The sequence below is a fragment of the Danio rerio genome, chromosome 7, assembly GCF_049306965.1.
Source record: "Danio rerio strain Tuebingen ecotype United States chromosome 7, GRCz12tu, whole genome shotgun sequence".
NCBI lineage: Eukaryota > Metazoa > Chordata > Actinopteri > Cypriniformes > Danionidae > Danio > Danio rerio.
In genome coordinates, this window is record NC_133182.1 from 53,473,300 (window position 1) to 53,595,195 (window position 121,896).

The 121,896-nt window shown below is 35.5% G+C and overlaps 4 protein-coding genes across 16 annotated transcripts; all 4 read right to left on the reverse strand.

Moving 5' to 3' along the window:
* Positions 1 to 5,225: 5,225 nt before the first annotated feature.
* On the reverse strand, positions 5,226 to 11,051 carry rps4x (ribosomal protein S4 X-linked). The gene is made up of 7 exons (NM_001005589.1): positions 11,042 to 11,051; positions 10,484 to 10,561; positions 9,967 to 10,147; positions 6,999 to 7,096; positions 5,816 to 5,987; positions 5,573 to 5,730; positions 5,226 to 5,380 (listed from the first exon to the last, which is right to left on the reverse strand). Exons 1-7 carry the CDS (start codon positions 11,042 to 11,044, stop codon positions 5,279 to 5,281), a joined length of 792 nt encoding a protein of 263 aa, NP_001005589.1. The 5' UTR covers positions 11,045 to 11,051; the 3' UTR covers positions 5,226 to 5,278.
* Positions 11,052 to 14,081: 3,030 nt separating this feature from the next.
* cited1 (Cbp/p300-interacting transactivator, with Glu/Asp-rich carboxy-terminal domain, 1) lies at positions 14,082 to 20,160 on the reverse strand. The gene is made up of 2 exons (NM_001114891.2): positions 19,920 to 20,160; positions 14,082 to 15,592 (listed from the first exon to the last, which is right to left on the reverse strand). Exon 2 carries the CDS (start codon positions 15,577 to 15,579, stop codon positions 15,121 to 15,123), a length of 459 nt encoding a protein of 152 aa, NP_001108363.2. The 5' UTR covers positions 15,580 to 15,592; positions 19,920 to 20,160; the 3' UTR covers positions 14,082 to 15,120.
* Positions 20,161 to 27,469: 7,309 nt separating this feature from the next.
* hdac8 (histone deacetylase 8) lies at positions 27,470 to 83,706 on the reverse strand. Of its 7 annotated transcripts, none has more exon segments than NM_213431.1 (11): positions 27,470 to 28,161; positions 49,192 to 49,297; positions 65,168 to 65,262; positions 69,944 to 70,116; positions 70,224 to 70,332; positions 74,552 to 74,629; positions 77,050 to 77,162; positions 77,464 to 77,605; positions 80,906 to 81,036; positions 81,148 to 81,200; positions 81,478 to 81,699. In NM_213431.1, coding segments are annotated over 11 exon segments (1,137 nt in total). In that variant the 5' UTR covers positions 81,592 to 81,699; the 3' UTR covers positions 27,470 to 28,138.
* Positions 83,707 to 84,246: 540 nt separating this feature from the next.
* Positions 84,247 to 121,671, reverse strand: phka1a (phosphorylase kinase, alpha 1a (muscle)). Of its 7 annotated transcripts, none has more exons than XM_073907333.1 (34): positions 121,551 to 121,671; positions 121,034 to 121,169; positions 117,662 to 117,820; positions 114,838 to 114,885; positions 112,887 to 113,055; positions 111,698 to 111,780; positions 110,792 to 110,872; positions 110,112 to 110,210; positions 109,849 to 109,995; positions 109,691 to 109,744; positions 109,395 to 109,517; positions 108,063 to 108,158; positions 107,604 to 107,711; positions 107,424 to 107,502; positions 105,461 to 105,595; positions 104,264 to 104,373; positions 103,302 to 103,446; positions 103,113 to 103,191; positions 102,962 to 103,032; positions 101,013 to 101,183; positions 99,879 to 99,967; positions 99,640 to 99,785; positions 99,384 to 99,537; positions 94,937 to 95,016; positions 94,761 to 94,839; positions 92,971 to 93,100; positions 92,600 to 92,701; positions 90,736 to 90,851; positions 90,561 to 90,599; positions 89,891 to 89,935; positions 87,861 to 88,022; positions 87,700 to 87,753; positions 86,390 to 86,590; positions 84,247 to 85,737 (listed from the first exon to the last, which is right to left on the reverse strand). In XM_073907333.1, exons 2-34 carry the CDS (start codon positions 121,109 to 121,111, stop codon positions 85,564 to 85,566), a joined length of 3,606 nt encoding a protein of 1,201 aa, XP_073763434.1. In that variant the 5' UTR covers positions 121,112 to 121,169; positions 121,551 to 121,671; the 3' UTR covers positions 84,247 to 85,563. The 7 variants fall into 7 exon arrangements, with proteins under 7 accessions (XP_073763434.1, XP_073763432.1, XP_017212584.1 ...); XM_073907331.1 differs by having other exon boundaries at positions 102,869 to 103,032; XM_017357095.3 differs by lacking the exon at positions 121,551 to 121,671 and adding an exon at positions 121,338 to 121,454.
* Between the last annotated feature and the right edge of the window lie 225 nt (positions 121,672 to 121,896).

Here is a 121,896-nt window from a genome sequence, read left to right on the forward strand (position 1 = left end):
GCGTTTATAGGTCTTCTTTCATCATTTGCAGTGTTTCCAAATTGCATTGTTTGTCATTTTTATTACCAATTTTTATATCTGTGTTATACTCATTTCTGTAAAACTGCTTCCCAGTGTGGTCTTCTGCTGCTGTAGCCCATCTGCCCCAAGGTTGGAAATGTTGTGCATTCAGAGATGCTCTTCTGCATATCTCGGTTGTAATGAGGGGTTTATGAGTTACTGTTGTCTTTCTATCAGCTCAAACCAGTCTAGCCATCCTCCTCTGAACTCTGGCATCGACAAGGCATTTGCACCCACAGAGCTGCCGCAGACTGGATATTTTCTCTTTTTCAGACCATTCTCTTTAAAACCTAGAGATAGTGGTACATGAAAATCCCAGTAGATCAGCAGTTTCTGAAATACTCAGACCAGCCCGTCTGGCACCAACAATAATGCCACGTTCACAGTCACTTAAATCCCCTTTCTTCCTTATTCTGATGCTCGATTTGAACTGCCGCAGATCGTCTTGATCATGTCTACCTGCCTGAATGCATTGAGTTTCTCCCATGTAATTGGCTGATTAGAAAGTTGCGTTAATGAGCAGTTGGACAGGTGTACCTAATAAAGTGGGCAGTTAGTGTATATTGTAAACCTTGAATAAAAGAAAATTATTGATTTTTTTTATTCCTGGGTCAATTTTTCAGGTACTACATTTAAAAAAATCCTATAGCATAAATCTGCAGAATTTTTCACTAAATTCTGCACAGAAATAGTAAAAAAGTCTGTGGGCTAGTCCTTGGTTGTAAATTACTTTTATTTCGGATAGTAATTGAATAGCAAAAAGTTAGGATAAGCGTAGGATTTGAAAGAAATTATACAGAAAGATCTATAAGAGTTGAAAAATGCAAAAATTCATGACATAATTTCAATATAAAAGTTTTCTATTAAGTAATTACCTCATTTTTACATTTTGGCAGGTTTAACATCATAACACAACAACACAATTTTCACTTGTGATATAATAATTTTAACTTCTGTCATTATTATGACTCAAATTTGTTTTGTTATGCAGCAAAAATGGGCGTCCCTAAATGAAACGTTGATAGACGAAGAAGTTCACCGGAATCGGAAGGTGGGCGAGTGCTTTAACATGCAGCAGAATGTACAAACTCAAGGACAGTCGAGTGTGTGTGTGTTTAGTTTGTATTGCGTTCTGGCAGACAGATCCTGCAATGTGTGTTGAGGTGAGCCGTGCTGAGCTGCTGTGGACCAGCAGGCCAAAGGCTGCAGGAGGAACAGGCTGAAGCTCAGCAGGACCCATATGGCCTTCTGGAGATGAGCCTCCGCTATGAGGCTCAGGAGGAAAACATACACACAGGTGTGTTCCAACCTGATCACACCACACAAATGCAAAAGCAGAAGCTCTTTACAAATATTCACTCTAGTTCATAAACACCCACTCCGACAAACATGGCCAGAGCTGAGACATATAGCTGATGATTCAGACAACTATCCAGCTCACTTGAAAACTCTAATAAACAGCATTATAGTCAAAGAGAAAGTTGCATCCGTTTGTAAAGCTTTCCTAACTGCATTTTGGACATGTTTTGTTCAGGCTTGGAAATAGTGTGCGTGTGTATGTCTTGTGTCTGAAAGCACTGGCAGTGACTTTAATAGCAGCGTGTGTGTGCATAAAGGCACCTCATGATGCAGCAGTGACAGTTTTGATCACAACTAAATTGTTCGACTCTGTAATACTACATTCTAAATAGGAATTACATCTAAAGTTGTATTTAAAATATGCATTTATTTTTATTTAGTGCAAGATATAACAAGCAGAAAATTCATTTTATAAAAAGGATAGTTCACCCTAAAACATTCTGTCATTGTTTACTCACTCTTTACTCTTTTCAAACCAATTTGAGTTTTTTTTAGATATTTTAAAGAATGTTGGAAATCTGTAACCACTCAATTTTTAAGCTGGTATTTTTCAAAAACTCTTTAAACAGGGTTCATACACATTTTTACTACTAAAATTCCAAGACTTTTGCAGAACTTTTAAATACATTTTCATGACGTTGTTTTCTGTAATGTCTACATACATAGTAAATAATGAGAAAACAATGACATTTAAATTTATTACAGCATTTCATAAAACACGCAACAATCTATGCTGTTTAAATTAGTTTTTATATCTATGTAAAATGGATTTTAATATTGCTTACACTACACTAACAATGTTAGAGCAAGGTTTTGGCCGAGAACAAAAAAGTAGTAAGGACAACTAACCTATATTAAAGTTAGAGCTTCACAATATATTGTTTCACCATCGATATTGTAATGTGTGTATTTGCAATAGTCACATGGCAGGATATGCAATGTTAAGATTATAGTTTAATATAGAGTTTAATAATAATGGAGTAAAAGTGTATCATCTGCATGCATTTTTGAAGAGATAGTTCACCTAAAAATTACACCCTTCACTTGTTTCAAACATTTCTGAGCTTTTTTGTTTTTTAAATGAACATAAAAAGAATATAATTAAATAACTCTGATAGTGTTGAAACAAGTGGAGAGTAATTAGTGAGTACATTTTAATCTTTGAGTAAACTGTCCCTTTAAGGCAGGGGTGGCAAACTCAGTCCTGGAGGGCCAGAGTCCTGCATAGTTTAGCTGCAACTCTAATCAAACTCACCTGCTTATAGATTTCTAGTGATCTTGAAGACACTGATTGGGATGTTCAGGTGTTTTTGATTAGAGTTGGAGCTAAACTATGCAGAACACTGGCCTTACAGGACCGAGTTTTCCCACTCCTGCTTTAGGCCTGTGACTGTGTGAACATCTCAATTTCAAATTTTAAAACATCCGGTTTTTGTAACTTTAATAAATAATATACAATGAATATGCAGTGTTGATTATTCAATATCTGTACCTGTATATGGAATACCTGAAAACTATAATTCACTTATATCTCACTCTACAAAATCTCCCAATCAATCGAAATAACCTGTTAATCATCTGGTGAAATTGTATTCACTTCGCAATATGTATCACAGAAATACAAATACTGTAATGTCAGATTTTTCCAATATCGTGCAGCCCTAATTTAAGTATACAGATAACTACTTTTTATGAATTTTCCAACATTTTGTGGGTTTTTCTGTTTTTCAGGCCTGAAAAATGCCATGTCAAAATTCCATGACTTTTCCAGGTTTACCATGACCATATGAACCATGTTAAAATATATTTGTGTGCAACAAAACAAAAAGGTTTTAATATGTGAAAAGTAAATGATAACAGAATTTTTATTTTTTGGGTGAACTATCCCTTTAAATAAAGTCACATTAAATCCACTGAAATCTTGGGGCTGTTTTAAAGTGCAAAGAATGTCCACCAAGCTTTCAGATGCCATTATTATTTGAACTCGGGGGTCACCAAACTTGTTTCTTGAGGGCCGGTGTCCTGAAGAGATTAGCTCCAACCTTAATCAAACACATCTGAACAAGCTAATCAAGCTCTTACTAGGTATACTTTAAACGTCCAGTCAGACGTGTTAAGTTTAGACAAGCTGGGGCTAAACTCTGCAGGGACACCGGCCCTTCAGAACGGAGATTGGTGACCCATTTTAGCTCAACAGTCGAGAATGAAGCTCTCAGGATTGTGGGATATCAAAGGTCAGCTCAAGCCTCATCAACACACCTGGTCCTACTGAAGATCTAAACATCAATATTACAGACAGCTGTGTTGAAGCTGAACTGGAGCTGAACTCTGTAGTAACAGCCATATATATAAATAATAAACATAACTAAAGATGTGAGATTTATACCCTAATACACTGCAGACTATTTTAAATTAGCAGGTGTCTTATGGAACCTAGAGGTCACATGATCACACCAACTATACTACTGCTATACTACCTTACACCGCTAGATGCCAGTAGAAGTACAAACAACAGCTAACTTAAACTAATTAACACAGCTTAGAGACGTTTAACCCAAAATAAGACAACTTTCTCCTACTGAGCTCTCAAATAAATCAAAGGGTATGGTTTGGTAATATTTACTTTCATACTATTGAAGTATTTTAAAAAGTTTGGACATAATTTTTTTTCTTAATTGAAGCAAGTTTAATTAATGCTAAAATACTGCCAGCATAAGGACCAATACCCACACTAATTGCTCTTGCACAACCCTTATCTTTTAGTGCTGTATTTGGCCGGAATCTTCAAATGATAATGAAGACATAGCAGCACCAAGAACTTCATTATTTAATTACTAATTTAGTTTGATACTCAAGACCTGTCCTGAACCTCAATATAAACTGTATGAATCAGACAAAATTCAGCAATTGTAAGCTTTCAAATTAAGATTCAAGAGCAGCAATACTTCACAATCATCACTGCACCAATAAAAGGTGTAAAAGTCCGGTCAGCAAAAAATGTGCAAGTTACAACTAGGCCCAAATCTGCAGTTTTTAGCCCATCATTGAGTTTATGCATTTATGTGTAAATTTATGTTTATTCAGTTTTTAAAATGAATTTCACCAACATTATTGATATATTGATTGTAGTATTAAATGCTCGTATGATTTACAATAGTTTGTAAAAGTAATATTTTCTCTCTTTTGGTAGATGAGACTTGCTGTTTACCACACAAGTGGATCTAATTGCATTTGCATTGTAAACACTAAATAAGTTAAAAACGCTTTATTTGTGCCATAAATTATAATCCTAAAATTTTGCAAAACCTACAATTATTTTTACAAAATTTTCCCCAAAATTGCTAAAAATGTTCTGCAATTCTGTCTGACTCTAGTTTTGACCAAAAAGACCATGCAAAATGTTGGCAGAATTCAATTCCTGGCATGCTTGTATTCAACAAGAATATATTCATCAACACTGGTACATCATCTCAATATAGTAAAGCAAAGAAAAATAAAATAAAAATCATAAATCAGCCTATTCCCTTGGCCTCAATCACAGATCTGAAGTAATATGGATTAAAGTGGCGTTATGTGGATTTAGTGTGCATTAAGGGCCATGTGCTAAGCCACATAAACAAACCTAAATCACTAGTAGAGAGATATATATAAACCCTAAATATACAAGAATGGCATTTCAAAAATCTCCCAATGATATGCAAATAACACTGTTAATGAAAAAATAAATACTTCTGGGTCAAATTAAAGAGTTGAGACCCTCATTGTTAGAGCTAGACTTCTTTGAACAAAAGACACTATTCAGAGAATTTTGTAAATAGTTTTGTTTTATTTGAAACCAAGGTGTGCTAGTCCTGTTGACTTAGCTGCTGCTCTGTTTGGCAGCCAGTCTCTTGTCTCTCTCCTCAGCAATGGTCAGGCGGACACCCTTTCCACGGGGCAGGGACACCCATGGCTTGTTGCCCTGATGACAGAGACAATGTATTAGTACCATAAAACTTGTACTTTCGAAGTACGCAAATAAGCAAACTGCTTAAACAACATCTCTTGACATATGAATAAGGGTGCAAACATAGTCAATTATGGAAGACTTGAACCAAACATTCAAGTTTGTCATGAGGGCATTTTTATAAACGGCATACAACGCTGTTCTCACCTTGCCAATGACAAAAATGTTGGAGAGCCTGGTGGCAAAGCTGTTGCCAATGCTGTCTTTAACGTGCACAACGTCGAAAGAGCCAGGGTGCTTCTCTCTGTTGGTGATCACACCAATACGCCCCAAGTTAGCACCTCCGGTCACCATGCACATGTTGCCTATTCACAAACAGAAAAAGTGATGTGCAACTCAAATACAGGAACAACAGTTTCCACTCAATTTTAAAACCATGAGCTGACCAACCTGTCTCAAACTTGATGAAGTCTGTAATTTTGCCTGTGTCCAGGTCAATGCGGATGGTGTCGTTGACCTTGATCAGAGGATCAGGGTAACGGATGGTGCGGGCATCGTGGGTCACCAGGTGTGGGATTCCCTTTGTGCCGATGAGGATTTTCCTCACTTTGCACAACTTGTACTAAAACAGGAAATTGACACAGTCAAGTCAAAAGATCTGCAGGTTCAAGAAGTGATTTAATCTAGTCTGACTTCAATACACTACACAAGGGTCCTGCTCTAAGTCACATTCCCTGACTAAAAAGCTTAATTCTCATGACCTATAATGATAACTCATCTGCTGCGTTGAACAGCGCTCCAGAACTGTGATTCTGTGAATGTTGGATTAAATGCAAAAGTTAAGCAAATGGCTCAAAGCAGCTTCCTTTTTTATTTCTGCAGATTGTCCTGTGAATTGAGGCCAGCCAGGACACAGCTCATTATTTCTGTACTACCAGCAATCTATTGATACCTTGAGTTGTCACATGGGACAGTGCTTCTTAAGTGTGTGACCGCCTTTACATGCATAACGTGACATTGCAGCGTGCATTCAGTCAAATTCTACCTGAACAAGGCTGCTCTTTGAATCGATTGCTAAAATGTGAAATTACCATGTTTTCTCTGATATTATTGTTAAAGAGATTAGCGCTTTAGTAAAAGGTAAAAACACTCAGTGCTCCCTTTATATAACATTAAGACATAACTGTATATTTTCAGATGGCAATAATCTGAAACATCAGAAAAACAAAAAGTGGAACACAAAAATTTGACTGGTTGAGCACTGTGCTGACAAAAAAAAGCTTCAAAGTATTTTAACAGGTGGTTGATGAAGGAAATGAATAAAATAGCAATAAAAATGGCCCAACCATAACTAAGCAAAACATGTGAAACAACGTTAAAAACAAGATTTAGAAATAATACATTTTGATAAATGGCAAGTTTGAGTTTATCGCATTACATTTGCAACACTCGGCTATTTTATGGCAAGATGATAAATAGGACGTGAAATGAAAATGACAAACAAATTCCGTAACTTGGACAAATTAAAATCCTGACTTTTAAATGTCTGGATTAAACTTTTTTAAACTTAAGGACATTCCAGAAAACACCATGACCCATGGGAACCTGGATCACAGAAGATCATTAAGCTCACCTTGGCCTCCTCATTGGTGATGCGGTGAACTGTAAAGCGTCCCTTGACATCATAGATCAGCCTGAAGTTCTCTCCAGTTTTCTCGATGCTGACCACATCTAAAAAAAGAAAACACAATGCATTTGATTAACACATAAGCATCATATTGTCACCTCAGCTCATGTTTGTTTTCAAACTGCATCTTTATGAACAGCCTGCCTCATCACCAGAGCTCGAAAATCAGTCACAGCAGATTAATATCCTGTTGGCACCAAGTAAGTATGGGTGCACAGTGGAAACGCTATGTGAAAGTGTGTTATAACACTGAGGGATTAGTCACTCTGTGACGTTTGCCATTCAACCATCTGGTAAGCTACAGCTCACAAGCTCAATTGAGTGCCAGTGCAGATACCAGAAGCACTGTTGTTTTATTATACTGAACCCAGTAAACTCAAACCATTTGACTGATATTTCTGGTAATAAAATAAATTGCATGGCTCAGTCAAACTAGAAATCTCCTAAGAATAGCATTTAGGTTAAATGTAAAAAGACTGTGCTTCATTTAACTGAGGATTGCAAACAAATCATTGCTTGCTGCTGTTGCCCGTCTCAATAAGTAGTTCAGCAAAATTGTAGTGTTCTTATCACCTTGTAATCTTATTTTCTGTACGTTACTATGCAACAAGCCAAAACTAAATCCAGTCTAAGTGCAGATGGTGTAAACTGGGAAAACATGTTTAAGAACCTACAATTTATGACGACCTTTTGACCTGTTGTGGTTTGTGTACCATCATAACAGCAAAAAACACTTAAAAGATGGCAACAAATGACAAGCTATCTTGTGTCAGCAGACATTCAGGCAAGCCAACTGAATGTTTCCAGCAGAAATCAAAAACAATCTCAACTCCATCATTGTTTAAGTAATTTTTAAAAGTAATACTTAAAAAAAAAAAAACTTGCCTTCAGTGACTCAGTAACTTCAGTAATGTGATATTTTGTTACTATAAAAATATTAATTTTTGGATTATCCATTTACTTGCGCTCCAGTGGTTCCAAACCTTTATAAGACTCTCATTGTTAAACAACATTTGATAAAAAAACAGTAACCATTGACTTATATAATAGTATTTGGCAGACAATAGTTACAGATTTTCAGCTTTCAAAGTACCAAACAGGTTCGAAATTAGCAAAAGGTGAGTAAATGACTATTTTCAGTAAAGGACAAGTTATTACTTTAGAAAAGCAGTGCTAGATTTTGTTATTTGTGCTTGAAACTAAACCGACCTTCATGAAATCGCATGGAGGATGCATGAAGTCAACATTCTGCATTCAATTTTTTTAAATTCATTTTCAGGGTACTAAACTATTTGTGCAAGCGAGTACTAAATGTTCACATTTAATCCAGAACTGTTTATGGATCAAAAACATTTGCATTCACTCAAAAAACAAACTCAAAAAAAGAGAAAAGCTGTCAGTCAATAAATGTGAAGTAACTGGTGATGCTTTTCTAAAAATGTTCCTTGAAAAAAGTAATTCTGCAACTCTAGTGTTGAGGGTAGTGCATTACAAGTAACTAGTTTATTTTGATAGGAGTATTTAAATAAACATGACGTAAAAGCTTTTGTTCTCAATCACAGGCTCATTTTTAATCATTTATTAAAGAATTCACAGGCACATATGGTGGATTAAGGTTTTTTTTTTTTTTTACAAAGACAACAGATGGAGACAACTGCTTCACTTTTGCTGTTAAATATCACAAAGCAGAAGTGCTTTTTCCTGACAGTGGAGGCTACTAAAACATTCCTGCACCTGGATAGGCAAATATGAAAGCTAGATTTGAAAATACAACTACTATTAATATGAACAAGAAATGAACCATCACCTTCTGTATTTTCCTTAACTCAAGCTTTTCTCCAAATAAACGAACCAAAACTGGGTGTCATCCTGATAAGGGATGAGAGGACATACAGACCAGTTTAAGTTTGCTACGAGCTTTTGAGCAAATTTTAATCTGTGCTTCACTGATGATTACAAATTGGCGATTTGCACAAACAAATACATAAATTAGATAAGATTTTTAGCTGTAATATAGGTTTTACACAATATCAGCCGCTATCTCTCTGCAACCCTCACATGGTCGCACATTGAAGCCAAGCAGGGCTGTGCCCTGTCAGTGCCAGAATGGGAGACCACGAGAAAGCTAGGTTGTTGCCAAAAGTGGTTAGTGAGATCAACAGAGGGCGCTCAACCTGTGGTCTGTGTGGGTCCTAACACCCCAGTATATTGATGGGGACTCTATACTGCTCAGCGAGTGCCGTCTTTTGGATGAGACGTTAAACTGAGGTCCTGACTTTGAGGTTGTTAAAAATCCTCAGATGTTCTTCGAAAAAGAGTAGGGGTTTAACCCCAGCATCCTGGCCAAATTTATCCACTGGCCTTTCCATCATGGCCTCATAACCATCCCGATATCATAATTGACCTCATCACTCTGTCTCCTCTTCACCAATCAGCTGGTGTGTGGTTTGGCGCATAAAGGCTGCCATCATGTCCTCCATGTGTATGCTGCACAGTGGTGGTAAATTGTTAGAGCTTTTTTTTTTTTTTTTTTTTTAAAGAAGCACCAACACTGCATGTGAAACTAAATGCACATGTCCCTTGCTTTAAAACGAATCATAATTTACAGTAAATTTTCCCGCTGCATGTGCTGTTAGAGTTGGGCAGCACTTAGCTTAAAATTATTTTCCAAACATTCTGGACAGAAAACTGCAAAATACTGTTTGTAAATGTTTGTAAAACATTTTATACTTGCACAGAAAATTAAATATACTCTAAGACACTACATTTAAGTCCAGCTTTATTTGAATATTCATATTGATACACCTGACCTGATATAATCATTCCTCTTATGAAACATCATCTACACAGCAAGTCACTCAATTCACTGGGGATACCGAATCATAAACTGACAGTTGAGTGCAGCAGAACTCACCCATGAAGCCGGTGGGGTAGGTGATGTCAGTGCGGACCTTGCCATCGATCTTGATGAACCTCTGCATGCAGATCTTCTTGACCTCATCTCCAGTCAGAGCGTACTTGAGACGGTTCCTTAGGAAGATGATGAGGGGCAGGCACTCCCTCAGTTTGTGGGGACCAGTGGAGGGACGAGGAGCCTACAGAAACAAACATTTAAAAAACTAATAATCAACCCACTTTCATCAGATACATCGAAATTAGGTAAAAAGTAGAGGTTTTACTTTCCTAACCACCAGGCAATATAATAACACTGAACAATAAGGTTATTACATGTCATGTGGATACTTGAACTTGTCATAAGCCCAGCATGGCTTCATACATAACACTAAAACACATTTAAATCCCAAATGAGTGAATGTTTACTTAAACAGTGATGCCTTCAGTGAAGTGCTGTTCACTTTTTTTACACGTAACGTTAAGCATAACTAAGCACACCTAACGTTATGGGGGGGGAACCCTTTAACGTTACTTACGAACACTCCGGTGAGTTTGTCCAGCATCCAATGTTTAGGAGCTGCGACACGCTTCAGGTGCTTCTTCGGTCCTCGGGCCTGAACAACATAAACATCTGTCAGCTCAAAGTAACAACATGTGCAGTCTGTATACATTTATTAACATATAAATCCCAGCAGACCTCAAAGATAGTACGGCGAGGCCTTTAGCGTTAGCTTCTCCTAGCGACTTAAAAACTACTGAAGTTATGCCATTTTTAAATAAGCACTTATTGTATAAATCCAACTCTCTATTGAACAAATTACATATAAGACCGCCGAACCATACTTAAAACGACATTTCACATGATCGAGAAGCGCGAGTCTGCTTTGCCGCTAGTGTCAGACAGCGGCGGAGCTAAGCGTTTTCCTTTAACATTTTAATCATCACATCTTCTCTTTTTCATCAAAATGTGTGTGTTGTTCAACTTAGATGGGGTGAATGTGCAACATTTTGAGCTAATTGGAGAAAGCTGATCTTTTAAAACGTTGATGATTGTGGATTATTTAGGGAGGGTATCGTGAATGAAATGCACTCACCATGTTGGAGTCTGCGGAAAAGGACCAGCCACTTCCTGTCAGCGGAAGATAAGCTGAACTACCGGAGCCGAAGAAGGACAGTCGGAGTTTTCTCTATAAGCCGTACGAGCGCGTGCCATCAGGTGGCGAGGGCTGTAGTCACACTGCAAAAACAGCAGCGGTTCGGTCACTGCAAGTTTCTTTCAGTGGAGACATTTCAGTCTGGAACTACATTTAAATGGATGGTTCACGCAAAACGACAATTCTGTCATCATTTAGGCCTACTGGCCCGTTCCTTGTGTCAAACCTATATGGGTTTCTTTATTTTGTTGTTGGATATGAAAGAAGATATTTTGAAAAATGTTGGAAACCTGTAACATCAATGTTCATAGTATTTGTTTTTCATTCTATGGAAGTCAATAATTACAGCTTTTCACGCGTTCTTCAAAATAACTTCTTTTATTTACAACAGAAGAAATTTACGAAAATCATGAATGTTTGCAATCAGTGAGTAAATCTGCATCTTCCCTTTAGATTAGATTAGATTAGATTAGATTGCATTAGATTAGATTAGCAGCAAGAGCAGGATATTGTTATAAAGTGCCATTATAAAAAAACTATGGTATAAAATACAAGCCATTTAGATTAGATTAGATTAGATTCAACTTTATTGTCATTACACATGTACAAGTACAATGCAACGAAATGCAGTTTAGGTCTAACCAGCAGTGCAATAGCAGCAAGTGCAGGATACAGGAATAAGTTATGAAGTGCAGTTATAGAAAACTATGGTGATATTTACAGATGGATGTACTATGAACATTATATACAGGTTGGATAAGCTATGAACAGATTTACAATATATGAATATATGTGCAGGTTGCTATTAATAATCAGTAGTGTGCAGATAGATAAACATGATTACAAGTGTATATGTTACAATATATGAATATATGTGCAGGTTGCTATTAATAGTCAGTAGTATGCAGATAAATAAGCATGATTACAAGTGTATATGTATAGTGGGTGTGTACATAATTACAAATGCCCATATGCAGTGGGTATGTACAGTTCAATAAGTAAACAGTTCAATGTGGTGCAGTGAATGTGCAAATGTTAAACAGTGCAGTTATTGCGAGGAGTTTAAGTTAGAGGAGAGTGGGGGGTGTATTGGGGGGGCAAAAGAGTCAGTGTGGGGCTGAGTTCAGGAGGGAGACAGCTCTGGGGAAAAAGCTGTTCCTCAGTCATCTGAAGAAAAGAAAAAAAAAACTTTAAAAGGGTTTCGCTATTTTGATGAAAACTTTTTTAATGTCAATGTTGAAATTTTGATGGAATTGATTGACAGTAAAATTATATTAAAATGCACAGTGTTATTTGGGGTCCCCCCATGCACTGTGTTAATTTTCATTAAATGTTGGGGATGTGTAGAACACGAGTCTGGTGGAGTTGGATTGAAAAAACACTTTGATTTTGATCATTTTAAGTTTTTTATTTTTTTATTTTAACTATATCTAGGTATAATAAGTAATTGCTGGTTTTATTATAAACTTTATTTTATTATTATATAAATTTCACATACATAAATTCAAGATTGCCAAAAGCAAACCTCTGTTCATGGTGCTAGAAAAAGAGATTCAAAAGAACATAAAAGTGATTTCCAAGTCTAAAAATAGAAAAGCAATTAAAACAATTAAAATATGCTCCTACTTTAATATTTTTACATAAAAATGTTTGTATATATTCATTTCCTGTAGCAAAAGTGCATTTATAACTCTTGTTTATAACTAAAATTGGTAAATGTGTGTAATATATTTGTATGGAATTTGATAATTATGTACCCTCTCCTCTCTGTTTTTTTCTTCTCCTTTAATTTCTTTTTTTTTTCTTTTAATTCATTCTTGTAAAGAAATGTAAAGTGATTTTATTGTATAAGAAAACTTTACATGCTGGTTCTTGTTAGTAAAAAAATGAATAAATAATAATTAAAAAATACATTTAAAAAATGTAAATGTATTTTTTGTTTGTGATTTTTGTGTTGAGCACAAACAGCAAGTGAGATGAAAACAACTGATATATTATTAACTAAGTAGAAAAGAAAACATTCGTATAATATATATCCAAATTGTTATTGTTATAGCAGCATTTCACATGGAAACATTTTTCATTTTAAATATTTGAATTAAACAAATGAGTTTATAATAAAATAACTGTAAACAGAAGGCAGTGAATGTAAATAGTAACACGAGTAGTTACAACAACTGAATGATGATTTGAAGTGCTTCTATTTGATATGCCAATAGCGAATAAAACTCACAGCCCAGGGGTCAAGAAGGAATGCAATATAGTCCATGGTAATGGAGAACAGGTAAAAAAAACAAAATGTCATTTCATAATATTCTATAGACCTCTAAATGACTACATCGAAATATGCTTTTGGCATCTTAGCTTCGTTAACCATTCTGTGACATAGTTGTCTTGAAAATAAACTTGGGCTGTGATGTTTACTTTTTGATTTTCCTTTTCCAAAACCAAACTAATCAAGTTAAGGTGTATATAATTAGTTTGCCCACTAGATGACAGTACTACCCAGTTAATCATCTTCCACTGTAGCGCAGCGGCAGCTCTAGCTCAGTGTTCGGCTAAAGTTTAGCTTAGCCCCTGTAAAGTAGCATTTTTTACCATTTGAACTCGTTTGTTTCTAATTTAACAATACTTTTTTTCTTTTTTATTTATTTTGATATAAAATGTAAAAATGTGTTTACGTTTTGATCAATTCATCTTTTCTTTAAGCTCTGCAAGTTTTGTTAAATGTTTAATTCAATTCAAGCATTTAGTCCCACTTTTTAACATGAAAAATACTATAGCTAATCTTAGTTAACGTTCAATTTAACATTAACAAATATAACCTTTAAATAAATTTATTCATTATTAACATCATCAAGCAATGGAACAACTTAAATGTTTGTCTAACATGACAACACAAATACTGTCAAAAATGCATTGCTCAGTGCTAACCGAAGTGTAAAATCGTTTGGTTTTTATTAGAAAGAAAAAGACAGTGTTGTGCTTTGTTACTTTATTTTCTCACATTCAGAAAAAAAACTGAAACGTACACACTTTTAAATAGAATAGGGAATAACTCTCTTTTATGTAGAAAAATAAAACAAAAGAAAAGTGCTAAAGCAAAAACATCTTTGATTAAGTTTTATAAGTCACAAAGTTCAAAAACAGTGAAGTGAAATGACAGAAAATATCTGAAAGAAGGTCTTCTTTCAATGGGTAATCGAATGAACCTTAAGCATGCACAATGTCTAACATATTTGTGGATTTTGGACAAGGCCTGCATAGAGCTACACTACAATTAACTCGTTTACTCATAAAGCCTACAAACAGAACAGAACTGAAGTAAATGTCAATTTTGAGGAAAATAAAAAAAGGCTGTAGACAGTACGTTTGAGGGCGATGAACATTACCATTGTAAGTGCATTAAAGAAATATCCACAAATTTAAAAATAAGGCTATCAGACCACGCAGGCTGAGTTATGGGGTAAACAGACACGTCTCATTAATTTATTTAACCATGGAAAACGTTCAGCCAGGTCGAGTTCCTCTGTGGCCAGCAAGGCTTTGTGGTGACATGGCTTCTCCAGGGAGTCTCTCCAATGATGAAGGGGCTCGACGGAGCGCACCAGTTTCACCATAACCTCCCATTACAGTCATCTAACACCACCAGTCCGGACAGCCAGAACAACCGGCGGCCCAAATCCTTTGTTCTCTACAAACCACATTTTCTGCTTGTCCTTCAACTTCTCTTTGAGGTGGCAAATCCATTCCACGTATCATTTATGTGGCTTAAAGGATGTGAATAAGCTTTGGAAGTATAGATAAGGCAGGGAAAATGTCTTCTCAAACATGTTGGCCTTTTGTTGTATGCGTGCCCAGTCCTCTTCTCCTCCATGAGCAGAAAGCCTCACATAACGGCAAACCTACAGAAGTCCGTCCTCGTAACTAACAGCTCTTGACTGTTCAAATCTGACAGTGTTCATTGACAAACTCAATTGCCATTCAATGGACGCTTTGGATTTCTAATGAAGATTTGGTCAGCAGCCAGCAGGCACGTCCGCAATGAAGTCAAACTCATTCTGACCCAACCACAGCTCTGGAAGCTCATTGGCACGATCCAAACCCAGCTCCACCACCAGTGACATCAAAACCTCCTCATCCACTGGGTCCGAATCGATGATGCCGGATGCTTGCGCCGCCCCAGGACTAGAGATCTGTCCTGGGCTTAACATGGAGGCGGTGTACCCTCGGCCGGGCCCAGTTGTGGCTGTGGAGGTCAGATTCTGGTAGTGGCTGTTGAGTTTCTGAAGCTGCATGGAGGCTATGAGGTGTGGGCCGGACTGTAGGCAGAAAGGCTGGGGTTTGGCCAATACCGGGGAACTAGAATGGAGGGACGCAGAGGGGAACTGAGGACTGGTCTTGCCGGATCCAGAGTAGTGCAGGAGGGAGAGAGAGTCACGGTCCTTCATGGTGGTGCTAGAACACAGCAGGCTCATCAGATGAACACGCCTGGGGGGGAAAACAATGATAACATGAAGATCATTTCACAAGTATGCTACATTACAGTTCAAATTGCAACACACTGCATACATGTAAAAAAGTTTAAATCAACAATCATGAAGTAAATGCTACTTCAAAAAATACACTTGAGAGTAATAGATATTTGACGCAAATAGTAATTTATTGGTTATCTGTTGTTTGCTTTTTGACTGACATTAGATAACCAAGAACAATAAATTTTGCAGTGTTGTTAGCTTGCAACATTGGCCCGAGGATCACCACATACTTCCAGCCGTTCAAGACTTTCCATAGAAACAAATTCATGGGCCTCATCCCCAAATGATAGATAACTCTAGTGAAATGTTATTTGTTATGAATTGACGGTTTCAGTCTGAGGCTAAGAATGTGTTTACATCATAAAGCCCTATAGGGGGTGTTTACACAACACCAACTTTAAAAACGGTGTGGCTTTTGGACATTCATTTGCACAACAATGCCATTTTAGGGGGGCTGAAAACCTGTTGAAAACTGTTTTTGAAAGTACAAGTTAAGGAATACATGTTCTTGTCTCGTTTACATTCCACATTTACAAAAGATTTTGGTTATTTTGCAAATGAGGATTAAACATGGTTTCATTTCCAATAACCATTGATATGCAGCTAAAATCAGGGTTTCTGCAGCTCCATCAAGTTAAATTTAAGACATTTCAAATCGCCCAGATGGAAAAGATTTTTATTTGCCCTTTCAAAAAAACATTATAATTTAATACATTTAACAATACAATAATAATTTAATAATAAAATATTTTAGATATTTCCTGGCAAAATATTTTGAATATTATGTAAAGAACAAGCAAGCTCTATTTATATCCATAGACTGTTTCCAACATAAACTTTCTTTAAAAGAAAAAAAGTTTTTAAGTTTTAAAAACTTTAATAAACTAAATCTATACACAACAACCTGTCCAGGTCAGTGTCCTCAGCAGTAAATACACGGAGCACGTTTAAACATTATGATAAATAGAGTTCAAATGACCTTTTTGAATAAAAGTTGAAAGTTTTAATTAGATGATTGTTGGTGATTGTATGGGTTTTGGCCAGATTGGGTAGCTATACTGTACATGAACAAAGGAAATTAAGACTTGTTGTAAGACCTAAAATACAAACTTTCAGTAAGTTAAGGACTAAGGCCTAAAATTTTACTTTTGGACTTTAAGACATTTTAGACCCAGTAAAATGTGACCCTACTCTCTCAGAAATAAAGGTACTTGAGCTGTCACTGGGGTGATACCTTTTTAAAAGTTACACATTTGATCTTAAAGAGTCTATATTTGTACCTCAAAAGTATATATTAGTACCTAACAAAAATGTAAGAGGAACACTTTTGTATTTTTTAGGTACTAATATGTACCTTTAAGGTTTTAATATGGACCTTTTAGGTACAAATTTGTACCTTTTGAAAAGGTACCACCCCAGTAACAGCTCAAGTACCTTTATTTCTGAGAGTGTAGACCACAAAACCAAGGGTCTTAAGAGTACTTTTGTTTTGTAAACAGAGATATAAACATCATCTAAAAAAAAGCTTTCTGTTGATGTACAGTTTGTTAGGACAGTTAGATAAAGCCATTTTTAAAATTCGCAGATTACGAAGAATCTGAAAACTGAAAAGTCCAAATTATGTGCTTAAAAATCCCTATTAGCAATCAAAATGTTATGATATACTAAATGAATCAAATGTGTTAATAAAGATATCTTAATACACCTTCAAAATATCTTGATAAAACATGATCTTTGCTTAATATTCAAATGTTTTATGGCATAAAAGTAAAATTGATCATTTGGACTCATCCAATAGATTTTTGGCTATTTCCAAAAAATACACCCGTTAAACAAGATTTGTGGTCACGGACACAAATGTTTTTATTTCTCTCACTGTTTTACATTATAATTGCGTTATTACCTTTCAAAATGAGCCAATTAAAATAATGAATTGAAAATATGCCTAATTGAAACCCAGAGCTTTTGTCTGCTTCTAAAGTACCAAAATGTCATTTTATGAAAGCTGATGTCACGTGATCTTTTAGTGAACCCATGTGAACAGAAATCCTTTTGACTGTTGTTTCCCTCCATAATTTGTCAACTGTTGTGTAAACGTGAACAGAAAACTGTTTTTTGTATTGTTTTACAACATAGACAAAATGATTTCCATTCACAGAGATCCACAGAGATAACTAAATCCAGTTTTTGTAGATTATGCTGAAATTATAATAAAACATTCCACTATAAAGCCCAATTTTCAATAAGGCAGAATAGTTAAACATGAAATTAAACATTTGTTTAAAATGGCCCTTAAAAGTAATATGTATGGTTTTTATATTGAACCTGAACCCCTGTTGGCAATTTTCGGAACCTGCCCTGAAAGTATTGCGCTTAAAGACAATATATGTAGAGTAATTGCTTTTACCACGTTATCGGCAAAGCACTTAATTCTTCTCTATTAGAAAAAAACTGAGCCCCCAACACAGTAGATGGATCAAAGATGCGACATTTTATGCAGCTTGAAAAAAAAAAAAAAAAATTTACTCTCAAAGGTTCAAAAAATAAACTTCCTTTTTTTCAAACATTGACGGTTTACAAGACTTATAGCAGGAGAATATTTAATCTCATACAATTACAAAAGATCGATGCATATCGTTTATCTTTTTGCATTTTCCTTTTTCACATTTATTTATTTATTTGTCACTTGCTGTGCATTTGTGTGACGTTTGAAGACTTTAATGTTTACAGACTGCTAGCTATGTGTCTCATCTGTTAAAGCCGCAAAAGGCAAATGAGTGTTGGGGATGTTTGTTTATAATTTTGTTGTTGTTGAACGCTTGTTTTTCTGTTTTGTGCAATTTTTTTTTTTTGTGCAAATATTTAAAAAGAAATTCTATAAAGTATTTAAAAAATAGACCTTAAAACTGTCATCTCCAACTGATCACTTGATATAACTTTTGCCAACCAGTGCCAACTCGTTCAGATTGCAAATCTGAGCAAAGAATTGGTGCCATAGTTGTGCAGTGTATTCCAGCCATAAAAGCTGCTGATGTGTGTATGAAAAGTGTCTTTAACCAAGATCACAAGGCAAGAGTTTATCAATGGCTCAGAAGGGCAGCAAATCATATGACTTTCCAAGACTATTTGTAGAGATGAGCCATTCATAATCCCTCAGATGTGGGGTTAATTATGGAGTACGTGACAGTGTCCTGTGACTCCATATCCTCCTGCGTCTCACACGTGCTCTCTCACACACTCACACAGAGGACAAGTAATGAGGCACTTCAACATATGTGCTGCTGCGCTCTCCTCAATCCCCACTTAAAGCCATTCTTTTGAGGGAAGGCATAATTGCTGAAAGCTGGTATGCAGCTGCAATGGACCTCCAGCAATGAGCAGCACACAGGCTCAGCTCATCTCAGCTGTGGGGCATTCATCTCCAGATCTTTGTGTTTAGCTCATTGTATTCATTATTCATAGCCTGGAAGCAGTCACTCACACACACAACATAGTGAAGCCCACGACTTAATTAGACCAAGACGAATGTAAAACTGAACTGCGGTTATCTGCAAAACCTCACGTCTATGTTGGACTAGTCAGTTTAATTTGTTGGATTTACACTATCTCCAACAAGACAACACAACAGACAATAAATAATGTATTGTCATTCAAACTGTTGAGCGTTTTCCAGGGTATCAGTCTCTCTATCTGCCTAGTGAAAGACAGATAACTGCACACTTCCTTCACTAACCAGTGAGATGATGTGGGTAAGTGTTGTCTGTTTAACAGTCCAGTTTGCCCCGAATTCGCGGACATTTTCATTCAAGGGAATAAAAAAATTCCCTTGGATGAAAAGAACATTTTAACGCAAGGGAAATTCGCTTTCTATCTTGTTTGCGTTAAAATTGACTGTTAAACACTTCTTACCATAATTTGTTAACATAAGTTGCTGACATAAACTATTTAAACATTGGCTGGATTATAAACTTTGACTATTAGAGAGAAATTGCAATATGATAGATAGATAGATAGATAGATAGATAGATAGATAGACAGATAGACAGATAGATAGATAGATAGATAGATAGATAGATAGATAGATAGATAGATAGATAGATAGATAGATTTCTAAAAGCTTACTTTTTATAGAAAAAAATCTTGTATTCATCAGATTCAAGTAACTTAGCCTACAAAGTTCAAACTAACCATTTAGACATCACTTTACATTTAGAAAATATAAGTAATGTAATACATTACATTAGTATTTCAGTTGTTAAATTACTTATTTGTAAACTTACCTTTATAGGAAAAATTGTCTACGTTGGTGTTGCGAATCCAGTACGAGAAAAAAAAACTAATACTTTTTTTATTATAACTTGCATAAATTAGCTTACCATCTATATCTAAATAGACACGGCACAAAATAAAGCTGTTGAATCGAAGCACTGTTGTACTATTTGCCAAAAACCGATGCGAAGTAGACGCCGGACTTGAAGAAATGTTTCTCCGTCCTGTTGCAGAGAGCACTCTCAATCAACTGTTACTGAATCAAAGGCATTAGCCTAAATACACACACTCGATGCTCTCAAGAGGCACCCGAGAGTCCTCTCACAAACACGACATGGAGCATCAGAAACCGGACTGAGAAAAGATGATCGGGGGGAAATCTGTTATGGCATTTGAAAATGATTAGTCCAAAACGAATGTCATACTTTACTCATTCTCTTTATGTTCCAACGAGTGTTTTTATCTTTGTTTAGAGCAAAAAACAAAACAAAAAAACATATGCCATTATGCTTCTGAAGTAGGTTTGAGGCTTGACAAATAGCTTATTATAATTTTGACAACATACATACATACATACATACATACATACACATACACATTATATATATATATATATATATATATATATATATATATATATATATATATATATATATATATATATATATATATTATAATATAATATTATTTTATTAAAATACTAAATAGAATTTACTCAAATGTCTAACTTTGTGCATTATTGGCTCACAATACACAATAGACATCATTTGTTGTATACAGCTCTCTTTTTTATTAATATATTTTTATCTCTATATAATATCACAGTTTATAGGACAATATTTTATTCTTTTTTTGCTGGTTAAAGGCCTACTTATCATGGTCTATTTGCTACCACAAAATTCATAAGTGTACACTGAAAAAAAAACTAATTTTACAGAAAATCTCTTTAAACTTTTTACAGTAAATTTTTGTCGTTTTAAATTATATTCAAAACTTAGTAAAATGACAAACAATCTGTCTAAATTAACAGTTTGACTAGTGTGTGACAGTTTGACTGATTTTATGTACTTTATCATTAATGACAAATTACTGACATTTTAGTCAGTAAAAATTTACCGTAATTTTATGGTTTTTGTTTGGCAGCCATAGCCGTAGTTTTTTTCAACGTAGGCAAGGACTACTTATTTGGGATATTGAGATTTCAAATCTGAAAGCTGAATAAATAAGTTTCCATTGATGCATGGTACGTTAGAGTAGCACAATATTTGGGTACAACTATTTGCAAATCTGGAATATGAGGGTTAGAAAAATATAAATTATGAAAAATTTGCCTTCGAAGATGTTCAAATTTTTAGCAATGCTAACTAACCACTAACCAAACATAGCCTAAAGTCATGATTTAGAAAATGTACCAAATATCATAGTAGAACATGACAAAAAAAAGCAATAGTTTTCACCCATTAATTTTTATTTATTTATTTATTTTGCTTTTTACTAAAATATACCCATGCAACATATGATTGGTTTTGTGGTCCAAGGTCACATATATAAGCCTAAGAATTATGTATGTGACAAAAATCTCCTGACATTTAAAAGAGATCCTTGTTTCAGAGTGGATTTATATCCGTGTTTTCGGTTTGCAAGCTAAAGTGCGCGCAGAGGACAGATGCGCGCTCACTCACTGCGCGCTCTCTCTCTCACACACACCTTAATCACTGTTGCCATAATAGCTCACTTAATCATCATTCACACACACAGGCGGTAAAAACAATATATCTGAGGTAATTAACACCAAGTCCTACGGGTTTTCTTTGGCAAACCTACAACAAACACGCAGTCCCAGCTTTATTTACACATAAATGTAAAATTTTGATCAATAATGTAAAAAAAAAATTAGGGCGACAATGTTAGCACTGTCGCTTCACAGCAAGAAGGTAGCTGGTTCGAGTCCCGGCTGGGTGTCAGGTGCTCTACAGCTCCAAATTGGCTGTAGAGTGTGTTCCCAGTACTGGGTTGCAGCTGAAAGGGCATCCACTGTGTAAAAAATAGGCCTATAATGGATAAGTTGGCGGTTCATTCTGGTGTGGCGGTGACTCATAGGGACTTGGCCTTAGACAAAGGAAAATGAGTGAATAAATGAATATTGTAAATTATAAAACTGACCAAACTATAATGTGTAATTCCTAACTGCCTTAAATTTAACAACCATGAATTAAAAACAGGTTCCGATCGATATCGACTATAACAAAATGGCGCTTTTCTCAGGAGCCAATTGATGGAAGATGAGACGCAACCAAACAGCTTTATTATCCGTTTTAACGGGTTTAAAGGCCGCATCTGTCGTCATTCACGGGGACACTTCAAATGTAGATGAGCAGGGAAGTGACGGCTAAAGGATTTGCTCCTCTCCTGAGGGAAACGTTATGCAAATGAAGACAAACGGTTTTGACGTGCCCTTTGTTGTGTCACAACTCGAGAACTGATGTCATAAAGACCACCTTTGTGTATTATAATGGGCCTCACTCCTCGAATACTTCATTTCAGGCCAGCGCTGACAAAAACAAATCTGTACAAATCTGTTGGCGTGAATACATCAGTCGGAGTGAAAGGCCGAACGCGTCATCAGGGAAGACAGATGAACACTTTGCATAAAATTCGTTGAGATGTCAAACAGACAACTAGATGAGCAGGTGCCATAACGTCAGCAGCTCGGGTATGATTATCAACACTAACAGATAGGCTCAAGCTCTTCTTGCATGGAAAATGTGTTAGCCTGCCCTCACAAATGTTCTCCTCACACCTCTTTTATTTGGAACAACGGAAAATAACCTCTTCAAATAAACATTTATTCTTATTAAATTGGTTTATTAGAGATATTAATTATCTTAAACCTTTCTATATGAACAATTTGGGTCTATCAACAATTTCTCTACTGTTTAGAGAATTTAAGGTATCATCAAATCTATCTCTGTTAACATTATTCAATTGTCAAAATCACATTTTCTATAATTCCCTGTCTGTTGTACATCCAAAATTAAGGTGTTGAGTTAACTGATACAAATATAATCACAAAAATATAATATAATATATATTACTCAGAAGCAAAATAAATTTACTCCTTGAGGCATATTTTCTCTAGAACTCTATTATAGTTGAAAGAGCATGTTAAACTCTCTTTAAATACACTATTAATAATAAAATTAAGGAAATTCATTTTAAAACACTACATGCAATTTACCCAGTAAAATCTTTATCATAGTACATTCAAATGGAGGACATCTGTAGTTTCTGTAATGCATATAAAGAGAGCCTTTGTCATTTCTTTTTTGAACGTAGCGTTGTAAACATCTAGAAAATTATAGTTTCAAAGTGACAAAATTTATTTAAAATATTATTTTTACATTAAAATATATATGATTTTTATTATAAAAACAAATCCAATAAATGTCTTGAATATATTGTTAATCTCTGTATTTTATATTGTATGTTCCTGATGGTTTGTGCGATAAAATAAATAAATAAATAAAATAACAAATAGGCTATACAGCCTTATTCAGAGAGGTGACTATTGTTATTCAGACACAAGTTAACTTTCCTCCCAAATGTCAGTTATTTTTTAAGGTTAGTGTGTGTAATTTTTTATACTATTTTAAAACAGCTGGCGGAATAATGTTTCCTGACTAATTTAGTAGCTGGTTTCTGCCCATTTTTAATTTAACATATTTTTAAAAACCTTATTGTAATAATAAAAAAAACCATTTTTTTTAGGTGAAAAAGTTTACATTTATTAGCAAATTGTTAAAGTTTAAAACCTTCCAAATGATCATCATTATATTATTTAACAAATATATTAGACTGAAACTATTTTGTTCTTTTATATTTTATTATGTTGTTTACAATTGCAAAAGGAATTTGCTTAAATTACATTAACTTCAGGGAAAAAAAAATATTATTTGACATAGGTCTTGAGTTCTGGGAAATTGGCTCAGAACATTTAAACCCATTGACAGTTGTTTGGTCTTGTTTAAATCATAAAATGTTTTGTTTCTTAAAAGAAAATATACACATGCAAAAATATACACTCACCAGCCACTTTATTAGGTACACTTTAATAGTACCTGGTTGGACCCACTTTTGTCCTCAGAAATGCTTTAATCCTTCGTGCAAAGATTCAACAAGGTACTGGAAATATTCCTCAAATAATTTGCTCCATATTGACGTGATAGCATCACGCAGTTGCTGCAGATTTGTCAGCTGCACATCCATGATGTGAATCTCTTGTTCCACCACATCCCAAAGGTGCTCTATTGGATTGAGTTCTGGTCACTGTGGAGGCCATTTGAGCACAGTGAACTCATTGTCATGTTAAAGAAACCAGTCTGAGATGATTCATTCTTAAGGACATGGCGTGTTTTCTTTCTGGAAGTAGCTATCAGAAGATGGGTACACTGTGTTTATAAAGGGATGGACATGGTCAGCAACAATACTCAGGTAGGCTGCGGCGTTGACACGATGCTCAATTGATACTAATGGGCCCAAAGTGTGCCAAGAAAATATCCCCCACACCATTACACCACCACCAGCACCAGCCTGAATCGCTGATACAAGGCAGGATGAATCCATGCTTTCATGTTGTTGACACCAAATTCTGACCCTACCATCCAAATGTCGCAGCAGAAATCGAGACTCAACGGACCAGGCTGCGTTTTTCCAATCTTCTGTTGTCCAATTTCCTGTTCTTAGCTGACAGGAGTGGCACTCGGTGAGGTCTTCTGCTGCTGTAGCCCATCAGCCTCAAGGTTGGATGTGTTGTGCGTTCAGAGATGCTCTTCTGCAGACCTCAGTTGTAATTTGCGTTACTGCCTTTCTATCAGCTGGAACCAGTCTGGTCATTCTCCTCTGACCTCTGACATCAGCAAGGCATTTGTGCCCACAGAACTGCTGCTCACTGAATATTTTCTTTTTTTCAGATCATTCTCTGTAAATCCTAAAGACAGTTGTGCGTGAAAATCATAGTAGATCAGCAGTTTCTGAAATACTCAGCATGTATTTTCAACAGTACCAGCAACCATGCCACGTTTAAAGTCACTTAAATCATCTTTCTTCCTCATTCTGATGTTCGTTTTGAACTGCAGCAGATCGTCCTTACCATGTCAACAAGCCTAAATGCATTGAGCTGCTGCCATGTGATTGGCTGATTAGAAATTTGTGTTAACAAGCAGTTGGCTGGTGAGTGTAAGTTAAGACATTTTTAAGCCTGAAATGTGGAAGGGTAAAGGAGTCTTACAAGAAAACATGCATTAAAGGATTAGTTCACCCAAAAATGTTAAATTTTGTTAATAACTCTACTCGCCTTCATGTCATCCCAATTGCCTGAGAGCTTCATCGTCAGTATCAGATATTTTAGATGAAATCCAAAAAAGCTCTCTCATCCTTATAGAAAGTGAGTCCTGATGGATGTCCAGGAGTTTTGAGAAACCTCCAGAAAATGTCCAAGTCCGGAAAAGGATCCAAAAATATTATAATTTCAAGTCACTTGTCATGGTGGTTCAACTATATACAAAGCTACAAGCAGTGTTGGGGAAAGTTACACATGAAAGTAATGCATTACAAAATTGAGTTACTCCCCAAAAAAGAAACTAGTTGCGTTACTTAGTTATTTTTTATGGAAAGTAATGTGTTACGTTACCATTTGCGTTACTTTTCCTAAACACATAAAAATAATAATTTAGGATAATGTTATCTGGGAACATCCTGACCCAGAGCTATACATGCCGTATGTACAGATTAATGACAAGTTAAAAAAAAAATCACCTTTTCCTTTTCTTTGATGCTTTCAAAATAATGAACACATTCTCTTAGTGAGTACGTTTACACCAATAATCCGATTTTAATATGTTTAAGACAATACTTGATTAAGAGTCTACCATGTGAACAGAGATTTCTTATTAATTTAATCCCAACAATGTCATAACCAAACTAAACAAATATCTCGTTTGTCACAGGGGCATGCATGAAATGTTCCTGAATGAAAGTAAAAGTGCCAAACTGTGGCTAAAATTGACAAACTAAAATTCAAACACCCCAAATTACATGAAACACCAGAGAAAAGAGTGGATAGCATGGTGACGCAATGATGTTAATCAAATTATGTGCTATAACATGTAAAACAGGATCATGAAAGAAACATTAAAAAAGCAACTCATGTAAACGCCTGATTTACTGCCTTTTTCAGATCGTAGCTAATGATTCGATTACTGATGTCCATAAAAAAACTTAGTTATTTACTGTGTGATTCATTGTGACTACTTTATTTATAGTTCAACAATTTTTTTTAATAATCTCATTAATCAAACTAAAAAGTACCTCGTGTTACATTTTCAAAAAAAGAACTCAAATAATATTACTTTTTTTTTTTAAAGTTTTGCGTTACTTTACTCGTTACTTAAAAAGTACTATTATTACATAACTCGTGTTACTTGTAATTTGTTAACCTTAACACTGGTTACTTGTAATTTGTTAACCTCAACACTGGTTAGAAGTACACTTTTGTGTGGCAAAAAAATAAAAAACTTTGTTCACCAGTGTCTTCCACATCAGATTGCCAAAATGACAAATGTGTTGTACTGCTGATACTAACAGCAACACATCATTCTGCCCGTGGTAAACACACACCATGACCTAACACAGCAGAGAAGATAGGCAATGTCCTATTCACGGTTTTATTTATGGAACACAAATTTTTCTTGGAGCTTTGTTTGATTACAGTTGAACCACTGAAGTCACATGTAATGTTTGGTTCCTGGACTCAAGACTGTTATTGTTTGGTGGGTCAGAGAGCTCCTGGATTTCATTAAAAATATCTTAATTTGTGTTTGAAGATGAACGAAGGTCTGGACTGGAATGACTTAAATGCGTGTGTGTGTGTGTGTGTGTGTAATTAATCACAAAATCTTCATTAGAGTTGAAATAAACTTTAAAATTTGAATTATTTACCTTTTATTTGATCAATTTTAATTCTGACGTTAAAATCACCAGCTGTGCATTCCATTTTGTGCATCATTACATTCTGCAAATGCATTTTAATATACTAACAACTGCAGACAGATATCAATAACAATATAACTGACCGCTAAAAATATGCAAAGTTTTTAAGGTAGAACTAATAGAAAGTGAGGGTGTCACACTTATCTGCAAATAAAATCAATCCATTTGTTCCCTTATTTGTCCTGCAACAAAAACAGAGAAGCAGGATCATGCAGCACTGGGCAGACTGTTTGCTTCGACACCATTAGGGTTTTAAAAGGGTGAGCTGGTGAAAATCAGTCCCGTCTCTGTACTTAATTCTGGGAGTTTTACAGCGCTCTTTTGGTAGCATGGATCAGTTTATTGGACTTAAACGCAATAAGCCCCATCTCTCAAAGCTAATAAAGGACTTAATGAATCACACTTGGTGTGCCATTCAGAGAAACCTCTGCAACAAAGAAATCCATAAAGATCATAGTGAAAAGAGCACAACTTTTACATGTGAAACTGAAACACTGCAAGAAAAGAAAACACATACAATCTTTGTTTGTATTTTATTAACAGAAAATCATTTATACAAAAATGAACAGTTGACAGACAGCTTGGAAACATCTTCAACTTCTGACTCTGAAGGAAATAAACGTGCCAACACAAAATAAAACACTCAAAATGACCACGATGACTTGGCCTTTGGTCAGTCTGCCCATTCAATTTCACATGTCTAATCCATAACTGGACAAGACATTGCAGTTAAAAGTTATAAAATATCATTTGCAGCCAAACCGTAAAAAATCTGAGTGACTTGCCCAGTTCTTTTCTCCTGAACCATTTTGGACACATTTCTGGAAAGCATCTATGACAAGACACCGTCATCAGAAACCAAATCTGCTTTTTATCAATTCTCATTTGCAGATGATCCCAACAAGTTTAAAACATAAAGAGAGACAAACAAACATGTTGTTTTTGACATACCGCACATAAAACATGTGGCGCTTCATCCACAAACGCCTTTAGATTTTTATAAAAAAATAGATCCAACATTGAATAAAATGTGGCAACGCTGGCCCATCACGCCATTTAAAAAAATGTTCCCTGGAAACATTCAAGTAATGTTTTCCAAGCTCCCCTCAGGCGATGACTCCGACATACTGTCTTCATTAGAAGAGCAGGGCCTGATTTGGAAACATGAGCTGTGGACTCGATCCTAAACTACATTCTTCAGATTCCCTGTAAACAAGCAGAGGAGGAGAGGACAGGGCAAAGACAATCAAAAAATGAATTACAGAAAACACTGAGAATACAGCGATGGACTTGTGGAGTAAAGACAGATGAAACCAGGATGAAGTCCTACAACAGAATCAGTGATTTATTGTGTAACGAGATGGAATTTGAGAAATTTTTGGATGAATGAATCAAAAGACTTACACCTAATATAAATCACAAAATGATATTAACTACGCTCAAATGCTGCTAAATAGCTCTAAAAGTGGTCCTTTGGGTCATAATCATAGGGGGACCACTTCAAGTGCCACATAACACCTATACCTTTGAAGATGAGGAACCTGAACCACCATAAAGAGCCCATAAGGAACCATTACTGGTGCTATTGATCAATAAAATTGATTCCACTATGATTATGAGCCCAAGAACCCACTTAGCTGTGCTGAATAGCACCTTTACTACCAAAAAAAAAATAAAATACAAATGAACCAATTTTGCTTGTAAATGTGAACATTATATACATCAAGAAGATCGTTGCCCTGGCTGGGTTCGAGCCCCAGCTGGGTCAGTTGACATTTGTGTGGAGTTTGCGTGTTCTCTCCATGTTGGCATGGGTTTCCTCCGAGTGCTCCGGTTTCCCCCACAGTCCAAAGACATGTGATATAGGTGAATGGAATAAACGAAATTGCCCGTAGTGTAGTTGTGTGAATGATAATGTGTGGATGTTTCCCAATGATGTGTTGCGGCTGGAAGGGCATCTGCTGTGTGTAAACATATGCCGTATAAGTTGCCGGTTCATTCTGTTGTGGCGACCCCAGATTAATAAAGGGACTAAGCCGAAAAAAAATGTATGAATGAATGAATAAAATTGGCCATATTCAGGCACGTGCACACATAGGGCTCAACCTGTGCAGTGCACATGCCCTTTTTAGTCTTGGATAGAAAGTGCCCTTCCAAAATGATCAAAAGTGCCCCCGCGACGCGACACACCCTCTGTCCCGCCCTTCAGTAGGCGCAGGACAACACTGCTCTTGAGTACGCGCGCTCAACCCCCCCTCCCCCGCTTTACAGTAAGCGCGCGACAACACCGCTCTTCAGTACGCGCGCGACAACAACAACAACAACAACAACAACAACAACAACAACAACAACAACAACAACAACAACAACAACAACAACAACAACAACAACAACAACAACAACCTCCCCCCTTAAAAAAATTTTATCCTGCACATGCCCTTTTGACGGTCTCTGCACGGGCCTGGCCACATTGTATGAGTGTGTGTGAATACATAACACATGCTAGAATAGTTGGTGGTTCCATTCACCGTGGTGACCTCTGAAATAGAAACTAAGCCAAAAGAAAATTAATAAACGTTTAAATATGAAGTATTCATGTTCTGTTTGTCTGAAATTAACGACGCCGTTTCATTTACACATACTGAATCAAAAGAAAAATTCAATAGTCTTAAACATACAAAATAAAAGTTTGAAAAAACATTTTGTCAGTTTAGTGGCTAATTCGTACAAATTCGAGTTCAGTCTTATGAAAATGTAAAATTTTTAAAAGGAGGTGTGGTACCCAACCCCTCCCACCCGAACCGTCACTGGGAGAAAAGCAAAATGTACTAAATTGTACGAATGAGATCGTACAAATTCATATGAATTAGCCACTAAATCAAAAAGTTACGAATTGCCGTGAGATCATTTTAAAAATATAGCTATTAAAGAAAATGAAGAGTTGAAAATTCTCTTTCTCTGGAAATACTGGTTTTTACGAGGTGTGTTTGAGTATAAGGTTCATATTTGCTTTATTCTATAAAAGTCAAATAAAAATGTCAAATTCCAAATCATTTGCTAAAGCAAAAGCATTTTTTATTCATAGAAGGTGCATCCCAAATCACAAACTTGTGCACTATTCTACACCATTTTGAAGTATAAATAGTGTAGTATAAGTAGTGCGTTCACACTGAAAACTCTAAATATAATAAATGAAATTTAAATAATCGGATGCTGCCCTTATTCAACTAGTAAAAACGAAGTGTGGAATGTTGGACACGTCCTGCACTCAACGGTCGCTGCTTTGCTCATGTAGCAGAAGGGGCAGAGCTTTCGGAGCTCATGTTGGATTATTTATTTTTGATTGTGAAAGCAGTATTCTCCTATGAGAGTGATCATAGCGACTTCCGATGGTGAATGCGGTTACACTCTTGGCAGGTATTATTTGGAACTTTGGTCATTTATTTCACTAATTTAGCAACCGTCAAACTTTCGCTTAGTAAAAACAACATTAGCGTCCCGTTTGGGACAACACTACATACATATACTGTAGTATACTGTTAAGTGTGTAAATGTATAAGTACATAGTGCATAAGTGTATAGTGGGCCATTTGGGGCTCAATTTTAGCGATTTAGAGAATGTTTTCCCTGGAAAATAACAAATGTTTTCGTTTGACTGGTGTTGTGCTCTATATATAAAAATATATATACACATGTCTGAAAACATGGCATGTTTTAACATATTATGACCTACGTGACATTTGTTGTAGAAATTAAATGTAGAAATATTATCAGTAGTTGGCAGAAAAAAAACACATGTTCCACTAAATTGTAAGAGAATCTGAGTATTTGTGTCGTATTGACCTTATTCTTCAAAGCTGAAGTCCGCTCATTTCGTGATTGTTTTAAAACTTGAGATTCAGTTTCCTATGGGAGAAATTACTAGGAATGATAAACCATAGAAAACGGTTAAACTACTTGCTCTATAAACAAATGTGTTCATGACTATACAGACAAAGCAGAATAATACAATAAGAAAAAATCAGTTTGCAGCATCAAGCAGCATAACGAGCTGTTTTTATTCATTAAAAATGAATGGAAGTGAATGACACCGGAAGTTTCGAGCCAAAATAATTCAAATGGCTGCACCCACTTATAAGCAAAGAATAAGGTGAATAAAGGGTCTCACAGCGGAAATGACTTTTTAAAGTAATTAAAGTTATTTTGATGAGATAATTAAACAGCACTTCCATTATTTAATTTTAACATGACTTCAATAGATTGACCAAGTTGTATTGCTTTTATGAATTGATCAGGCTTTTAAAATTAAAAAGAAGTCTAAAAAAAATAAATGAAAAGAAAAAGGATGGGGGGTTGAATTTGGGAAATAATAAAAGGTTTTACTGAACCTTACTGAAGTCACAGTGACATGAATACAAAAGCAGGCTGCAAATCAGGGAATAGAAAAACAGGATTTCCTATGACGTCTCTTACACGGAACCACAACCTATTCAAATATTTCAACATCTAAATCAATTTACATGAATTTACAAACCACGATTTGCATTGGAATTGTGCCGTCCATTCACACAGGCACTATACAGTTGAGCTGCAAAGGGACCATCCCCTTTTGTTCTCACCAGCTGCTGTGTTGATAACATTATGGCTGGCTAATGAATATGAATTTAAAAGAGGAACCAATGGGAATCCACACTTTACAAAGCAAGCTTTAAAATCCTACTTCCTTTATATATCATTTGCAAGCTGAATCAGAGAACTGTTAAAGAACCACTGTTCCTCTAGTTTGTCAAGTAAACAGCTGAAAAAGACCTGCCTTCATTGTGGAAGGTTTAATCGGAAGCCGTGCATTAAATGTGACATTTTCACACTATTTTTAGGCATGACATGTTTCTTTGACTTTGAAGGTTGCGGTTTGAGGCCTTTGGACTAATTATCCGTAGTTCTTATTTAAAATGAGCAAGCTTTTCCTTTCCTAAAACTCAAGCGGTTTCACATTAAGGAAACCATAAATGTTTATGAATCCATGTACATTCAGCATTTAGCAGCTGTCTGATGTCCTCATGTCTTACATATGTTTTATTTTCCAAATATGGATAGTTTTCAGGGATGGAATCAACAAAAAGATTTATTTTATTAGTTGTCTGCTACAAAAAGTACTGTCTCGATTAACACCCACTGTTTAAAATTATAAAGCCTGCGAGCTGAGATGGATAAACCTTGCAGTATTTGCTGATCAGAACCACTGAAAGCAGCAATGTATGGTGTTTACTCGTTTTGCCTCGTTTTTTTTCAGTGTTTTATAGTGCAAGGCTGAGTGTCGTAAATGTTACCCAGATGTGCCTGGAAACTCCGGTAATGTGCAACAACTGCAAGCCTGTCTATTTATTACCTGCATAATCAATCCCAGTTCTTCACAGCGAAATGGTTGCCCATATTAGCAGATCAGCACTTGTTTGGGAAGGTGAGACAAAGGGATTTTTAGGTCCCTCACATCCCACATTATAGCACCCATTTTCCATTTCCATTCCTTCTTCCACACAATTTCCCTTCCCCAATAAACAAGGCACTTACGTGACAATAAAGACTGTAAACAAGCAGCCAGCCCTATAGAAAAGTCCTAATTAAATGGTTTAATTGATGCGAGCAGTTCATTTGGAAGCGGAGACACATGGGATGTGTGCACTTGTTGAAAATCAATACAGGAGGCTTTAGAAAAGCCTGCATTTCAGAGGTGCAATTTACTGCCTAATAAACGTTCATCACAAACAATTACTTGCCAATGTGCTTTATTGACCTGACTCTCTTATGCCAAGTTCAGACTGCACAATTTTCAAAGTAGTCGTGTCACAGATGTTCTTACACTGCATGACTATCTGGGCTAGCGTTCTCTCTGTGCTGTGTTTATACTACAGGATGGATCAGCGAAAGGAGTTTCACACTGCATGACTTTACAATAGGAAAAAAAGAAAATTCACCAAAAACTTTGTCTCGGTCCGCAAACCGAGTGTTTTCGACCTGGTTGTGGTATTGCTCAGATTACACGTCAAACAGACACAGGTGCTCCTGCTAGATAGAAAAGAAGACCTTTTAACTTCTCCCTCATCCTCCCGCTGGCCTGCAGATACTCATACTAGTGGATGCTGCTCTCTTATTGGCTGTAAGTAATCGCCTGTGTTATTTTCAATCAGATCACATTTCACATGGCATGAGATTGAATCGACTCATCAGCGAATCTCTCAGGTGGCGTCTTTGATAGTTCACAATGTGTGATCGTTACTTATGTGAACGAGCACCGGTTTGCCTGTGATTTCAGGCATTTGTCTGGGAGTTCTCACAACCTGTCGGCGAGTCAAAATTTGGGCTAAAATCATGCCGTCTGAACTCAACATAACAGCCAAGTTTTACAACAAAATGACACACAAAAGAAATGTCAAGATACTTTAATCCTTATTGCCAAGTTTAACACTGGATTTAACTTGCACACAGAAGCATCATTGCATTTGAACAGTAAAAAGTGTCCAAAGCCAGAGTTTGAAAATAAGCTAAAAATGTGGTTATGATAGTGACTACAAGTAAAATATATGTAGAAAAATGTGATCAGAGCACTCTCTTTCACTGATAACTGATGCCGATTCTTCATGCTGAACTGGGCAAATTCCCTCTATCGTGAGACTGACGACATGCAACTGCTAACCCCAAACTTTCTCTTCCTACTTCATTTACACCCAAATTAATTTATGAATGCTTTAAAAACAAGTCTAATGATGCAAGACTTATAAAGCTTTAGCCATCCCCTCTAGAGCTCCTTCAGGCTGCATCTAAGTGCTGCTGCAAGTCAGGGACATAAATGAATTCAGCAACATAATATTAAACATTCACAGAACTTCAAATTTTATTTTTGAAAAAATAAATAGAGGTCAGTACCTCTGTGACCTTATAGCTGTCATCATGATGCATTTTATTATATGCACTACCATTTAAATGGTTTCAGTGTCATGAAATGGGTAACTACATTTTCTGACATTTCAACAGAGATGTTTGCGTGTGCTTATAACTTAGAAGAAACAAGTTAATTTTAAGATTATTTTGTGCTTTTTTTTATCTTTTAGATAAAGGTTTCATAAAAATGTTGTCCAACAGTTGACCAATAGCTAGTGTGTCCCAGCCCATAAAGACAGTCACTTGCTTTGTTTCTATATACATTTTGAAGAAATTTGAAAGAATGATTCAATTAATCACTTTGCAAAGGGTCTACCACAGGCTGTACTTTCATATACAATTAATATTGTGAAATACTATCACAATTCAAAGCAATTTGATTATAGACTCACTGGACACTTTATTCGGTACACCTGTCCAACTTTTTGTTATCGCAAATTTCTAATCAGCCGATCACATGGCAGCAACTCAATGGATTTTTGACATATAGACATGGTCAAGACAATCTGCTGCAGTTCAAATCAAATGGGAAAGAAAAGTAATTTAAGTGACTTTGAACGTGGCATGGTTGGTGGTGCTAGATGGCTAGTCTAAGTATTATATACATATATATATATATACATATATATATATATATATATATATATACATATATATATATATATATATATATATATACACACACATATATATATATATATATATATATATATATATATATATATATATATATATATATGTGTGTGTGTGTGTGTGTGTGTGTGTGTATATATATATATATATATATATATATATATATATGTATATATATATATTTATACACACATATATATATACACACACACACACACACACACACACACACACACACACACACACACACACACACACATACATACAGTTGAAGTCAGAATTATTAGAATTATTATTGCATATTTTTCACACTTCTATACAGCTTAAAGTGACATTTAAAGGATTAACTAGGATAATTAGGTTAACTTGGCAGGTTAGGGTAATTAGGCAAGTTATTGTATAATGATGGGTTGTTCTGTAGACTATCGAAAAAAAATATAGCTTAAACAGGCTAATAATTTTGTCCCTAAAATGGTGTTTAAAAAAATAAAAGCTGTTTTTATTCTAGCCAAAATAAAACAAATAAGACTTTCTCCAGAGGAAAAAATATTATGAGGCATACTGTGAACATTTCCTAATATATATATTAGGACTGTCAAATTATTAAAAAAATTAACGTAATTTTTTTTTGGAAATAATCATGATTAATCATGATTAATCGCGAAACGCCGTATTTATTACAGAAATAAAAGGACAGGCATTAAATGCCATTTGGATTTCAAAACAATCAAAGTCAATAACAAACAAAAATGATTTCCATGTTGAATTCTAAGTGGACTACACACACACACAAAAACATACACCGCGCGCAGTACAGTGGACCTGGTGAGTGAGGAAGGGATCTCTTTAGATTCATCAACATGCACGATGGCATACATCAAATTTGCTTCAACTACGCGCTCTAAAGTATGGCTGTATTTTACAAGCAAGGATTCTGACACAGCAACGTGAAACTTATGAAATGTGAGAGCTCATGGACGCAGATTAGAGAATAGGGCAGGGAATAGGGCTGTCTGACAGCTTGCGACTTCATCTGCCATTTTCACTGAGTACATTTACATGGACACCAATACTCTGCTTTTATGATTAAGATAATACTGATTAAGAGTCTACTATGTAAGCAGCGATTGTTAACACCTTAAATGATCACGCGAGTCCCGAAATGCGGAGGATTTTCTTTCCGTTCACCATGCGGTATGAAATTCCATTAAAACATCCTAAATGAAAATCTGCTGAATGAGAGTGAACTGCTGAACTGCAGTTAAAGTCTAAATATTAAAGATGAAACACCCGAAATTGCATGAAACTCTGAAGGCACAACACGTCCAACCTTGAGGTGGATGGGCTACAGCAGCAGAAGACCACACCGGGTGCTGCTCCTGTCAGCTAAGAACAGGAAACTGAGGCTGCAATTCACACAGGCTCATCCAAATTGGACAATAGCAGATTGGAACGTTGCCTGGTCTAATGAGTCTCAATTTCTGCGACAACATTCAGATGGTAGGGTCAGAATTTGGTGTCAACAACATGAAAGCATGGATCCATCCTGCCTTGTATCAACAGTTCAGGCTGGTGGTAGTGATATAATTGTGTGGGGACCTTTTCTAGACACACTTTTTTAAATGTTGCTGACCATGTCCACCCCTTTATGACCACAGTATGCCCATCTTCTGATGGCTACTTCCAGCAGGATAATGGACCATGTCATAAAGCATAAATCATCTCAGATGACATCTTCTTGAAAATGACAATGAGTTCACTGTACTCAAATGGCCTCCACGGTCACAAGTCCAATAAAGCATTTTTAGGATGTGGTGGAACAGAAGATTAACATCACGGATGTGCAGCCCACAAATCTGTAGCAACTGCATGATGCTATTATGTCAATATGGATCAAAGTCTCTGAGGAATATTTAGTAAGGATTTAGGTAGTTCTGAAGGCAAAAGTGGGTCCAACCCGGTACTAGTAAGGTGTACCTAATAAAGTGTCCGTGTATTTTTCGATGCAATTTATTCTTGTGATGCCAAAGTATATATTTTTTTGCAGCCATGACTCCAGTCTTCAGTGTCACAAGACTGTTGAAAATGGTAGTGCTGCTTAAAACCTAAAATATTTTTAAAAAATGTTTATAAAGAATTAATATCTTAATTGAATATGGATTAAAATGAATATTGTTTGTAATCATTCACTCCTGCAGGAAATCTACTCTCTACCTTACATAAGATGTGCTATGCACAAGTAAAATTACAGACAGATAATTGCTCCATCAAAATGCATTTTAACCTAAAAATACCCCAAAACAATTATAACTGAGACAGGGGTTGTGCATTGCACATTTCACATACCACACATAAATACTTTGTTTCAACATGGCAGAACAGATGCCACTGAAAAGTCAAATACGCCTCTATAAACACACTGGTTAACCTAAAGAGGCATACACAATCTAAGTAGAGGATTCTGTCAGCTCTCATAAAACAGAGGATGTGATGCGTTGCGTGCAGCACAAGACACTTAATGTACAGCTCCAGAAAGATCATCTGGAGAGCTGACCTCAGTTCACTAATTAACTCTCTAATGACCCTGAGGAAGCAAAAGACCCTAAAGCCAAGCTGATCTGGAAACTGTGCTCATGCTTGATGGTTCTGCATTGAGCAGAATATAGCAGTCTTAAGAGATGGGTGGAAACCCGAAAATGGAAGTTGAGCAGTCTGCGCCTTAAACCCTTTTTAATTAGTCCCTAGAGCTGCGGGACAGAGCAAACACGTAGCATATGTAACACATACCACATGGGTACAGAAAATAAGCATGTTTAGGCAGAACTCTCATATTGCAAACATAAATAAACAAAGCTGAAGTAAAATGAGTGATGTTAACATGAATGTGTCTTCTAATGAAACTGATAAAAAAAATTGTTGTAAAGAATTCTTCCTGAGCAACTTATCTTTGTGATCTTTCTTAAATAAAAAGCATTTAACAGTGTACACATGTATAAATCATCCCTCACAACAACTTTAAACCTAGCAGCTTTCCCTTAGTCAAACTAAACATGAACAAAAACTAAAAACTAAAATAAATCCCTTTGCAAGACATTCCACAAAAAAAGAAAACTGTATTAGATATACACTTCTGCCAGTAAGTTTTGTTGTTGCAATAAACTGCTGAAGCTTTTATGACGATATACAGTATTATCACAATATTAAAAAAATAATAATAATTTTAACAGATATAACACAACATGCTTAGTGCGCCGAATATTGTATGAACATGTTTAGAGTAAATAAATATTCTAAACAAATTAAATTGCAAATGGACAATGAAGTACAATAGGTAGCCCTTTACCATAAAGTCCCATTAGTAAATGTCAGTTAATATATTAAAACCAACAGTGAGATGTAGCTGTATTATACATTACTTGACAAAAGTCTTGTTGCCTATTTAAGTTAATAACTTGACTTCTAGTTTATAATTTGGTATCAGAAGTGGCTTATATGAAAGGCAAAGGCCTCTAGATTTCACTTAATTTACCAAAATAAAATATGATCATGCCTTGATTTTTAATGATTCCATTAGGACAGTAAGGTCTGACTTTGCTTAGACAAAAGTGTTGTCACTAAACAGAAATATTTCCCAGTATAGAATATGAAGTTATGGTGCAGTGGAAAAAGAATGAATATTGTGTATGACTCCTATGAGCTTATGGGACTGCTGCCATACATCTCTGCAATGACTCAAATCCCTTATTAATAAAGTCATCTGGAATGGCAAAGAAAGCGTTCCTGCAGGACTCCCAGAGTTCACCAAGATTCATTGGACTCATCTTCAACACCTCCTCCTCCATCTTACCCCAGACATGCTTAATAATGTTCATTTCTGGTGATTGGGCTGGCCAATCCTGAAGCCCCTTGACCTCTTCTTTGCTTTCAGGAACTTTGATGTGGAGGCTATAATATGACAAGTAGTGCTATCCTGCCGAAGAATTTGCCCTCCCCTATGGTTTGGAACGCAATGGGCAGCACACGTCTTGATACTTCAGGCTGTTGATGTCGCCCATCCACTCTGCAGATCTCTCACACACCCCTATACTGAATGTAACCCCAAACCATGATTTCTCCTTCACCAAACTTGACTGATTTCTGGTGAATCTTGGGTCCATGCGGGTTCAACAAGGTTTTATTCTTCAGTTTTTGATATGATTTGGATACAGTTCAACAGATGATTCATGGGAAAAATCTACCTTCTGCCACTTTTCGAAATGATTAACTAGAGGTCACGTTATTATTTGTTGCTCTTAAAACTGGGATCAACGACAAGACTTATGTTATGTAGTTTAGATATGTTAAAGTTAATAAAAAATACAACTGAATTTTATTAGTTCTTAACTTATTGACGTTTCATTTTAATGCATTATTAGGTATTAACTAAGAAATTAACATCAGGTAAAATTAATAAATATATACTTAATAAATAAATAAATGTTTTTTACTGTGATTTTGAAGTTGCCATTACATTGCCTTTTATTAAATTAACTAACAGTAACAAGTGGATGCCTTAACATACATATCTAACAAACAAAAGCCATATAAGCAATCGCAGATGTTTTCAATGTAGTAGGCCAGATTACATGTGAAAATGTTACTATTTGAAAATAAATCACCTATTAAGTCTTCAAGCATTTTGTGATGTGATGAACAACCACTAAAATACAATAATCTGAATATCATTAATAGACGCTCTAAAAGTTTAAATAATTTATTACTCAGTGTTTTGAAGTGCTACAATAACAATATTATGCATGCTCATTATAACAATATTCAACTAATAACGACACATGTTTAATTAGATATTAGTTTGGCTTGATATAACGCTAAGTATCTAACTGTGAATCTCTACATCAAGACATGTGATTCTAACCAAGCTGAACTGAAGGTGTGTAAATGAGGCTGCCAGTTTGTAACTGTTTCCACATATGGTCAGACGGTGACCTCTGAGCAACCTTCAGGTCAGCAACAAAGATCTGATGCCTGCTTTCAAGAAGAGTAAGTGAATGAGACATTAACCAGAGCGAGAGAGAGAGAGAGAGAGAGAGAGAGAAAGAGAGAGAGATAGAGAGAGAGTGCACAACTACAATATTAGATCCACATACTTCTCCAATTTTAAGTCAATTATACCAAATTTGACATCTCTAACAAATACAGAAAAACTGAGGGATATCCTGGGAGAAAACTCCAGTCTGCTATCAACAGAACAGCAGCAATGTGTGTATTAGCCTGTCATAAACAGTATTCCATCTGAATAAATGTACTTTACATAGCATTTTATTTACTATTATTAATACCTTTTTTTTTCTTTCATTATCTTTTTAATAATCACATTAGTCTTTTCTATTTTGTTTTTGTATTTATCAAATTTCCAAGTGTGTGTGTGTGTGTGTGTGTGTGTGTGTGTATCACCAGGCACTTTATTAGGTACACCTGTCCAACTGCTCGTTATTGCAAATTTCTTTTTAAAGATTTCTTTTTTGCCTTTTTGCCTTTATTAAATAGGACAGTATTGAGACAGGAAGCAAAGTTGGAGAGAGAGGGGGGTAGGGTAGGGAAATGTCCTTGAGCTGGAATTCGAACTCGGGATGCCCTGACGTGCTACTGCACCTTATGTTGGCGTGCTAACCATTAGGCTATTGCGCCGACTGTTAATGCAAATTTCTAATCAGCCAATCACATGGCAGCAACTCAATGCATTTAGGCATGTAGACATGGTCAAGACTTCTAGCAGGATAATGTGACATGTCATAAAGCACAAATCATCTCTTGTAAAAGACTAATCAAAGACTGGTTTCTTGAACATGACAATGAGTTCACTGTACTCAAATGGCCTCCACAGTCACCAGAACTCAATCCAATAGAGCACTTTCGGGATTTGGTGGAACGAGAGATTCACATCATGAATGTGCAGCTGACAAATCTGCAACTGCGTGAAGCTATCATGTCAATATGAAGCAAAACCTCTGAAGAATATTTCCAGTACCTTGTTGAATCTATGCATGAAGAATTAAAGCAGTTCTGAAGGCAAAAGTGGGTCCAACCCGGTACTAGAAAGGTGTAGCTAATAAAGTGGCTGGTGATGGATGCATTACATACCACTTTACTATTTTATTCATTGTTTATGTTTTCTGCAATGTTTTGGCAATACTTGATAAGTCATGCCAGTAAAGCGCTTTTGAATTGAATTTGAACTGAATTGAATTGAAGAGAGAGACAGAAAGTGAGATCAAAAAGATGTAAATGGGAAGAGGAATGTTTAGTCATATAGTAGAAATGTCATTGAAGTTACAATAGAGCAGATGTGACAAAGGAGCATTGACACATGCTCTCGGTTTCCTCAGCTTGTTGATCAACATTAAAAGCTCATGGGTTGAGCACAAGTCAAAGGTGGATAAACAGGTCAACTTCATTCCATAAGCAGTGAGGTGACAAGAACAGGAGACTACAAATATCACTCATGTCTCTTTTAAAAATACGAGTACATTTTTTAAATGATCACTCACTCATGTAAAGAATAAAGATTTTGTCAGAAGTTTTGCTACAGGCAATAAAACTCAGTTATGTGTTGCGTTCAAAGAGAAATAGAATCGATTAAAATAACTGATCATATTGATCATATTCCCTGTTGGCATTGTTTTATATTACAAAGTGAAATACAACAGATATTCCTTGATAAAAGTTTGTCATTAATAATATCTGTCAATTAAATACCCTGACCAAATATAATGAGTGTGATAGAAGAATTCCTGGCACTGCTTTGACTTTTTAAAAAATACTAAATTATATAAACTCTTCATGGGTTCTCAACTCATAGAAATGCAACAAGCATACGGAGTTGTTTAGGATGTTCTTTAATATAGTATCTTTAAGTTTGGTCTTAAAAATGACAATTTCCATCCACCTAATTTTATGCACATTTTGGATTATCACACAAAACAGAAACAATAAGATGAGCATACATTTATATAAATGCCCATAAAAAACTTAAACTTAACAACTGAGTGACTCTTTAACTGATAAAAAAAGCCCATAAACTATGACAGAAACACATTTACAGAATAAAATATGCACATTAAAAAAGTGATTTTGTTTTAACAGATCATGTAATTTAAAACATGGGCATGATGAGACGTAAAATATCTGAATGGTTGTTTTGATCATTCTAAAATCACTTAGCCTGTCCATCATCAAATTGGCAGAATTATAATAGTCTTGAGCGACTGTTCTCACAAAGAGTGGCCTCATGCCTTAAAAAAACTAATACGGGTACATTGCATTTCGTCTTACATTGAAGCTCAAGTAATTTATTATTTAAGGGAAAAAGGCCCACAATAGCTTCTCCTTAGGGAGGTCCCGATCAGGTCCAAGTCATTTGATTTTAAAGTATCTACCGATACTACCAAAATCCGATCTGATACTTCTATAATACATAATAAAGATAAAGAAGAGCGAAGAAACAGACCCAGGATGTTCCTTATTTCTTATTTAATTTACCTTTTTTAACATTCAACAACTCTGTTAACAAACAGAGCACTTCTGTGAGGTAGCTCGAACAATCAAGTAATAAATAACATAATTTCTTCACTTTTTGAACTTGAGTGCAACAGCAAATATATATAAAAAAAAGTCTATGGCAATGTTGTCATCATCAACTTTCTAAATGTTCTAATTTGCCAGCATTTAACTAAAAGCATCTCTGCAACAAAGTGATGTCATGCCGCATGCGTTGCTGTTTCTACATACGTACATATATATATATATATATATATATATATATATATATATATATATACACACATACATATATATATATATATATATATATATATATATATATATATATATATATATATATATATATATATATATATATATACACACACACATATACATATATATATATACACACATATATATATGTATGTATATATATATATATATACACATATATATATATATACATACATGCATATATATATATATATACATACACATATATATATGTATGTATATATATGTATGTATATATATATATATATATATATACACACATATATATATATACATACATGCATATATATATATATATATACATACACACATATATATATATATATATATATATATATATATATATATATATATATATATATATATATATATACATACATGCATATATATATATACACATACATATACATATATATATATATACACACATATATATAAATGACATCGCTCCTGTTAAAGTCAAGAAGATGACTGGCAGGCAAAAGGGATCTTGGACAAGGTCACCGAAAGTACAAATGATGAAAAGACAGTGCAGAAAATCTGAGCGTATGTGGAGAAAGACAAAACTAGTAGTCCATTATAACATCTATAAAGACAGTCTTCATGCCTTTAATATGGAACTAAACACTGCCAGACAGACTTTCTTTTCAAGCCTTATAAACAGCAACTTAAATAATGCTCGTACACTCTTTGCAACGATAGAGAGACTCACAAACCCCCCCAGTCAGATTCCAAGTGAGCTCCTCTCTGAAAGCAAATGTAATGAGTTTGCTCATTTCTTCACTGATAAGATTAATAATATCAGAAAGGCAATCAGCTCATCCAATCAGCCAAGTTGTGTCGATATCAAACAAGCTCAACCACAACTTAAGAAATCAGACATTATGTCTGATTTCATGGCAATTAACGGTAAAATCTTAGAAGAGACTGTGCAAGTTATGAAAACATCAACCTGCAGTCTTGACACGCTTCCCACATCATTCTTCAAATCGGTGTTTACCTGTTTAGAAATGGATCTTCTAAAAGTGGTAAATGCTTCACTTCTATCAGGGATTTTTCCAACCTCACTTAAAACTGCAGTTGTTAAACCCCTCTTGAAGAAGAGCAACCTGGATAACACCCTATTGAGCAATTACAGGCCAATCTCAAATCTCCCTTTCATTGGCAAAATCATTGAAAAAGTTGTTTTTAACCAGGTTAACAAGTTCTTAAACTTCAGGGGGTGTTTAGACAATTTTCAATCGGGGTTCAGAGCACATCACAGTACAGAGAGCGCTCTTATAAAGATAATCAATGATATACGCCTAAATACAGATTCAGGTAAAATAACAGTGCTGGTATTGTTGGATCTCAGTGCTGCATTTGACACTGTCGATCACAGCATACTTCTGGATAGGCTGGAAAACTGGGTTGGGCTATCTGGCACGGTCCTCAAATGGTTTAGATCTTACCTAGAAGGTAGAGGTTACCATGTCAGTATAGGTGACCATAGGTCGAGGTGGACACCCATGACGTGTGGAGTCCCACAAGGCTCGATTCTGGCACCTCTCCTGTTCAACCTTTACATGCTCCCTCTAAGCCAAATAATGAGAAAGAACCAAATCTCCTACCACAGCTATGCTGATGACACTCAGATCTACCTAGCCTTACAGCCTAATGACTACAGCCCCATTGACACCCTCTGCCAATGCATTGATGAAATGAGCAATTGGATGTGCCAAAACTTTCTTCAGTTAAACAAAGAGAAAACTGAAATTATTGTGTTTGGAAACAAAGATGAGGTTCTCAAGGTAAATGCGTACCTTGGCACTAAAGGTCAAATGACAAAAAATAAGGTCAAGAATCTTGGTGTGACTCTGGAGTCAGATCTGAGTTTCAACAGTCATGTCAAAGCAGTCAGTAAATCAGCATACTATCATCTCAAAAACATAGCAAGAATCAGATGCTTTGTTTCTAGTGAAGATTTAGAAAAACTTGTTCATGCTTTTATCAGCAGCAGGGTGGATTACTGTAATGGACTCCTCACTGGTCTTCCTAAAAAGACAGTAAGACAGTTGCAGCTCATCCAGAACGCTGCAGCCAGAATTCTAACCAGAACCAGAAAATCAGAGCACATCACACCTGTCCTCAGGTCTTTACACTGGCTGCCAGTTACATTCAGAATAGATTTTAAAGTATTATTACTGGTCTATAAATCACTAAATGGCCTAGGACCTCAATACATTACAGATATGCTCACTGAATACAAACCTAACAGATCACTCAGATCTTTAGGATCATATAAACTAGAAGTTCCAAGAGTTCAGTCAAAGCAGGGTGAATCGGCTTTTAGCCACTATGCCCCTCGCTGCTGGAATCAGCTTCCAGAAATGATCAGATGTGCTCCAACAATAGGCACATTCAAATCAAGACTGAAAACACATCTGTTTAGCTGTGCCTTTACTGAATGAGCACTGTGCTGCGTCCGACAGATTGCACTATCATGTTTTTCTCTTCTTCTTCATTCTTTCATATCACATTTTACCTGTTTTTATGTTTTGTTTTGTTTTTATGCATTTTTATTATTTGTTTTTATTTTTATTTTACTTGTTTCTTTTATTCTTGTTTATGTAAAGCACTTTGAATTGCCATTGTGTATGAAATGTGCTATATAAATAAACTTGCCTTGCCTTGCCTTGCCTATATATATGTATGTATATATATGTATGTATATATATGTATGTATATATATATATATATATATATATATACACATATATATATATATACATACATGCATATATATATATACATACACACATATATATATATATATATATATATATATATATATATATATATATATATATATATATATATATATATATATACATATACATACACATACATACACATACATATATATATACATACATATATAGTTGACAGTTGAAGTCAGAATTATTAGCCCCCTTGAACTATTAGACCGCTTGTTTATTTATTCCCCAATTTCTGTTTAACAGAGAGCAGATTTTTTCAACACATTTCTAAACAAAATAGTTTTGATAACCATCATGACTGTAAATATTTTACTAGATATTATTCAAGACACTTCTAGAAAGCTTAAAGTGACATTTAAAGGCTTAACTAGGTTAATGAGGTTAACTATGCAGGTTAGGGTAATTAGGCAAGTTATTGTATAACGATGGTTTGTTCTGTAGACTATCGAAGAAAATATTAGCTTAAAGAGGCTAAATAAAAATAAATATATAAATATATATAAATATATATATAAATATATATATAAATATATATATATATATATATATATATATATATATATATATATATATATATATACATATATATATATATATATTAGATCCAATAACGTGATCGGAAATAGGGCCCGATCGCGCAGTTTCAGGCTCGATCGGATTTTATATATTTTATATAATATATTATATAATCGAGCCCGAAACTATATATATATATATATATATATATATATATATATATATATATATATATATATATATATATATACATGCATACATACAGGGCTCGAAATTGCGACCATTTTGGTCGCATATGCGCCCGAAAATTTATCTATGCGACCTCATAATATATCTGGGAGCAATAGTGCGACTGCAGATAATGGTTGTAGTGTAGTTTTGATTTTTTTGTAAAAACGTTCTGAATCGCTCTTCCCTGCCGCTATATTGGTTCATATTAGCTGTCATTCACTCAAGGTATTCCGCTGTCAGATGACAGGGAAGGAGCTTTTATGACCACGGGAAATGCAAACGGCTGAAGAGTAAAAACTTAAAGCACACAGGTTTGCAAACCCCACCTAAAGTTAAGGCGCAGATGAAAGCGATCATGACACGTCACGTGGTGAATAATGATCCGCCAGCTGAGATCAATCGAGTACGCGCTTCTTGGAGAAGGTGCCCGAGTTGCATTCACTGCGTGTTCAGCGCAAATGTTCGCTAAAAGATAAATCTAATACTGTACATATCATCGCCAAAGTAGCTCGCCTTCACTAAGTTTACACTGAAACTGCGGCTCATAACAAAGACCGGTATTGCGCCGATGGTTAGCGCAAGAATCCTGCTCTGCCTGCTCATAAATTGGGTCGGCTGACTCGCCTGCTTTTCCACTAACACAGAAAAATGAAGATCATCTCAGACTGAACCTTTAAATTGACACAAACTGAAACCAAAACTTTTAAAGAGTGATAGAAGTGAGACTTTACTTACTTTCTTTTGTCTATTCTTTTTTGAGGTGTATATATATTTTTTTTTTATTTACTGATGACTGCTTTGCAGCTTTCATCATTGAATTGAATGATTTAATGTTAACTAATGTACCCTTATTGTAAAGTGTTACCTGATTTATTATAATCTTTTGTTTGTTTTGTAGCAGAAATATTATTTATTAAATTGACATGCATATAAAAACAGCAGTACAAAATAAATATTTCTTACTGCAATGCTTCATTTTTGTTTGATGCAAACTATACAATTATTTTTCATAAAGAAACAGACTTTTTATAGCAGATAACCTACATTCATGCACATTCAAGGCAACATCATAATGAGAAATGGAATTCATTGTTACTATTATTGTCATTTTTTATCATCATTAATATTCTATGGCCTAATTATTAGACATTCATTTTGGAATTATTGCACACAAATATCAATGTCTTCACAGCATTAGTTAGATAGTTGTTTCTAGTTTTTGTCAGCCCTATTAATGTTGTTTTAAAATACAATAAATCCCTTAAAAAAACAATTTGCAGCTGTGCTCATTCATTTTTGGTGGGTGCTCCTAAATTTTTTCTGGTGCTCCTAAAATTTTTTTGGTGCTCCTAAATATTTGAAGTTGGGAGCACTGGTGCTACCAAGTAAAAAAGTTAATTTCGAGCCCTGATATATATATATATAATCTTGAGCCTGAAACGGGCCCGATTTCCGATCACGTTATTGGATCTGGACATCCCTACTTCTTCCAGTTAATTGAGTTTGACTAGATAGAAATAGTGTTTTATTCACAAACATTTTATGTGATCAGGTATGTGCATACATTTAATCTCAAAAAATGTAATCCAATCTTTGGATGTAAACTGCTAACGTGAACTCTAAGTGAACCAGATTTAAGGCATCATTTTCTTTTTTTGGTTTAGATAAAATGAACCAAGATAATTAAACTATAAAATGTAAACACATCCTGATTTTTCATAGGAAAGTTTCCCTAAATCTTTACTTTTATGTAACAGTAAACATTAAACATCATTGCGAAAACAATACTAAAATAACAATTCGCCCCACTCAGAGTGAAGCAAAGGACTGTGTGTGAGAAGTAGTTTGGCTCGATTCAATTAAATCTTTTTCCCAAACAATGTCTGCATTCATATTCTGAACACTGCTTTTCCTTTTTCACTGCCAGATTTTTGCCCATTCACACAGATGTTTCAATGAGCTCAAGAGGAAAAAACTTAATTTTATTACATCCAAGGGGCATTTGAAGTCTTCTCAGCATAGCTTTGAAACATGTTTTGAGTAAAGACTATTGTCCCTAGAGAAGGTGAATAGGCAAGAGTTTGCAAACCTCAAATAAACACACAAACAGACAGAGTTCATGCACAATTGCAGCAATAAATATACACTAAGTGATAGCATACACGAATGACACAAAGCAAAACTTTGTGTTAAATGGACAAACCAGACACTTTGTCAAAAAACAAAACATCTCTTAAAAGTGTGGATAAGTGCGTGTCTGGGTCTCGGCACGTACATGTGTGCAAATGTTCCTAGTTTAGCCTGTTCTCATTCTCATCCCAGCCGCTCTCCTGAGACTTCAGCCTCAAGTTTCTAAGAATGCTTTGCTTATTTATTTACTGATGACTGGGAACATCAAACAGACATGTTTCTCTTTTGTACAGCTGAGGAGAGCCAGTCACTGGGGACAAATGTGGTTGGTTTAAAGGTCTCCCGCTCACTAGAGGGGGGGTTGGTTGCAAAGTTTTTGGAAGGACAGCTGGATAATTGAATGAATAATGGACACACCATCAGTGTTTTTCAAATAAACAGACTGTTACTTTTAAAGAAACATAGGAAAATAGGCTAATTTTACAACTCCCCGAGAATAAACAGTTGAGTTTGACCATTTTTGAATCCATTCAGGCAATCTTCAAGTTTGGTCAAAGCACTTTTAGAATAACTTAGCATAGATCACTGAATCGGATTAGACCATTAGCATCTCACTCAAAAATGACCAAAGAGTAATAATTTTCCCATTTGAAGCTTGAATCTTCTAAGCTACATTGTCTACGAACACAGATCGAAAATGAAAGGTGCTATTTCCTAGGTAAATATGGCTAGCAACTATATTCTCTGGGGTAAAAATCAAGAAAGGTTGTGCCGTATAACAGCACCTGAAAATAGTCCCCAGGTAGGTAACATCCAACATGACCCAGTCCCTGTCATTCTGAAAAATATCATTGCGTTCATTTTTGAGTGAGATGCTAATGGTCTAATCCAATTCAATGGTCTATGCTAAGTTAAGCTAAGCTAAGCTAAAAGTGCAGACCTGGAGATCGGCTGATTGGAATAAACAAATAAATAAATAAAATAAGAGTAAAAAAGAGCGAAAATAAATAAATGAATAAATCAAATGTTTACCTCTAGGAGTCAAAAAAGTGGAGTTGCTTAAATAATTTAGTCAGCTTTGAAATTGCAAAAAGTAATACCATCTGTAGAAATGGTAAAAGTGTAAAAGAGAAATTATACTGAGGTCTGGTGTTGTGTTTGGTGAAGTTCTGGTTGTTGTCATGGCCTTTACCTTTGATGGTGCTGATGACCCGCTCCAGATGCTGGCTCTCATTGCGATCGGGTCGACAGCTCGGGCTGATCTCCAGGGAATAATCTGGGCCATATTCAGTGAAGAACTGGATAAGGAGAAAAACAAACATACGCAAATTTTTTTTTAGAATTGTATTTTGCACCGTCCAAGTGAAAAAAATCCATTACGGGTAGTTCTAACTTCTACTACATTGGAAGTGATTGTGATGTGATTGCCAAAAACCTTACAAAATGTCTGACCCTGGGATTAAGATATATTTTAGATGAACTAAAAACTTAATTATTAAAGTACAAAAACAATTCAACCAAAATGGCATTATGTTTTCTGCTCAAATGACAAGCATAAAAACAAGCCAACATTTCGAGCAAAGACAGTAATCACTTTAGTTGTTAACCATTTCAATGCGATCAAGGTTTCTACAATAAACCAAGTTTATAGCTTTCTCACAGTTAGGAAGCAATAAATACTTGAGTAAATTTGTGAATGTTTAGTCATACTTCCATTTTTCCCCCCAAGCAATCACATATAAAACAACGTTTTTAATGCTGGATAACTCTGCTCAGTTATTCTGAGCATTCAGTCCCTCAAGTCAGATGAATTGAGCCAAAAAGCAGTCAAAGTTTCCCCTATCATGAATTGCATCTGAACTACAATTAGTGATGCATTATAATTTTGAAATTACTACTTTAAAAACTGGCCAAAAAGACAGCCAGACATATTGCCTGCTCATTTGAAAAACACTGTCTGCATTGTGCTGATGAAGTATCTGGTGTTTAAATTGTACAAAGATTGAGTTAGCTGTATGTTAGATGCATTAGCTCAACTCTGCTTTCAATTACTGCTCTTTTGTTTATCCGGCTTATAATGGTCCGGTCTCAATGCTCTGCAACATGCTAGGGATTATACAACATACGAGTCTGTGAATGTGTGTAGTCTAGCATGTTTTTACACGCACACAAGAAAGGTGTAAACAGAACGCAATTGTACAATGATTGGTTCATGTGTGCTCATGATTAGTTATTATGCTGTTTGAAAGAACACAGTATGCCACTTGTTTTCCCATGAACTCAACCTTTCCCAAGCAGGCTAATCTGAAACAGCACTGTCCACAACCCTGCTGCATTGTTTGCTTTGGAACACATTACTGTCACATTGAAACTTTTGTATTTAAAGAGGTGGTTCAGCCAGAAATCACGGATTATTGATCTTGGGCTCATTCCAAATACAATCCAAGACTTTGAACTACAAATGAAGATAGTTTAAATGAAAGTGATTTCACTTTTTGCACTGACAGAGTATTCCATCATACCATTGATGCTACAAAAAGTTTCTATACGGATCATACATGTAATCGATGAGAATTAAGCTGTTTACTTACAGGAAGTTCAACCATTCTTGTTTGATGATAAAGAAACAATTTGAAAGCATGTACTAATTATTGTTTACCGTATTTAAAGTCCTCTGCTGCATGTGTGTTTTTAAGCGTTTACTAAAATCAATTTGATCATCATATATTAGTGATTGCGACTTATTACCCTGTATGATTCATTATGTCATGTTTATTCGTTATCTGTTACGTTTACAATTTCTTAATGAAATCTAAAGCATTGAGCTTTAAATTTAGTCAGGCACAAGATTTTAACTGACATGAAGGTGGCATGACTCTCGATAGGGGTGCTCCGACTGAGTGGCCAATGATCACAATCAGCCAATAATTGCTTTGGAAGGTTTGATTGGCATTTTCTATATAGGTTGATCCATAAGGACAATCAAATTATGCAAAACTTGCAAGACATTATTTTTACCCGCTGCTAAAAATGGGTTCACCAGTTTGGCTATTCTACAAGTTGAGTGAAAAAGACAATTCATTACCATTCTGCACTGTGTGTACCAAGTAAATTCCATAAGGCGGGAAGAACTCAAAACCTTTCAACACAGCCTCGTTAGTCACATCAATGAATAAAAGCAGTTTTGCAAGTTGGCTAGCATCAAGAGCAGAACAGTTCAGAAATTTAAGTTCCGCTTACAGTTGTCAGTAGCAGAAACATTTCAAAGACAGCGACACTACTGCAAGAACAATAAGAGGCATAAGTAAATGCCATGCTGAATAAAGAAATTTATATGCCTTGGTCATTTGTCTATTGTGGAAGACGAAGGTTTCCAGTGACTCGTGTCATTCTCAAATTAGTTTGTTAAAATTGGCAAGCAAGCTAAAAAATTTTAACAATGTTTCTACAGCTACAAAAAAGTTTACAAAATGTTGATCTCAGTGCAAAGTGTAACATTTAAAAATATTACTAATAAAATACTCAACTTCCCAATGACAGTGTCAGTGTCACAAAATTTAGCTGTTCTGACTATACCTCAATCTCTGATATCTTAAAAAACCCAAACCAGACTGAAGGGAGTTAAAATTTATAAACTGATACAAGAGTTTATGCAGTGCACTTTATTAGCCGTCATCCTTAAAGTACATTAGAAAAATATAAACTGAGAGCTGACTGATTTGAAATAATTCTCTGGTTATAGCTTAGGTTTTTAGCTAATAGTTAATGTTGTCAACAGCTAACATTCACTTAGTTACTTAGTTACTGACTCACTAACTAACTAACTAACTAACTAACTAAACTAGATAGGTAGTTGCTTATTTACTCAGTTCCTTTCGTACAAACTAACCAAGATAAATAGTTACTTATTTACTCAGTTACTAAATTTCTTACTAGCTAGCTAGCTAGATATAGATAGACAGACAGACAGACAGACAGATCGACAGACAGACACAGATAGATAGAAAGATAGATAGATAGATAGATAGATAGATAGATAGATAGATAGATAGATAGATAGATATCCCTCTCTTGAAGTTGTATTTGTCAAGCTCCAAGCTATTCCCATTTACTAAGCTAAAACAGACTAAAATGTTTTTAGCTGATACGTTATTCTTTCTCTTTTCTTAATTTTAATACTTAACATATATAGTTGTTTATTACACAAATGTAGTTTAATACACAATCCTGCATGGCTAATAGAACACTTTGAATAAACCACGTAATCAGTATCGGTCAATACAGCTTCCAGTGATCCAGAAAAAAATCCAGCTACCCCCCTTGTAATTTATGCCAGAACAAACCCTTTTGCTTGCTTGTTGTTTCCACACCACCATGATTAAGAAAGATGAACTTAATTCAAAAATAGATGAAAAAGTTCATAGAGTCAGATATAATTACACATAACAAAATAAGACCAGCACCTCCCTCTTTAACAGGGCAGACTAAGAAAACAGTGATCCACTCTTAGTCAAAACATGACCGCACACTTCATTGTCAGCGGTTCATCATAAAGGTGCATATAGGTTTCATCTCCTGACCTTTTGAACCCTGACCCTGTTAACCATCAACACCACCCAACATCTATTATGAACTTCCCCAAAGCTCATTTCCACCATTTATTCCACTCCGGAATACTGGGAGCCAGCAACTTCCCAGACGCAACGACACAAATAGTCCCACCCACAGAAGAAGATAGAGCTCCCACTATTTGTTACTGTTTTGGCGTCACAAGACAGATGAGACTGGAGAGGTTAGATAACACCTGATCTTAAGATCTGCAGTCTCAAATGACATAAATCAAAGGACCGTAAACTTTATGAAATCATAAGTGGTCATGACATCCACTGAATCGCCACATACATAGTTTTATTATTGTCTCAAGTCAAACAACATGGGTGGACATACAGTATCTGTGTCTGAAATGCTTCCTTTCTAGACCGGTCAGTACGTGCCAGCAGTAATGAGCCAAGCCAGTGCTGACAGTCTGTCTCGCACTTTACAGTACCAGACCTGGTTCAAAGGGTAAAACTACAGACAATGCAAACATAACACTACTGGCAATCACAACATCCGATTAAACTAGGCGTGAAAAAGTTGGCAGCCAATGAGCTCTTGAGTAAGTGAATCAAAAAAGGATTCAAAAGGAACATTTCATGAATTGTAAATGTAGTACCATCACAACTTGGCACAGAAGAAGCGAAACCAGCAGAAGCGATGGCAAACTATCCCGCTGTGCCCGTACAAATCAATTTGAGAGGAAACTTGCCCGTCTAAAACGGTTTCACATTCACACATCTTTTCTCAATCCACACACCGTCAATGCACCGCCTGTCCTTGTCCCGCTCAATGGGGTTTCTACCCCCTCCTATGGTTATTCAGACAGGACAGAAGACTTTACAATCTCTTTAGCGCTGTTTGACTAGCGTAACCACAAGCAGTCATCTTGATATTGTGCGAGCTGCTGAATGAACCTGTAAACTATGTGGATAAATCTTTGAGATTGTGGGTGGAGTACTTCAGTTACTCGCTAGCATGATGAAGTTTGCCTGTCGGAGACACTGCTTATACAATTGGGGGAAATGATGCAGATTGTGCATTCCTTACAGCCCCTCTCTGAATTCTCATGTGAAATTGAGTTGAATAAAAGAAGAACCGAAGAGAAAGGAACAACGTCTATCTGGCCGACTGACTGCAGGGGGGGAAACAGAGCTTTGGGTGTTTGTTATTTCACTGGGCTGTGCTGAAAATAACTTGGCAGAAACAAGTGAAAAGTAGTTTTTTTTTTCTCTTCTTTTTAAAGAGAGGATGTACAGATGTTGACTGGCCACAGAGCAGCGAGGGTCCATTTCCACCCACAGGCCGAGCACAGTCCCTGACGGCACTCAAACAAAAACACAGCAAATTTCCTACCACTAGCTGATAAGATTTGATCAGAACAAAGCCACACGTTCCCAGTCTAGCAAAACTGCCTATCAGCAGGCACTTTTTGTAGATTTTGTAGATGTCCTGTTTTAAACAATACAGATGACAATCATTTATTAATCTGTATATTGTTCCAAATTCATATTTGATTTTGCAAAAAAAAAAAAAAAAGAAGATATTTTAGACCATGTTGTTAATAGAGATGCAAAAATTATAGATTTTGGTTGTACAATTATAGTCTGAGGAATAATCACTGTTTCACGTTTATCACAATCATTATGCATTCATTCATTTCAAAACACAACTAGTTTAGAAAATCACATCAAAACTTCTTATATTTTAAAGTGCTTTTATTTCTGCTCACTAACTAAATAATATAGCTTAATACTAAAAAGCAAACAATGATCCACTTCTCTTTGGACAAGTTTTTTTGCATTCAAACAAGTAATACTTACACTGAAAATTAACAGCAGGTCAATGAATGAATGAATAAATAAATAAATAAATAAATGTATTGTATTGTATTTTTTTCTCTTTGGAGTAGAAATGTGTATATTTCATACAAAGTATGAGGCTGATTGGTCCAGTTTTTATCATGTGACTTGCTGTGTGTTCGTACCATTCTTTCAACTAGGTGCGCCTGGAAAGCATGAGCATGTCGATCCTAATATGCATGCACAATCTGCGCACCTCTATTGGAAATAACAAACTTGTCTGTGTGTGAAGTTATTAGCCTCAGTCATAGTTAATCCAGTGTGCGTGGGTATTAGTCGCGGTCAAAGACTTTAGAATACACAAGACATGTCACTCTTATACTTTTGAATGAAGAAAAGTGTAACAGTCAATATAGTGAATGAAGCCCCGCCTTCTAGTACAGAAGCTTCGAGCTTAAATGTGCTTCGAACATTTAGAAATGAAACTAAATAGACAATTGTTGTTTAATTTTACTGGTTTTTCATAATATGTAACCGTATTCTTGGCAAGTAGTTTTGAAGAATTTGATGTTTCCCCATTCAAACAGAATGCCTGAGCATACTGCCCGAGAGGCGTTTCAAAGATGGCCTCCGAGCAAAATGACTTGCCTTAAAGGGCCATGACAACCCCCATTTTCGGTTAAAGTCTACTTCAGAATTTTTTCAAAAGATGCATGATTAATGGGCGTGGAGCTCCACGAGCATCGGGCAGGAGTGGGCGTGGCCAGCAGGGGAGAACGTGAGCGAATAACTGTTGTTGTCATTTAGCTCACAAAATGAGACAAACAGTGAGGAGACGCATGAGTTTATAGTTCACAAAGTTAAAATGCAAAGAAATGAACAGTAATTTAATGCCCTGCTACATTTGTTATTCGTAATTTCATATACACATAACCACAATTTATATCATTATAAAGATATGTGTGTTCATGTAAACCCTATAAATGAGGACTTCTCCTTCTTTCCCAGTATCCAGCAGACTCAGTGCAGCAGGTCTCCTGACCTGTCTATTTTAACCATTAGCCCTGCTGGTAATCTGGAGAATTTAGGCAAACACAGCAGCACAGTGATGTGTCTGAATGTGAACGAACTCCTGATAAAAGAAAGCGTCCGCCATTCTCTAATTCTCTTGCTGCTTTCCCTACAAAAATGCTTGCAACACACATACAGCTTTGCTGTATGATCGGCCCTGAAAAGATCGCGGGGGAAAACATGCAACAAACCCCGTGGATCATAGAAACAAACGCATATGAGCCTTCATGAACGGCTAAATACTGTGTGCCGTGGGTCCGTGTCTCACAGCTCGGGCTTGACTCTGGCAAGTCTGGCAGGTCTTATGAATAATTAAGCAGCCGGCTCTTCTCATAGGATAAGAAAACTACGCAATGAATAATAATGAGAAACCGACGCGTCATCATTGCACTACTGCGCTACGTCGCCGATTTTGATCCCGCCCAAAAAATCATTTTAAACCCGGAAGCTGAAATTAGCTGACAAAAGCTCAAAGATATCCAGTTTTCCCCACAATTAAAGCTGACAGGTGCTAACATTGTCTTAACTGATGCTCAACACACACAAATCTGTTAATATAAAAAAAAAAGTTCTCCAGGGTGTCCTGAACCTTTAAAGGGACTTGTCGCGGTGTACAATCTCGGAACCTCAAACTAGCACACAGTAGGGCTGTGCGATTAATCAAAAATCAAATCGCAATTTGAAACGTTGGGATTAGTTAAGTTGTTTGCTAGTAAGGCTTATATTTATATCGCATCCTCTTAAAATATGTGTTTATTAATGTTTAAATTTCACCAGTAAACATCAGCAAACTACCATGAGTTTAATCGTAATTTTTCTTAGTCACATATAATTTTCAGCATCAAAAGACACAAAGGCCTTGTAATTAAAAACTTGTAAATAAATTTAAAATACCCTCGATTTACATACTAAATAGCATGGATAATTAACAGCGACTCTTTTATTTACAATGTGCAACAAAAAAAAAACAATACATTTAGTTCTGATTGTCTTAGCATTCACAGCCACACTGTCATTAATAAGACCAAAAATCTCAAGACATAAAAAGTTAAACATAAATAAAAATGGCTTTTTATGACACTCCTTTGAAATGGATCTTTGAAGTATGCTGGGCTAAATGTGTTTGTTGTATGCGATGGCACTTTTATCAGTATCTGTATGGCATTATGATGTTATAAAATGTATAAAGGTGTTAAATTGACACAAGGATTTCCTCTATCACAAACAAAAACAAACATCTGCTGTGGATTCCTGTGCTGGTTATGAACTGGACAACAATGTGACTACAATAAGTTTTTTTTTTTTTGTAAGAGCATGCTTGAGCATTCAGTCTTTTTTATGGCCACATCTTCGACAATGTCCTGTTTTTGGTTTGTTGGTATGTCTGTGGTCTGTGTATTTTTTATTTTTTGGTATGTACATCTAACATTTAATTGTGGGAGTCTTAAGATGTATATAATAACCACTGCAAAATATCTTCTCAACAAATATTAGTAACGTAACAGGGTAGAGGGATAAGATGCTATGATCAAGTTTGATTTGTTGACACATGCCCAGTTCTAGCTTAATCAATCTTGTGAGTACAGGGGGACATTCTTCATACCTTGCTTAAATGATCTAAGATAATTTGGCAGATCCTAGATCTTTTAATCTTAATCCCTGATCTCTGGCTAATTTAGTTCTTCAACCAAGTTTGAGAATCAGATTAAAATGTCTGTATGAACTGATCTGAGATCGCTGTGTGTTGTAAAGGACTGATCTACTCGAAATCATGATCATCAATGCAATGACTGGCTGACGGTATAGCAACGTAATGACATCATCTGATTAAATTACATTCTGACATTAAATTATCCATGTGAGCAAAATTACATAAAAGTCATAGTAAACTGTTTGTTAAATGTGATACGCAATAACTTTACACCCTTGTTGTGGGCTACAGGCTTTTACACTTTCATGTGTCAAGAGTATTTAGCAATTTAGTTGCGTCCAGAATGTATCAATAGCGCTTCACTTTTTCCACATTTTATACGTTACAGCCTTATTCCAAAATGAATTAAATTCATTTATTTCCTCAAAATTCTACACACAATACCCCATAATGACAATGTGAAAAAAGATTTATTAAAATTGTTGCAAATTTATTAAAATTAAATAATTTTAAAAACCTGAAAAATCACATGTACAGAAGTATTCCCAGCTTTTGCCGTGAAGTTCTAAATTGAGCTGAGGTACATTCTATTTCCACTGATCATTCTTGAGATGTTTCAGCAGCTTCATTGGAGTTCACCTGTGGTAAATCCAGTTGACTGAAAAGGCTTGTCTATATACGGTCCCAGGGTTGACAGTGCATGTCAAAGCACAAACCAAGCATAAAGACAAAGGAATTGTCTGTAGACATCCGAGGCATGATTGTCTCGAGGCACAAGGCAGGGGAAAGTTTCTAATTTCTAATGCTCTGGAAGTTCCAATGAGCACAATAGCCTCCATGTTTGGAACCACCAGGACTCTTCCTAGAGCTGGCCTGCCATCTAAGCTGAGTGATCGAGGGAGAAGGTGATCAATAACCCAATGGTCACGCTGTCTGAGCTCCAGCATTCTTTTGTGGAGAGAGGAGAACCTTACAAAAGGAAAAACCATCTGTGCAGCAATCCACCAATCAGGCCTGTATCGTAGAGTGGCCAAACGGAAGCCACCCGCCTGGAATTTGCCAAAAGGCATTTGAACGACTATCAGACCATAAGAAACTAAGTTCTCTTGTCTGATGAGACTAAAATTAAACTCTTTAGAGTGAATGTCAGGCTTTACATTTGGAGAAAACCAGGCTCCACTCATCACCAGGCTAATACCATCCATACAGTGAAGCATTGGTGGTGACAGCATCATGCGGTGGGGATGTTTTTCAGCAGCAGGAACTGGAAGACCAGTCAGGATAGAGGGAAGATGAATGCAGCATTGTACAGAGACATCCTGAATGAAAAACTGCTTCAGAGTAATCTTGACCTCAGACTGGGGCGACAGTTCATCTTCCAGCAGGACAATGACCCTAAGCACACCGCCAAAATATCAATGGAGTGGCTTCACAACAACTCGGTGAATCGCCTTGAGTGGCCCAGCCATAGCCCAGACCTAAATCCTATTGAACATCTCTGGAGAGATCTGAAAATGTCTGTACATTGTCGCTTCCCATCAAACCTGATAGAGCTTGAGAGGTACTGCAAAGAGGAATCGGCAAAATTCACAAAAATAGACACTTCAAAAATACTTGAGGCTGTAATTGCTGCCAAAGGTGCATCAACAAAGTATTGAGCAAAGGCTGTGAATTCTTATGTACATGTTATTTTTCAGCTTTATTATTTTTAATAAATTTGCAGCAATTTCAAAAACTATTTTTCACATTGTCATTATGGGATATTGTGTGTAGAATGTTATATAATACATAAATTAATTTAATCCATTTTGGAATAAGGCTGTGACTTAAAAAAATGTGGAAAAAGTGAAGCGTTATGAATACTTTCCGGATGCACTGTACTTGAAGACCAGATTTTCTTTATTATAGTAGCCTCGGCCTATTGAAGTTTCTTAATCGGTGTAAGGAATAACTGGCTGTTTAAATAAATTTTGCATTAAAAAAGCATTTTGATATCGGTGTAGGTGTCTATAACTTTTGCGAAGCATTAAATCACATATTAGCTGACAAAACACATGCATGACTGATCAAACGAAAAAATAAATCAAAAACATTTGTTGGCCCAAATGGGTTTACCAACCAAAACAAATGAATAAAAAAAATCTGGATTGACACCAATTTCTTGGAATAAAAGGAGAAGATGGGGCCAACAATGAAGTTGATTTAGACCAATATCAAGGCTGTCTTGGCCCAAGCACAGCACAAGCTTTTCCAATTCATCAGCTTCTTAAAGAGAAACAATTCAGGTCTCAATAAAAGGCTTGCGTTTTTTTTCTGCTTCTGGGACTCTCCCTTGTGAGAGGACGGTCTATATTAGCTTCACTTTTTCATCTCTCTGTGTCTGTGACAGGGCCTGAATGAGCTCGTTGTATGCCTCCACTCCAGTCTGTCTTCATTGTTTGCAGTCCTGGCAGGGCAGAACCCAGACTGAGCCGCCTCTGAGTCTTAGCAGCTGGACCGACTCGAGGAGAGAGAGAAAGACAGCACAGGTACAAAGTGCTTCTTGTTCCACCTCTTCTTTCCCAGCTTCTTCTATGCTGCAACACTCTTCTATCTTTTTTATACCCCATTGGTGGATGCCCCTCTGTCTTATCTATCTCTCTCTCTCTCTCTCTCTCTCTCTCTTCTTTGTCTTTATTGATTCACACTACAGTTAAATAGTGTTTTGTTTGGCCAAGATGGACACACAATAACAGTGCTGGTGAGGAGATGGGGGTTCCTCTCTGTAAGAGGGGAGGAGAGAGTGTTTCATGCTTTGAAAAGCCGATGGAGGGAACAATAATGGTAGAGAATCTATCTATGTATCTCTCTCTCTCTGGCAGTTTGCAGTTTGCTGATGTTTACTGGTAAAATTTACACATATTTTTAAGAGATATAAATAAAATTGTCAGTAATTACTCAATAGTCATGTACTTCTAAGCCTGTATGGCTTTCTATCTAAGAAGATAGAGAGAGAGAGAGAGAGAGAGAGAGAGAGAGAGAGAGAGAAGAAAGGAATGAGGAGAAAAAGGGAGAGGGGGGAGATAGAGTGGTGGTCCTTAACTCTGAATGTTTTGGGGACTGGTAGCCTTGAGTTCTTAGGAAGGACTGGGTCATATGGTCATCATATGGAGACTATAAAGCACTACAGAGAACAAACAAATGCTTTACATTATAGTGAGAAGAACAGAACAAGCCAGAAAAAGAGCACAAGAGAGAAAACATCAAGACACCACAGGCTCACCACACCATTTACACTGCAGTAATAATAGTTTAAAAGATTACAAAATTAAACACTATTTCAAAAATTAAATAGCACATTTCACGTTACTACTAGGGATGCACCAAAATGAAAATTCTTGGCTAAAACTGAAAACTGAAAAAGAGGAAACCAGGGCTAAAAACCGAAAACAGCAAATGAAATTATGCCAATTATTAGTACTATTGCATTTATGGCTATGACTGTGTACTAAGCTTACTAAAATCAAGGCACTGCAGTTGCATAAATTAAATTATTAAAGGTAAATATTAAAGTTTCAAAAAGGTAAAGTTTCAAAGAATAAATCAAATACAAACTATGAAAATGATTTGTTTAGCACATAAGCAATGAAAACATGCACAAAAGCAGGCACATTAATTTAAACAGGTGCTTAGCCAAACAGCGAAAAGTGCAAAATTATATATTCAAAAAGGCAGCAACAACAAAGCTCCAAAAATGGCAATTTATTAAAATGAAAAAGGCTGATACAAGGAGTGTATCATTTTGAAATGTTACACACCTTGTATCAGCCTTTTTAATTGAATAAATTGGCATTTTTTTGAGCTTTAGTGCTGTCACCTTTTTCTATTTTTCATTTTGCACATTGCAACAATTGGTTGTGACTTCTTGCGATGGGGACTTTAGACAAAACCATCTAGCTGTTGACTGACGCTTGAGAAAGATTTGAGAAAGTGTATTTAAATATGGCCAGGGCATAAATAAACATTTTTGTCAAATATAAGAGCATATTTAGCAGAAATGCGGCTAATATCTAGCAGAGCATTTTGTGTGGGCTGCTTTATTTCTGCATTCAAGTAATGATCTTTATAATGCAGTTTAAGTTGTGATGAAGTGCAAAGGATCCAAACAGAATGAATAGACACACCGCAGACATGATGCTTCAGACAAGCAAATGCAGGCCACGGCTTCTGTTTGTTATCACAACATACTGTTTCGGCCGCATTGTTTCAGAGATAAAAATCTTTCGACTAAAAACTGAAACTGCACTTTTGGGTAATTTTGGATGAAAATGTTCAGATGCTTAATATTCGGTGCATTCCTATTTACTATGTTTGTATTCTGCGTTTGTAGTGTGTATTTTGTAGTGTGTAAATAAAAAATGAATAGGGGCAATAAAATCGTTCTAATTTTAGCTCTTATGTTTACAGAGTCGTTATGGTATTGTTATGAAAGCATGTGACAAATTTTGCACAGATGATATCAATATGACTATTGCGTTTGCCTATTCGAATGTGGTCTCATCAGCAATAACTATTATACTTTAATTGCTGACTGCCAGTTTAAATCAAAAACTAGCACGGCAACAAGTTACAGAGCAACTGGAATCATTGGATCATTGTTCAGTGGTAAGAAAAACAAGCCATTTCAGGTGTTGGTTAGAACAAAAACTGCTTTTATATAAAAATAATTTGCTCTATCACATGCCGTTGCTGTAGTTAGAAAACGGTTCTAATCAGACTTAAATCAGCCTTTATGCTCGATAGTCAGACACACTCACGTTAATCTGGTAACCTGTAACTGCGTGGATTCATCAGAGAAGGAGCAGAGTGTTTTGATGAAGGTGTGCAATACCTAGTTCAACCACTGGGTGTCAAACTTACATGCTGCACTTTTGAAGTATTCAAGACTTGTTATCAAGATAGTGTGAAGACGACAAACAAAAGTAAAAAGTAATTGTTGATTAGCGACGTGAGTAACGCAGTATAAAGCAGAGCTTTTATTAGTTCTTTCAGATCATGCGGGGAAGCGGCACGGTTTTATCATATTAATACGTTCTGCTACCCTATGCAGTCTAACAAGATGTACAACATATTTAAACATGTTTGATATTTCCCTGTTCTATACAAATAAAAACAGAAATCGAGGGTCTGTGATGTCATTACCATGGCAACACAAGACATGGTTGTGTCGCTAGTTAAAATAGCGCATTTCTCTTGTATTGTAACTTTTTTAAATACATTTGTGAAAATGTAAATATTTAAGTCAGCAAAATATGTACTCTTCTATCGTTCTTTAAATATTTTGATACAAAATCTTACATATAGGGCCTTTAAATTTGCAAGCTTGACATATTTTGTATTCACGTTGCATTACCAAAGGTTTTCTTAATTTACTGTTGTTAATGAGGAGGTGTATAAGGTCAACTACAAACTAGGGCTGCACAATTTTGGCTAAAACGAGAAGCACTATTTTTTTAGCTTAAAATCAAGATCACAATTTTCTCACAATTCTCTAGACGTTAAATAAATGTATAAAAAACAAGTAGGCTATTATTATTATTCTCAAACATATGGTAAAACAACACTTTTAATATTAGGCCTATGTGTAGGTCTACTGTTGGTTAAAATGCTCAAGTGTGTACAGACTTGGAATGGTGGACTTGAACAGACTTTAAATATGTCCTGGTTGTTAATGCACAGTAAACTGATGGCATAAGTATACAACTATTCAAAATCCTAAAGTTGAACTATTATGTTTTGAGACATGTTTGTTATTTATCATTGACAACATTATTAGATCATTTTTTTCACGGGTAAAATGAGACATTTGTCATGATCAAATTCCCTTTATATATATATATACAGTATATTCAACATTATATAGGCTAGATTAGATTAGATTCAACTTCATTGTCATTACACATGTACAAGTACAATGCAACAAAATGCAGTTTAGGTCTAACCAGCAGTGCAATAGCAGCAAGTGCAGGATAAAGGTATAAGTTATAAAGTGCAGTTATAGAAAAACTATGGTGATATTTACAGATGGATGTACTATGAACATTATATACAGGTTGTATTAGCTACGAACAGAGATTAACAATAAATGAATATATGAATAAATGTACAATAAATGAATATATGTACAGGTTGCTATTAATAATCTTTAGTGTGCAGATAAATAAACAGGATTACAAATGTATATTTGGTCACTTTACAATAAGGTTCATTAGTTAATGTTAAGTAATGCATTTACTTACATGAACAAACAATGAACAATACATTTACTACAGTATTTATTCATGTTAATAAACTATAGTTAATGAAAATACAGTTGTTCATTGTTAGTTCATGTTAACTCATGGTGCATTAACTAATGTTAACAAGCATGGACTTGAATGTTAATAATGCATTAGTAAATGTCCGATTATGATTAATAAATGCTGTACAAGTGTTGTTAATGATTAGTTCATGTTAGTAAATGCATTAACTAATGAACCTTATTGTAAAGTGTTACCGTATATTTGCAGTTGGTGTGTACATAATTACAAATGTCCATGTGCAGTTGGTATGTACAGTTCAAATAAGTAAATCAGTGCAATAGTGCAGTAGTAGGCTAGAGTAGTTATGCTGACACTGTTTCATGTTTTAAACATGTACAACACTTTGTCTTCAATATGAAAGAAAATATCAAATGCTTGTCGTAATCATAACTTTCAAATGTGATATGATCATTGAAATGATGTGCACGCTTTTGGTTTCACTTTCACTGCCAAACAAAACAAACACACGCAAATCATACTTCCCACACGACTCATAAACGATCGCTCTGGGAAACATTATTTACAACATAAACAAATAAACAACAAAATAATGTACAACATTGAACATTATTTACAACATTATTACCTGTGATTCACAGCCTACGGTTCTGTTCATGGCAGGCACGCGAGTGTTCTCTTAATAGTTATAAAAAATAAATAAATAAACAAAAAAGTCAGCTCATTTGTGATCTTGCGGCCGCAAATACGTAATTACATTATTACAGAAATTACATTTTAGAGTGAATTGTACCTTATAAATACAGTATGTGATTTTTTACACAATTTGGATGTGTTCATGTTGCTGAAAAATGTATATAAAACAATGTAAAGACTTGTGCGTCCGCCTTATGCTTCGCTGAATTGTAGAAAAGCAGAATTAAGATCACGTGTAAGGTCGAATCAAGATTGTGATCTTTTTCGATTAATCTTGCAGCCACTCCAAATTACAGTTTAGCTGTCATTAAATAATGATAATAATAATATAGTACCTTGTAGTGCTACGTTTTTTGAAGATATGAAAACAAAATTGAAAAGCCATCTTACAGAAAATCTCATCAGAACTGTATTAATCATCATCATTGACCGTCCCAGTCATCAACAAACACCCTGCCAATTATCTACACTGCGTTATTTTAGTTGCTCACCCTGTGGAGTGGTCAAAGGTCAACATGACGCAGGAGGTCATGTCAGCTCACACAACGGCATCTTTTATTGCAGTGACCATGAAAGCGCTCTCTATAAACATTAAAAGACCTTCTTTGTGAGTCGGAAGAAAAGAAAGATATCAAGCTCTCTTAGACCAACCAGAAGGCCTTTCCATCCCTTCATCTCTCCTCAGAAGCTTCTCAAAAAAAAGCATGAAAAAGCTCTTAAAAGAGCTCGCTCAGAACTGGGCACACACATTCTCTTTCTCTCAGGAAAGAGAAAGAGAGGGGGCATAAACAGTTGAGGAAAGAAAAGCACAAGTCCCTCTCAGTCAACCGGTAGGGACAGAGTAGTATTGTTAAGACCCCTTCACTGGTGTGCACACGAACACCCCCCGCCTCCCCTCCCTTCTCCTGAATCACATGAAAACAAACCCAGTTATTGAGAGGTGCTTGGACATCTTTGATTAGACCGAGTGACTCAGCAGGAATGGAAGAGGAAGAGGAGGAGAGAGCGGGGTTTTAGACAGCTGCTGAAAGAAGAGAGGGAACAGGGTCTCACCTCATGGTCTGGGATCTCAGAAGACAGAGTCTGTCCCAGGACGGTCCCCGTTAGATAGGTCCAGCAGCGGGCAGTATTGGCAAGGTTATAGCCGCCTGAGAAAGGAGAGAGAGGCAGATTTGTATATACAGTGAGTGAAAAAGAGAGAGATGGGGGATTGAAGTCAGCAAAAGGGCTTCATTGTACTAGTGTAATTACTACCTTTCATCTAGAGCTTGGCTAGGCAGGTCTGCAGCTTAGAGCTCATTTCAAAATCACAAAAGTTCACTTTCTTCTCTTAGCCCAACCCCCCCTGGCCGTAACAACACACTGATAAACTTTTTGGCCGAGTCAGAAAGCTGGCAATAAGGACAGAAGATGGAGTTTTCAGCGTAAATACGTGGAGGGGAAACAAGCTGAGGCAATACTGCTGAAACTGCCTGTTGATTAATGCTGATAAATGGACAATACATCTAAAAATTTAAGCTCTGTCTTTAAGTGTGATTCACACAAACCAACAACCCACTTGTTTAAAACATAAGAACTTGTTATTAATAGAATATGTTTTCAAAAGTTTTGGAACACTCCTCCAAATCATTGGGTTTAGGCAATCTCATCACTTCCATGACCACAGTTGTATAAAATCAAGCACCTAGCCCTACAGACGCTTCTACAAACAAATTTGAAACAATGTATCTCAGGAGCTCAGTCAATACAGTGGTACAGTGATCGGTGCCACCTGTTCAATAAATCCCTCTGAAAAATTTCAAGGCAAACCTATTGGAAAAAGCACTTAAGCCATTAAGTGGTAGGCCAGGTAAAAAAAAATGTAAATTTAAAAAAAAAAAAAAAAAAAAAAAAACAAATTCACAGTTGGCAAGTTTCTGCAGAATCAACAGCTACATACTTCAAACTAAGGGTGCTTTCACACCTGTGAATCGATTCAGTTGTTGCGAAACAGAGATTAAAATTGTTACATTGTTGCTCTTTGCTCTTGGAGTGGTTCGCTTTCACACTGCAAAGTTTCTAATCGGACCAAAAGAGCTAAAACAAGTCACGTGCGAGTAAACTCTCCTTACATTGGTCAGAGTGTCAGGGTTTATTTTGCAGCGTCCCGCTCAGCTGTCAGGAGAGGTGGTGGTTTGGTGGTGATTGACAGGGTGCGCGCGCGTGACGTGTCTGAGGAGAGACACGGTGGGGAGGGGTGAGAAGGGTGCGCGACGATGCCTATGAGGACTGGGAGAGAGACGCAAGATTACCGGGAGATCATCACTCGTTTGCGGGCATCCGGAGACTCGTGAAACTTCCCGCCCTACTCATAATTCTCTCTTCATATAGCCGTAAGCCTATTACGTATCCATAAAACACTGTGATATAACCGCGCTCGGATCGGATCGCTTTCTCACTGCAATCGAACCGCTCCAGGGTTCGTTTCAATCGAGCCGAGACCACCTCATTCAAGCGATCTCGGAGCGATTACTTTGGCGCAGAACAGAGCGCGATTGCCCTGTTCACATATGCCAATCAAACCGCGCTAACTGGGCAAACGAGATACGTTCCGAAACAAAAGTGTAGGTGTGAAAACACCCTTACACTACCTGACAAAAGTCTTGTCGTCAATCCCAGTTGTAAGAGCAACAAATAATAACTTGACTTCTAGTTGATCATTTGGAAAAGTGGCAGAATGCAGATTTTTCGGATGAATTATCTGTTGAACTGCATCCCAATCATCACAAATACTGCAGAAGACCTACTGGAACCCGCATGAACCCAAGATTCTCACAGAAATCAGTCAAGTTTGGTGAAGAAGAAATCATGGTTTGAGGTTACATTCAGTAGGGGGGTGTGCGAGAGATCTGCAGAGTGGATGGCAACATCAACAGCCTGAGGTATCAAGACATTTGTGCTGCCCATTACATTACAAACCACAGGAGAGGGAAAATACTTCAGCAGGATAGCGCTCCTTCTCAAACTTCAGCCTCCACATCAAAGCTCCTGAAAGCAACGAAGGTCAAGGTGCTCAAGGATTGGCCAGCCCAGTCACCAGACATGAACATTATTGAGCATGTCTGGAGGAGGAGGCATTGAAGATGAATTCAAAGAATCTTGATGAACTCTGGGAGTCCTGCAAGAACGCTTTCTTTGCCATTCCAGATGACTTTATTGATAAATGATTTGAGTCATTGCAGAGATGTATGGATGCAGCCCTCCAAGCTCATGGGAGTCATCCACAATATTTATTCATTTTTCACTGCACCATGACGGTATATTCTATACTGGACATTATTTCTGTTAAGTGACTAGATTTTTGTCTAAGCAAAGTCAGACCTTACTGTCCTAATTAAATCATTAAAAATCAAGGCATGATCATATTTTATTTTGTTAAAATAAGTGTAATCTAGAGGCCTTTGGCTTTCATATAAATTCTGATACCAAACGATCAACTAGAAGCCAAGTTATTATTTGTTGTTGTTCCAAAAACTTGAATAGGCAACAAGACTATTGTCAGGTAGTGTAGTGTGGCCTTCATATTAGCTTTAAGAAAATGGAATAAGTTTTCAGATTTTGATTAGATACTACCATGTAAATGAGAAACGAATCAGTGTAAGGAATCGCACATCAAAGAAGGTGGAGTTCCATAAACCCACTGATTCTGTCAGGGCTGTGCAAAGACCTTTCGAGGGGCATGTGTTCAAAGTGAAGGTATTGCAAACTGAAAAAGGGGAGGGTGTAGACAATCACAAACTGACAAGTGAGGGGGGAGGGAGGGGTGGACGGTCGCATACTGACCAGCAGGGGGAGGGGTGGTGGTGGTGGCAGGGATGGACGATCACGAAGTGAAGAGTGGGGGGCAAGTTTTTTTAATCCAAGAGAAAACATGGCACAGGTTGAGCCCTACCTGTGTACGTCTGTCATGGACTAATGGTAGGTCAAAGTAGTTCCAAAAGATTCAAAGTAAATCGGCACACTGCCACTTTAGCTCTCAAAGAAATTTTTTTATGTCAATATCACAACGTTTCGACCAACATGGTTTTCATCAGGTAAATCATTGCAAATGGAAGTACTCCAGAAAAAGTCAAACAGCTCTACACAGCACCTGCAGTCAATTATCACAATCAGCTAACAAGCCGATAAACAGGAACATTTTCATCCAATAATATACATCTAACAATATGAAAAACATACCATTACAAACAAACATTTAAAATACAAATACAAATTCTCACTATAGACTTCCTCGGAGACAATATTGATTGAATGAATTGTTGCGCACAGTGTAATTTTACAACCAAATGTCAGTTTTTTAGTCATCCCCATTCAGGTAAGCAATTAAAGATTAAAGGTGTGATTTCATGCAACACAAAAAATGTGATCTATATGATTAAATGTCCTTGTGGTTTTGCCTATATAGGTCAAACAAGACGGTGTTTAAAAACACAAATTGCTGAACACAGAAGTAATATACGATTAAACGATCAACGAAATCCTATCGCCGTTCATTTTAATGCATTGAAACATAACCTTGCGACGTTGCGATATATTGGCATTGAACAAGTGAAGGTGCCGAGAAGGGGTGCCGAGAAGGGGATGTTGACAGACTTTTATTACAGATGGAAGCGTTTTACATTTACACACTAAACACTTTATCTCAGAGAGGTTTAAATTTGGATTTTGATTTAAAATCCTTTTTGTAAGTGTATTTGCATTTTATATTGTTGTATACTTTTCCCAGAGATGGGTTGCAGCTGGAAGGGCATCCGCTGCGTGGGGACTTGTTGGATGAGTTGGTGGTTCGTTCCGTTGTGGCGACCCCGGATTAATAAAGGGACTAAGCTTACAAGAAAATTAATGAATGAATTGTTGTATACTAAATATGTACAATATTAATGATGAATATTGAATTAAATATATTGAATATTAATTTAAAAATTTATGTTTTTTGCCCCTAGGTCTACTGGCCTTGTGTTTGATTGATGTGTTTTTGTGCAGGTGTGATGCGCTATATCTATTTAGCCTATAGAATATTGTCTCCGAGGAAGTCTATAGTGAGAATTTGTATTTGTATTTTAAATGTTTGTTTGTAATGCTATGTTTTTGCACACATGGTATGACGTGCGCACATTTCTGTTTTTTGCAAGGTCAAAGTAGCTCCACAAAAGTTTTGGTGAGCTGTTTCAAACTGTCAAAATGAGCTTAAAAAAAGAACTTCAGTCTGGACAGATATTGTTTGAAATTACATAATTTTAGTTTGTTCTTTAATTTAGTTTGAAGTATACCTGGGTCTTAATGTTTCAGTAAACCAAGACATTTTGGAAATTGGTTTGGGAATAGCTCCTTCATATTTTAACATGACTGCACAACATTGTACAAGGCAAGAAACATATAGATATAGATGAGCGAGTGTGGTGAGGAGGAATTTATAAATTATGTCATGTAAATTACTTTTCATATCTAAAGAATTTTTTTAAAACATAACATGTTCCATGTACTTATTAAATGTAATTACTTTAGTAATGTATAATGGCACACAACAAACTCTGAACCTAACTCTGCTTTCAAACCCCAACCATATAGTAAGTACATGTAATTAATTAATATTAGTCAGTATTTAAATGAAAAGTTGCACAGTAACAAGGACACTTTAAAGTAAAGTCAAGACTTTAAAAAATATCTTCATTTGTATTGAGAGATAAACAACAGTCTTGTGGAAATGTAGTGATAAAAGATGACAATTTTTTTTTGATTGAACTATCCTATTTAATGAGAAAACAATTTAACAAAAGCAATAACACGCACCTCCTCCTAGTAGCAAAGTAGGTAACTCCCAGCCAAGTATATAGGTTAGACACTTTGCGACTCCAACAGAAGTCATATTAAAGGAGCACATAGGGTCACCAGCCATGGTGTCTGCACCCAGTTGCATCACAACTGCTTCAGGGTTAAACAGAGCTTTGACTTCCTGCATCACACTGACAGAAAAACAGAAAAAAGTAATAAAGTAAGTATTAAAATGACACTGAACCACAAACATTAGAAGGAATTAAGTGGATTGACTAGTTATTGGATCTTTACAAACCTAGTGAATGTCTGGCAGTACCGATCATCACGGACGCCATCTTCAAAGGGGACGTTAACAGCGTACCAGCGTCCTTTACCCAGCCCAGTGTCAGTCACATCACCTGTGCCTGAGAAACAAATGTTAATGTCCTCCGTCAAGAACATCCATATTTATAAGGACAGTACAGGGATTGTAAACCTAAAAGTAAAAGTTACCTCACCATGATTAGTCAAGTTCTTGAAGGTTTGTCATTTTTAAATTGAGTGACATTAGAAATGTAGGTGTCATCTTTGATAGAGCTCTCTGTGTTTTAAAAGCCATGTAAAATGTCTGTTGTTCGTACATATTTTTTTGTCTGAGGAATATTGTAAAAATCAGAAATATTGTTTTAAATGAAGAAATGGAGATGCTTGTCCATGCCTTTATCTCTTCAGGGTTATTGTAATGTTCCGTACACTTCTCTGAATAAATCTTCTATGGAGCGATTGCAAGTTGTGCAGAATGCAACTGCAAGACTTTTAACAACACCAGTGTGAGGTGGCACATTACTCCTGTGCTTAAGGCTCTTAATTGGCTTCTAATTAGGTTTAGAGTAAATTTTAAGATTCTGGTAATCACACATAGAGCTCTGCATGGTCAGGTCGCCCTTTACATTCAAGACCTTTTACATGGTCACTCCTGTGGCCGGTCTCTGAGGTCTTCTGGCAAATACATTCCCAGAACATGTTTTAAATCGCAATGAGCTTCTTCAATTTGTTGAACACAAAAGAAGATATTCTGAAAAATGCTGGTCGATGGTATTCATTGCAAAAAACATTCCTGCTGAGGTCTATTGGAAAACCATCAACCAGTAGTTATGCTCAACAGAAGAAAGAAACTCAAATAGGTTTTGAACAAGTGAAGGGTGAGTAAACTAGGACAGACTTCTTTTTTGGTAAACTATCCCTTTAACATTATTAATTTACTTTATGCTTTGCTGAACACTGATGTTACTATTTACACTACAGTTCAAATGTTTAGGGTCAGTCATTTTAGTATTTTTAAAATATAGAAATGTGGTCTCTGACCACATTTCTAGAACTGCTCGATCGTGCAGATTTGCACTCTATAACATCAGAAAGATCCGACCCTTCTTATCTGAACATGCAGCTCAACTCCTTGTTCAAGCTCTTGTTCTCTCCAAACTGGATTACTGCAACTCTCTACTAGCTGGGCTTCCAGCTAACTCTATCAAGCCTCTTCAACTGCTCCAGAATGCAGCAGCACGGGTTGTCTTCAATGAACCTAAACGAGCACATGTCACTCCGCTGCTAGTCCGTTTGCACTGGCTGCCAGTTGCTGCTCGCATCAAATTCAAAACTCTGATGTTTGCCTACAAAGTGACTTCTGGCCTAGCACCTTCTTATCTGCACTCACTTCTGCAGATCTATGTGCCCTCCAGAAACTTGCGTTCTGTGAATGAACGTCGCCTCGTGGTTCCATCCCAAAGAGGGAAAAAATCACTTTCGCGAACGCTCACGCTCAATCTGCCCAGTTGGTGGAATGAACTCCCTAACTGCATCAGAACAGCAGAGTCACTCGTTATTTTCAAGAAACGACTAAAAACTCAACTATTTAGTCTCCACTTCACTTCCTAATCTGCAATTGCCTCTTTGAATATCACACTAATTGTACAAAAAAAAAAAAAAAAAAAAAAAAACTACTAACACTTCCCTTCTTAGACTTTACAGACCTGAAACTTGCCTTTAGTACTTATTCATTGTTGCTCTTAGTTGTGTAAATTGCTTCCTTGTCCTCATTTGTAAGTCGCTTTGGATAAAAGCGTCTGCTAAATGACTAAATGTAAATGTAAATGTAAATATATATATATATTTTATTTTATTCAGCATGGGAGCAAATTCAGCAAATGATGTTTAACTGAGCAAGGACATTTTCACAGTAGGTCTGATAATATTTTTTTCTTCTGGAGAAAGTCTTATTTGTTATAATTCGGATAGAATAAAAGCAGTTTTTAATTTTTTAAAAAGCATTTAAGTCAAAATTATTAGCCCCTTTAAGCAATATTTGTTTTCGATAGTCTACAGAACAAACCATCGATATACAATGATTTGCCTAATCACCCTAACCTGCCTAGTTAACCTAATTAACCAAGTTAAGCCTTTAAAATGTCATATTAAGCTGTAAAGTAGTGATGTCACAATTTTTTATTAAGAATTCTTTAGTTATGTGCATAACATTTTGAGACAACTTCAAATCCTGATGTTCTGTTTACTAATACTGAAGGAACATTTCATTTTATAGCTGTTACTGTACCATTGCTGTGTTGGGGATTTCCAGTTCCCAGAATACTATGCATGAGACTGGGGTTGGAATGAAAATGTTGTAATGAAGGGTATTTTAATGTTTTCAGAGGTGAAAAAAGGGGGGAATTTGTTCGTGCTTAATGTCTTCGGGGTTCCTACAGAGGTGAAGAGTGGAATTTACACTTAAGACAGGCTAATGACTACAATTTACTCAGAGTGACTGCTGTTTAAATACAAGTGCAGTGATCAGACTCTTCCTTAAGGCCACCAACATACAGTACAACAGAAAAAAGTTACAATTAGAGCTGCACAATATTGGAAAAATCTGACATTGCGATATTTAATTCTTCTGCAATTAAATATTGCGATATGAGTACAGTTTCACAAGATAGCTTGAATAGCTTGATTTGACATTTTTCTAGGGAGTCTAACAGTATTTACGTCCAGAAATTGAATAACCACATAATGCAACAATTTTGATCTATTTTTATCTTTGTTTTATCTAGTTTCTAGTCCAAATATCTCAACAGTCTTGGAACAAGATTAAGAAATGAGTGAAAATTATTAAAAAGTAAAATGATCTGCCTGTGGGGGAAGTAAGAAAAAAAATGTTGGTTACATAAATCATATACATTACATATAAATACAGTAAATAAATCTAATTCTGTGGCTCCTGGTCAACTATAATTCAGCCTCAACATTGCATATCTTTGCGATGTGAAGTCTACGGAGACGGAGATGATGTGATGGTGGGGGAAAACTGCGTGAGAAAAAAAACCCAGAATGATAGGAAAATATTTTTTTTTACGTTTTTCCGTTCCCTCGCAAAGATTGTTTGCGTTCTATAATGATCTATAATGAAAGCCTTCGATTACTTTAGTAACTGTTTGTGCTCAAAAGAAAATTAGTTAAAATTAGTGTTAAAAAAAAAAACACACACAGGACAGAGATGTTTACATATAAAGTGTCTGTTTGTCTGTTTAAACACACACCCGAATCCAAAAGAGTCCTGCCTTTTAGCTCCTTTTTCAAGGGAGTGTACACAAGCTGATCTGCGATCAGTTAATCATACGGAGCGCGTGCATCAGTCAGCGCTAATACACGCATTTACTGATTCAGAATTTTGCATATGAAGGGCGATGATCGATGCAGAGCTTTAATGAATACAACGTAAATAAATATTTTTATATTAATTTCAACGTGCTTTCAAGATTAAAACTATATGAGAAATTTGGGAAAATACTTAATGATAGCAGGATAGAATGGTAAAATACGAAATAATACTTGCAAAAATGGGAGGGTTGACATGAATAAAGTGAACAGGAAGTATTTAAGAAAAAACAGTTTTGCGAGTTGCATTCCCTCACAACGCATCTTTGCGAGGGAACACAGAAACTTTATAAAGTATATTTTTTTTCTGTCACACAGTTTTTTTTCCTCCCACTCATTTTGTTCACCACCATCACATTCCTATTGAGTCTCCATAGAAGTCAATGGTTACAAGTATCCAGTTTTCTTCAGTATATCTACCTTAGTGTTCAACAGAAGAAAGGAAAACAAGCAGATTTGGAACAAGTAAAACGGGAGTAAATCATTTTTCATTTTTGGATGAACTATCCATTAAGTAGAGTGCCATTCATAATTCAAATAACAGCATTACAAAAAGCTATTCCAAGTGTGCCACATGCTGAATTAAGGTTTTGAATGTCACATTTATAAAAATGAATTGGCAACAGCGCTGCAAAAAGAAACCAATAATAAATCACCAAGCAAATAATAATTCAATCACACAGTGTCTTGCCTTAATAGAGCATTCAGCCAGTTACCTTTGCTGAGCGCTATTGTTAAAGTACTGAAGGGGCTCTCAGAGTCTCCAAGAAGCCACAGAGCTCCAGTCACTGTTATCAGCTGGGTAATCAGACTCTGGGCGCTGGAGTGGAGCCGGCAGCTCAAGCTCTGGCATAGCTTGAAACATGACTGTCAATTAAGGGAATTAAAAGACATGCTGGTCTTCACTGAGGCGTAGAAGCATGCTGAACTAACCTGGGAAGAAGCCAGGGGAGAACTTGTGCAGAGACACTGTCATTACTTTAGAGGTGAAGCTGAAAGCATCCTCCACACCTGGAGAGGAAACAATGCACATGTCCACTTAAAGGGAAAGGATATTAAAACAGGTCTGATAGAAAGCTTAGAGGAGGTGCTCTTTGACCCTGATGGATAAACAGATTAAGATTAATAAGGAATACAAGCTTCTATTATATAAACAAATCAGTGAAAAAACAGAGACTCTAAAAGAAAGAAAGGTCAGAAAATTTTTGTTGGGAAGTGTTCCATGCTATTAAGATATTTACATTTCCACCCACATTTAATGATTTAGAAACATTGATTATAAATCAATGTGTTTTCTAAGATATCAAAACACTGGTTATAAAGACAGCTACTTTTTATAGTAATGATTAAACACTAGTGCTGTCAAATGATTAATTGCAAGATATCATAATTAATATTATATAATGAACAAATTAAATCTGAACATACATCACACATGTATATATGATGTAAATACATGAATGTGTTTAATTGTGTTGTGTTAGTTTATCAAAATATTTAGCTGCAGTCTATTGCTGATACAGATATTCATACACAGATGCAGATGGAAGAGTTAACTTGCTGTTAAGTGTTTACAGTCTGGCTATGACCATGTTCCGATATGGCAGACAGCCTATGAACAGCCTTTTAGAAGTAACTAGCTGTTACTAGTCTTTTGGTGCACACAATCATATTTGATGCCATTTTTATTTGTTTGTTTGGATAAGTTGAATTTGAGGATGTACCCATGAACCATCCCAGCGTTTGCTTAAAAATAGTGACCTGAGGTGCATTTGATGCCCTCGGCTGAAATGGGCTATCTTCTTATTCTTTAGAACCGTTTTTATTGCATTAATCACAAACAGAGGGATGTGCAGTCCTATGCTGGAGCATTGAAAATGAAATTACTGTTTTAAATCCAAAGTATGTAAAGAATGATGGCACAGCATTGGGTTATAACAACCCAGCATTTTTTTTTAGAGTGCATGCAAATCTACTGTATGTATAAAATACATTTTCAGTTACACTTTACAAAAAGGTTTCACTAGCAAATGTTTATATATTTACAAACAACAAGTAATAATGAACAATACCTGTACAACATTTATAATTAATGATAGTTCAATATCCACTAATGCATTATTGAAATACTGTATGAATTCATGCTTGTTAACATTACTTAATGCACTGTAAGTCAACATGTACTAGCAATAAATAATAGCTTTTTTTATAAACTAATGTTAACGAGCATGAATAAATACTGTAATAAATGTATTGTTCATGTTAGTTATTAAAGGCACTGTATGTACGTTTTTGAAACTTCTAAAGCATAAAAATACCATAATATGTTAGCAGATGTTTAAAAAACATGCTAAGTGAACACTCTTGTTTATCTGAAAAACAATGCTGAAGTCAATGCCAGTTTATCCTATTTTATTTCAGCACCCCGGGTTGCCTTGGTGGGAAACAGCTATTTCATTTATTCTGTCAGGAAGGCTCTTAAAGCATTCTTCCATGGCTGAAATGCAACCTCCGGTGGACAACAGACTCTGAAATGAGACGCAGATTCAGAGTTCCACATGAGGAACTGGTGGTAATTAATTAGCAAATATTCTAAATATTTTTAACGGAAACATTAGGTGAGCAGGTTACATTGTAATCCCGTGTCCTAACAACAGGCTATGTGATGGTATTTGCAGTGATAAGCAATTTGGCTGAAACACAACAAAAATTTAAAAACAGCCATTCAGAAGCATAGAATAATGCACACATTGCACTCCAGTAAAATGGTACTACATATTAAACCTATTTAACATTATTAAATGTAGATGCTGAATCACTGATATGTGTTGGTTTGCACTGAGTCGCAGTTGTGAAGATCAATTTCAAGCAGTTTATTTTATTTTCAAGATGCGAGGTAAACTATCTGCTGCTGCTGCTGCTTTCAGTAATGTGGCAATAATTGCCATGTAAAATGGAAATTAAACTCACATTATTAGCATTTAATACTGAATAAAGCACATGAGGTGTACCTGAGGTGATCAAAGTCAGTTTTGTGTTGTTCACCTGTGAGAAATAGAAGCAATGTCTAAAATAAAAATTTAAGGTGTTGGTTAGGACATCAATCTGGCAACCTGCGCTAGTGTGTTTTGAACCAGGTGTGCAATACCACTAGGTGTCAAACTTACATACTGCATCTTTACCTAATAACTAATAGAATCTTATTGTAAAGTGTTACCATATTTTATATAAATATATTTATAAATATCTTCATTTCAATCATTAAAAAGATTTAGTAGAGTGACATGATCACCTAATATTCTCTCTTGCCGTAAATATAGATGAATTTGAAAGTCCGATTTAAAACTTAGGCTAATTTATGTACTAAATACATGCTAAATGAAATTAACAACAACAGCTTGTTATGGTTATTGTTGTGGAAGTGTTATTACCATCTCCATGGTGAAGGTCCACATCCACATAGAGAACTCTGTCATACTTCTCCCGAAGTTTGAGGATTCCAAGAACCGCGTCATTCACATAACAGAAGCCAGATGCCTCGTCCCTTATATAACAACACACATTCAATTAGCTGCTCCAGTGACCCACTAAACAGTGTCATGCACACACGTAAACAATAATCTACAGTAAACAAACATATTTTACAAAAACCCAACACTAGGCTTGTTTAGCAGTCTCATGCAAACAAACCATAACATTGACATGTTACGAAAACATCGAAATAGTAAACCTCACAGATCTCCTTATATGCTAAAGATGAGACTGGCATGAGACTGGCATCTCAATGATTGATGTAGAGGTGAAACACAAGAGGGTGGGCACAAAGGCCCGCTGTGCTGTATTACTTCTTGGCGTGATGCCACCCTCCGGCCCAGTTGATAGCCACATCACACTTTCCATCCAGCAGATTCTGGGCAGCAGTCAGAGTGGCTCCTCCAACGGCAGCCGCGTAATCAAAAATACCCTCCACCACCGGACAGTCATAACCTGAACAAAAGAGAGCATCGAGAGGGGGGTTTGATAACACACGGAGACAATGGGATGGGGTGTAGAGAGGAAAGTGAGAGGAAAGATAGCTCGGAGAGTGAGAAAGAACAATAAACACTGAGCTACATTAAAATAGATCCTCTGGCGAGAGCTTTGTTTCCCCCTCAAAAACAATAACACTATTCTCTATCCCCAGAGACTAGCGTGAAGTGTCTGTTTGTCAGGCATTTAAATTGCACTTGGCTGTGATCCAGTACAAAAAGTAAATACTGATAAAAATTACTGGCCAGCCAGAAAATGATTCAAGTATAATACTGCCCACTGCTGGAGGCAAGACAGCATTGCATGCACAAAAACAAGGAATACTGATGGGTTGAATTGGTCAGACGTGTATTGTAGTATATGCACCAAATTCAGCTTACAAAGGTGATTTTATATACATAGAAAGCATGATAATTGTACAAAAGTTGTCAAAATAATAATACAATGTACATAAATTGAGGAAATAAGTCGAAATGACAGTCAAATGATGTTGAATGTTGTGAAAATGGGGTGAGGAAAAGAGTAAGATAGCGCTTCCTCTCACTACTTTTTGAACTGGTTTAATGTATTTGTTATTTTAAGTGTATACGGATAAGTCAATATTTTTGTTGATTATGGTAAAATGTATTTTGTTTGAAGAATTGTTTTAAGTGTGACAGTGAAATTCTGTTCGAAATAAATCAAATGCATTTAATCTCTTTTGTGATGATAAAATTTTCAATCTAAATTTGGGAGAAACAATCATCATTCAGCATTCAGATAGAGTTTTGTACAAATAAAATAGCACAATAATTCAGAAATGTACTTAATAAAAAAATATATAAAACAGCAGGTGACTTTGCCAAATGTTGTTGTATTGAAAGCTTCATGACAAATGAGTAAAACATTAGTCTGAAGAGTAGTGGTAAAAGTAGAAAAGGGTAAAATTATATTGCACTTTATATGACTGTTGTTTTATGGTTCCTTATTATGAGTATAATTTAAATACATTTAGTATAATGCATGATGAAGTGGAAATATTTATCAATACTTGGTCCCTTTTCAAATTAATTTACAAAATAATAAAATAATTTATTTGTATTCTGAGGATGCACTGTGATCCTTCAATAAAAATCTTTTAATATGACTTCAGGCGATTCTTGTTCAATATATGACTGAGAAGATATTATAAAAATTAAGCAAAACACAATTTAAAAAAAAAGAACATTTCACTTATGAGATTAAACAAATGTTTAACAGAATATACAGTGCTCAGCATAACTGAGTACAGCCCGTTTTCAAAATTAATATTTTTCTCCATTTCTCAGTGAATTTAAGCAATGTATTTTGGTTCATTTAAACAAAACAGATTTATTAAACAGATATATTTATTACTATTATATTTTAGTCACCAAACATATTTTAGAAATTGAAAGATAATACAATTAAATTCAAGTAAAATATTGCTAAGCAAATTACAACCTACAAATTTGTAAAAAAAAATTAATAAATAACAAAATCTTTCTTTTTTTTTTGCTTCTCTTGATTTTTCCTCTCTTTAATTTGTATTTAATATTTTTCTATAACATAAATTTGGGTGTACTAGTTTTTGAATCATTATCATAAATTATTTTGTTAGATAAGCTCCAGATTTGACTTCAGTACTATGGAATTAGTTTAGTCTCAAAAGAAATTCACGCAAAAGACACGATGTACACATTCGTAGCCAAATTCACGTGCATAAAATCAAATTCACGTGCGTAAAATATTTATTTATATTCACAAAAAATTTTCATGTGCTCAAAATAAAAATACATTTTCATAAAATACGTTTCACAAATGCAAAACACCATTTGCAAATGTATAAGAGTGTACAAAAAGTTTTGAATGTTTGAAGCTTGCGAGTTTATCCTGAATGAGAATGTGCAAATGAAAGCACAACAGCAGCTTGTTTACATTCATTGGATATAATCAGGGCCGGAGTGGGACTCCTTTTCAGCCCTGGAGTTTCAAGCCTTTGACCAGCCCACCTCAGTTCACGACTGACTATATTAAAATAAGGTCATTTCCAATTTAGTTTCTAATTACACTATCAAGTCTTTTTAAAGAAAACAGCTGCTTTAGAACTTCAAATGTTCAACAACCATACAGTTTTATATGTCTTAACAATAAAAATGAAAAAAAAAAAAGTTAATCTCTGGTGAGGATCGAACACGGGTCGGCAGCTTGATAACGCAACGTGCTGACTGCTAGACCACAATGGTACTGCTGTGCTTGTATTGCTGGAATGATAATTCATGATTCTGCAGGCTACATTCTGCTCATGAGGCTGCGAGAAAATAAATAAGAAGAGCGGAGCTGTGGCAAAATAATGGATAAAAAGAGTGAGGCTATGGTCAAATAATTAAATAAATGAAACAAAGTGCGACTGCGACTGCTGCTTTCTCCGTTCGCCATGCTGGAGAGAAACAGTCTGCGCAAATGAAGCGCAGAGTTGGTGTCATTGACTACAGCTCTCATCTGATTGGCTGAAAGGTACGAGTTACCCTGCCTCTGGCAGGAAAGTCTCAATAATACACATACACGTATCCAGGGGGAGTCGTACGTGAAAGAGGATTTGCACATTCTCAATCAGGATAAACTCGCAAGTTTTAAACATTCAAAACTTTTTGTACACTCTTATCCATTTGCAAATGGTGTTTTGCATTTGTGAAACGTATTTTATGAAAATGTATTTTTATTTTGTGCACGTGAAAATTTTTTGTGAATATAAATAAATATTTTACGCACGTGAATTTGATTTTATGCACGTGAATTTGGCTACGCATGTGTACATCGTGTCTTTTGCGTGAATTTCTTTTGAGACTAAACTGATTCCATACAGTACTGACTAATCTAATGTAAATGCACAAATATAATATCGTAGAGCTTCCTATTAAAATATAAATTTAAAAGAGAGATTTGTAAGGGGTGTACTGCTGAGCACTGTATGCATGTCATTTTACATGTAAATATATAGTAGTCTACATGCTTCACTCTGGGTCATATTTTGAGATTTTAATTAAAATATTTATGGGTATTTTTTAAAAGAAAGTTTGAAAATGCCTAGCTTATGAAAACAAAGCGAACAGCCATTAATAAAGCAAACAGCCATTTGCCGAACAACAGTGTTTCACCACCCTGATGCTCTTGTGTATCAATTGCATTAGCAAATGAAGTCAAATACATACTCGTGGCTAAAAAAAAAAAGTAGATATCTAAACTAAACACAGCTCTTACCCAGTCCAAAGTCAGCAGACTGAGGGTCATCATTGTCCCCGTCCTGGCTGATCTTGTGCAGGTGCTGCAGGTATGAGTCTGTATGAAACACAGCCATCTCCTCTATTGAAGCCACATGAGGCTTCACGACCCTTAATAAACAACCATTTTGAGAACATAGTTGTCAGTTAATATTGTTAACATGCTAGAAAATAAATTTAAATACAGAGAAACTGTGCCAGTACGTACAAATCAAGACACACCTCATGTATTTCAATAAGCCATACGCCTCGATCAGTGAATGCACCATGCTCGCCTGTAAGAGAAACAAAAGTAAATACCTTTTTTTCATTTAAGACACTCATTGATTCACATACACATAAATTTAAGTTATAATGTTAACGTTATTTATTTGATAAAACAAAACACTCCAAAGAATTACATTGTCATGGATCATGAAAGCTGTAATTTTTCGTTGTTACTAAGCTAATTAAGAAAAGCGATAGCGTTGAATTGTTAAGCTGAAACGTGAAGCATCTGGCAGATGTGTGTATGTTGTTTTTGGAGTGTGTGCAGAGTGCAGTTCATCTCACCCGGTTTGGCACTTTAGACAGTGAGTCACATGTCTGTATGTATTCCGGACTGTAAACATACACCACGCTGCGAGTTCTGCTTTTATCATCATTACTGTCGCTTTTTTCACTCATTTAAATCAAACTATTAAAATCAAAACACCACATAAACAGATACACAGCCCCGCAGTGAGCTCTGGCTGTCCTCACAATGACTGAACCTTACAACAATAAACTTCGGTTATTTCATAATAAAAGTCCAGTTTTTAAAACCGTAAACTGCACGAAAAACCTCTTAGTTGGAAAAAAACACATAACTGCCCTAATTTTAATTGTATATTGATTCTAAATATTATTTTATTTGGATCTTCACTGGTATGTGTTGATTTTAAGGGTGCCATAAAATAAATCCTAATTAAAAAAAAGTCTCAAACATGCTACAAACTTATGAAATGGACTGTTTAATAGTCAAAAGGTTGATACTCTTTTTATGGTGTTTGACGTGGAAATCTTTTTTCATTTAAACTTCCTTAAAAAAACATCCATTTATTTGAGATTCAACTTTAATAGATCTTATTTTCTGAGGAATTATGCAGAGATAAGGTAAGCTTTGTCTGACAGTGGGTTGTGCCAATTCCTGCTAGTTTTTGTATGAGTTTTTTTCTAAACGCAATCCCAACAAACACACAACGTTGCCTCAACGTAGCGACCTTCCTACAACGTTGTACCAACATTGTAAAAAGGTTGAGGATTCTACGTTGTGACAATGTAGCGAGCACGTAAGCGGCAACGTTGTCTTTGAAAAAATACAACGTTGTGCAGACATCGCTACAACGTAAATGTGTTTGTTGGGATGACAGAATTTCTTGCTTTAATCATAAACACTATTTAAATACATTTCAACAAAACAAAAACTTATATCTCTTTATACATTTGCTTTGTAAAGACGAACAACGCATAATCTTTTTTTTTAACTTTAAAGTAAAATATTATTTTTTATTGTTATAAATTAGATCTGAAAAAAAGAGAAAAAAAAAAACATTGTATGCTTCCTAAATTTACATTTAGACACAATGGCTTATTCCCAACAAACACATTTACGTTGTAGCGATGTCTGCACAACGTTGTATTTTTTCAAAGGCAACGTTGCCGCTTACGTGCTCGCTACATTGTCACAACGTAGAAATGTAAGACGTGAGAAGGCTGTAGCAACGTTGTCGTGCGACATTCAGCAACCGCGAGGCGGCGTTCTTACTACTTGTATTAATATTTTTTGTGGCAGTTTATCAATACTGCCTAGAATACAGGATAAGCAGCAATTCTTTTCCAGTATTGCTTAATATTAAATATTGTTCATTTATTTTTCCTATTTCATTTAACAACTGCATGTGTAAACTTTAAAGTGTAAAAATGCCACACAAATGAATATAATCAAACTTTTTATTATATATTTCACAACATTTAATACATACAGTACAAATCTAATTATAAACAAACAGTATAAAGTTTAGATTATATATATATATATATAATTAAACTAAAGGGTAAACAAACAAGAAAAGTAAACAAGAAATCATTAAAATGTATATATATATATATATATATATATATATATATATATATATATATATATATATATATATATATATATATATATATATATATATATAAATTAAAATTCAGACACTGGGCAGTGAAGCTCTGGACTGGAGAATACAGCAGACCAGGGAGCGCAGCTGAAGACCAGGCATAGTTGTTGGTATGGAGAAAGCAGTCAGAGGAAGAAACAAATTCAACAGATAATCCAGCTTCAGAGATCCACAGCAGACACAAGTCAAAATAGGCAGTGAACAAGATAGGACAGATGGAAACGAATATGACTAGCAAGTTATTGAAATTTCAGACATTTATTGTAATTTCATTACATATAAAATCTCCAGTGAAAGGAATGCCGAAATGTTACTCGCTCGTAACAACTTCATTACGGCTTTTGTGTGTGTGTAATGTTGGAACAGATTGTTGTCGAAATCGTAGGTTTGTTTGAATATTCACGATTTACGTATCTTATTTAGCAAGAAGAAATAAAGCAATACTCACGTCTCCTCGGTCGTTAATGAATGAGACGACGGCTTGTTGAAATTTAAACTGATTCAGCTGTGACCAGTAAATGTTGTACAGTGGTTGTCCACGCAACCTAAGCACAACCTAAAGTATGCGGCCCTCGTGATGTTTAAATGGCAACCTTATGACATCGTTGTGACAACGTTTAGCAACAACGTAGAATCCTCAACCTTTTTGCAAGGTTGGTACAACGTTGTAGGAAGGTCGCTACGTTGAGGCAACGTTGTGTGTTTGTTGGGTTGTCTTCTCATTCAAAAATTTTCATTCGGCTATTTCCTTTTTTTAGCAGTAGTTGCCACAGCGAATAAACTGCAGTGGATGCCCTTCCAGTTGCAACCCAGAACTAGGAAACACCCATACACTCATGTTTTTGGATTGGTGGGGAAAACCAGAGCACCAGGAGGAAACCCACATGAACACGGGGAGAACATGCAAACTCCACACAAAAATGCAACTTTCTTGCTATGAGGTGACAGTGTTAATAACTGAGCCACTCCGCTTATTGTGTACTTTTTCTTTACTGTCATTTAAAGTCAAAACGTCTTGATTAAAGAAAACTTTGAAAAAAAATGAAAAGTTTTTTAAGATGGTGTACTGTTTTTTACTTTTTACAGTTTTTGACTGTTTCAGTTATATAAAACAGCAAAAATACACAAAAATCCTCATAAATTAACAAGTGAAATAAGTTTATTTATATTTATTTTCATTTAGTTCAAATTATTATACTGTGAGCAAAATAAATAAATGTTACTTTTCCATAATGGCTTCTCTGAGTACATGCACACATCTACCGTTCACTTGTAACACAGCTTTAAAGACCACAAATGCAAGTCTAAAACACAAAACATTATTTACTTAACAAAGTAGTCACCTCTCCATCAGTTGAGACTGTAAACGTACACTATATTCTCATCATAGCTGATGCAGTATATCTTTTTTAGGAGCTAAACAAAAACAAAACACTTTCATGCTTAATTGAGCTCATTCAGGGTAGACATTCAGTTTAGTTGATATGAATAAGAGACTGCGAGAGACAGATTTACAATCTTTAAAGAACACTCCAATTTTTGGGAAATATGCTCATCTTACAAGTCACTTCGAGTTAAACTTGTTGAGTTTTACCTTTTCAAAATCCCTTCAGCCAATCTCTGGGTCTGGCAGGAGCACTTTTAGCTTAGCTTAGCACAGATCATTGAATCAATAGCCTCTCACTCAAAAAATGAAGAGAGTTGTGATAATTGTCCTATTTAGTCCCATTTTGAAGTCTTATTTTGACACTTCCATAGTTGCATTGCGTACTAAGACCCACAGAAAACGTAACGTTGCTATTTTGTAGTTCAGTAGGAGCTATTCTCTCATTCTGGCAAATAATCAAGGAACTTTTGTTTGCGCCTGCTTCAGCCATAGCACAGCAGCAAAGTTGCTTTGATTATTACACCAGAATAAGAGTATAATTTATAAATAGCAACTTTTCATTTTCTGTCAGTCTTAGCACACAATAAACTACACGAGTGTCAAGATTTAATTAAGAAAATTATTAAAACTGATAATGGTCTAATCGGATTCAATGATTTATGCTAAGCTAAAGGTGACTTGTAAAATTAACCTATTTCCTAAAAAAGGGAGTGTTCTTTTTAAAAAAAAAAAATGTAAGTGCTTTGTACGTAGAGTCTGTATATCATAGATCACATACAATCTAGTAAACTCACAACCTGTTTTTTATTAGCAGAACAACTGCGGACTGTATTTCTCCATTTTCCACAGCCTTATGTTTCATCCTGATATTAAATATGCTAAATGTACTGTACCTAATGTAAGAACTATTCAAGGATTACCATTAAACTTTAAACTACAAAATATATTATGTGCTCAATGACGAGTTTATTCAATACTAAAACTCACACAAATATCTCAAAAATATGACTTAAAATAGTGGTCTTTTGACTGTACAATAAAAACTATGCTATTTAAAAACCTAGGTAGGTGTCACTGTACAGTACAGGCGCCACTAGGCAAGAAGTCCTGGGCATAAGTAGCCACAGCTTTAGTAAGGTAAGTCATGGTGCCGAAGCGGCCGCTGGGTGCAGTGTCATACAGGAGCCGACAGATGCCCGTAGACTGATCCTTCTCCAAAATACTGTCCTCAGCACCAAGATCCTTCTGCAGACGACAATGAAAGTACTTTTTTTTTTAACTTGTAGATATTTTTACAGTGACCAAGAGAGCTTAATGTGCTGTAATTTAAGAAAACACCTGCAGTTACAAAAAACGCCAGCAAATTAAGAAAAGATCGGTTTGACAGTGTACGTGTTGCAAATCCTCACAACGCAAACACTACAAAAAACACTCTGCATTTTCTCACAACATATGCAAATAGCACAGAGCACAATGGAAATGTTTCAAGGGGACCCTAAAATGTGATGGACATACTGAGGTTGTGGTTATTTGGGTTAATAATATACAAAAGACAAGAGAAAGGTGTAATCGGGATGTTAAAATACACAAAAACCTTTTAAATACCACCTACAACTTCACTGAGCACAAGTCCTGGCCCAATAAGCAAATCCCAGCCAGGTTCATCACATTTTTGGGTCCCCTTGAAACATTTCCATTGTGTTCCACACTATTTGCATGTGTTGTGAGCAAATGCAGGTGTTTTCTTAACTTTGTTTGCGTTGTGAGAAAATGCTAAATGTATGCTGTTAATTAGTTGCCGTTATTTGTAATAGCATGCATTTTCTTTAACTGCAGCATGTTTAGCTTTCTCTTGACCACCATTTATTTTAGATTAATTTAAAATGCACATCCATACCTGGTCTTTGTAGAACATGTCATTAGCAATATGAACTATTTTTTCTATGTGGATGATGCTGCCGATGCTCTGAATGTCAACATCAGCCAGCATTGTCAAGACGAGGATGCCTTCCACCAGCAGCTGCCTGTATTCAGGCTGAGGGACACGGTTCAGCACCCTTTCCACATGTACCGCAAATTTAATCTCACCTGGGGTCATCTGGAGGGAGGGAGATATAACGGTGACAAAGGAATCTCACATTCAAGGTTGAAATAAGTAATTGGAGATTTGAGATGAGAAAAGACTATCAGGTGTTTTCACTAGTAAAGATATTTGCTTTGTCCCAAAACAGGCACAATATTTGTTCAGTTTGCTTATGTAGGAAACATTTCTAAATGGATGTGAAGTTTAATCAAGCAGTTAGTTTAATCTTTGCTCTGGGTTAATCTATGATTCATTTTGACATGCAATGGCAACACACACTAGATTTCATACAGGGTTTAGAATAAACATTCACACACTGTGATCGGTCAGGTTTTTTAGTCTTTAGGGTTGGAATGATTCTCTAAACAAGCAATCCACTCCAGAGTTTGATTTCTGATTTCACCAACAGTAGTCTGAAATCACATACTTTGTAAATACAGTAGATACTACCTACACTTGTACTTATTTCATGACTCTTTAGATAATGTATGAAAAAAGTATCAGGAACAGAATTCAGACATACTGCCATCTACCATCACATGACCTCCCAGCATCAGCTGTCTTCATTTCCTATCACAAATTCTTACTTGTGCTCTTGTGAGATAGTGAAGTGTCCAAATGTGTCAATATGTTAATTTTTGCATAAAATCTAATAAACAAGCTTCCCATTGCTTTATGGTTTGTTAGGATATACTGTAAATTTGGCAATCTGGAATCTGATGGATCAAAAAAATAATAATTTAAAGGTTATTTTCTTAGTATTTAAGTTGGGCTAGGGCATAATTGCAATACTGTATTTCTTTATGGAACATGATCTCAGTGTAATAATTTTCGGCAACAATTTTTACCAAATTTTTGGCAGTAGCCAATAATATACCTTTGCAAAATAGGATTTTTTTGTTGTTGTTCATTTATGATGTGCATTTCAAAATCTCGGCAGAAGTAGTAGGTTATCCAGGTACTTCTCATCTGCTCTTATATATTAACTTATTGACGTTTTATACTAAGGATTTTAGAGCAACTTCCATATATATATATATATATGCATGAATGAACCTCAAATATTGCAAAACAAGCAATTCAAGTGTGAATACTCTGTAAACACATTGATTATGGGGTCAAACCTCTCTTGTAGTAGAAGATGGGAGAACGAAGCCTTCTATTGAAAGGCCATGACACTGGGGAAAAGAATATAAATAATAAAAATATAAATTTTAAAAAAGATTTACAAACTATTATTATCTATGTTGTTATTAATAAAAAGCTCTACTCAATATATCCCAACCTTCTGCAGAATCTTCCAGACTTTTTGATAAAAGCCAACAGGAACTCTGTTGAGAGCTCCATCAAGCCGCCTCCTGCGCAGCCACTGGCCCTGCCGACTATCCCGGGGTACACCAACACTCACGGAGCTGTCAAACCCATCAATTGAAGGCATCCTGCTCCTCTGTAAGTCCAATTTTAGAACATAAAACAATTTTACATTTTTTGGGGGATTAATCACACTATTTAACCACTTGTTAATATAGAAATCCTATATATATACGCTAGCTGACAAAAGTCTTGTCGCCTATCCAAGTGTTAGAAACAACAAATATTAACTTGACTTCTAGTTGATCATTTGGTATAAGAAGGAACTTATATAAAAGGCAAAGGCCTCTAGATTATTGTACCAAATAAAATATGATCATGCCTTGATTTTTAATGATTTAATTAGGACAGTAAGGTCTGACTTTTCTCTGACAAAAGTCTTATCTCTTAAAAGAAATAATGTGCAGTATAGAATATAAAGTCATGGTGCAGTGGAATAAAAAAGGATTCATATTCAATGCCTCCTTCTCCATCTTACCCCAGACATGCTCAATAATGTTCCTGTCTGGTGACTGGGCTGGCCAATCCTTTAGCATCTTGAGCTTCTTTGCTTTCAGAAACCTTGATGCTGAAGTATGAGGAGCGCTATCCTGCTGAAGAACTTGCCCTCTCCTGTGGTTTGTAATGTAATGGGCAGCACAAATGTCTTGATACCTCAGGCTGTTGATGTTGCCATCCACTCTGCAGAACTGTCGCACACCCCCACACTGAACGTAACCCCAAACCATGATTTTTCCTTCACCAAACTTGACTAATTTTTATGAGAATCTGGCCTCCATGCAGGCTCTAGTAGGTTTTCTGCAGTATTTGTGATGATTAGAATGCAGTTCAACAGATGATTCATTGGAAAAATCTATCTTCTGCCACTTTTACAAATGATCAACTAGAAGGCAAGTTATTATTTGTTGCTCTTACAACTGGGATTGATGACAAGACTTTTGTCAGGTAGTGTAGTGCCTATATAATGACTGCAAGACACATAAACTTGAATTAAGCCACAAACAACGTTTTACTGTACTTCATGTAAAAACATCTAATGTAAAAAAAATTCCAATGTGAAAAAGATTCATTATAGTTTAACCTCAATCCATTTCAGGTATTTGATCAAAATATTCCAGCCTATATGAATATACAAAGCAATCAAAAAAATTAAGAATGACAACTGTAATGATGGGCAATTGTTTTCCCAAATAAAACAAAATAGCAAATACCACTCAACAGTTAACAGTGACAATGATGAACAATAAAAATATTAACAGCCATTCACAACTGATCCTACTTTAAAGATCCCAAGCATTTCAAATGGCAGATGCTAAAACTGCTGTGAAGCTTGATAAACAGACTGTTTGATTCATTTGGTATGGACAGAAATAAATTTATTGTTATGGTTATCATTATAGTTATGCTCGTTACATTACTACAGATTTAAATCTACACAGAGACCCTGTATTGGCGTTTTTTTCCATATTGTTAAGAAGATCTGACTAATTAAAAGTGACAAATTGTGGTACATTAAAGGGATGGTCCACTATGATATCATATTTTTGACTTTAGTTTATGTGCAGTGTAGCTGTGTGAACATAAACAGCATCTCTGAATGTAAAATACTCAAAGTTTAATTCAAAGGGAGACCAATCAGAGTCACTTGATGGTGGGCATTTCAGAGGAACTAGGAAATATATCAGTCGTTTTCATGTTAGCTTAGTAGCTGTAAATAATCAAAGTGAGATTTATGAAAAATAGCATGATTCCCTTCAAGTGAAACATAAGCACAAATTACTTATTAACACAACCAAGCCTTAAAATTACATTCTGGACCACCCCTTTAAATAATCTTCCAGGCACAGACACTTTCAGATTTTTGCAACTTTGTCAGATGCCTAATCATAACCTTCAAAAATCTAATTGCAAAGATGATATGGCTTATAAGAGACAAAAACTTACCGCTAATTCAACAGGCTCAGCATCGAAGGACTGACCTGAGAAAGTCTACGAGGCAAAAAGTCAAACAGCAAAGGGGAAATCAGTTTTGTACTGTAAACATGATGAAATGCTTATAAACCACCTTCAAAAATGATGTTCACATCCCCAGTGCAATTAAACACCCTGCCATGCAGCTTTGGACCCCATGATTCCTGTATATGTCTTCTTTATATAATGTATAATTAAAACGTTAGATGTACAGTAAATTTTCTCCCATACCATTAATGCAAACACCAACAGTTTGTATCTTAAATTGTTAACCTTTAAAAGGATAGCTTACCCAAAACTGAAAATTCCACCATCATTTACCCTAACTTATTTCAACCATCTTTCAGTTTATTTCATCTGTTGAACACAAAAGTTGACATTTTGAAGAAAGTAGAAAGCCTGTAACTATTGACTTCCAAAGTATTTGTTTTTCTACTATGGAGGTCAATGGTTACAGGTTTTTAGCTTTCAGCTTCAAAATATTTTTGTATGTTCAACAGAAGAAAGAAACTAATAGAGGCTTGGAACCACTTAAGAGAGAGCAAATAGTGCGTATATTTTCATTTTTGGTTGAACTATGCCTTTCATTTGAGATTAGACCACATTAAATGAGGCTGATCCACAGCTTATTAGGACACGTCACCTTACTTTGGATCGACCATGAAAATCTGAGCTCTTCCAGCTGAAAACATTTAAACATTATCAAATCACACGCACACAAACATGACAGATAGGCACACTATAGTGTCTTAAACGTGTGTTTATCAGGCCAATACATGTGTTTTTTTGATCATGGTTCTGGATGTGCAGTCACCTACCATCTTCATGTCACTCTTCAGTTTGCTGATGCCTGCGCGCTCACTCTTGGTGGCTCCAACATTGCCCACCTCATGGATTGAGATGACAGGACTGACACCGGGCTCAACTGAACGAACTTAAAAACAAGCATCAACACATTTAGTCAAATAAACCAATCATGCTAAATACATTCGTAAACGTATTCTATAACATTCTAGTTATTGTTCTAAAACAGTGTTTCCCAATCCTGGTCCCACTGTTGCGCATAATACACATGAGTCTCTTATTTAAAGGGATAGTTTACTCAAAAACGACAACATAGTCACTATTTACTCTTTTATTTACTCTGAGTTTCTTTCGTCTGTTGAACACAAAAAGAAGAAATTTTAAAGAAAGCTGAAAACCTGTAACCATCAACTTTCTTAGTAGAAAAGACAAATACTATGGAAGTCAATGGTTACAGGTTTCCAGCTTTCTTCAAAACATCTTCTTCTTAAAAGTGACACAGTATACCACCCTAAATAAATAGCATATCAATTTACATATGTAAGAAAAGGATGCAGATCAGACAAAAAAATTGTTACATCTAGCTCCCACAAACTGGCCACACTAAGGGGCTGCTATCTGATAAACCTCCCCAGGTTTAAACGAAACAGACTTATGCAAGCATGGAGACATGCAAATCCTTACAGAACTTCTCTTCAAAATAGATCTAGAAACTATATTCTAATGTTGTTTTTTTACATGTGTGTGTGTGTGTGTGTGTGTGTGTGTGTGTGTTTAAGTTTTTTTGTGTTGGATTAGTTAGAAAACTATGCCTTAACAGAATATGATATCTAGAACTTTACTTAATGCTTCAAACATTACATAATATAGATTTTATGTGATACCCAACGTATTTATTGTCTGGATTCAATTTCTAGATTAATTTCGTGATTGTATTTCACACGATAGACGCAATGTTATGTTTTGGGGTAAAAGTGCGACTAATTCAGCAAAAGGATGTAATGGATGCATGTTATGGATGCAAATGAAATGTAGACTAAAACAATGGATCATACAAGTTCCTTGGGGAAGGGAAACTCCTCATTGCTTACTGATTGGTTTGAAGGTAAATTCAAGTTCAATTCCATGTCTAAACATGATTACAGAAGGCCTACTTTTTCAGGACAAACCTGCTTAAATCAACAGACCTTTGCTTTCCATTCTAGAAAAACCCTGCCTGGAACCATCAAGCTCGCCTAGAATCCATAAGCAAGACCAGACTCTGACTAATGCAAGCTAATTCATCTGTTTAGATATAACACAGAGATTTCTTTCTCTCTGTCGTGCATGGATGTTGTAAAAATTTGTGTTGTCTGTACCTTTTCGTAACTATTATTAAATGTTTGTGCCCATGCATACTGCTTGTTTTTACACACAGTACGAGTTACTCGAACTCACAGATAAAGCTGTCAGTTTACTAATCTTGTAATGTGGTGAGATCAATTATTTTTCCAGGCCAGGAAAATTAGTTGATCTTTGCATTAATAGACAGATGAATTGAAGACTTAAACAGACGAGCAGTTCAGTTTAATGTAGGTTTTGTTCTGCTATCATTAACAATAAAGTCAACCCAAATATTGATAATTAAATAATATCTTTTTATTACTTATGAATATGAATCATTATATGAGCTAATGTTGCTACACATATCACATAATAAAATGCCATTTCACTGAAACAAACTATATATGCTCCCTTCAAATTGAAATCATGGGGGAATATCTTGCAGAGTTCACTTACTGTCGAATTAGAACAAACATCTGATGTGAAAAGAGAAACAAGGACCGAGATTGAGAAACACTGCCCTTAAAGCCCAGTAATTCTCATGAAGTCACTCACCACTTCTCTGAACACCGAATTCTTTTCCGCTCAGAATGTGGTGAAGAAGATTCTTCAACTCAGAGGGACTCAGTTTCATCAGACTCTCTGTGGCCTCCTCACCTTTAACACCAACAAAAAAAGATACATTGTAGAAAAAGCTCTGAAAAAAAAATTAAGAGGCCACTTGACAATTCTCAGTTTTATACATTTATCGTTTATAGTCATTTGTGTCCGATTAAAATTACATTTTTGTTTTTATTAATTGTTTTCCAGTGTTCTGCACATATTTTTCTGAAATGCGGAAAAAAAACATTTCAAACATCCTCAAATCTCGTAAAATGTGGTATGAACACACAACATTTAATAATAAATGATAATAAATGTGATACCTGAGCAGTTTAGAGATTGGGCCAGTTCAGTTGCCATAACCTGAATGATGAGGCCGATCCTCAGCCGAAACATCTCACTGAACAAACTGCGCTGCGTTCTGATGATCATCGCTAGGTACACTATGATCTCCTAACACACACACACACACACACACACACACACACACACACACACAAACACAAACACACAAACACACACACACAAACACACACACACAAACACACACACACACACACACACACACACACACACACACACAAAAACAACCAAGTATATTGAAAAGAATGACAACCTTACACTGATAAGAACATATAAAGTTTATGAAATATTTTGGCTAATCTGATGATGGTTTTCCATTACTGATATAAAAAGCATAGAAATATTATTTGAGCAATGTCACATGAGTGCCAGAGCGATATGGCTGTATATTGGCACTGCTGGGTGCATTGCGTCCCACCAGTGACAATATACAGCCATATCACACTGCTACAAGTGTGATATTGCATTTATGCAACAGTTCGACGGCATAATCATGTATATAAAAAATAAAATCAAACGCTGAGAGCCTCAAAATCCTTTATGTGATTCTCTAGCGTAATGTCTAAAGTGATGACAAAACAGCTGATTTTGCTCACATTTTAAGATTACAAGGCTGAACGACACCAGTTTTCACCAGTTGCAATCGAGATAGCACAATAATTAACCCCCGAAACAGCCAAAGGAAAGCAAATACTTCCAGAAACACTACCAGACTATGGTGTAAATACAGCACTACAACACACAAAAGAGAGAGATCGACTTGAATGTCACTTACCAGTTGTATAATGATTTGACCAGCTGTAGTTTGAAATCTACACTGTTTTTCTCCTCTAAGGACTTATTATGCAGTCTCTGTCGCAATTTTGTGGTGAAACATCAACCATCTTTGCTCTGCTCAATGATAGGCTGATGGATATCCAAAATATCCACTTTATCTCCAAAATTATAAATATTAAAAATAGGCACTATCCTTATAAATAAACTGAGAACAAAGTTGCATTATAAACAACAATATTTTGCCTAAAAAGGCCTGAAATTATTAGGATTCTGAAATTATATTCATTTTGTTGTACAACAGCTGCAATACCGGTCAAACTGTAGTCCTCTGCTTGCCACTCATGTGGGCAGAGTAAAACACAAGGGTGAAAAGGCAGTACGAGTTCTGATATTACTTTATTTAATATATAATACTATATAATAATATTCTGTATTATTATCTAATATTATCCTCCACAATCAACAAACAATGTGTACACATCAACCTATATTATAATCATTTTAAAATTATTCTAAAATGAAAATTTAATAAAAAAAGATAAATAAGTGACATAAAAAACTTTTTTCATTATATCATTGTATTTTATATGTAATTTAATCTTATTAATAAAATGAAGCTTTATTTTCAGCTTAATTTCTCTAGTTTCCAGTGTCATAATCCATCACAAATCATTCTAATGTTATCAATGCTAAAAATAGTTGTTGTTTTTTTTAAATCTGGATGCATTTTTCAGGATTCTGTGATGAACAGAAAGTTAAAAAGAACAATATTAATTTTAAATCTGAATATTTTTACATAGTCATCCTTCACAGACTACTTATTTTAGACTTACTCTAAAAAAAAACACTTTTAAAAAAATATATGCATATAAAAGATTCTCAAAAGTTCTATTGAAAGAACTCAAAATTAAAATAATCTTACTGACTCCAAACCTGTGAATGCTTGTGTAAAATCAGCATGTTTGTGTGTAACCTGTGTGAGGATGGCAATAGTGATGCTGTTTTCGCTGGCTTGATCAATCAGTAAGGCCAGTTGGTCAGGAGGCAAAGGCCTGCAGAAAAACATTTAGATCACATACACATGCAAACAAATCAATATACTGCACTGTTGTAGTATCACCTGCACTAGGTATGACCAAGAAAACTCACGCTGTAATGGTTTTCTCTCTGGGCTCTGGTGGTAAACCGACCGTCAAGTGCTTCTGATGAGCCAGCAAATCTGAGCAGGCCTACAAAAATAACCATGAGCCAAAACATAGACCAATTCATGAACAACAGGTAAACGACAGCAAGAGTGTTGTTGATCTAAAAAGTTGAAGGAAAAATAATTATGTGAAATGTTAAATCTTATTAAAATGACTCCCGGATGATGTTTAACAGACATGAAATGTTGACAGTACTTCCTATTATATTTTTTGTTCTGGAGAAAGTGTTACTTCTTTGTGAGTGTTGCTAAAAATATGTAAATAATAATATAACCAATATCAATAAAATATTATTATTATAACTAATAATAATAACAACAACCAATAATAATTTAAAAATTCCACTTTTTATTACTAATATGTATTCGACTAAAATGAATCATTTGTTACAATGCACTTATTTTGCGAGTACATGTTTTGCATTTTACTTATCATTGATTAAATTCCTGCATATAGTTACATCTGTAATTCATTTCTGTAATTTGGGTATATACAGGGATCAGAGAGTGAAATTAAAGACCTTTAAAGACCTTTTTAAAGACTTTTTTCATACATTTTAATTGCCACTTTAGGTTTCACTGGTTATCAGTGTACAGGTAACACATTTCAAATAATGCAAGTTAAGTAATAATATTACATTTCTAGGTTCGCTTTTAAAAATAAATTGCTGAAATAAAATTAAAGTAGCTTTACTAAATCATGCACTCAGTGAAAGAATGCATTCAATATTCTGAACGCATCAAAAAAGGAAAAGATTGGCTCAATGGACAGTGATTTTACTTAACTAATTAAGACAAAAATACAAAAGGAGCAAACACATTGCTTTAAACTTTCATTAAACTGTATATACACGGCATGTAACGCAGAACTTAAAATACCATAAAAAGTAACCAAGTAGCACAACTAGTTACTTTTTTGGAAAGTAACTCAATTTTAGAATGAAATACTTTCAAAAGTAACTTTCCCCAACACTGCTGGTAACATTGACAACATTTTAACTTACAGTTTATTTAATAAATACTGATTGTAAAAAACAAATACTAAACTAAAACAACACTGAATAAAATGCTAATCCACCAGGTGGCGCCTATAGCAGATACAATGGCCCGTTTTCACTGAGTGGTACAGTACGGCAGGGCTTCCCAAACTTTTCAGCCCGAGACCCCCAAAATGACAATGTTAGTGACTCGCGACCCTCAATATCCTCTAAGGTGGCTATAAATACAGAAACCTTGCATGCAATGGCACACACACACACACCAATAGACCCAAGTCTATACTTCATTGAATTTTTTTATGTATGTCACTGCTGTAAAATCTGCCAGAAAGTTTAACCTGGTGTTCTAAAATCAATCTGCTGCATCTGACGCTATTGCGTCTTTAATATAATGTAATTACCCCAGGGGTCGCAATCCAACAGGACTAGTAACTATAAGCTACTATAGTGACTATATAGTAACTATAAACAACGTTTTAGATAAAATATGGTAATTCTTATTGTTTAATAAAAATAAATAGATTTTTGGAAATCACTAGACGACCCCCCTTCATTGTCCCGCGACCCCTTGGGGGGTCCCGACCCCCACTTTGAGAACCACTGCAGTACGGTACGGGTCAGTATGGGTCACCTTTATCAGCTTGCGTTTCCACTGCCAAAAAGGTACCAATGGTGGGCGTGGTGTACCACAGAAAGTTTCAGTTGATATCATTCTCGCTTAAGGAAATGTCAAAGTAAAGCTGTACGGGTCGTTCACATATCATATAAGAAGCACTTCTTACAAAACAGATGCTTTATACACATAAATACTTGTGTACAAATGTTCATTACTAACCTTTCTATGAACATGATTTGATTATACCTGCAAATTAATGACACGAAATAGACTACTGCAACGTCAGCGATTATATAAAATAAATAAATAAATGCAACATATATGAACACAAACAGACCCTACAGTCTCCGATATGTTACCAATTACAGATAAACTATACACAGCATACATTTGGTCCTTCTTTGAGTTAAAAAAAACAACAACATGTAATAGCCCACAATTAGAGCAAACCTCTCATCTGTCTCTTTAATCTTCACCAGCACACGTAACCTCTCTTAGAAAGTAATTCTGTCATTCCGAGTTCATGATAGTCTGAAAGGTGATGATAATAGTTAAACATGGCAGTTTGTTCATGTTGAAACGATCATTGCTGAAAGAATTATTTGCTCCTTTGTTTTTTGGTTTCTCTTTTGCTTTTTCGTGCGTCAGTCTCACGCTTGTCCGTTTCTGAAAGGATCAGATGTCAGAAGCACTGCAACAATCACGCCCACGTTATTATCATCAGCTCAAGAATATAGATGCACATCGAGCGCAAGCGAGAAAGCAAAACTGCTCACGCTTTAGACAGCATTGTAAACAACTATGGGGCACAGGGTAAACTCTGCTCTTCTTCTTGGCTTTGTGGCTGTTCATCAAGACGGCGACAAGGTTTGTTAAAGCTTGGTTAAGTCTTTTTTAACTCTGCCCACAAATTTTCTATAGAATTGAGATCAGGGCTTCGTGATGGTCACTCCAAAACATTCACTCTGTTGTCCTAAATCACATTTTAACTAATTTGGCAGATTTCTTGGGGTCATGGTCTGTTTGGAAGACCCATTTGTGGCCAAGTTTTAATTTCCTGGCTGATGACTTGAGATGTTGCTTCAGTATTTCTACATAATGTTCTTTCTTCATGATGCCATCTATGCTGTGAAGTGGACCAGTCCCTCCTGCAACAAAACAGCCCCCATACTTCACAGTTGGGATGGTGTTCCTAGGCTTGTAAGTTTTCCCCTTTGTCCTCCAAATGTAACAACAGTCATTATGGCCAAACAGTTCAATCTTAGTTCCATCAGACCACAAGACATGATCAAACATACCAGGAGACATGTCCTCTGGTCTAATGGAACTAAGATTAAACTGTGGGCAGAGTTGAAAAAGCTTGTGCGAGCGAAACAGAAAACAAATCTGACTCGTTTACACCAATTCTGTCAGGAGGAATGGGCCAAAATTCCCTCAAACTATTGTGAGAAGCTTGAGGAAGGATACTCAAAACATTTGACCAAAGTTATACCGTTTAAAAGCAAAGCTAAAAAAAATACCAAGGAAATGTTTGTAAACTTTTGACTGTCTAGAAATTAACACAAAATTCCCCAAAAATCTCTCTCATTTAGCAAGTGTAAATCATTTAGTTAATACTAACAGATCTAAAATAGTGAACGTTTAGTATGATTTACCATCAGACATTTTTAATAAATTGTTATGTTCCTTTTTTTAAAGTGTATGTACACTTCTGGTTTCAACTGTGTGTAAATATGATTGTCTTGGCTGTGTTTTTAAAAATGGTGCTTCCTTTGTTTTCATTCTCCTGCTTGTACACACGCTAGTGACAAATTTCTGTAAACTAATAGTGTTCAGCTGCACGTCTAGCTCCGCCTTTTGGTACCCTTTTGTTGTACTAGGTACCCTTCCGAAAGGCTACTAAAAAAGTGCTACGGTACGATTAGCTTTTTGGTACCTTTTGACAGTGAAACGCCATAAAAATGTACCGAACTGTACCAGACCACTCAGTGGAAACAGACCATAACAGTGTTGCCTTGGTCAGCGTGTCATAAAATCTAGTAGGATTTTATAAAAACTACACAGCATCCTGATGTTTGCAGATTAAATTCAGGCAAACTTTAACATAAAAAATTATACAAAATTTATCACCTTGTAAAATAACATTCAAGACTTTTAAAAATACTTTAAGGCATTAAATTTGTCTAAATGAATGTATCCAATTTTAATAGCCGACGGACACCCTGGTAACATTGTTAATTACACTGTTGACCATCCCTTACACCTTAACCAACCCTTAAACCTACCCATACCTCCAAACCTGTCTCTAACTTTACTCATATCCTACCTCAAGAGCACCAGAACTGTTCTGCGATACATTTTGAACACAGGAAGTACATTTTATTATCAGTTTTGTATATAGAGGTTACTAACACCTAACATATAATGGGTCCAAAAAAAAAAAAAAGAAAGAAGAAAGTCAATATTATTAGAAATATTGTTATTGGACAACAAACCACTAATTAATTGCCTAATTAACCTAGGTAATACTTTTAATTGCACTTAATTGCATATAATTATGCCTTACAAAACAGCTAGTAAAAAATATATGTAGTGTTATAATTGGCGACGACAAAACAATTTGTGATTAGAAATGAGTTATTTAAACCATTACATTTAAAAAAAAAATATCTTCGTTAAACATCGCTTGGGAAATATTTTTCAAAAGAATAAAAATTTCACAGAAGCAAATAGTGTTATGGTTTCTTAGTTTTAAAAAGTCTGCATTTCCATCTTTACCCAGTCTAGTTCTTCTACTTTCTTGCGGAGCATGCCTGAAATCATACGGATGATATCCCAACACCTCAGATCTCCCGCTTTCTCATAGAGCTCGACTAGCAAACTCTTAACAGTGGTGCCTTTCCCATGCAGCTGAGTGTCCCAGTCCATTCCCCTGCAGGAAAACACACGCTTTCGATTCAATATTAAACAAAACAACAGTGTAGAGGCGTCCATGTTCATTTAACATTTGTTTTAAGCATAATAAGTGACATACTTGTCTTTAAAAAGAATGTAGAGGATGTCTGCCTGATCGTGAAGGCTCTGAGTGTCTTTAAGGACCTGCACAAGACTACTGTAGTCAATGGCACCATGAGTGTCCCGAGGCAGGTTATTTTCAGAGGGCACCACAACTTCTGAACTCTACAGACGTCGAGAAAAAACACATTAAGATTTTTTTACCATCTCGGGTTTTGTTTTACCAAAAGTGTTCACCAAATGTGTATATTTACACACATGATCCGTCCCCAGTCCTGGAAAGTCTTTTAAATTAAGCGCAGGCTGAGGTGAGCGGAACAGCTTATTGGGAAGATACATATGGAGATCTGAAAAAAATAAAACATACAAACAAACAAAAAGCAAAAACTGTAATAAAACAGTAAAAACAGTAATAAAATGGAAATGTACACAGAGAAAGGCATATACCACAAGAAAAGAACATAAAGAGGATAATTTTTGTTTTTTATCCATAAAGTGGATGATATAAAACCCTTCTTTTGTCCTCCATAAAAAAAATAAAAACTCAATACATTAGATTTATTTGAAGGCGAGTATGTGATCACATAATTTGTTTTGGAGAACCATTCCTTCACAGGTGTCAGTATCAGCTATTGTGAACTTCTATTTTGTAATATTAAAAACTATATGGTGGCAACATATACATATACATATACATATATATATATATATATATATATATATATATATATATATATATATATATATATATATATATACATACATACCAATTTTGCATGTGATAGAGGGGATTAATTGTAATAACTAATAATATTAACTGTATTACAACTTGCTGTAAAATACTAATATTAGTGTGTAACTTAACCATCAGATGTGGTCATGTTTTGATCACTGTTAGTATATTATCTCTTAATAGGACCTAAAATGATGTTATCACATTCAAGATAAAGCAGCTTTTTGACTAAAATATAGCAACAAAAATAAATTTACAGTAGAAGTTCTGTAACAAAGCTCTAATGCATGTAACTAAGAAGACAAAAAACTATGAAGAAGACAAAAAACTAAGAAGAAACAGATACTGGAGTGATAAATATCATCTCACGTTAAGTGTCAGTAAGAAATTCTGACAATATAACTCATGATTTGTTTTACTGTAGAAACTGCAAATGTATTTTATGCTCTAATTTAACATCATTCTGTGATTGCTTTGTTCTATTTGTGTCTGCGTTAACTCTTGCATCTGCTGTTTAAATGTTTTTGCATCTGCTGTTTACAATTGTTTTTTTAATTGTAAAGAATTGAACATTTTTTGTAATGCCGATTATGTGTTATTCATAAAAAACTGTGCAGTTTATTTTGCACAATGAAGTGAATATTATTGATTCATCTCACTGTGGATTTGTAGATCCTTGGCTTTGTTCACAAGAGACACCATCTCACGTGTCTTTGTGGCTGCAGCCTTAAAGCGACTCAGTCCTTTAGCCTCTGCCTCGACTCTGAGCCCCTGGACAGGCACCGCTGCATGCAAAAGCTGGTCCAGGTATTGTGCTAGATCATCTGAATCTGAAAAAAACATGGTTAAGAAGTCAGGATTAAAAAAAGAGAAAGCAATGGGAGGGTGCTTTCATTGAGGTCACAATGAGAGTCGAGTCAATTAAGAAAAGCAGTTTGCAGTCCATCAAACTGAGGTGTTTCGGTGACATTACAGCATACTTTACATGTTTAAAAGCATCCAGAACTGTACATTTCTAAAAATAATAATAATAATTAATTCATTATCAATTTCTCTTCTTACAGGAAACAATACATAAACTTGAAAGGGCACAGCAAAAAATAAAAACCTGAAAAAACATGATGCAGATTTCACACTGCAAGTACAAACAACATTAGAACACATCTTGCAATGATGGTAGAGAAAAAAAAGACTGAGACCATGCAAATTCTCCTTAATGGCCATACTCAAGTGGTTAAAATACATAAACATGTGTACATGGCTAAAATGCAGCCTAGACCTGCAGTAAATGCAAAGATGGTGTGAGGCATGAAACAAGTGTGAGTGACTTAACATGAACCAAAGAGCTTAGAATGACCAAGAGGTGACACTCAATAGAACAATCCATTGCAACAGCATCGCCCAGCAACAGCCCCGGATTCCGCCATTTTGGAGTGAAAGTGATCGGCCGTCCATCCGCTTGTTAAGTGTGACGTCATGCGAAGCGGCTTCCGGGTCCAAGCTCTCTATTCAACTGAATGGGGAGACTCATGAAATGGTAATAATAAACGTTTACAAAGCGATTTAAGGCTTTCGAAAATCACGATCGCAGTATATATGTCCATGCCTAAAATCCAATGGCTAGAAAGTGATTATTTTTTTATAAATTGTTACATTTTTGATATTTGTTATGCAGCAAGACCAGAGATTGTTGTGTACACTATGATTTTATATAAAATTTACTTTAATGTGTGATAGGAATAAAACGTGATCATAAACTAATGATTTCTCCACTCAAATGAATGGCGGCTTGGACCCGAAAACAGTATTACATACGTCACAAACACGTCACCATTTAACAAGCGGATTGGATCTCATTACTGTCACGATGGCAAGCAGCTGCTTTGTTTTTTATTTATTTATTTAAAAAGCGCATTAAAGCTGAGATACAACCTGAAAGAGGACAATACAACACTTACTATCACAATCATCAGCACTTTTATTAGTTTATTTAACAGACTTATAATATGCTGCTGTTCAATTGGAGTTTTCATTCCAAAATGGCTGCTGCGCCTTCTAGTGGCTGTTTACCAAATTACACTAGAGTGTCGCCTCTTGGTCATTCTAAGCTCTTTGCATGAACTAAAATATTAGAACACAAACAGGTCTCATATTACTAACATTATTATTTAATCTGATTCAAAGGGATAATTAAGCCAAACATTTAAAATGTACTCTTTATTTACGCACCGTCAACTGGTTCTAAACCTTTAGTTTCTTCTTTTGCCAAACACTAAAGAAGATATTTTGAAGAAAGCTGGAGACCTGTAACCATTGACCATTCTATAGTGTTTGTTTTTCCTTACAAGTTAACAGCTTTCTTTAAATCATCTTCATCAGTCTTCAAATAAAGAAAGAAACTTAAACAGACTTGGAAGAAGTAGAGGGTGAGTTACGGATTTTCAGTTTTTGAGAAAACTATCCCTTTAAGAATCTTCTAACAAAGCTTCTCTGTCAAGACAGTTTTCCCCCTTACCATCACTGAAGTTCAGGTCATGCACAGCACCTCTAAAGTAGTCATCCTCAACATCATCATCTTCATCCCAGCCCTTATTGGAGCGTGTCTTACCACTGTCCAGAAAGCTCAGGTGAGCACAGCAACACGTAGTCAGAAACTCTGATAACTTCCCAGTCTGCACCCTAACAAAATTAGCAAGTAATTAAGCGACCCTTCAGCTTCAAGACACTGATGACATTTATGTATATCCTCATTATCTGACCTTGCTCCTCCGAAGTACCCATCCTGAAGCTTCTTAAGTGTGGCCAGAACAGCAGGGTCCAAGTCAGTGTGGTCATGGTCTAGGAGGAAATGCATAAAAAACACTAAAGTGAAAAAAAAGGCTGTGCACATCACAGATTGTACATATTTAGATGATTCGACACTGACAGAGGAAGCAGTTTTCACTTACTAAGCATAGTCTGGGAGATGGGAAAAGTGACAGTCGGACGGCCGGTCATCCTCCAACGAGAAGACAGGTAAGACAGGTCAGTGCGCAACATCTCCACAATCATCTTGTTATCCAGGGCCAAATAGAACTGCTGATGATCTATGAACTACATAACAAACCAAGTGATATAAAGCTAATGCACAAACAGAGAATTTAAAAAAAAAACTGCATCTGTCATTCAACATGTCAGTTCTGTCTCACAAACATATTTACTTAACTTCTGCTGGAAGACCAGCAGGGCCTGTCTAGGCCAGTGACCCCCAAAATAACAATGTCAGGGACACGTGACCCTTACTATCCTCAGAGGTGGTTATAAATATACTAATGTTAAATATACACACTAATAGGCCTAAATAAACACAAGCATATTGACAACACAATGACATTCATGTATTTTTTGTAGTAATTTATGAATTTAAGTCAACAATATTAGAACTAATAAGAAACAACGGCACAATGTTTGGTACACAACCAGTACATTACTGGTTTAGTTTTAGAGAGTGCCACTCAAAGATCATCCTCCACATTCAGTGGTCTGTATTTATTTATAATGAGTTATCATTTTCTACATTGTTATACATTTATAATATGTATGTGAGTGCCAAAAAGATTTCAGAAAGCTTATTTTATTATAAGCTTAGTGCTTAAAAAATGTTTAATCTGCTGCAACTAATGGTATTGCTGCATTGTTAATCTAACTAACGTAATCACTCCAGGGGTCGCAAGGAAAAATAATTATAAATAAAAAAATAATAATCGAAAGGCTGTTTTTTTTTAAATTAACAACACATTTTTTTAGGGATATGGACAAAATATGATACTACTAATAGTTTAATAAAATTAATTTCATTTTTAGTAGTCACCAGGCGACCCCCACTATAGGAACTACTGCTCTAGGCCAGCATAAGAACATAATGGAGAACCTGAGGTGTGAAGCTGAAGATGGTGTTCCGGATGATGTACAGCTTTGAGGTTCCCAACACACCGATCCTTCGGTATGGTCTGCCGGTCAGCCCCAGCCTCTCATTGCGCCCTTGAAGAAAGATAGTTTAAATATATTTCATATTACAGGGTTTGTACACAAAGTTTTCCAGCTCTTTCCAACTATGGCAATGTACATATTGACTTACATACATATACATATTAAATCACATTATATCAGATTTTATTTTTTAGAATACTAGGGCTGTGACAAACTATCAATATGCCGATTTATCATGTTATTTATTACCAAGTATCGATACTTATTTCAACATACAAAAGATATCAGTATAATGCAAAAAGTAGAAAGCAATGAATTGGCAATTTAACCATTTCTTGTTTGTAATTTGTTCAAAATTAAGATGCTGTTGCTATGACTAATTTAGAGATGTGACCTTTTTAATCACAAACTGCTCGCTGCACATCAGCATTTTCAGGCTTTTTTGACAGTTGTGCACTTTTTGTGATTCTATAAAATGTGCTGTTAGCAAAAGAAACACATCTTATAACTTTTGATGCATGTATCCCCTTCATTTACAAATATCTTGATATATTGTGAATGGTTTTCTGGTGATAAATCGCAGAATTGCTGATTTTATAATATTTCATTATCAGGGGCAATATATCAGAATAATATCATATATCATAAGTTTCCCTGTGGTTCTCACTCCTATAGTATACTATATTTTACTTTTGAATACTATGATGAAGATTATTGATGGCATGTTTGCCCCAAGCCCAACATTGAATTAATTTACTCTCTCAAATGTAATTTTCTCACATCTTAAATGTGTCATCTGTCATCTTGAATGAATATTTATTTTAATTTCATGCATTTTTCATTCATGAAGTGTTATTCTCTCTGCATTTTGTCAAAAATTGCAGATAAATAAAGACAGGCAGATCAAGCCACAGGCTCCAGATGTTTTATTTTTAGCTAGTTAGTAAATTATTATTACCTATTTAGTAACATAAATGATTATGAAAACAACACAATGACATTTTCAAGCATTTTATCCAAAATCAAAGCACTTCTCAAACCTACTTTTAAATCATTCAAGCATTTCCAAGGATTTCCAGCACCCGTACGAACCCTGATATTAGTGTCAAAAGGAACTTTAAGGTGTTCCACTTCTTACCTAGCCGAGCATAAATGTGGCTGAGAACTCGAGACGGCTGCACTCTTATTGGGTGGATGTCTGCCACTGTCTCCACATCAATCCCATTCTTCTGCAGGAGCGCCTTAATGTCCTCGTTCTCAGCCAGGATGGACACTTCAGGACAAAGCACAAACATCAGGGATCATTTCTACAACAGTGATTCTGCAGGTTTCACCAAGTCTAAAAGTCTTTTAAGGCCATTAAGAAGCCAAATTGCATACTTATACAGGACAAAACGCTAACTGTTTTTTCTAGTAGCCACTGGAAGATTTTTACTAGCCCCATTAAATTTCTAATCAATCAAGTTCCTACATATTTAACATGTTTCTAAACAGGCCAACTAGTTATATAAATATACTTTTGTCAGGTTTTTAAAGGCAAGTCAACTATAATGAACAAAATTTGTGCACAACAGTCTGTCCAGGTCAGTGTCTTCACTGTGTAGCTATAATCACATTGAGAACTTTTATACAAAGGTTATTGTAAGGTTATATAATCCATATTGGTAAATAGAGTTAATCTGCTGATCATTGAGTAACTTTATGGGCCCTTTCATACACCCGACGCAGTGTGGCGCAGTAGTCTTTTGGTAGTTTCAGCTTGGCGCAAGAGTCGTTTTGAGGCGTTGCGCTACGCTGTTTAAATAGCAAATGCATTAGCGCTCATTTGTGCGCCCATAGGTGTTCTGGTCTAAAAAGGAAGGTGTTCTGAGGCGGACCGCTGGCGCGTTGCTATTTTGAGAAACTATAATAGATTTTTCATTAGACCAAAACTAACCCGGTCTAAACTCCGGCGTAGAGTTGCGCCTCGCTTACACACTGCTAAATACCCACAAGAGAGCAATAGGCAAATATCTTTACATATGAAAACATTTAAATATTAAGGATATATATAGTATATAATAAGAATAGATATAGAATATAAATATAAAGGATTAAAATATTACAAAACATATTATTTTCTAGCCTACATAAATATGAAAAATCACTGCTTTTATGTCTTCTTCATCTCGGGAGGCTTTTTCAGTTCATTCATAACAATTTGCTTTTGTATAATGTGATTATTATTAGCAGTATTATTTATTATATCCATATTTATATTTGTTTTATTAAAAACAAGCTTAGATTTGCCCACCTGTCAGGTTTAAGACCATATAGGGCATGGCAGGTGTATTTGGAAATAACTCAGTATTTTGACCACACTTGGTCATTATTGTTCATTTATTCGTTTGCTAGAAATTAGAACTTAATTTAGAAATAGTTTTGAAACAAATCTTTGCACTTAACAAACGAAATTAATTATTTATAGGCTAATTGATGTCTGTGCGTAAAGGTTTCCCTATCCAAGAGCAAAAGTGAAAGTAGATCCATTATCTCTCATTCTCACGCAGTAGATGCTCTGTTTAACATTTTTCTGTTAAAAAATTGTCAACTGTTAACTGTTTGCTTGTGAAATGCTCATTTTTTTCACTTAGACTAACTTTGCGTCCTGTAAATAGCGAATGCGCTCTTGGCGCGACGCAGCTGGCTCTTAAAAGGAATGGGAGATGAGACTCTAATTGGTTTATTCTCAAAACACACCTATAACTCATTAAGAAAATAAACTCAACCCTTTTAGACCATTCGCCTTGGCGCAAGGCAGATTTCCCGTCCTTAAATTAGCAAAAACGCGTCCTGACACGCCCTGAAAGCGTTTGTGCCCTGCGTTTTGCGCTCTGCGCATGGACCGTCAAAATAGAGCCCTACATGTACAAAGGAAAATTAAGACCTGTTTAAAATGATTTAAGACCTAGAGTACAACACCATATTTTAGTCCATTTTTAGGCCTAACATTTTGTTTTTGAAATTTAAGACATTTTAAGACCCTGCGCAAAGCCTTTTAACAATGAACTACATCAGCCACTTAAGTTTGAGTGCTACTTATTGAGCATGTTGAAAAATACCTTGCACAACAACATCTGGTTTAGGGATGGCAGAGAACCTGCGGTTTAGGGGGTCGATCTCTCCAGGAGCCAAAAAACCCTGAAATGGAAAAAAAAGACAGAAGAAGTTGCTTTTTCATAATGCCTCATTAATAATTATTTAGCAAAACATTGGGAAAGATGTGACTTAAAACCTCTAACCTCTGCCAACAGGTTGCCCAGAACGTAAAGGGACTGGCCCCACTTCAGAGGGCACTTTCCCAACGGGATCCTCTCCACCGTGTGAGGATTAACATACTCCTCATCCACCTGAAGTAATAGAGGAAATTACAATATCAAAAGTATGAAAAGAAAAGCCACTCCATCCCTCTTTTTTCTTTCTACAACAAGGTGCAAAATGTTAGATGTAACATTGTTATTTACAAAATTGTGTATTTTGAGTGATCGTATTGTGTAGGGTCGTATAGTGTGTTACACCCAATATGTTGTGTTTATTGTGGTATAAAAAAAATAATCAAGAAAAGTAATTAAATAAAAAGTATTTAAAAAAAAAAGAATTAAATCAGTTTTTAAATTGTTATTTAATCTGGATATTTCACCCCAGATCAGATTTATTTAAAAAAAATGATCAGTTTTAATGGTTTTGAAAAGGTCTCTTACCTTCTCAGGAGGAACACTGTAGAGCTCAGGCAGCAACCGAATCCCATCTTTCTGTTTGATTAGGATACCTTCCAGAGCTTCTCTGTACTCCTCAACCTTAGAAGACAAAAATGTAGAAATATAGTCTGGCACATCTGATACACAATAATCCTTGCCCTTGAGTCAGTATCTGTATGTCTACAAATTTAGGCAACTAACAATAAAACTACACGGGGGCTAATTTAGGTATGGGCAATATGGGTGATCGCCCAGGGCTGCATCTTGCTGGGGGCGGCACGGGGAGACGATGCAAAACAAAACAAAAAACAAAAAAACGTGCCCCAGTAAGCTTTGAGATACAATTTACTTTATGAAAGTGTTATAAAACACGTTAGGGGACATTCACATTTGGCATCTTTTGCACACGCAGGTTTGTTATTCTTTATGTGCAAACGAAACAACGCTGGTGAAAGCAAACTGACACATGCGCACAGAAAACCATTCCTGAGTGCCTTGCTGCTCCTGCTCTTGTTTACATGCACGCCGATAAAATATGCGCCACTCATGCGCTGTTAAACTGGAGTAAAGGCCTTTTCTGTTACTTTTATGACACAAGGTGTCGACAAACAGCGAGTTTTGCAAGTTGACAAAACTGAAGCTTATAATATGAGGACGATCCTATTCCGACTAAGCATGGCTATATAGGCAGAAAGGAGGAATAGAGTCAGGGAGGTAAGAACTAATAACATTAATTCCATTAATTCTCTGCCTTGAGTCGGGTCTAAAATGAACAGATATTTCTATATAAAAAAAAATTATTCTATAGATTCATCATAATTAATGTTCATGCAAAATATTTCTTAGGTGATTTTAGCATATCACTCCAGCTTTGTCTTTACATTGTGTTCCAGGTACATTTATGATTGTTTTCTGTTATTTATTTAGAATAATGAGTGTGTAATAATAATAATAATATTATTAATAATAATAGTATTATTCCGGCGGTGTTGTGGTTTTGAGGAGCGTATATGGGGTGATTTGCCCAGGGTGCCATTTAAGCAAGAACCGCCACTGGAACAACATATGCAAGACATGCCAAGACACAAACAAAAACATTGACTTCCATAGCATGTTTTGTTCTTGCTATGGGTGTCAATAGTTATTTTTCATAACAACAAAAGTCGTTCAACAAAAGTTTAAAACCACTTTAGCGTGAGTAAATGGTTTGGAAATGTTCATGCTAGTGATATTCTAACTCTCTATAACTATTTTGACCCAAACTCTGTTTTTTTAATCTTTAAATCTGTTTCACGGCCATACTCATTTCGTTTTTAATTTAACTAGAAAAAGTACCTGCTCTGGACTGTTGATAAAGATGCCATCCAAGATCAGGTAGGTCCAGAAAAGTGGCCACTCGCATTCAATGTTTTCAAAAAGCTTCAGCTCGGCAGATTCATAATACAACCTGTTTGGGTCCTATTGGAAAAAAAACAGATACATTAGCAGTTACACATTTAATTATTTCTGTTATAATACTAAATACTAGATGCTAAATAATGTCTAAACTACATAAATATAAACTATAATAAGAAACTATTATTATACAGTTGACGGATTTTCTAATTTGTTGATCTATCACATATACTGACCTCTTTAGGAGTTTTGTGGCCATCTCTTAAAAACCGACAACAGCCGTATCTTCCCTAAAGACAGAAAGATTTGCAAGCATCTAAAAATAAGCCATGCTAGTGTGAGAACCAAGCAGCTGTTCAAAACAAGTTCCTCATGTCGGAGATCAAGAACTGACCTGGAGCTTGGAGATGATTTCCTCTTTGGTGATATTGACTAGCTCCATGTCTTCCACTGCAAAGGCTGGATATGAAATAATAGACAGAAGCCCGGCATCCACCTCTTTGGATGTTGAAGCTCTGGGCAACATGGAGTTCAGAATAGACTGGGAAAAAAAATGTGTGGTAGTAGGAACATAGTACTTTTGTTTTCAAATGTGCAAATTATTAATATTTTACTTCGTAAACAAAAAACAGAGTGGGCTAATCACAATAGCCCTACCTGACAGTGCTGGATATCATCTGCTAAGACATGAACCACAGAGTCCGGTCCCCCTTTGGCCCCAAACAAATTCAAGTCATCTAGGGCTTCAAGGGCTGCCTGTGTTAACAAAAGGTTCATTCAGGGGCTGTTACAGTATTTTGTCCTCGCCACAATCTCAGTTCAATGCTCACAATACAGCTAGTATTCATTCACTGTGCATTGAATTCTAGGGCTACAAACTACCAAATATAAGAGATTACATTTATAATTTTGATTACCGAGCCACATTTCAATTTTTAACACAGATTCAAACCAGTTCAAGGTTAAAATTTAGGTTAAGAGCCAGTTCCCTGCCCTTGGATTGGTACTCTGTCTTTTGACAGAGAAAGAACAACCAGAACCATTCTTCTAGGAACAAAGTGTCACAAGAGGAACAAATAGAAATGACACAAGCTGGCAGGGAAGGAGCATTAATACCAGAGAGGCCATGTTGAGGTTACATTGGATCATGTTCACCGGCTACGTTAATAGACAGTGCTCATGTGCGCACAGTTTGAAGCCCCCTCCATCATGCCAGTCTGAGAATTCCCAGCTGCTTAGTGGAGAACGGACAACATTAGCTGGAAGTGTCTGTTAGAGAGAGAATGATAAAAAGGGAACCTTTGATTTGTTTGTTTGTTGTGTTTCAGTGGACTCACTTTAGCCATCCCAATTGAGCTGGCATTGAGCTCAGGGATGCCCTGATTTGTTTTGTCTCCTCTCTCCCACATCCCGTAGTCCTGAAAAATCATGAAAGAAAAAAATCACATACAGAAGCTCTCCAAAAACAATGAATAATAATTATAATTCTTCAGTGTTATTGATTTACGACCCCTTTAGCTTCCAGTAACTGCTTGCTTATCTTTCTGAGGTTCACAATCCTCAAATCAAACCACAAAACCATGTACAGTTAAAACTAGAATTATTAGCCCCCCTGTTTATTTTGTTCTTCAATTTCTGTTTAACGGAGAGATTTTTTTTTCAACACATTTCTAAACATAATAGTTTTAATAACTAATTTTTCTAATAACTTTTTTTTTTATCTTTGCCATGATGACAGTCAATATTATTTTACTATATATTATTCAAGACACTTCTATACAGCTTAAAGTGACATTTAAAGGCTTAACTAGGTTAATTAGGTTAACTAGGCAGGTTAGGGTAATTAAGCAAGTTATTGTAAAACAATGGTTTGTTCTGTAGACTATCGAAAAAATATATATATAGCTTAAAGGGGCTAATAATTTTGTCCCTAAAATGGTGTTTAAAAAATTAAAAGCTGCTTTTATTCTAGCCAAAATAAAACAAATGAGACTTTCTCCAGAAGAAAAAAATATTATCAGACATACTGTGAAAATTTCCTTGCTCTGTTAAACATAACTTGAGAAATATACAAAAAAGAAAAATAATTCAATGGGGGCTAATAATTCTGACTTCAACTGTATGTCAATTATAATCCTTTATATGGTTTCTATAACACTGATGGAAACACATTTAAAAATATAAAACATAAATCATTAAAAATGTCAAAGCTAGCAGCCTATTATAGATCCTGCGAGACTTACAGCCACTTTGTATGCAGCTTCAATGTAGAAGAGCAGATTCTGGACCACATCCACCTCGTCTTGAGTGTACACTATGTGCAGCCCTAAATGAACAAAAGACCCAGGATATGTGGGAGAAGTTCTGACATTGCTAGGCTACAGCTTCAACAGCCAATCAGATACCAGGACTTGCAGGGTTAGTTCTCTAAAATAAAATTATGTTATTAAATTCTCTGAGAGCTCCTTTATCCTCCATAGACAGCGACATGATGTTTAAAGATGTTTAAAAGTCCAGAAAAATACCACAAAAAAGAAATGCTGACTGCAGACCATATTTCTTAAGTGGTTCAATCGGAATATTATGAAGCTAAAAGAATACTTCTGTGCACACATAAAACAAAAATAACTTTATTCAACAGTTTCTTCTCCTCTGTGTCAGTATAGGCCATGTGTTCATGAGAGTGTTGTACTCTGCATCACACTCGGTTGCCTGCTGATATATTACCTCAGATGCGCCAGTGCAGTGCTTGTGAATGTTTTTCTGGGTCGGGACATCACTGTACGAGGAGAATGAAAGAGCTTTCAGACTTCATCTGAATCATTTTAAATTGTGATCTGAAGATAAATAACAGGGTTTGGAACAACACTAGGGGGAGTTATAAATAAATCACATTTTGGGTGAACTAACCCTTTATGCTTACTTTTGTTAAAAATGTGTACAAATGCACAGGCCACATGATTATGAGGAAAAACTGTAATTGTTGGTTAGATCTCTTTAAGAAATGCACTGTCAATTTATGACCCACTTGTTCCACATGCATAAGATGTTCATTATACATACACATTAGGTACATAAATGAGCTTACAGCTGCTCAAGAACTATGACTACAGTCAATTTATTGTCTTAGCTACATTTACTCTCCCTCAAGGGGTTATAAGCCTTTATGAGCTTCTTTCTTCTACTGACCACAAATTATATTTTGAAAAAAGCTCAAAACCTGTAACCCTCTGACTTCCATAGTAGGAAAAACAAATACTATAGAAGTCAATAATTACAGGTTTTATCATAATATCTGCTTTAGAGTTAAACAAAGAAAGAAAAAGGTTTGGAACAAGTGAATGATGATTAAATGATGGCCGAATTTTCAGTTTTGGGTGAACTATTTCTTTAAGTCATGTTATGTGAGCTTTAGAGCAAAACCTGATGTACCTGAGGCAGTCATCTGGGCTAGGAAGAGCATGTATAGGGAGGTGGCGTCGAGCTGGAGATGCCCCCATTCCCGGTCACCCACAACAGTGGCACAGGTTCGAGTGTTATACTTGGCGTGGAGGCTGTCCAAAGCGCTTTTACTGTATTTGAATTTCTCCACTTTGTCCAGCTAAAGAGGTAAAAGTTTGAAATGAAGTAAGAACACTTCAGAGTACATACTGTAAGAGCACTAAGAGGTTTACAGAGGAGGAGTGTGCTATAAAGTGCAACACATGCAATGTATAGAGAAAATTGGCTGTTTAATATCTTCCTACTATGCCCAGGGCCGGATTAACGGAAAGGCTAGGTGAGGTTGAAGCCCCAGAGCCCACGGAAGAAGGGGGCCCTAGATTGTCTGAAGAATTAATTTGCGATATGACATGAGAAATGCCTCTTTGCTTTATGCTTCCTCTGGTCGATAATGTGAAGTATTTCCTTTTGGTTCGCTGCTGTTAAAAAAAAAAAAAAAAACTGGATCTCAGAGTGGCTGTAGCCCAATCAGAATATTGAATAGCTCTGTTTTAGTCACCAGTAAGTGTGATCAGATGTGCCAATTTTCCCAGGACAGTACCTTATTTCGGCTACCGCAAGAACCATCCTGTCAAAGTTAGGCTAATCAAGCTCGCAGTGAAACAAAAAATACAATTTGAACAGTCTCTATCATTGATATACTTGTACGTATATGTACTAAAAGAAGCTGAAATAGGCAAAATCATACTGAATGGACTCATAGCGCAAGCACTATCTCAGCCGCGTGGCAATTACAGCTGGACTCAAACCGGTGCGCACTCACATAATCCTTTCATCACACAATATAACCGAGACAGTGAGCAAACAAATCAAATAGCCTACACAAGCAGTTATCAAAATACATCCATCAGTGAGTAGTATCTATCTCAAGTAAATACACTTGGTTATGCTTTACGGTAAGTCTAACTGAACCAGTTAGAAAGTAAATTTTTTTTATGAATGTTTACTTTGCCTTTTTATAAAAACGAGAGCAATAATATGAAGCAATGAAATATTGGCGCTGACTGTCATTAGACAATATGCTAAATTTATATTATAATAATAATCAAATATAAATGAAATGGTGGAAAATTAGATGATAATATTAATTAGTAAATTAATAATAATAATAATAATAATAATAATAATAAAAACAATAACAATATATGGATTTTCTTTAGCCCCAGGGCCCAATGTGCTCTTAATCTGGCCCTGACTTTGCCCCAATGTATCGGATGTTATAAGTTATCAGCTAATTAATTTTAAAGCTACTAGAAAAAATATGAAAAAGTTCAAAAAAAAAAAAAAAAAAATCGAATAAAAAATAAATAAATATAATCCGTACAAAAAATCAGACCGGCATCTAATATATATAGAATATAAGATGGCATTGGTGAAGCAACTGGTGTGTTTAAATGTGGGTACAATACCATTGGTTACTTATGGCTAAAATGTCTGCAAAATGTATAATTTACATTCAGCAACAGCAACAGCACTGGCTCTATTTTATTATAACTTGAATAAACTTTTATTTTGAATAGATTAAACAAACAAGTTATATGTTATTTCAAATAATGTTTTAAAAGGAATACCTAATGGTAAAAATCACATTTGAAGACTGTCATTTGATATATATATTTATCTTAACTTGTGCCACTTTTAAAAAGCTGAATGGTTGGTTGATTGTTAAATGGATCTAATCCATCATGTTCAGTAAATTAACACTGAAAAACTGGCTAGTAGTACTGTATGCAATTGACCAATATGATTATCAGAATCAGCTTAAAGTTTTTTTTTTTTTGATAATCTGTGTCAGACTAAAAAAATCCTATCATGCAACCCTACTTCCCATTGTATCTATCTATGTAGTGTGTCAGGTGAGTGAGACAATGGTTGACAGTACCTGTCTCATAATGCATTGAAGAACTCCCCTCATTAACTTCACCACACTCTGAAATGAGAAAAAAAAGATATCAGGATACACAGACTGCCTCCAAAAACAACACTTGGAACACAGGCTCAACTGCGACCTTTCGGCTCCTGATTTAATAGCACAGGAAAATGTAACATGACACTTTTGAGCCCTCTGTAAAGAGATGGCTTAGATACACTGATCCATAAACAGTAGGAATCAAACGACAACTGACCTTTAAAAGATGCACAGATGTAAATGATACATTACAGTGGTGAACAATATGATATGGCCTCTAGTCCAAGATCAAGCAAATGTCATTGAAACATGTAGTCTAGTTTGCATGTACATTTCTCTTTAACAAATGTTGCTACAGAACAAAAATCTTAAACTTTTAAAGGCACAGTACATAGTTTTACCACTAGAGGGTGCGTATTCACAACAAACAAGGATGTAATTTAACCCTTTTACGCGTGAGTTTTAAATACTCCAGCTGACTCTCCTGCATGAGTTTTTTGTTACCATTACTTAGAATCCATTGCGTTCTAAAGTACACACACATCTATCTATCTATCTATCTATCTATCTATCTATCTATCTATCTATCTATCTATCTATCTATCTATCTATCTATCTATCTATCTATCTATCTATCTATCTATCTATCTATCTATCTGTGTGTGTGTGTGTGTGTGTGTGTGTGTGTGTATAGATAGATAGATAGATAGATAGATAGATAGATAGATAGATAGATAGATAGATAGATAGATAGATAGATAGATAGATAGATAGATAGATAGATAGATAGATAGATAGATAGATAGATAGATAGATAGATAGATCAAATGTTATGAATATATTGTGAAATTTCTCCAATATGTGATAAAAGATATATTTTGTCTTTAAAAAAGCTTAATAATGATCATATTATTAATATTATATGATGGGTAATGGACACTGCCGTTGTTGCTAGAAGGGATACAGCTGCGATTGGAAGATCTATCTAGACTTCACCCTCTACCCTCTAGATGGGGTACAGCTGAGGATCCTCACATCAATATAGCATCATTTTTGTGACCCTATACAACAAATAATATGTTTACATTACTGTGAGGGTTGGGTTTAGGTAGGGGTAGACGCTATTATACAATTCCTGCATAAATTAATAAATAATACAAATACATTTTCCTCTAGTGTGATCGTACGCTTCAAGGACCAACCAATGCAGATCACACCGGTGTGATCGTATGCGTGAAAGGGTGAGTGACATGGAGTGAAATCATGGGAGTTGTCATCTTCATTACAACCTACGGCAGGGATTCTCAACCAGTGGGCCGCGGCCCACTAGTGGGCCTCAGTGATCCTGCGGTTGGGCGCAAGATAGCTTAAAATTAACTTTAATATTATACTATAATTTTTTTATTTCATTATTAAATATGTCATATTAAAATAATAGTAGTAATGGCATTTCCTGTTTTCTGAGATTGGATTGAACAGGCCAATTCGGACTATAACTTCTCAGTTGTATAAAGCAAAGTCATGCAAAAGTAAACTTAACGATGATTAGTTATATAAACCAGCTCGCATGTGCCTCATGTCTGCGACTCATAGTGTTTCAGAGTCGCACAAGTCCATTGATTCACAAACTGTGCGTGCTCTCTTTTTAAAACACTTTAAAATATCTGCATAGTTGTCCAAATTAACGTCTTGCGAGAGTTTTATAACTGACGCGTGTTCGCACAGGCCAATAATGTCTAGCTACAAACCAAACCACTTCCAGATCGATGTGTTTCAAAAGATTTAGAGGGTTTTTACTGTATTTTACATTTAGGGTTAGGTTGCTTATTTTAATGGATATAGATCAATAGATTAATAGAAGTCAGTCTAATTCAAAGCATCAGCAGTTTTTTTTTTTTTGCCATCTCCTGTAGTCCTGTCAGGTTCTTTTACTGAAGTAAAAAATTCAGGAGCTTTGAACCTGTCTGTGTGTTTTTTTTTATCTTAAAATATATATTATTACATTTTATATTATAAATATTTATACACATGCACAATGTTTACATTTTTTTATAAAATGATGTAGAAAAATAAGAGAATAATAGAAGGCAAAATAAATGTTTTGTTAATAAATAAAGCTTTAAAATAAGCATTTTCTCTAGACAAGTCAGTTTGGGCCATAAAAAAAAATTTTCGGAGAAAAAAAGTGGGCCTCGAAGTAAAAAAAAGTTGAGAACCCCTGTCCTTTGGGGTAAATCATGTCTATTGATGAGCTAAAGTATTCAGAAGGTATTATCATGGTAGTATGAAGCAGAATAAGGCTGAGAAAAAAAACGAGACTGCTGAAGTATTTGCTGATGAGAGACGAGAGTGACAGCATAAAAGCAGTGGAGCTTTCACTACACCACAGTCAACCACTTCCAGTTCTTCCATTTGTGATCATGTAAGGAAGTAGCATCAGCACCTTTTTAATCAAACCATGAAATATGTTCTGTTATAATGCTGCTCTGTGAAGTCTGATCAAATTCACAGAATTTAATGTCTTTGGTGTTTCCCTTTTCTGTGTAAAACTTAACAGGACATTGAGGGTTTATGACACCAATAGCATGGCCATCCAAGACAGTGTCTGTGTCACTAGTTAAAATGGCTTATTTGAACATTCTCTAAAACATTTGGGATAATGCAAGCACATTATACTGCAAAATATATAACACTGCTCTAGTGGTTCATGGACATTTTAATAATTAAAAATTTACATATTGTGCCTTTAACATGTGAACATCTAGAAGCAATCGCAACACAAGCATACTGTTTGTACCTGCTCGAGCTCGTAGGCTTTAGCCTTGTCTTCATCACGATCTGCATTTTTCCTGTAAGCCAGACTAAGAGCCCAGACCGACAGGATGCTGTAAACATTGTCTCTCACCCAGGCATCAGGCTGCTCCTTGCTTGCTGGCAACAGACCAGTCACTGGATCCTGCAAGTTATTTAAAATGAGCAATATCTAGATGATTCATCAGCTCTGTCACTGCTTCAGGTACTATTACATGCATCTAATCAATAAGTAAACATCACTTTCCCCATCACAAACGCGAACCTACTGCATACAGAAAACTAGATACTATGTACATTTATATTTAGCAGATGCTTTTGTCCAAAGTGACATACAAATGAGGCATTAGGTGATTCTAAATGAAGAGGCAAACAGCACACACAGGAAGTGCTACAGTACATATACAAACGAACTGGTATTAGTGAAATAAGAGCTTGAGTAAGGAGGGAGAGGGGAAGTGTATGTGTGTTTTATGTAAAAGTGTTTGGTGTTTGTAAAAAAAGAAACTATAGAAATCAATCATTTTAATTAGCAAGGGTGATTTAAATTGATCATAAGTGGTATTAAAAAACAACTTAAGGTTACAAAGGATCTTCAAATGAATGCTGTTCATTAGTAGTTCTTGAGAAAATGACTAAGCAATAACTGTTTTGATGATAATAATAATAAAGGTTTTGTGATTTGCAATACTATTTTTTCACAATACTATGGTTTTAGTTGTTTTTGATACAATCAATGCCACATCAAAAACATTTTTACTGAAATTTTGAAACAGTCACATTTATTTTCAATGGTATTTATGATTGTACATTGCTAACCATATTACACTTATAAGTTGTTGTTTGATTATGTCAAATATTTCAACTGCATTTAAAATCAATTATATATATAAAAAAAAAACATTAGTTTTCACCTAAATGAATAAACCCTTTCTAGGTTTTTCTGAGTAGGCTTGTATTTTACAGTTCTGTAAAAATACTCAAAAATGTATCCGTCAATGTTTTCAAACAATTGTATTTGATTTACCAAAAGTCACACAAATGTCAATTTCACATCTGCCACATTCATAACAAAGAGATGTCACATCCATAACCAAGCTTTTTCCTCATGAATGCAAATAATTAAAAAAATACATGATTTTTGTTCTATAGAGAGCAACGCTTATCCTTTTGATTAGCAGTTTTTTGGGGGGTTGTACAGTTTAATTTTACAGAATTTCTACAAAGTGTGTTGTAGACTGTAAACTTACAAACTTAGGGCTCTATTTTGACGGTCCATGCGCAGAGCGCAAAACGCAGGGCGCAAACGCTTTCAGGGCGTGTCCGAACGCATTTTTGCTAATTTAAGGACGGGAAAATGCGCTTTGCGCTATGGCGCATAGTCTAAGAGGGTTGAGTTATTTTGTTAATGAGTTACAGGTGTGTTTTGAGAATAACCAATTAGAGTCTCATCTCCCATTCCCTTTTAGAGCCAGCTGCGTCGCGCCATAAACGAATTCACTATTTACAGGACGTAAAGTGAGTCTAAGTGGAAAATCTGAGCATTTCACAAGCAAACAGTTAACAGTTGACAGTTTTTAACAGAAAACTGTTAAACAGAGCATCTACTGCGTGAGAATGGGAGATAAAGGATCTACTTTCACTTTTGCTCTTGGATAGGGAAACCTTTACGCACAGACATCAATTAGTCTATAAATAATGAATTGCGTTTGTTAAGCTCAAATATTTGTTTCAAAACTATTTCTAAATTCAGTTCTAATTTACAGCAAACTAATAAATGAACAACAATAACGAAGTGTGCTCTAAAACCTGAGTTATATCCTAAAACATGCTGTGCCCCATATGGTCTAAAACCTGACAGGTGGGCAAATCTAAGCTTGTTTTTAATAAAACAAATATAAATATGGATATAATAAATAATACTGCTAATAATAATAACATTATACAAAAGCAAATTGTTATGAATGAACTGAAAAAGCCTCCCAAGATGAAGAAGACATAAAAGCAGTGATTTTTCATATTTATGTAGGCTAGAAAATAATGTTTTTTAAAATTCTAATCCTTTATATTTATATCCTATATCTATTCTTATTATATCCAATATATATCCTTAATATTAAAATTTTTCATATGTAAAGATATTTGCCTATTGCTCTCTTGTGCGTATTAAGCAGTGTGTAAGAATGAATGAAATGAAAAATCTATTATAGTTTCTCAAAATAGCAACGCGCCAGCAGTGTGCCACAGAACGCCTTCCTTTTTTAGACCAGAACGCCTATGGGCGCACATCTGAGCGCTAATGCATTTGCTATTTAAACAGCGTAGCGCAACGCCTCAAAACGACTCTTGCGCCAAGCTGAAACTACCAAAAGACTATTGCGCCGCGTGTATGATAGGGCCCTAAGTCTCATCTATAATGCTTGTATGGAGTCAATCTAGGGCTGTAGTTGTGTTGAAGTGTTGAGCAAAAATAAATTAATTAATGCAAATGTCCAAAAAACTTGTAAAATTGAAAATTAATTTTTGAGAAATAAAAATGTTATTTGCTGACAAAAAAAACAGCAAATAAAAAAATGAAAATATTTGCAATTAAAAAAAAAATATATATATAAAAACTGTATAAACTATATAACTTGTGTGTTTATGGCAGGCCCGACCCACTGGGCTGTACCTCACGATACTGTATCTCGAGGTGATGTTGTAGCTTATAGAAGCAGGTGTTTTATTATACATTATATATATATATATATATATATATATATATATATATATATATATATATATATATATATATATATATACATAATTGTTTTTTGTTTTGTTTTTTGCACTGCTTGATTTTTATTTGCAGTTCTTTTTTTGTTTGCAAATTTAATTTTTATTTCTGAATACTTAATTTTCCCTTTGCAGTTCTTTTTTTGTCAGCAAGATTAATTTTTATTTCTGAAAAATGTATTTTCACTTTGGGATTTTTGCACATTTGCATTTGTTTATTTATTTTTCGCTCAATACTTTATTTTTATTAGCAAAACTTTCGTTTATTTTGCAAGTATATATGGCGCTAGATTGACTCCATAAGCTAGCTTATTTTCCTAATTTAAAACATAAAAAATGTTTACTGATTGATATTTTTCTGATGCCATAACTCTGTGGATGGTTTTGGAAAATATGAACACAAGTTTCAATAGAATGTTAACAGACTTTATATGTGAATTTATGTTTTGAATTTTTACTGCAAATGTAACATACATATGAAGACAGTATACAGAAACAGTTCACACATAAGAACTTAAGTGTGTGAAAGCACATTAGAGAAAACAAACTATAGAAGCACCAGTTCGTGTAGAAATGCACTCACTTGATGACGCAGAATAGTCTGATGAACTATCCGCGCGTAGTTGTCAAGTTTAACTCCAGAGTTGCTGCGACTCCTCATTTTAGTTCCAGTGTAGTTTACGAAACACCTTTATACTTTAAAAACCGTCAACATCCTCCTGCAGTAAACAAACATGGGCATGAACAAGCGGAGTCAAGCTGGACGAATCTGAAACCAAGTTGTCAAACGGCTGCATGGTGCGCTGCGTGACCAAACACTGTAAACTACTGTCACCAGTGTTCACAAAACCTGCTTCGACTAAAAGTTCCCCTGAATAAAAACAAACCTGATCAAGTAAGGGCAAAATCCGGAAGAAAACTAAATTAGCTACTACTCGTGCACAGCACACTGGCGATTATACTGAAGCCAGTTACAGGCAACTGGGAGGATCTTCCGACTTTTCAAAATAACACCAGTGTGCTCAACTTATATGTAATGTATGCAGTACGTTCATTGCAATACACATTTAAAAGGAGAGTTTGTGAATTAGAATGAAAACCTGCTTGGAGAGATGGCTTAAGGTCGAAAAACTTAAACCTTAAAGATTGTTACACAGCTAGCTAAATTACAGAGGACGTCATGTTCTTGACGTCATGCTGGACGGACCTGCGTTCAAATGCACTTATTTAGTCAGTGCTACTCTGTATTTATTTGGCGTCTTGTGAAAGCCACCCATTTTTTATTTTAATTTAGTTTATTTATTGTTTAGTTATTTTGGTTTGAACTTATCTTAATGCTGGTTTTATGTAATTTTCATTTGCAAATTGAAAATAGAATTAATTGGTAAGACATAATATAGCCTTATTTAATAATTTTGTTTTGCACAAAACAGATATTTTGCGATA

Excerpts from the sequence above, each read along its gene's own strand:
- rps4x (NM_001005589.1), bottom strand. Across the intron at positions 7,097-9,966 it reads CTACCCCACCGGCTTCATGG|ATGTGGTCAGCATCGAGAAA; the intron begins GTGAGTTCTGCT and ends TTCTTTTTTTAG. Across the intron at positions 5,381-5,572 it reads ACATTTTTGTCATTGGCAAG|GGCAACAAGCCATGGGTGTC; the intron begins GTGAGAACAGCG and ends CTCTGTCATCAG.
- cited1 (NM_001114891.2), bottom strand. The coding sequence starts at position 15,579 with ATGAGCCTGCTGTGTTCTAGCACCACCATGAAGGACCGTGACTCTCTC.
- hdac8 (XM_073906370.1), bottom strand. Across the intron at positions 77,163-77,463 it reads GGGTGGCATCACGCCAAGAA|GGACGAGGCATCTGGCTTCT; the intron begins GTAATACAGCAC and ends TTGTTATATAAG. Across the intron at positions 70,333-74,551 it reads CTCCCCTGGCTTCTTCCCAG|GCACAGGTGATGTGACTGAC; the intron begins GTTAGTTCAGCA and ends TTTGTTTCTCAG.
- phka1a (XM_073907331.1), bottom strand. The coding sequence starts at position 121,111 with ATGAGGAGTCGCAGCAACTCTGGAGTTAAACTTGACAACTACGCGCGG. Across the intron at positions 94,840-94,936 it reads AGAGAGAAAACCATTACAGC|GCCTTTGCCTCCTGACCAAC; the intron begins GTGAGTTTTCTT and ends GTTTTTCTGCAG. Across the intron at positions 92,702-92,970 it reads CCAATCTCTAAACTGCTCAG|GTGAGGAGGCCACAGAGAGT; the intron begins GTATCACATTTA and ends TTGGTGTTAAAG.